At 48.5% G+C, this 136,582-nt stretch overlaps 11 protein-coding genes across 23 annotated transcripts; 2 read left to right on the forward strand and 9 right to left on the reverse strand.

Annotated features, from left to right (window-relative positions):
- Positions 1-17,216: 17,216 nt before the first annotated feature.
- RPP25L (ribonuclease P/MRP subunit p25 like) lies at positions 17,217-19,576 on the reverse strand. 2 transcript variants are annotated; one of them, XM_032860423.1, is made up of 2 exons: positions 19,465-19,576; positions 17,217-18,057 (listed from the first exon to the last, which is right to left on the reverse strand). In XM_032860423.1, exon 2 carries the CDS (start codon positions 18,021-18,023, stop codon positions 17,532-17,534), a length of 492 nt encoding a protein of 163 aa, XP_032716314.1. In that variant the 5' UTR covers positions 18,024-18,057; positions 19,465-19,576; the 3' UTR covers positions 17,217-17,531. The 2 variants fall into 2 exon arrangements, with proteins under 2 accessions (XP_032716314.1, XP_032716315.1); XM_032860424.1 differs by lacking the exon at positions 19,465-19,576 and adding an exon at positions 19,224-19,410.
- A 1,462-nt stretch (positions 19,577-21,038) lies between these two features.
- Positions 21,039-27,188, reverse strand: DCTN3 (dynactin subunit 3). 3 transcript variants are annotated; one of them, XM_032860425.1, is made up of 7 exons: positions 27,045-27,185; positions 25,674-25,758; positions 24,866-24,952; positions 23,208-23,291; positions 22,200-22,258; positions 21,547-21,606; positions 21,039-21,353 (listed from the first exon to the last, which is right to left on the reverse strand). In XM_032860425.1, the coding sequence occupies exons 1-7, from the start codon at positions 27,138-27,140 to the stop codon at positions 21,264-21,266; spliced, it is 561 nt and encodes a 186-aa protein (XP_032716316.1). In that variant the 5' UTR covers positions 27,141-27,185; the 3' UTR covers positions 21,039-21,263. The 3 variants fall into 3 exon arrangements, with proteins under 3 accessions (XP_032716316.1, XP_032716317.1, XP_032716318.1); XM_032860426.1 differs by lacking the exon at positions 24,866-24,952 and having other exon boundaries at positions 27,045-27,187; XM_032860427.1 differs by lacking the exon at positions 21,547-21,606 and having other exon boundaries at positions 21,329-21,412; positions 27,045-27,188.
- Positions 27,189-27,949: 761 nt separating this feature from the next.
- On the reverse strand, positions 27,950-35,138 carry ARID3C (AT-rich interaction domain 3C). Of its 2 annotated transcripts, XM_032860428.1 has the most exons (7): positions 34,303-35,138; positions 32,385-32,457; positions 30,414-30,597; positions 29,983-30,272; positions 29,219-29,401; positions 28,936-29,025; positions 27,950-28,475 (listed from the first exon to the last, which is right to left on the reverse strand). In XM_032860428.1, the coding sequence occupies exons 1-7, from the start codon at positions 34,615-34,617 to the stop codon at positions 28,375-28,377; spliced, it is 1,236 nt and encodes a 411-aa protein (XP_032716319.1). In that variant the 5' UTR covers positions 34,618-35,138; the 3' UTR covers positions 27,950-28,374. The 2 variants fall into 2 exon arrangements, with proteins under 2 accessions (XP_032716319.1, XP_032716320.1); XM_032860429.1 differs by lacking the exon at positions 28,936-29,025.
- An 8,631-nt stretch (positions 35,139-43,769) lies between these two features.
- On the reverse strand, positions 43,770-46,463 carry SIGMAR1 (sigma non-opioid intracellular receptor 1). Of its 2 annotated transcripts, XR_004383026.1 has the most exons (5): positions 46,206-46,463; positions 45,876-46,076; positions 45,650-45,742; positions 44,974-45,187; positions 44,732-44,846 (listed from the first exon to the last, which is right to left on the reverse strand). XR_004383026.1 is itself a non-coding variant. In XM_032860431.1 (4 exons), exons 1-4 carry the CDS (start codon positions 46,354-46,356, stop codon positions 44,620-44,622), a joined length of 672 nt encoding a protein of 223 aa, XP_032716322.1. In that variant the 5' UTR covers positions 46,357-46,458; the 3' UTR covers positions 43,770-44,619. The 2 variants fall into 2 exon arrangements, 1 of the variants encoding a protein (XP_032716322.1); XM_032860431.1 differs by lacking the exon at positions 44,974-45,187 and having other exon boundaries at positions 43,770-44,846; positions 46,206-46,458.
- Positions 46,464-53,260: 6,797 nt separating this feature from the next.
- GALT (galactose-1-phosphate uridylyltransferase) lies at positions 53,261-56,569 on the forward strand. 2 transcript variants are annotated; one of them, XM_032860432.1, is made up of 11 exons: positions 53,261-53,409; positions 53,697-53,866; positions 54,091-54,166; positions 54,267-54,315; positions 54,433-54,562; positions 54,715-54,771; positions 54,917-55,039; positions 55,331-55,463; positions 55,563-55,646; positions 55,956-56,110; positions 56,392-56,569. In XM_032860432.1, exons 1-11 carry the CDS (start codon positions 53,328-53,330, stop codon positions 56,470-56,472), a joined length of 1,140 nt encoding a protein of 379 aa, XP_032716323.1. In that variant the 5' UTR covers positions 53,261-53,327; the 3' UTR covers positions 56,473-56,569. The 2 variants fall into 2 exon arrangements, with proteins under 2 accessions (XP_032716323.1, XP_032716324.1); XM_032860433.1 differs by having other exon boundaries at positions 53,310-53,493.
- Positions 56,570-58,185: 1,616 nt separating this feature from the next.
- IL11RA (interleukin 11 receptor subunit alpha) lies at positions 58,186-74,578 on the forward strand. 4 transcript variants are annotated; one of them, XM_032860434.1, is made up of 14 exons: positions 58,186-58,282; positions 61,240-61,339; positions 61,619-61,679; positions 62,869-63,038; positions 63,174-63,288; positions 63,409-63,441; positions 63,527-63,693; positions 64,399-64,562; positions 65,350-65,491; positions 65,822-65,941; positions 66,050-66,146; positions 66,383-66,465; positions 68,351-68,441; positions 68,714-69,447. In XM_032860434.1, the coding sequence occupies exons 2-14, from the start codon at positions 61,240-61,242 to the stop codon at positions 68,811-68,813; spliced, it is 1,443 nt and encodes a 480-aa protein (XP_032716325.1). In that variant the 5' UTR covers positions 58,186-58,282; the 3' UTR covers positions 68,814-69,447. The 4 variants fall into 4 exon arrangements, with proteins under 4 accessions (XP_032716325.1, XP_032716327.1, XP_032716328.1 ...); XM_032860435.1 differs by lacking the exon at positions 58,186-58,282 and adding an exon at positions 59,951-60,040; XM_032860436.1 differs by lacking the exons at positions 68,351-68,441; positions 68,714-69,447 and adding an exon at positions 74,244-74,578.
- On the reverse strand, positions 67,464-68,351 carry CCL27 (C-C motif chemokine ligand 27). The gene is made up of 3 exons (XM_032860438.1): positions 68,117-68,351; positions 67,829-67,961; positions 67,464-67,640 (listed from the first exon to the last, which is right to left on the reverse strand). The coding sequence occupies exons 1-3, from the start codon at positions 68,187-68,189 to the stop codon at positions 67,481-67,483; spliced, it is 366 nt and encodes a 121-aa protein (XP_032716329.1). The 5' UTR covers positions 68,190-68,351; the 3' UTR covers positions 67,464-67,480.
- Positions 70,962-72,080, reverse strand: LOC116869347. 3 transcript variants are annotated; one of them, XM_032860440.1, is made up of 4 exons: positions 71,970-72,080; positions 71,533-71,600; positions 71,246-71,305; positions 70,962-71,124 (listed from the first exon to the last, which is right to left on the reverse strand). In XM_032860440.1, exons 2-4 carry the CDS (start codon positions 71,577-71,579, stop codon positions 70,968-70,970), a joined length of 264 nt encoding a protein of 87 aa, XP_032716331.1. In that variant the 5' UTR covers positions 71,580-71,600; positions 71,970-72,080; the 3' UTR covers positions 70,962-70,967. The 3 variants fall into 3 exon arrangements, with proteins under 3 accessions (XP_032716331.1, XP_032716330.1, XP_032716332.1); XM_032860439.1 differs by lacking the exon at positions 71,970-72,080 and adding an exon at positions 71,895-71,956; XM_032860441.1 differs by lacking the exon at positions 71,970-72,080 and adding an exon at positions 71,676-71,884.
- A 15,865-nt stretch (positions 74,579-90,443) lies between the features above and the next one.
- Positions 90,444-92,235, reverse strand: CCL19 (C-C motif chemokine ligand 19). 2 transcript variants are annotated; one of them, XM_032860444.1, is made up of 4 exons: positions 91,972-92,235; positions 91,115-91,241; positions 90,806-90,899; positions 90,444-90,712 (listed from the first exon to the last, which is right to left on the reverse strand). In XM_032860444.1, exons 1-4 carry the CDS (start codon positions 92,030-92,032, stop codon positions 90,695-90,697), a joined length of 300 nt encoding a protein of 99 aa, XP_032716335.1. In that variant the 5' UTR covers positions 92,033-92,235; the 3' UTR covers positions 90,444-90,694. The 2 variants fall into 2 exon arrangements, with proteins under 2 accessions (XP_032716335.1, XP_032716334.1); XM_032860443.1 differs by having other exon boundaries at positions 90,444-90,715; positions 91,972-92,234.
- A 10,871-nt stretch (positions 92,236-103,106) lies between these two features.
- Positions 103,107-104,293, reverse strand: CCL21 (C-C motif chemokine ligand 21). Its single transcript, XM_032860445.1, has 4 exons — positions 104,133-104,293; positions 103,918-104,038; positions 103,648-103,830; positions 103,107-103,551 (listed from the first exon to the last, which is right to left on the reverse strand). The coding sequence occupies exons 1-4, from the start codon at positions 104,197-104,199 to the stop codon at positions 103,509-103,511; spliced, it is 414 nt and encodes a 137-aa protein (XP_032716336.1). The 5' UTR covers positions 104,200-104,293; the 3' UTR covers positions 103,107-103,508.
- Positions 104,294-121,076: 16,783 nt separating this feature from the next.
- FAM205A (family with sequence similarity 205 member A) lies at positions 121,077-121,805 on the reverse strand (the record flags this gene model as incomplete). Its single annotated transcript, XM_032860890.1, has 1 exon — positions 121,077-121,805. A coding segment is annotated over exon 1 (729 nt), but the record flags the coding sequence as incomplete, so codon positions are not given.
- Between the last annotated feature and the right edge of the window lie 14,777 nt (positions 121,806-136,582).

Here is a 136,582-nt window from a genome sequence, read left to right on the forward strand (position 1 = left end):
GGGCAGCCGGAATCCGGGAGCCGGACATGTCGGTATGTCAGAGGATTAACGAGGACAAGAGGCGCACGTCGATCCGGATCCCGGCATCCGCTGATCCTCAGCAACTTCCAGGCGCTGCACCCATCGGCCGCTCTCGCTTCCTCGGTGCCGCAGCGACATCTGGCGGGAAGTTAGAGAGGCGCGTAACCCCTAAATCTGCAGATCTGTCTCAGAGGCAGCGCCCACCTACGGAACAACCTGTGGGTGCGGCCCCTTCCCTTCCGCCGCCCTCCGAACAGATTCTGCCACCACCCGGGCTGGGGCAACAGATTACTCGTGCGTTTCCGCTCCTGCCGCCTTCAATGCCCTATCTGCCCAGGAGCTTATGAGCTTCCTAAGCCTCTGTTGTTGAACCCTCCCATATTCCAGAGCCGTGGGGGCACAGGCAGGCTTCTTAGGTGGGGCTTAAAAACCCTTGCAGGATCTGGTCGAGTCTCCTCTCAAGCTTTTTAATATTTATTTATTTATTTATTTATTTTTAAGATTTGATTTTTTTAAAGTAATCTCTACACCCAAGGTGGGGTTGGAACTCACAACCCTGAGATCAAGAGTCACATGATCTAGGGACTGAGCCAGCCAGGTGCCCCTCCTCTCAAGCTTTATTAGGCACCCCTCTTCCCAGCCGCCCTAGCTCTGCACCAGCCCCCTTCTCCGTCATGGTGCACTTATCCTTAAACTAAACCCCACTTCACTGATACCCTCCCCCCAGCCCCATCCCATCTTCATCATTCTTCAACATCTGCCTCTCCCTTGAGGGGCGGCAGGAAATAACTCCCTTAGTTCAGAGCTCCCCTGCGAGCAAGTAGTGTAGTTTCCAGATTTGATAACCCTGGAAGGCCTTGGGAAATTGAGGGAAGTTCTCCCTGACCTTGAATTCTTGGAGTTTTACACCTGCCATGACAGGTGGCTCTATGGCAGGATTTTTGGCTCCACCTTACTCCACCATGGCACGTGACCTAATTTGGGACCACCTGTGCCCCTCGCTCCCAGGAATCAACTTGGCCATCCCAGGACTGGGTAGCAAGGACCCTTGCCCCCATTCCTACTGATGTGCCCTCAGGGAAGGAGAGCTTCCACCCCACCTCCTGTAGTCTCCATTTTCTAGTGCTCCTTTGGGAAATGATGCTCTTCTAACCAGCCATACCATCAGAAAGCTCCACTGTGGTCACATATCTGGCTACCCAAAGGTACAAATACAAAGAGGCTCTCTGTTTTGCCTTCAAATGCCAAATACACCATCATGTAAAGTCACATACTCAGTCTCAAAGAGTCAAATGTTTATATCCAACCTTACTATGGTCCACTGGGCATCAGGGTCCTCTGCTTGCAACTAGCAGCTAGAGGTCCTAGAAGGGCAGGACTCACCAAGTCACACACTTGTACACCATCCCCACACACAGATCTAGCCACACACACACAGCCATGCACTCACTCACACCACGTGTCACAGAGGCACACAGGCATAGACACACACGGTCAATCACACAAAGTCCCACACTGGGGTTTAGCAGTAGGGGCGGGCTCTGGGAGGCAGTTACGTAAAAGCCCTCATAGCTCCCCCCTCTCACTCCCCCTCACCGCGCCCCCCCCTCCCCTGCTTCCTCTCGCAGTGCCAGCGCCCGGGGCGGCTTGGCCGGGGACCGGGAACAGCTCGGCCTCGCGGAGGCTCCAGGCGCCGAGAAACCCGATCCTAACACAGCCCCAGGCCGAGCCAGGGAGGGGGGCCCCTTGAGCACCCCCCCACACACACACTCAGGGTCCAGCCCGGCTCCCCAGGGAGGACTCACCCCTATTCTGGGACAGCACCTTGGGCTCACTTACCACACTCCCATGCTGCAGAGCCCCTTCTGGAATTCTGTTATTTGGACCACTGCCTAAGTGTGCCCTGACCCTTCCAACCTTGGCACCAGAAAAGGGCAAAGATTCCCTAAAGGTAGAGACTAGGAGAGAGCTGCAACTCTGATGGGGAAACCTAAGCCCGACTTGCCCTCAGTTCTCCGGAGTTACCTACACTTCCCTCCTCACTGGGGCCCTCTAAACCACTCTGATAGAAACAGCGCTTTCAGTCCTGCTCCAGGCCCCCCTCAGATTTGCTGCCTACTGATCCCATCATATTCTACAAGAATTCTAAATTATTTGGATAGACCAAAGCCTCCCCTCCTTTTCTTTGATACCCTTCCTTCCTCCTTAGTTGGAAGTTCTAATGCCAGTCTAACCCCAGTTCCTCCTGTTTTGCTAAGAAGGAAGTTTGGAAGGCAACCTGAGACATTGAGAATGAAATCCCTGAAAGGAGGAAGGATTAAAGTTCAGGAAGCCCCTGAAAGTCAGAAGTCTAAGAGGAGGGAAGAAAATGTCTGTATCTCTCCTCCACCCCCCACCCCCCAAAATAACCTCCACCCTACTCTGCAGCCCAGACTCTATTTTTCAAAATAGCTTCTGAGTATTTGCCTGGGCTGCCCAGGCCCAGGCAGCAAGGGAATTTCCCCCTATGTTCTCTGCTAATGAACAAAACATTTCATGTTGAAATTCCTCCTCTGCCCCCAACCCAGTGTCTCTAGGGCCCCCCAGGCTGACCAAGCAGAGGGATCACTAGGAGTGGAGTAACAGTAGGAGGAAGCCTCCAGAGGAAACATAATTTACATGGGGGTGCATCTTTTTTCATAAATAATTAGAGAGGCTTTTTTTTTTTTTCCCTTTTTGGCTAAAATTACCCACTCCTGTGGCAGCTTCCCAGAAAGGGCGGCGGGAGGGCAGCCGGAGCTGTCCCAAGGCCCAGGACATGGCCCCCCTCCCCTGGGCGAGGAGCTTTCCCCAAGTTGTTTTCCTGGTCTCTTCCTCTTGGATGTTTTTTTGATTATTAATCACATTTTCCATCCACAGGCTCAGTCCAGACCCTCTCCCCCTTGGGTCAGGGCTCGACAGAGAGAGGAGGAACAAGCTCCAGAAGGATGAGTTGGGGACAAGATGGGCAGTTACCCCTGATTTGGGCTGACCTGAAAGAAGCTGTGAATGGTATGTCACAGATCACACTCTCGCCATCCTGGTACCCAGTAGCACCTTGATTGGTACAAGCAGAGTAAGTGAATGAACAGGTGTCTAGCTCTCACAGTGCCTAGCTGGCACTGGAAGGCAAAGCCCCTACAGTCAGTCCCCTTATGCTACAGATAGGGCAACGACTCAGAGAGGGGGATTCACCTGACCAGAGTCACACAGCAAGTTAGTGCCAGAGCCAGAACAGGATGCCAGGAATGCTGATGGCCTCCCCTTCATAAGGTAGCCAATAAGTATATATTGAGCATCTACTATATGCCAGGCATTGACAGAGCAGTGAGCCAAACAGACAAAAATCCCCCACCCTGGCAAGGATGTGGGGCAACTAGGAGGCCACACACTGCTGATATGTGTACAAGTTAGTACAACCATTTGGAAACATTGTTTGGCAGGATCTACTAAGCTGAACATAGACATACCCTACCACCTCACAAAGAATGTCCATAGTAGTTTTATTCATAATATTATCAAACTGGAAACAACCCAAACGGATGAAGAGATTATGATGTAGTTATGGCAATAAAAAAGACCAACAGGAGCTACACGTAACCAAAAATGGATAAAGCTGACAGATAAGATGTTGAGCAAAGAAATAAAAGTAACCAGACACAAATGGGTCCATAATGAATGATTTCATTTGTATAAAGCTCAAGAACAGGGCACCTGGGGGGGCTCAGTAAGTTGAGCATCTGCCTTCAGCTCAGGTCATGATCCCTGGGTCCTGGGATCGAGTCCCACATGGGGCTCCCTGCTCCACAGGGAGCCTGCTTCTCCCTCTGCCTCTGTCTCCCTCTCTCTGTCTTTCATGAATAAATAAATAAAATATTTCTTTAAAAAAAATAACGCTCTAAGAACAGGCAAACTCATTTATGGTGATAGAAGTTGGAATTGTACTTACTTTTATTGGGGTGGGGGGGAATGGTGGTTCCAAGAGTTTAGACCCATGCCTCAAAATTTAAGCTGTACCCTTAAGGTTTGTGTACTTTACTCTTTATTTTTTGTCAAAAAAAAAAAAAAAAAGTTTAAACATCCCCTGCCCTCATGGAACTCTCATTCTAGTCAAGGAAGATGGATACTAAACTAAGGCTAGAGCAGGGGCATAGACTTGCAAAACCACAGATGCAATTTTTCAAAATAGGTAAGGATACAATTTGTCCACATGAGAGGGCAATGTCTGACTCAGCCCCCTTGAGCAAGAGGTGACAGCCTAAATGTCACCTAAAAGCAGCGTAGATTAAGCCCCTTTGTCTTCTCCCTTAGTGCCATAGTCTTTTTCCTTATGGTAATTTGTGTGATGTTTAACTACCTAGTTACTTGTGAGCTCCATGAGGGCAGCCCTGTGGCAGCTAGAGCTGGGTCTGGCATAGAAAAGGTGCTCCTAACATTTGAATTAGATTTAAGGAACTATTAAATGAATGAATGAATGAACGAACGAACGAATGAACAAACAATATAAGCAAGCAGGACAACGTTGACCTGGAGGAATCAAGTCCCAGGGCACAGGAGAGGGAAACTACCTGAACGGGTTACAGCCTCAAGGGGTGGGAAAGGTTTGGTAGGCAGTAAGGGATTAAGCAGAGACCCAGAAGGCAGACTGAGTCAGCCTGAGTGGCTCAGAGACCTCATCCTGAAGTTCGTTTGGTGCTAAGGCCATGCAGGCCTGGAAAGGCAGGACGCAGGTGAGGAACATCACCAGATCTGTGTTTTAGTGTGATCCCTGAGGTTGCTGCTGTTTGGGGTGGTGGGCGAGATGGAGGATAAAGGTGGGACACCCAGGGAACAGGTGTTTGCTGTTACCCTAGGAGGGAGAGCTCCAGCAAAAGCTGGGGCAGGGCCATGGGGCTGAAGAGAGAACAGAGCTTTGAGGGGGGAAAGTGGGCACTCAGATTCATCTCCACCTGCTCCCATGATGGAGGAAACCCTGTGTTGCCCTGTACACAGAGAAGAGATCCCTGGACACTTAGCCCAGCATCTGCTCTTCTAAGGACCCTCCCCGCCATGATCCTGGAGTCTGGAATAAGTTTGGGAAAGGAGCAGATGGTCAGGGAGAGAAAAAAGGATCCAGAGAGGATGGGGAGGTAGGGTGGGGAGAGGGACAAGAGAGGACAGAGAAACTAGGAATTAGGACACTAAGTGTGTTTGAAGGCTAGAGCAGGGGCATAGACTTGCAAAACCACAGATGCAATTTTTCATTTTGTGTTGTAAAAATTTGCATGAAACAAATTCCAAACGAAGCACAAAGTCCCTCCTACCTTTCCTCCCCCTCCAGTGGTCCTTGATCCCTTTCTCCCACAATCCTTCATGGAGGAGGCTTATGTCTTCAAAGAACTGCCTCCTTCCAGTGACAGCCCAGAGTCCGACTTCAATCCCCACCGCTATAGGGCCGCCTCCCTGATAATGGCACTGGGATTTCCAAATAGGAACATGGCTCCAAGATTGGCTCCCTCTCTTCAGCTCCCACAGCTCCATTTCTAGGCAGCCTGCGATTCCCCGGGGCAAGGGCAGAGGGAAGAAAAGAGGCCCAACTTCTCCCTCAGAAACTCAATTGCAGTGATTCAGAAGACAGAGGAAAATTCGAGATTTGAAGACCGAATGCCAGAAACACCAAGTCCCAAAGAAACAGACAGAAGCAGATGTAAGTCCAAGAGAGAAAAATTGAAATAAGTTCAGTTCAACAGACATTTTATTAGCACCTACTGTGTGCCAGGGCCAGGGGGAACATTGTGTACAAAAGCATAGATGACTCCCAGCTTTTTGGCATAAATGACGGGGAGATGATGGTGCCATTCATTCAGCTGGAGAGAGCTGGGGCTTGACATGTCTGGTTGAAGGGTCTGTGGGATGATGGCCAGCAGGGACAAGGATGGGGAGGACAACACAGAAGGTGAGAGAGGGCTGCCTGGCTGGCAGTGTGACGTTCCCTGCTCAGTAGCTCCCAGTGCCCTCTGTAACTGGCTCTTGGGGGTTGTGTGGGTATTCGTCAAAGTCTCAGACTGATCCAGGCACTCTGAGTGAGGTAGGAGATAGAAACATCATGGAGCGGGGAGAGAAAACGAGAGGGAGGGGGAGGGGTGGAGAGCATGGAGGCGAAGCCCTAGGAACCATGACTGAAGAAGACCAGAGAGGCTGGGGCGCTTGGGTGGCTCAGTCAGTTGAGCCTCTGACTCTTGAATTCAGCGCCGGTCATGATGTCAGGTCTTGAGATTGAGCCCCACAGTCTCCCTCTGTCCCTCCCTTTGCCCTAGAGCTAGTATGGCATGTGTGCTCTCTCTCTGATAGATAAACAAATAAATAAATAAATCTTTAAAGAATAAAACAAACAAAAAACAGAGAGGGCAGAGAAAGTGTGGTTGCTCCAGAGACAGAAGAGCAGGAGTCAGGGATGTCACAAGACCAAAAAGCAGCCTGGTGAGGCCAAGAAAAGCTCTGGGCTTTAGCAGCCAGGACTGGGCTGAGGTCACTAGGACCACGCTGGTGTTAAGGAGCTGGCTGACGTAGCCCTTCCACAGAAGCCTGGGAGCAGAGGGTGGGCCCCTCCTTCCCCAGCCTCCCTGTTGTCCTCAAAGCCCTGCTTGGTCTGGGGGCCTCTCTCAGCCAGACATCGGGAAGAAAAGGTTGGAAAAGCCCCCTCGCCCCCAGCCTCCTATCCCTGAGTCTCTAGTCCCTGGCATTCCCAGGAGGGTCCTGAGCATTCCTCAAGCTTGGGAGCCCTTAACAGCCAGGGAACCCCGGGGACCCTGGGGGTAATTGAAACCAGGGTTAAGACATTAGAAACCATAACGCCAACTCCCCGACTCCCTCAGGATAGTTCCTGGTTTTCTTCTCAACCCTATCCTCCTTGCTGCTGACAGCTCAGCTCTCTGGGCCCCACCAGCTGGGCCATGACCTTCTTCCCCAAACCAACTACAAGGGGCCTCTAACCAGAAGGCACCCAAAGCCAGTACTTAGGGACCTCTTCTCTGTGCTTAGCTAGGCTAAGCCTCCATGTTGAAGTATCCCTAAATTCTAATCTTGATCCTTTATTGCAGAACTTATCTTCAGGGACTGACATTAGACAATAGGAAGGGTTTCTCAATAGGGAAAGAGAAAGAGGTAGGAGATGTGGGGCAGGGGTGCCTCTACTAGTAGATGCTCAGTAAATCTGTAGGGAAGAAAGAATGAATCTCAAAGTCTGGGTCCCACCAAGGCAAGGTGTTGGCTGGGCCAGATCTGAATCAGAAGCAGGACAGGCTGTACACCAGGAAGGAAGGAGGGTCTGACAAGGAATTCTGTGGCCTGGAGATCCCTTTCCATCTCTCTCCCTGCTCTGAGGTTTCTGTCTCTCTCTCCTTCTATGTCTCTCTCTGTCACAGTCCTTGTCTCTGATAGAAAGGATGGGAAGTTGCATGCTTGTTGACCTGTGGGAACGCCCTCCCCTGCCAGCTGCCTGATGACTCCAGGATTCCCAGATTTCCCATGAGCGCTGGTGGGATAATCTGTCCCCACCTCAGTCTCTATATCTGTCTCTTTTCTTGGCTCTTTGGTGAGACTGTAGGGTTCAAATACCTACTCCACCATTTACTGGCTTTGTGACCTCAGGGAAATGACTTCATATCTCTGTGCTTCAATTACCTCAGGAGTAAGATGGGATCATAATAGTGCCTATTTCCTAGGGCTGTTGTGAAGATTCAATTAAATGAGATAATCCAGTCAAGTGTTGAGCACTAGCCTGGTGGGCACCAGACCCCCCTTCATCTGCTGGCTTCAGCTTTCTCCCCATCAATGTCTTTATGTCTCCTCTGTCTTCCTCACCTCCCTCTATGTATCTCATCCTCTGTCTCTCCGTCTCTCTCACTCTCCATTTTTCCCCTGATCCCTTTTTCTCTCCCCATATGTGGTTTTGCCAGAAGCCCCCCAGACAGCCTGTTTGACCCTGCTCCAACCCCGTTGGCACAACTGGCCCAGGTGAGGTGGGGTGTCCAGGGAGGTTTTTAATTCAAACATGGAATTCCTGACAGCAGGATCACGCCTGGGCCTGAACATGGGTGAATCACAGTTGGTGGGAAGAGTGATTATGTCTGTGTCCTCTCTGGAGAGACAGGAGAGCTGGGGGCTCAACTTGGCACTCTCTTGGAGCAAGGGGGACTTGCCCTGACTTCTCTGACTGCCCCCACACCTGGGCCCAAGCCAGATCCCCCACGTCTAGTGCCTGCTTGGAGGTAAGGCAACCTGCCCAGAGCCCAGGACTGAAGGGGGAAGCCTTCTACCTCTATGTAGCGTGGCTTACCTGCCCTCAAAACATTCTGGACCACCCTCACCCTGAGTCCTGCCTCGTTTCCCACACCCCATCCCAAACCCTGTATGGAGACATATTGTTTCTCTATCTTTATCTCTGTGTCTCTGTTTCTCCTAACCTTGATCTATGACATTTGCAGCTGTGTATGCTTTACACCCCCTAATGAGCCCACCAGGGATAGGAAGCTGTGGGATTGAAGAGTCTGTGTTCTTCCACCTGGACCAAAGAGCACATTCTGGGGCAGGGGAGGCAGGGGGAGGATGCAAAAAGTCCAGATGTCATTTCTCTATCACTGTGGATCTGTGAAGACAGAGGCACAGTGTAGAACAGGTGCTCTATAAATAGAAACCCAATGACAGAGGGGCAAACAAAGGACCCTGAATAGGTAATTGGATGGTTAAGGCTGCAACAGACAGGAGCATGGATAGACTGTGGATACGTTGCTGCTTGATTTTGTGGCTGAACAAGGAGTCTTCTCTGGGGCCAGGATTGGTCTCAACTAGCCCTAGACACCCCCATACTTGGACCCCAGCCAGACCCCTCACGTCAGCCCTTAGGCAGAGGGCCAGATGGGTGAACCACTAAGACTTACCTCTCAATTGCCTGTTCTCTACACATCACTGCCTCAGGATGCCCACCAGATTCATGGAGTGAGAGATGAGATTACAGATCCAGAGAAAGAGAAACACTAGGTCGGGTCACACAGCAGGCAGAGGCTGGAACAGGAGCCCGCGTGTACCGGCAGCCAGTGTGGGCCTGTCACGGGGATTCTGGATTCTGTGCCAAGGCTGACAGGAGCCAGACCTGAAACTGGATTATATGTGGGCAGAGCACTCAGGAAACTTCGAACATGCAGGCAGTCGGGCCGTCAGGCAAGGACGGATATGCAGCTTTCTTTCCTTCCCATCAGACAGACAAGCATTGGAATAAGAAGTTCAGAGAGAGAGAATCAGAGTGAGAGAGAGGGGGGAGAACCTGGAAGAGAGACCAAGAAATAGACACAATTAGACAGAGTCAGACACAAAAATAGAGATGCAGAGAAAAAAAGATGTGAGTCAGAGATATGGAGAAAGGGAGATGCAGGAGGGAGAGCCATGCAATTTAAGACACAAAGATAAGGGAAGACATGAAGTCACAGAGAAATACTGTCTCAGAGTCATAGAGCAACAGTGACATGGAGTCAAATATATACAGACAGGGACAGACAGAACTCAGAGACTGAGAGACAGAAACGAAAAAACAGGAGGGAGAAATAGATAGAGATGGAGATAGAAAGATCAAGGGGGGCAGAGAGATGGAGAGAGAGCAAGGAGACAAAGACAGAGTGAGGCAAAGAAAAAGATCAAAACAGCAGGAAAGGGAAAAGCAGGCGACAGAGGAGAGCCTCTTGGTCTCCAGTCTCTCCAGCCTGGCCTCCCCAGGGTTTGGGCCCCCCTTTGCTATTCTTTGGTTTCCATAGCAATAGGGAGGGCAGCACTAAATTTGCATATACATTTACATCCTTTCAGTCTGCATAATTCAACAGGTTTCTGTGCATATTCATGAGACTGTGAATGAAGGTGACTCTCCCAATCCCTGCTCAAAACCTGGCTGTGGTGCCCCCTGCCGGCAGTACATGGTCATGGCTCCAGGCCCAACCTCAAGGGTTAGCCAGACCTTGTTAAAACATTCCCCCCTTTCCCCCCCACACTCCCTTGTACTTTCCTATCTCCAGACCTTTCTTCAGGTGATGCCCCTCTGCCTGCCAGAGATGTCCTTCTCTCAGCATCAGTCCTGCCAGAGGTACACATGTATACGTACAAACACATACACACACACATTGGTGGGGTGGGGGGCATGGCAGGGAGTGACAGCTGTGGAGGAGGAGGCCCCTCAGTCACACTTCTGTCTGTTGTTTCTGTCAAAGAAGGAGGTGGGTGAAAGGATCACGCTGAGGGAAGCTGGGATGTAGTGTGAACTGAAGGCTGACACATCTACCAAAAGAATGGGGATGTAGGAACTGTGGGCCTCACATGGAAACTGATAAGGGACCCTGGTTCCAACCAGAATAACCAGGAGCACTAAGACAGAGACAAAAGGGGCCTCTGAAACAGAAGGGCTGAGGTGGCTTAAATGGTGGTGAAGAGGGTGTCTAGGGCCAGGAACTCTTTCAAAGTGCCAGGCTTTAGAAGCTCTTGTGGACTGGGAGAGGCTTCTCTAAGCCTCCACCCATCATTTTGGCTTTACCATCTCTCCCTGGACCCCTACAGAAACCTCCTCACTGCCCTTTCTGACCTGTGCCCCCAAACTACTATCCACAGTGGAGCAGCCAGAGCTCTAAGACGTGAATCTGATATGCCACATTTCCTCCTTAAAGCCTTCAGTGACTCTCCATCACCCTCAAGAAAATATCCAGGCTCCTTGGCCCAGCACTCAGGCCCTTCCTCACATTCCCTGCCTTGAACTTCATGTTCCAGTGATGATCCCTGTGCTCTTCTCACCTCTATGCCTTAGTTCATGCCTGTCCTTAACAACAATTTTTTAAAATTTATTTATTTGAGAGAGAGAATGCGAGAGTGAGCATGAGAAGGGAGAGGTCAGAGGGAGAAGCAGACTCCCCGCTGATCAGCGAGCCCAATGTGGGACTTGATTCTGGGACTCCAGGATCATGACCTGAGCTGAAGGCAGTTGCTTAACCAACTGAGCCACCCAGGCGCCCCAGTTCATGCCTGTCTTTTACCTAGAATGTCCTTTTCACTTTCTACTTCTGGAGCTTTTTCAAGATTCTACACAGGCATCATCTCTTCTTTGAAGCTTTGTCCGTAAAGACTAGACGAGGGCCTCTGAACTCTTGAAGTCCAACAAAATTCTCTAATCCCTCTATGTATCATACCAATAATGAAACTATCTACGTATGTGGCTATTGGCCTCTTGGGGTGGGAAGTTCTGAAGCCAGTGGCTGCATTTGTCACATTAAGGGTAGCCATTGGCTGTTTGTTGAACAAACGAATAATCTTGGTAAACCTAGACTAACTATCCTGTCTTGAGGCTCCTGGGAACCTCTGCCCAAACCCTGCAACCGGATGGGGCATCCCTTTGTAAATGCTGCCACCTTGTGGTCATGTTCAGAAGTGCAGCCAAACATCACCTTCCCAGGGGGAGGGCTAAAGTGGGAGTTGGAGGTACCCATCAGAATCAGGCCAAATCCCAAATGGCGGAGGGAGGGGGCGGGGAGAGGAGTGGTGAGGAGGGAGGTTCTCAGGGCGGAGTGCCCAGAGCTTAGAGCTATTGTTCTTTGAACAGTTCTGATGAGTTCCAAGGAGACAGAATGGCTCAGAAGCAGAAAATATCATGGCATGTGGGAAAAGTAAGGCATTAGTGTAGCCAGAGCCCAGGTCCAAGAGCAGTGGGCCAAAGATGAGTGGAGCAATGGCAGTGGCTAAGCAAGGGGGTCCTTTAAGACTATCCAGTAAATGGGGGTGCCTGGGTGGCTCAGTGGGTTAAGCCTCTGCCTTCTGCTCAGGTCATGATCTCAGGGTCCTAGGACTGAGCCCCGCAATGGGCTCTCTGCTTGGTGGGGAGCCTGCCTCCCCCTCTCTCTGCCTGCCTCTCTGTCTACTTGTGATCTCTCTCTCCTTGTCAAATAAATAAATGAAATCTTAAAAAAAAAAAAAAAAACTATCCAGTGAATGAATTTGGATTTTGTCTTCTAATCTGGACATGGGGAGGTTGAGGGAGAATGACAGATCTGGGTATGGCCAAATGCTTGGAGGCTCAATATTTGTTCATTCTTACATTAAATATTTATCAAGCACCTACTATGTAACCAAGCAATGTTCAAGATTCTTAGGTTACATTAATCAACAAAACAAAGATTCCTGCCCTTTCCAAGCTTACATTCTCATCTAGAGGAGACAAGACAATAAATAAAAACACTATTGTAGAGAAGTAAATTAGAAGTGGGGGGGAAGGTAGGGTAAGGGAAATCAAGTGCTTGACACGTGGGTGGCTTGGTCAGTTAAGCAACTGACTCTTGGTTTCAGCTCAGGTCATGATCTCCTGGTCCTGGGAATGGGCCCTGTGTTGAGCTCCATACTCAGTGTGGAGTCTGCTTCAGATTCTCGTTCCCTCTGCCTGCTTACTCTCGCTCACACGCGCTCTCTCTCTTATTTCTTTTCAAACAAATTAAACCCTTAAAAAAAAAAAAGTACAGAAGTGCTTGACTGCAATCTTAAATGGATTGGTCAGAAAAGGCCTTGCTGAGGTGACATTTGAGCAAAGGCTTAAAGGAGGAAGGGAGACAGCCAGGCAGGAATCTGGCAGAAGAGCATTCTGAACAAAGGGAACTTGGTTTGAAGGAGAGCTCAGAAGGGTGTAAAGCAAGGAGACCAGTAAGGAGAATGTTCTAAGATAATGAGGGGCACAAAACAAGAGGCCGTGGGAATGGAAAGACAACTAGGAAGCAAAATTGGCAGGACGTGGTGCCTGCTTGTACGGGGAAGGTATATAATACCTCCAGTCATATTGTGTTTCTTTCTTTCTTTTTTTTTTTTAAGATTTTATTTATTTATCTGACAGACAGAGGTCCCAAGTAGGCAGAGAGGCAGGCAGAGAGAGAGAGGAGGAAGCAGGCTCCCTGCGGAGCAGAGAACCTGATGCAGGACTCGATCCCAGGACCCTGGGATCATGACCTGAGCCGAAGGCAGAGGCTTAACCCACTGAGCCACCCAGGCGCCCTCATATTGTGTTTCTAAGTCCCCATCCCAAGACTAACAAAATCACCCGACATGCCATCTCCAAACCAGGCAAAAAGAATGCTCAGCACATTCCATCCTGGATGACTCCATTGCCCATCCTGATGCGCAACTACTGCCCCCAACACACTGCCACCCTCCCCACCCTCTTAATTCTTCAACCTCATCTTCAGTGACTTTCCCTCCAGGCCACCCAGCTATCCACTCTCATGGCCACAACGAAGTCCAGTCAGCAACTAAAACTCTCAAAACCACCTTCTTCCATCTCATCCTTTAGTTAATGTTAAATTATGTCCCTCTATAAAGGATATGTTTAAGTCCTAACCCCAGTACTAGAAAAGGTGACTTTATTTGTAAATAAGATCTTTACAGAGGGAATCAAGTTAAAATGATGCTATTTGGGTGGGCCCTAATCCAATATGATCAGTTTCCTTATAAAAAGGAGAAAACTGAACATAGAAACAGACACAAGGGAAGAAAGTGTGAAGATGAAAGACTGGAGTCATTTTAGAATGACATCTAAAAGCTAGGAAGGCCAAAGACTGATGACAAATCTGAAATTAGGATGAGTCTGGGGCGCCTGAGTGCTTCAGTTGGTTAAGCGTCTGCCTTGGGCTCAGATCATGATCCCAGGGTCTGAGGATGGAGTCCCAGGGCCCGAGGATGGAGCCCTGCATCTTTGGGCTCCTTGCTCAGCGGGGAGCCTGCTTTTCCCCTTGCCTGCCACTCCCCCAGCTTGTGGTCTCTGTTAAATAAAATCTTTTAAAACAAACAAACAAAAAAACAAACAAATTAGGACAACTGAAAGAAGGATTCTCCCATAGGTTCCAGAGGGAAAATGGCTCTGCTGACGCCAACTTGAGACTTCTAGTCTCCCAACATTGTCAGGCAATACATTTCTGTTGTTCTAGGCCACTCTGTGGTACTTTGGTATGACTGCCCTAGAACTAGGGCAGTGCCCTGTCCTAGTTCTCTCAACTACTCCATTTCATTCCACCCCACCCCAGACATCTTCATGTGGATCTCCAGGACAGTGACTTCTACCCCTTTCTATCTTCACTTGTCTCCTGGCCCACTTTGGATTCCTTGACTCTTCACTACATCTTGCTATTCTCCTCACTATTCTTTCATCATTTCTGCCAGTCTCCACCACAGTCTGGAAGAATGCAACAGTGATTTCTCTGAGTCTTCACCTATCCTATGGATACTACTGAAGCTCACACACTCGGATAACACTACAAGTTCATGGTCACCAGCCTCACCTGGGCTTTTAGCCCTGCCTGGTCATCCTCCTGTACCTCTCTGGTTCTCTCTCCTGCAACAACTATCTCATACTACTTTTACTTTCCCACCAGCCTCCTCATTCCACTCTCAGCAGCAGAGCTGGATTCCTGCTTCAAGAAGAGATAGAAACCTTCTGAACTCCCTCATATCCCACCTTCACCTCCACACCCTTCCTCATGCACACGCATCTTCAACTCCTTCCCTGGGAACTTACAGGGAGTCCTCTCTCCTGTCCCCTTTGGGAGGCCCATACCTCCATGGTTCTGGCTCCCATTCCCTTTTACCTCTTACAGAGTCTCATTCTGAGTTAACTACAGTCTCTTGCATCTTTCTCTTTCTCTACTAGCTTCTTCCACCAACCTACAAGGAGGCTCAAATTTCTAAGTCATTAAAATAAAAAACTCTCTGTATCCCACATTCCTCTACATTTACCACCTCTCCTCCCATTCACAATCCCACTTCTTGAAAGAGCTATCTGCACTTCCTTACCTTTCATACCAAAGCATAACCTTTCCTAAGAAATTATGGAGGCAGAAGCCACACTGGAGTGGATTAAGAATGTGGGAAGAGGGGCACCTGGGTGGCTCAGTGGGTTAAAGCCTCTGCCTTCAGCTCAGGTCATGATCCCAGCGTCCTGGGATCGAGCCCCCGCATCGGCTTCTCTGCTCAGCAGGGAGCCTGCTTCCTCCTCTCTCTCTGCCTGCTTCTGTGTGATCTCTGCCTGTCAAATAAATGAATAAAATCTTAAAAAAAAAAAAAAAGAATGTGGGAAGAAACTGAATCAGCAGTTACATACAACTCTTATGTCCCTCCAAAGTTGGGTAAAGCTTTCTGGCTCTAAAGGCCTGTCTTCTCTCTGGCTCCCTCCAGATAATTCCTCCTCTAGGTCCAATAGGGCCCCACAGAAACCCAGGAGGAAAAATACCCCAGAATCACTAATCATCCCTCGCTAAGCTTCTGGCCTATTTCCTGATTCTTGGAACTGCAGATCCTGTTCCTCCCAATTTTGACCCCAGCTATTTCCCTCACACATACCCCTGCCATCATCCTGGAATTGCCAGGTGGTGCCTCAGTGAGCTGCCCAAATGGGAGCCCCTCCTAGGACTCCCAGGGCTTGTGATACCACCTTACTGAAGCATTCATTCAGTACCGGTCACCATGTTTATTCCACTTGACCATTACACCATGGCTAGAGCAGACTGGATCAGGATAGGATGTTGAGGTACGTAACAACAGTCTTTAAGAGGCTGGCCCCGAAGTTCTGGGGACTAGTGACACTCGGAAAGCTGTTCATGGTAGAAAACACCAAGTGATGCTTAGAGAAAAGGCAATATGCAGAAGTTGGGAAGGAGGAAAAACCCGAGTTAGCCACAAAGAGAATAGGGAGAAGTCAGGCAGTTGCTGCTAGCAAGACACCAGAATGCCTGCCAGAGCTTCTAGGGGTGTGTTAGATGCTCCTTGACCTTCTGTGTTTGAGAGGCCTGGCTGGGGAGCTGCTCAGAGGATTTCACGTCTCTAATATCCCCTGAATCTGCATCACTTGCCTCTCCCTCAGAGTCTTCTCTATTACTCTGGGCAACCTCCCTTGGAAAGCACAGAATGCAGCATTCAAAGCTTGACCACAGCCTTCTGGCCTTATGGTCGGTCCCCTAATCCCTGCCCTAAAGCCCTTATTGAGGCCTCTGTCCTCCATTTCTCCCAACCTCCTAACCCCTCCCACCTAGACTCAGCCAAATATCATTTCACCACTCAAATTGCTGGGCCCTCCATGCCACAATGTGAACCCAGAAGAGCCCCAAGTTTGTGCTTTCCTGGTGAATGGACACTCAATCTACTGAATACATTGGAGAAGACCTCAAAATCCAGTGGGAGACTCACCTGACTTAACTCTTCACTGAATCTACACTGCCCACAATCCTGCTCTGTTCCTGCAGACTCCTGGCTACCACTGCAATCTTCACCTCTCTCCTCATGCCCCTGCCTTACCATGTTGAATGTAAGAGTCTATGGCCAAGTTGAGACAGAAAAGGAGCAGCAAGGGGTAAAAAGGAAGGATGAAACCTGGAGAGGAGATATGAAATTAAGCTATAGGTTTTTGGTTTTTTTTTAAGATTTTATTTATTTATTTGACAGAGAGGACAAGTAGGCAGAGAGGCAGGCAGAGAGAGTGGGAAGTAGGCTCTCTGCTGAACAGAGCCTGATGTGGGGCTCAATCCCAGGACCTGAGATCATGACCTGAGCTGAAGGCAGAGGCTTAACCTACTGAGCCACCCAGGCGCCCCAAGCTATAGGTTTTTTGTTTTTTTAAAGTCGATTTATTTAAGTAATCTCTATACCTAACATGGGGCTTGAACTCATGACCCTGAGATCAAGAGCCACATGATATTCCAACTGAGCCAGCCAGGTGTCCCATGAGTTGTTTTTAAGATAGGAAAAAATGTGTTTGTAAGTGGAGTTATTAATAATGATAGCATTTAACATTTATGTAACACTATACGCCCAGGTGGTATTTAAGAGTTGTATGTGTGTATTTCTACATTTAATCCTCATAACAACCCTATGAGGTAAAAACCACATATATCCTGTGTTATGGATGGGATCACTAAGGCTCAGAGTACTACTTGCCCAAGTTCACAAAGCAAATGGCAGAACTAGGATTCAAATCCAGGTAGTCAGTACTTGAGACCATGACCTTAATCACTACATTGTAAATCACTACCATGTAAAAAATGCTGCAAAAGAAAAATGTCCCTAAATTAGGGGTGGGATGGAAGGGTACAGGGACTCCCCCTTCTTTATTCCCACCTCCACATAGCAGGTCAAGCAGAGGCTCATCAAACAAATGGGCAGAACGTTTATTTCCTAACCCACTCCCTGGATCTCTGTCAGAAGAAAGGACAGAGGCACAGTAGGTAGAATGCCAAGTAAACCCTTCTTAAGCAATCCAGACCCCAGCTGAGACTGCACACCTGTAACTCTTCGTAGCAGTCCCTTTTCACACTCCAGAAAGAAGGGGAAGCAGGACAGGGAGGCCCATTTCTGTGGATTCAAGTCTTGTTGGGGATGTTGAACAGTTACAAGAGGCTTTCCTGAGGAGGCAAAGCCATCCTAGACATTTGTGCGTGGAAAACAGCTTGCTTGGCACATCTTCAGGACCAGGTGTCGCGAACTCTTCTTCGGGGTCGTGGACCACAGCTGGAGCTTGATGTGGGGCCCAGGCCAGGGGGTGCTCCTGGAGGCTGGTAGCCACACTCATCGGGGTCCAGGGGGTCCCGGCTGAGCAGTACCCACACTGCAGGTACATGGCGGCGCACCGTGAGGGGATCCAGGCCTGTGTCAGGTGAGACCGGAACCCAGCTGTCCTCGGTCTGCAGGAAGCGCAGCTTAGTAAGCTGGTGCAGGCCCGGTACACGCCGCTTGACAATCTCAGCACAGCTGACTGCCTTCCCTGCAGCCCGACCAGAACCTGAGAACACCACATGCCGTGCACCACCACCCTCCAATCGACCCAGTGCCAGCCCCAGTATGTTGCGGATTTTGCTGCCATCTCGGACCCGCATCTCCAGGGTATCAGGAGGTAGCTGTGGCATCGGAGAAGGTGCTGGGAGTTCCACAGAGCCAGCTTTCCGGTAGTGCTCCATTCCACTTGCTGTTGTGTCTGAATTTCACGGTCCACTGCAGGGAAGTGTCAGATGAATGCTGGGCAATACGCCCCAAGCCATTCTCTAACCCCAGCTCTCCAGGAAATGGTCCCGCTCCTCATCCCAGACTTCCCAGGAACAGGACTGTATCCCCTTCACCCCTGGCTTCTCAGCACAGGTGCCATGCCTACTTTATCCTGGGAAAGGGCAGTATCCCAAATGCCCCATTCTTCTGGACATAGCCATAAGCCTCCCTCCACCATGCAGTCCCTGACACAGGGCCAAATTCATCAAACACTGGGCTCTTTAGGATAGGCCAAGCCCCCTCATCCTAAGCTCCCTAGGACTGGGCCTGAGCCTCCTTCACCTTGAGCTCCTTGGGACAGAGCTGTGCCCTTGAACATGGACTTCAACTACCTCCATTTCTACCTCAACCTGTACCTTCTAATGGAGTTCTTTCCAGTTTATCTTTCTTCCAGCCTTTTTTTTTTTTTTTAAACTCTACACCCAACGTGGGGCTCCAACTCACAACCCCCAAGATCAAGAGTTGCATGCTCTACTGAGCCAGCAAGGCACCCCTTTAGCTATCTTCTAACTCAGGCAAAAGACCCTGCAAGCAAAGCATCCCCTGATGGGAACCAAAACTACCCCTGAAGCAGTAAGGACTGTGTTAAGGCCAGCAAGATCCTCTTTGGCCCCAAGACAATGAGGACCTGCCTTTTACTGCCCATTGCACCTACAGACTGACCGTTGCCCCACGTTTTCCTTGTATAAACATAGAAGCACTGTCAGCACTTTGAAGAATTTTTGAATTTTTGAGACAGCACTGAGTCCGCTGTCTTCTCAGTGTTGGATCCACTGAAATAAAGTCCTTTCTTGTTTTATCGACACTCACCTCTCTGCCTTTGGATTTTGTCAGCCGGGAGTGGCAGAATCTGTTCTGTTCGGGACCCCCAAAGCCAGTTGCTTTTGCGTCCCTGTGCCCCGGTTACAACCTTGCCGCAGACTTTTGAAAACAAGACTAAGCGCCCCTCACCCACAGCTCTCTAAGACAGGGACAAGGACCCCTCACTCCGCTCGCAGAGGTTCCTACACTCCAAGCTGCCTGGCAAGAGCAAACCCTCCTCCACATGCTCCTCAAACAGAACTGAACCCCTCCCCCATTCCGGGATCCTAAGAATAGGGCCGAGCACCTCTCACCCTGAGATTCCCAGTTTTGATGCTCCCAACCCAGGTCACTCAGAAACTCAAACAGAGGCTTGACGCGGAGCGCTGCGTGGGCTACTCCTAGAGCGGGGTCCACAGCACCGCCCCCTCCACCGCCACGGGCGGTCCAAAGCCCAGCATGCCTCAGACACCAAGGAGCCAGCCTCCGCTCTCCACCCTGTACATCCAGACACCCATATCACCGACCCCAAACCCGCCGCGCTCCAGCTCTCACCGCCACGGCTGCGCACACCTCCGGTTCAATATGGAGCCAACATGGCGCGCACGCCGGGAGCGCGCCGAAGCCGCGGGGCCGCGCACGCCGGGTAGAGGCGGGACCTGCAGGGTTGTGGCCTACCCGGCCGTAGCCCGCAGTGCCACAGCGGCAAAACTGAGGATGGGCTGGACGTCTAGGAGTGAGCTGAGCCAGGGCAGCCTGAGATCATGAACATACAGGCAGTCTCCGCTGTTACGCCCTGGGGAAGGGGTACCCCTACCGGGGCGCAGAAGAGCCCCGCGGAGAGGAGCCACCATCAGAGACTCGCGTCCCAAAAATGGGGAGAAGATGGCCGGGGGACGTCACCAGTAGAGCGCATGCAATAGCAAAGGCGAAGCAGTGGGTTTCACTTGACGGGGCAAGAGGTTCCGTTTGAAGTGGCTGCAGCTGCGCGGGGGTAAGCGTTGGTCACCGAGTTCTGAGCTTCGACCTCATCCTGTGGGCATGGCGAGCCACGGTGGCTTTTCATCAGGGGCCAGTCAAACCAGTTTGTGTGCACAGCTCACTCTGGCTGCCGCCAAAGCGGGTGGGAGCGGGGAAACTGGTCTGCAACCGCGGGTGAACAGTCGGCGGGGTGCCGGGGGCGTGCCCACGGAGACTCGTATGGTGCCTAGCGCATAGTAGAAGCTCAAATATTTGTTAAATGATTTAAGAGAATGAGACAGAAATAGCAGTTGGAATAGAGAAAAGTAGATTAAGTTGGGAGATAATAGGAGGTAGGTTTGGTGAGTTGGTGACTGTACTGAGAAGAAGGGAAAAATCTAGGATGACTGCCAAGTTTCCATCTTAGGACATGCTGAATTTGAGATGCTAGCGAAACGGTGCAGGTGGGGTGGCGGGCGGGCAGGCAGCTCTAAAGGGGTTTGGGGCCACAGCGCTCCTTGAGACCACAAGGGGGCAGCAAACACTTGGTGGAGTGAGGCACCAATCTCCATCTCCGCTCCATCAAGCTCCCTCCGTCTCTATCCCAGCCACCCCCACCACTCCAAAAACAGCCCATGCCCACCAAAGAGCCCAAAGCTCTGCAACCAAACCTATTCTGGGCTCCTCTTCCCGCTTAACAGCACCAAGTAAGCTCTTAAGAGAGAAACCTCAAGGATCCTGCCTTTGCACATGCTGCTCCCCTGGCTCCAGAATACCCTGCATATCACCTGCCAGGGCTGCCTCCCCCACCCCCTTCTCTTTGGTGCTCCAAAGGACCCAGTGCCCAACTGGTGGGATGAGTCTTTTCCTTGATCATCTCTGCAGCTAGTTTGTGCAGGGCAGGGATCACATCCTCCCCACCTAGCATGGTATCTGACATTTGGAGGATACTTGATAAATGTGAGATAAATGAATGCACAAACAAATCTTCCACTCATATTAATCAAATGAGAGTATCTGTGCTGAGAGCTCTACATCCCCCAGAAAGCCAGACCAGGATGAGTATAGCTCCTGGTCCAACCACTAGCAAGGCTGACAATTCTGCCCTCTACCACCCTCATCTTCACTATCATTCCCATCAAAGACCAGGAAGTTGGCACACACCTCCAGTGATTTCTATAGTTTATTGTCACTGGAATAGGACACTGATGTGGGGAAAGGGTGCAAATAGCAAACGTCAAGTAGCTAGAGCTCTGACCTCAGAGCCCCACCTGAATGCAGGTAGGCTGAGAATCCAGTAAATACAGAGCTGCCTCTGCCCTGTTACAAAGGCAGGTTAGCACATGGCCCTGGAGCCTGGCTGTCCTGGCCCACCCAGGAATGGGAAGCAGCCATCATTCCTCTGCTGGCTTCACTTGCTTGGCGGCCTCTAGCTGGCAAAGTAGCTCATCCCACTGCACAAACTGCTTGGAGAGAAGCATCGTCTGGTGGCAGGTCAAGGTGAGAACAAGAGCTTGAATGAGGGAGTGGAGAGATCTTCCACCTGCTAAAGGGTTGGGGAGGAGAGGAATAGACAGGGTCATTGGGATGGGGTAAAACAGCCAGAGCTGGAGATGGAACAAAAGGACAGGGCTTTGGGCAGCATTCCTTAGGGGCCTGGCTGAGCAGAAAGGATACAGTCTTGTTGTATTCCTCCAGGAGAGCCTTGGACTCCTTGGTGATCTCCACACACTGGTCCTATGGGGCCAACATATGACAGAGAAAGGAGCTGGATAAAGTCCCCACTTCCCACTCACTTTCCTGCCTTATAAGGGGCCCTCACTCCCCATAAAGCCTAGAAAAGGTAGTGTTTAACCCCAGAGCCAAAAGGAGCAAATTTCTAGCAAGGCACAATCAGGCTCCAAGATGGGTATCTTAACAGCAGTCCTAAGGGGCAGTGGACTACTCATTTAAGGAAATCTTCCTACTAGTTTATAGACATATATATACCTCCTTTCCTGTCCCCTACGTTTGAATCCTCTCTGAACTTTAATCTAAGGCCTGGGAATGGTAAAACAAAACAAAACAGAAAACAGCTCCTCCACTCATAGTCAAGGACACACTATCCCCAGAAATTCTTGGGCACCTCCCATTATCAACCTTCTGGTGTCTCAGAACAGTCCTACTCAGAGGCAAGAGACCTAAGGCAGATGGAAGATAAAGGATAAATCTTCAAGTTTCCCCTGGAGCTGACATGAGGGTAGCCTGAAGCTGCTTCCCCAGGTAGCACGGGTGGGGACTAGGAGCCTCACCACCTCTACTTTCCCTTCCAGTCCTCTCCCCTCCCATACCTGCTGCTGGATGTGGATCTGGGCCAAGCGCTGCAGGCGAGCAGCATGCTCAGGAACAGCTGTAAAACACAACACACACTGCCTGATGATGCTTGTGCCTTCCCCTGGGACTGCTCAATAGTCTATTAGGTCTTCAGCAGGATTAGAGTATTGAGTGGAGAAGCTAAGCAAACGCCAGCCTTCATCGACCACTGCAGCTAAAGGTGGCGGGGCTCCATGCCCACCCGTCTTACTCTAGGACCCAGAGGAGGTGAAGATACAGGCTCCTAGGAGAAAACAAGGAGGGGGTCCCCAGAGTTGCCCCATGCCCCCACCCCAGTGCTGTAAGCAGGATGAAGTAAAGAAAGCTTTGCCTATCATAGGATTTCTCCCTTTGCTCTCAGCCCAGTGGGACCAGGTCTGCCTGGAGTAGGGAGCCTGCAGGTGGGTTGAAGATGAATGCCAGGTTCCTATGCTGGACACCTGGAATCCAACACCCAGAGCCTTGGCCACCATGCTGGGTCCTCAGCTTAAGGCCGTCAGACCCTCAGCAGATAGCTGATCAGGGGTGGGGATAGGGAACTGGGAAAAAATACCTCCAGAGACAGACAAGATGGATATCTGGATTCAATTAAAGTCACTGTGTGCCTGTAAAAACAGGCCCAGGGACTGCTCTGGGAAGTGCGGTGGGAAGAATTTACACACATTCACAAGCCTGGCAGGAACTCGGGCTTCACAGCACCATGCAGAACAGATGCTGAGAGGGTGAGGAAGAAGGTAGAAGGAATACCCAGAGTTGGGGGCTGCTGGACTTAAACTAGTGTCCTTAGGTCCAAACTGCCTGAGGTTCTGAAACTGACTCTGCTCTGGCCATTTTAATCCCAATGCAGGTAGCAAGTACCCCGAGGATGAGGGTAAAGATAAGGAACAGACTTAGCTTGAACCCAGGGCACCTGAGGCACAGGGAAGTCCTGGCCATCCACCCACCTCCCCAAGCAGAATAGTAGAGCTGCAGCCCCAAAGAGGTACCTTTGATGTGAGCGCTGTCCAGCATGGGCACCAAAGCCTCCACCTGCTCCAGGAGTGCAATCTGGGATAAGATAAACTGCTCCTCTGAGGCAAAAACAGACAAGGCAGTGAGGTAAGCCTGGGCACTGCTACTCCTATGTGAGGGGCTGAGAACATGGCAGGGGAGATGGCTGAGTCCTGGAGCATGGGGCAGCTACTCTGCCCACTGCCCCTTCTCTAAGTGCGTATTCCCCCATTCTGCCCCCACCTCTCCTAGATGCCTCCGGTATGAGCCATCTTGAGCCCAAAGAGCCTCTACATTTCTCCAAATCCCACCTGTCTTAAAGTTTTAACTCTAGGGCCTCTTTCTCTAGCCTCCTATTAACAAACTCAGTAAGTCTCTCTGACACCACAGGAGACAAAGTACTTCAGACTTGGGTCTCCATGCCCAAGGACTCCTGGGATGGTATGAAAGAGGAGATATGCGCCAGACTATCCGGCAGGTTCTGCTCAGTGGCCCTGAGAGGCAGGGACAATTACAAGCTTCTGGAGAGCTGGGGCAGTAACAACAGAGCCCAGTGAGAAGAGCAGGATCTGGACTGGACCTGGCACAGGTGATTTCAATGGCTGCAGTGAGTAGGAAGCACATTCAAGAAGAGATGACTATTATGTCAAATGTTGGGAGGCAAGGATGCTTATCAAGTAATAGAGGAAAAAGAAGTCAATTGGCTGAACTGGTGCAAAGAAAGCACAGGAAACAGCTGCATGGGAAGGTAGATCCACAGACTATAGAAGGCTCTGACTGGCAGGCTAAGGAATTAGGATTTTATTCTAGCAAGGAGAGAGATGGAGATGCTGAGGTTCCAAAGTAGACAAAGTAGCATATTGATGTGTTTGGGGAAGAGGATACTGGATCACATGCATGGAGAGAAAGACTAGGTTCAGGAAGAGGACTCAACTGTAAGTATTCATGTATGAGGGGACAGACACTGAGGCAGTGGACAGGGAGGGATGGAGAGGCTGGACTCCATAGTCGGTGTAGGAGAAGATCTCCTGAACTTGGTACCTCAGCCATGGCAATGGTTTAAGGATGTCCTGGTTCACCACCATATACCTCACACCAAGGATGGTCCGGATCACAGCAGATGATCAGTCATTAAACATCTTTTGAATGAATGAACAAACAAAGGTACTTGGCAAGCCCTACTTCATGGAGTGGCTGACTAAACTGGGTAGCAGACATTGCCAGGTCTAGAACTATGAAATCCCAGTGCTTTCTCACATGAAAGAAAAATGTTGAAACTCATACCAATATTCTCGCCTCTCCCAAATGCAATGTTCTGCTCCCACCCTTTCCTAGAAGCTCTCCTGTCTAGTGAATGGAAGTGAGGAAGGTTCTGAAGGAAAATCCTAGAGAATAGATCACTGATAGAACACTGAAGTAGTTCCCCCTGTTCTGGCACTATGGCCTGCAGCTGGCTCAGAATGATACCACACCCAAAGCCTAGTAGAGGACTACAGGATGACCTCAGGCCTCAGCCCAGAGCTAGGCCAGAATTCCAGACAGCAGATTCCAGAGCTGTATCCATGAGAGGACTGGCAGGGTGGCCATCTCTGTGCCCAGATTCCCCCACAAACCATAATCCCCAGATGCATGTGCACACATTGTCCAGCGCTACCTGCTAATATGAACTGCAGCTTAGAGGCATCAGGTATGGCAATGCGGTCAATGTATTCAGGATCCAGATATTTGATCAGGTCTTCAACTAGAAAAGAAGCAAGATGGAAAATGGGATGGGGCTGGGGACTGGAGAATCTGTCTTATGAAGGATATTAGGGGATATTAGAAGGATATCAGTGGTCAACCTTGGGGAGAGCCTTGAGTGGGAAGATGACATCCACAGTGCCCATCAGCAGACCTCCATCAGGCCCCATCTCCCTTTCTCTCCCCTCTGACCACGTCCTGGTTAACCTCAGCCTTTACAGCTGGGAACACAATTGCCTCCACTATTCTGGGGCCCTTACCTTTCCCACTGACCTATCTTCAACAAAGGTGGAAGGTCCCTTGCCCCTTAGTGCCACCAAGACAAGTCAGAGGTTTTTCTAATTTTTAGGTTGCTTGCTTTGACATACCAAAAAGGTATGGCTAAAAAAAATAAGGTATGGAAAAAAAAAAATTAGACCCTGGGGCTCTCAGGGTCTAATTTCTTTCCTGCCTTTGAACCTTGCCTATGGAAATCCCATATCTCTCCTCCTTACTCTACCAAGAGGATCTTTGAGGCAGAGGTCTTATCCCATAACTTAGGACACTATCATGGGCTTGGAGTTTAAGCACAACACCCCACTTTACCATTTCAGCAGGAAAACATCTTCACATTCTATCCCTATAGGGCAATTCCAGTGACCTACTGGGCTGGAGGGCAAGGACCACATCCCACGAAGCACAGGCATAGGAAGGTCAGGCAGGCAACCAATGGAATCACTTACTCTTTTTGTACAGAATCTTCACTCTCTCCCTCTTGCTGGCAATGTTCCCCAAAGCCACCTGTACCTTGACTAGACCATCAGCCACCTGTAAGGGGATTGAAAGTTAATTCCAAGATTCACCTCTTGACTCAAGGCTTGAAAGAGGTAAAAAACACTCATTCCCTCAGACTCCCAAATCTCCTTGTCCCAGCAAAGTAGCCTGGCCCCTTCTTTTGCCTTAAAGGAGATGCAACCCCACCTTCCGGGAATCCTCAGTGTGAAGGGGAAGATAATCATGTAGTCCTTGGGAAGCTTCAAGTCTGATTAGGGAGATAATTAACTATAATTGCGTTCATAGGGCATTAGCATATCCTATATATTATATTCCCTGGTTCCTACCTCTCTAACTGAACCTACCTAGACTTTAGGGGTAGAGGGTGTGGAGTCCTGATATTAGAGTGTTAAACAAAGGGAGAGGCTATAGGAGTGAATGATCTCACCCAGGTTTCTAAAACCTGTATTTTAGAATACAGGATAAGGAATGCCAATATGCAAGGGTCAAATATATGGGGAGGCAAATAGGACTAAGCAGCAACAGCTATAGAGGAAGGAGGAAAATTAGGACTTAGTGTCATAGATGTCAACTGAAGCAAATGTTTTGAGAAATCAGTTCTCAAATGGGGCATAATCTGTTACTGACAACTAATTCCAGAAGAAATGTACAAAAGACATCATTACCTCTGATGCACTTAACGCCAGGGAATGCCTGACACTCCGCCTTCAGTAAAAGATCTTCTCATAGTAAAAAGGGGATGAGGGGGTGGGGGTTGAGAGAACTAAGCTTCACGGTTGTCAAAATCCAGTCACTGGTGTGAAGGAGTCCGGTCCATATCTCAACATCGGGTACCCAATCTCTTCCCCTCCTAGTCCTGGCTCTTTCAGACCTCGCCTCCCATCCCGAGGGCCTTCCTTATCCACCTTTGCTCTGCCTCCTCTGGCGTCCCATGGCTTTCCTTCTGTACAGTATTTAGCAATTAATGACGCAGCGCTCTGTGACGGCCCTTCCACTGCGGACTCCAGCTCTTCATGATACTCTCTCTAGTCAGTTTCTCGAGTGTGTTAGGTCTCCCCAAGCTAGTCCGCGAGGACAGAGGAGGAGTCTTAGAGTTCACACCGAGCCCATTGCAATTGGTGCTAATAACCCGCAGTGCACGCCATATGAAAATGGACCCCGAGGGTCCGATAAGCTCTGGAAGGTTTCGAACCTTTATTATGTCAAAAGCCAGGCTGCGGGAGATGAAACTGGAGTGGTAGCATCCATCCCAAGGACCAGGCCAGTAGACCGCTCTTGCTCTGCCCCAAAAAGAGAGCACTGGAAACCAGATCGCTCACCTTCCGCGAGCCGCGCGGCCCGCCCGACCCGTACACCCAGCGCTCCAGTTCCTCCACACGGGCCTGTAGCCGCTGCACATCGGTCACAGCCGCCATAGCCACTGCCACCCCGCCTCAGCCGGGATCAGCCAGAAGGCGGGACATCCGGCCAAATAGAGAAGGTTGGCTAATCCGAGTGCGTGGGTGAACCACGATACGGGAAGTGGCGTCACGATTCAGCCCTCCGATGCCGGAAGTGACCGACAGGGCCCGTGAAAGATGTCAAAAGCTGTCTGGTTACCTAGGCAACGGTTACCCTAGCCAAGTTGTCAAGCACTACCTTAGCTTCCAGCTTCTGCTTGTCAAGACAAGGTTTTGCCTTTCTTCTAATTCCAGGGTACCGGAAAGGTTTCCCACCCTATGCCCCTAGATTGCCCATATAAATACACCTATTTTTAAAGGATTGATCCTTTTCCATAGATCAGTAGGAGACTCCCTGGGATACCACAATCAAGAGTCTTAGAGGTTCAAGCGATTAAATGTCTTGCCCAAGGCCACCCCACACTCTAGTAGTAGAATCAGGATTTGAACTCAGGCAGTCCGAGTCATGAAATACAGCCCCTCTATTTTCCTTCCTTCCTTTTTTAAAAAAGATTTTATTTATTTATTTGACAAATCACAAGTAGGCAGAGAGGCAGGCAGAGAGAGGGGGCTCTCCTGAGCAGAGAGCCCGATGAGGGGGCTCGATCCAGGGACCCTGAGACCACGACCTGAGCCAAAGGCAGAGGCTTAACTTACTGAGCCATCCAGGCACCCCCGCCCCCAGCCCCTCTACTTTCATGGACCTTGGCTGTTCTCTCGTCCCCTCTGAGAACCTCTGGCCTCAACCCCCAGACCCAAAGAAAAAGGAGAGGAGGCACTGGAGAGGGAGGGACTGCAGCTTTATTGTTCAGATGTGACCTGAGGGACGACTCCTTCACAACACCCCAACCTAACCCTTCACATGGCTTCTGAAGAGAAGCAGGTATGATTTGAAGAGGTGGGGTCCTAGAGATGACATCAACACAGGGAGGCACATGAGGAGATGACTGAGGTTACTGGGGGCAGAACTCTTTGGTAGATGCTGATGCTGTTGGGGTCAGGCAGGGAGGAGATGCTCTCCCTTTACAATGAGGTAGATGTAACATTGAAAGAAAACTCTGGCTTCAATCCCACATGGCATCTTGGGGGGGGGGTCATGTCCCAGGGCTGGGTCCTAGAATGGGCACCCTGAAAGAATCAAGGTGTGGGGGATGTCTCCTCCCCTCCCCTCAGCCTTGGAGCTGGGACTCTTAATTCCAAGTGGGAGTTCTCATGGTGAGGTGCTGGAAGGGGGTCCTGTAGGGAGAAGAGGTGCAGGGTTGGTTGGACCCTGGGAAGCTGGCACAGGCTGGCGACGGGCAAAGAGGACACCTGACAAAGGGGTGAGGAGATGGTAGAGGGAAAACACAGGCAGGAAGGGGTGGGCACAGAAACAGAAGAGGAAAACAAAAGTCAGTGTCCTGATTGTTAGAACACCACACACATATCCCTGCCACAAACCAATGAGGACAAACCCCTTAGGTCAGTGGAGACTCCTATGCCAATATAGATACCCTCAAACAGGTAAACAAGAAATATTTACACTGATACATAGGCCCATGACAAGGCAGACATCCCATGGTACCCATGCCAGAGAGGTCATGCCTTAGACCCCATGCCATTGTAGACACCACTTTAACCCATGCCATTGTAGCAATCCCCTGACCACCACATTACCCATGCAAGTATGGATATCCCTGAACCTCATGCTAGCTGAGAAATTCTAAAATCCCCATGCCAGAGCAAATACCCCTGACCTCATGCCAGTATAGACAGCCTGCAGTACCCATACCAGTGTAGACCACCCCGTTGATCTCTAGTGCCATGTTGATACTGCTGATACCACTGCCTGCCAGATTGAGAGGCCCATCCAGCCGCTCTTCTGTCCAGGAGGGGCAGGGAGTCACATTTTGGAGAATCAGGCTTCAGACTTATAAGCTCCCCCCTCCATCCTTATAGACAACCCCCATTCCACTTCTGCCCAACACCTATAATCACACAGTTGTCTACTGAGGGATCTTTCTGCCCCACCTCCAACATCTATGTTCTCCTTTAGTGCACAGACCCCTCCTCACCCCTCAGGGGAACCTTGCCACGGGGCAGGAAACTGGGGGGAACTCCAGGTCGAGGTGGGTCCATGTGCCCCATCAGCACAGCCCTCTTCTCTGGCGGCTCCTCTGGTGCCAACTTCTCCCTTGCAGCTCCCAAAGCCAGGCCCACAGGCAGTGCCAGTCGAGGGGCTGGAATTCCGCTTTCCTCTGGAAGAACAGGTCATTCAACTCACTGGACCAACCAACTCTGCCTCTGCATTTGGTTCACCTCCCAGGCCTGGGACCAATGGAGGTTACCCAAGCTGAAGCACCAAGTGTGATCCGCCCCGCCCCCGCCCCGCCCCATCCAGAGTCTCAGCCTCGAGGCTCTGAAGCTGGCGAGCCCAAAGGGCCAATATATGCCTAGGTTGGTCCAAGAGAATGTGGGGGCTTTCCTTGTTCTTAGTTATTAAATAATACAGGTCACAGGAGGCAAAAACTACATGCAAATAGGAACCCAAGTTGGACAGGTGTGGAATGGACCTCCTCTAGATAAATGGCCTTTATCTGAGCTTCAGGCCCACATCGCAGTAACCTGTACCCCAGACCTCCCACGGCTTCATTGACCCCAAACCTCGGTACATCTGAACCTTAGCGATCGGCAAACCCCAGCGCCCTGTCAGTCCTTACTGCCCTCATACCTCAATGCCTCCCAGACTTCAGAGTCGCCACATTTTAATGTTCTCTATATTTCAGCACACCCCCTAGGTCTCAGAGACGCCCAAACCTCAGCCCCTCTCCCCTCACACCTTTCTTAATGGGGCTCGGGCTCAGCTGCGCGCAGGCGTGGGCCGGCAGGCCTGAGGCGGAGCCCTGGGCAGGACGGGGGCTGGGCGTAGGCGTCAGCTGGGCGGCGCCCGGAACCGAGAGGTGGCCCGGGGTTCCCCGAGGGGTAGGCCCAGCTAAGCCGTAGAGCGGGGCGGCAGTATAAGCCTGACGACGGCCCTCGCGTCGGTTGCTGTCGATGGCTGCCTGGAGCTCCCCCGGGGAGCTGAGCGCCTGCGTCTCGCACTCGTAGGGGTACAGGTACTTCATGTACCTAGGGACCGACGAACAAGGCAGGGTGGGTGGGAGGCTGGACCCAACTGATCAAGCCCACCACGAAAGTACCCCTGGGCCCTCCACGCCCTGTGGTCCCCTTCCCGCGCCTTCCCCAATACGCTCGCGCGCCTGGCCTCACTGGGTGCGTAGTGTGAAGGCTGCCGACGTGATGGTGGTGGGCAGGCTGAGGCCGCGCGTGACCTCCCGCCACACCTTGCGGTTGATGACTTCCACCAGGCCACCTTTGGCTGTCACCAGACGGAAGAGCGCGTACAGGTCCAGCACCTGTTTTGCCATGATGGGCACACGGTTCACTGGCGTCCCTGGTGGGAGGTGAACACAGAGAGTCAGGACATTAAGACTGAGATCCTGTCTGCGACATCCTCAAGGACTGAAGGAGTCAGTTACCTGGGCGAGGCCAGGGTACAGCGCAAGACCTCTGAGAAAAGGGAATAGGGAGGGATGGGGAGGGGGGATTCCAGGCAGAGTCCACAGAGCCCCCAAGTCCTGCATTGTAGCAGGAAGGACAGGAAGCTAGATCAGGGGTTGGCAAACTTCAGTAAAGGTCCAGACGGTAAATATTACAGGCTTTGAGGGTCAAACCTCCTCTGTCCGAACTACTCCACTCTGCCATAGATTAAAAGCAGGTATAGAGTATATTTAGAGGAATGGGCCCAGCTGTGTTGCAATAAAAACTTTATTTACAGACCCTGAAATTCGAATTTCACATGTCCTGAAATGTCATTCGTCTTTTAATTTTTTTCCCACTATTTAAAAATGTAAAAACCATTCTTATCCCTCTGGCGGCTAGATTTGGCCAGCAGGCTTAAGTTTGCCGACCCCTGGGGTAGACTCCTGGGGTAGACCGTAGTAAGGACTTCCTGATAGTGCTGAAGAGCTGGACTCCCCTAAGGAGGCGCCCCAGGATGGCTGCCCGAGACCGGGGGATAGGTGATAGGAGAAGCAGCAGCCCCCAGCTCGGCTCACCAACTCCGCAGCCACGCCGCCCCCGCTGGCCAGTCCTGACAAAGGGGCCTGTCTGCGCTGAGCGATGGGCCCCAGTTAATTCCTTACCGATCCCGTCCCCTTCCGCCGCCGCCTTTGGACCCGAACAATTAGCTGCGGCCTGATTAATGGGGGGAAATTATCGGTCCCCCGGGACATCCTCCCGCAGCAGAGGGAGCGGAGGGAGGCAGGGACCGGAGGGAGGCAGAGCTCCCGGCCTGAGGGTGATGGGAGGGAATGCTGGGACCTGCTCAGACCACCCTACCCCACTTCCCCAGCAGAGGCAGACCTCGAAAATGACTGGGTCTCCCTGGGAAGCAAAAAAGACCTGGGGTCCCACTGATGCTCCCTGGCTAGAAAGGATCCCAAAAGGGGATGCTGGGCCTGCAGTGGGAGCCTGGGGGACTTTGACCAGCAGCTGCACTAAGGGAGGGGGGGGTGCAGTGCAGCTAGTTAATTAGTGGCTTATCAGGCCAAGCTCCGAGTGAGTTAATTAGCTTTGTAGAGAGAGATAATGAGTCAGTCTTCCGACCCATGAATCTGGGGAGAAGCCTAAGTGATGGACTGCCGCCCACCCTGATCTCCTGGACCCTTGCATTTTCTTCTAGCTCTGAGATTCCTGGAAAGGAATTCCTCCTCCTCCACAACCCCAAATCACATGATCCTCAGCCTACCCCTTGGGAAGTCCTTCCTTCAGTCTAATCCCAGTCCTTCCTGCTGTGGAGCGCATTGGGTGTCCCCTGCCTAAAGCAAGGGGAAGCTGAGGAGAGACGAGGCTGGACAAAGGGCCACTGAAAGAGGAACAAGGCATTCCCAGTCCCCCAATCCTGGGAACCCCCCCCAAGCCAACCCCCTACCAGTTCCCCCTCCCACCCTCCCAATTGATCCCACACTCATTAACCTGCCAGTGGGCTGGCCACTAATTAATCCCTGGGTGGAGGAGGGGGGCAAGGTCAGAGGTTAAAGACGCTATTGAGGGCCCAAAGGATAGGTGTTGCCAAGCTCAGGCCTCTGCAGAGAGGACCCAACCTAGGGACTAAACCCTGGGGTCTCCCTTCCTCAAAACTGGTAAGTAGGGGTCCTTCCCTTACATCACCCCACTCACCCCTCTTCTGCATGAAGCTAAACAGGTCATCCAGAAATTCCTTCCTCTTGGGGTCTGCATCAAGCTCGTACAGCTGGGGAAGGACTGAGGTCATTTTTTCAGCTCTACTGACCTCCCCCCACCCCCTGGAACCCCAACTCAGGTTATACCCTGAATAAGGGTTCTTAGTGAAAGGGTGAGTAGGGTCTGAAATGTGGACTCCCTGGCATTAGACTCTCTCCCCGTGAGGGTAGGTAGGGGCACTTTTTTCTAATATACGCAGAGACCCTCCACTGGCCAGGCAGGCCCTGGGAAACTCAAACGATTCCTCTGGGGAATAGGGGACTGAGAGGAAGCTTAGGAGGCCCAGCCTGCCCTCCAGGGCATGCACAGAGCCCTAGGGAGGAAGTCAGGCTAGGAGAGTGCATCCCATTGAAGAAACTGACAGATGTCTCTGAGGCACTCATTTACTCTTGCTCATTCCTGCAAAGGCTTCTTGCTTTTCACATCTCCATGTATCAAGGCTGGGGACGAAGGGCAGAGATACCTCTAAACCATTCCTCAGGCAGAGTGGATGCTCAGAAGCTCCTGGATTGAAACTTGGAGCCCCTCAGCCCACCTTCTGGTCTCTTTCCAGGGACAGTGACCTCTCCACTATAGAGGCTGCCACAGAGGTAATGGCCCTGCACCCCAGGACCTGTGGGGTCAGAACTTGGAAGGCCCAGAGGTCATTCCACACATTTCCAGTCACCTGGAGCCTCATCTCCAGTTTCACCTCCCAAATACCACCCAGGAGAAACGATCCCAAGAGTAAGAGTCATTTACCCAGAATAACAGTCCCTGAGTAACACCAATAGGTAACATTCCATTCCCCAAGAAGAACTCTCAGAATAAAAAAAAAAAAAAACACACCCATAAGTAACAAACCCTAGAGTTCCACGTTAGACCTACACTCCCACCAGAACTGAGCCTGAAGTATTAGATGGATACAAACAAATAACACACATGATCTCCAAGTAATAATTCCCAGAATTACAGCCAGAAGAAACAGTCGCTAGAACCACAGGGCTCTGAATAACTCTTCCAGTTTGACACTAATGTCACAGAGTACTAGGCACAGATGAATACTTCTGGAAAATACCCAAGACCAACATCCTACAAGTAACATTACCAGGACAACACACCTAGAGTCAGAGTCCCTCATAATACATACCCTCATAGTGACAACCTGAAGCAGTGCCTTAGAATAACAACCAGATGCATTCCACAGAGAGGAAGAACCTCAAATTAAGGCACTATGAGTAAGATCTTGTCATTCCCAGCTGTGCAGGAGTCCTTTAGTCACACTACGGCTGTAGTGGCCATCACAGACTAGGAACTGTCACCCACAGACTTCAGGCCAGGGAGAGCTTTGGATGAGGGCAGTGCACCAGGGAAGAGATGAGGGGGCTATAAGCTTGCCAGAGGACTAGCAACCTCCAGCCTGCTTCGAAAGACAGAAATAGGCAGCCCAGGAAACCCAAACTGGTTGCTGGACTATGACCTTGTGACTTGATGTGGGAGAAGGTAGGGTAAGATGGTTCTGGCACTGGAATCCTCATTCCTCAGATCCCACTCCCTCAAAAGAATTCTCGAAGCTCCTCACCCCTCCCACTTTTCCTTCCAGCCTCACCAAAAGCCTCTAGTCTGTCATGCCTCCATGTTTCTGGGCGTCTCCTGCACCTTTCAGTGTGTGCCTATGCACTTCTTTCCATGTCTCTGGATGTCTGTTTCTCCCTTCCTGTCATTTTCTATTTTTCAGTCTTCCCCCTCTCTCCAAGTCTCTGTGTCTCTGTCTTTCCATCCTGCAGAGGGCAGTGGGGGTGGGTGGGCTAAGAATCCCCTGGTTTTGCCTTTGCCCAGAGAAAGGGGAGAGGGCCTGACATCGAGGGGGTCCTACCTGCTTGAACTGTTCCTCGTAGGTCCATTCATGGGGATGAGGTCCAGGGGGTTGGCTGGAAGGTGAGCTGGGGCCCCGTGTCCCTGGACGGCTCTCCTCGGCTGCCTCCTCCTCTGCCCCGGCTTCCTCCCCTTCCTCATCCTCTTCAGCATCCTCCTCTTCTTCAGTCCCAACCTCCCCCAAGGCCCCCTCAGGGGCCTGCAGGGTCCGGGGGCCAGGCAAAGGAGGTAGTGGTGGTGGCAGTGAGCGTGGGGGGGCCAATGGCCCCACCCCTTGGGCCAGGCGGGCTGCCTGCTGCCTCTGCAGGGCCTCCATTACAGCTTCCAGGCGCAGTCCCCCCGCTGGTGAGGGGGCTGGCACCAGGCGGGGCCCAGAGGAAAGGGCCGCCTGTGGGGGTGGGAATTATGAGTGTTGGGCCCTGCTGCCCCCACAACCCCCAGCACAAGAGGAGCTGGTCACTGTTTCAGGGAAGTGTAAGGGGGCCACAAGAAAAAAAGCAGAAAGATAGCTTTCCCAGAGATCTACAGACAGAGGTAGAAAGAGCAGGAGAGACAAGAAACGAGACCCAAAGAGATGGAAAGGGACATTGACAGAGGACAGGTAGAGACAGCAGATCAGAGAGGGTGACAAGGACCAAGAAACAGAGAGAAGGAGAGGGGAGTGGGGAGAGAAGGCGAGAGCAAAAGAGAGATCCAAGGGAGAGACAATGACAGGAGAGGTACAGAAATAGAAATAGAGATGAGACTGAGAGACAATGAGAGACAGAGGTGGGAAGAGACAGAGATATCCAGCAGACACAAGAGCGGAGAGACAGAAGTGGGGAGAGATGAGATTGATAGAGATGGTGGGTAAAGAGGTAAAAAGGGTAGAGAAGCAAGAGATAAATAACAAGACCTGAGTGGACAGGCAGTCCAGAGAGGGACAGGGACAGAGACAGAGCTGGAGAGACAGACAAATAGTGAGACAGTGGTTGAGAGGGACCCGGAAATAGCGACGCAGCACGAAGGAGACAGAGACTGAAGAGAGACAAGAGATTAGAAGGAAACAGGGCGAGACAGTAAATAGGGGGGAACAGAGACAGAGGCAAGGAAACAGACGGAGAGACGGGGCAGAGACGCAGAGGACCAGCACTGAGGAGGCGCGGGAACAGAGGGCGGCGGGGACAGAGCCTGGGACCGGGCAGGCTAGGGACCACGACCGCGGGGTCTCGACGCCCGCTCTCTGGCTCCCCACCGCCCGCGGCGCACTCACCAGCCTGGCGCGGCCCGGTGCCCCTGGCGTCTCCACGGCGCTCCTTCTGCTCCGCCCGCCTCTAGGGCAGCCACTTGCTCGGCTCGCTTCCCTGCGCGGGGTCCCCCGCGGTGCGCTCCTGCCGCCGTGCGCTCTTCTGGCAGCCGTGCGCTCACGAGCGGCTCTGCCGGCGCGGCCGCGGGGGCGGGACCCGACAGGGGCAGGGCGGGCGGGGGCGCTGGGGGAGAGGCCCCGGGGTCCTCTGCCGATCCCAGCCCCCCCAACAGGTGTTTCCCCCTTCGTACTATCAGAAGGGGGGGAGGGGGCGCTGGAGAGCTGCCGGGGATCGTTCAAAGGAGAGTGAGGAGTCTAACACCTTTGGACTCTGGACCAGGGCCCCGTCACACCAAGTCGTGCCCCCCAAATCCACACTCAGTGCCTGGCATTCACACACAGATAACCGTGTTCACACCCTGTCACAAGTTCAGGCACATAGCCGCCCTGTCTCACATATCTGGTTACACGGACATTACAGCACCAGTGGCCTGGGCAGGTTGTGATCATGAGGGGACTCACTCCGCAAGATGCTAGGTGAATGTGGACGGCCTGCATAGAGCAAAAGCTTCCCCCTGCCCTGCCCAAGCGCTGTCCCCAACCGCATGCAGGCTGCAGCTTGCGCAGTCCGTGCCCACGGTGGTGAAGGCACACATCTGCACTGACACGCAGAGGTCCCTGAACTGCTTCAGCACTCACATCAGCAGGCTACACACGCCACATGCAGATACATTCACTTTGTTGTTGTTTTAAAGCTTTTGTAATCTTCTGTTATGGACATTTTCACACATATACCCAAGGAGAGTGAATAGTATTATGAACCTCTGGTATCCATCCCACATTTCAACTGTCATTCTTATCATTTTGCCAATCTTCACATGCTTCCTCAACCATTTTGTGTGTGACTCCACAGTTTCTATTTCCAGACCCCTTCAGCCAACTGTTCCAGGCCCACTCTACCCCCAGTGATCTCCCAGAGGCTGAGATTCTTTATCTTATTTGGGGGCGCTGAGTGGCAGGCCACGATTTGATTTTTCCTCTGAGAAGCTTGGATACCCCCTCCCTTTCCTAGGCACCCTCATAACTTCTCGTTTCTTCCTGTGCCCAATGGGATGGACCTACCAAAAGCATGACAGCCATCCAGAAATGATTCCAAGTGTGTGAGTGAACAACCTGTATCTGTTGGTTTGACACCTGGTTTGAGTATGAAACTCAGCTATGTCAGAGCCAGCACCAGGGACCATCCTCTGACCTCACACCCAGTGAGGCACACTGTTCCCAGGGCCAAGATTCCTCAAGGAGGCAGAAATCCAGGTGTGACTTTGCCTCCCCTCCCATCCCCTCCTCTCAGACCCAGCTTGTCCTGGCCTGGATCACTAGCTCTTCTCACTTCTCTTCTTGTTAACACCTTGCAGGGCTGCTTCTTCTTCTTCTTCTTCTTCTTCTTCTTCTTCTTTTTTTTTGAAAGATTTTATTTATTTATTTGACACACAGAGAGACATCACAAGTAGGCAGAGAGGCAGGCAGAGAGAGGGGGAAGCAGGCTCCCTGCTGAGCAGAGAGCCCCATGTGGGGCTCAATCCCAGCACCCTGAGATCATGACCTGAGCTGAAGGCAGAGGCTTAACCCAGTGAGCCACCCAGGTGTCCCACCTTGCCACTCTTCTTGTCCTCTAACCTCCACCCTTGTCCCTTGCCCAGATTCCACTGTAGCACTAAGTCCTTGTTCTCTTTGATCCATCCCTGGTCATACTGAAACTCAGTACTGCTCACACCTTTGGCTCACTCCAGTGTCCTCCTGCTTACATTTCAGACCTGACAGCCAGACAACCCTAACCTCCCAAGAAGCAGCCTTGGTGATCCAACTGCCTTCAGTACTGATGCCTGCTCCCCTATAGCTTTGTGTGGTGTGAGTTCTGAAGAGTCCTGCTCCCTCTTCCGGACCCAGAGGGGAGAATCTGAAGGTGCAGAAGCTGGCAGACATGTCCTAGGGGCTCCTGGGGAATGAAGACAGAGGGTAGAGCTCTGAAGAACTCCTGTGCCCACCCTGCTCCCCTTAAACCCTACCCCATACCCAAACCCCTGCTCTGAGAAGAGGGGGTACCTGCAGAGAGAGATGGTTAAGATTTTCTTGGGAAGATAGAAACTGGCTTAGGGAAATTCCAGTTTTGAGAGTTTGGAGACTGCTTTGCAGAGGGCGGAGGAGGACAGGGGCAAGGGATTGGGCAACTACTCCCAAAAGGAAGGAAATCAATCTTCAATCAGGCATAGTAAACCTGTCCTTGGGGTCTGGGCCAGGAGGGCTACAACTGAGAAGGGCTGAGAGGAAGCAATAAGCATTATCTCTCTCTTCATCTGTAAAGAGGAGAGGGTGTCTCTTACACCCTCACTGAACTCCCATCTGAGCCTAAACCACCTCACAGAGACAAAGACAGACAGATAGACATAGACTTCCATTCATCCAACACATATTTACTGAGCACCTTTATGCTAGATGCTGTTGGACATGGGAATAAATAAAACATATTATAATGGTATAATTCCATTGGGGGAAATACACAGTATATCAGATGGCAATAATTAAAATGGGGAAAAATAAATTTGGGTTGAGGGGAATAGAAAGGGAAGGATACATGCTACCCATTACATTGTAACAAACTACACTTAAACTTGGCAAGCTTAAAACAACATTTTCACAATTCAGTGGATCAGGAATTTGAGAGTGGTGTAGCTGGGTGGTTCTGGCTCACTTCTCATGAGGTTGTAGTGCAAATGCTGGCTGTAGCTACAGCTCCATGAAGGCTAGACTGGAATTGGAGGATCCACCTCCAGGATGGCTCATTCACATGGCTGTTGGTGGGAAGCTGTTCTCCCTGATGGACCTCTCCAGAGGACAGGGCCTTGTCCCTCAGTGTCTTCCTAACATGGAGTTGGTTCCCCCAGATTAACCCAAGAGAGACTAAAGAGGCAGCAATGCTTTTTTATGGGCTAATCCTGGAAATCACAGTCACTTCTGACATGTATTTGTTAAAATTACATAACTAAATCCAGGTCATGTTCAGGGGGAAGGGAATTAGTCTTCACCTCTTAAAGGGAGGAGTATTAAAAATTTTATGGAGGCATTTTAAAACCACCATAGAAGGGTGCCTGGGTGGCTCAAATGGTTCAGCATCTGCCCTGCATTGGGCTTGCAGCTCAGTGGGGAGTCTGCTTCTCCCTCTGCCCCTGCTTGTGCTCTCTCTCAAATGAATAAATAAAAAATCTTAAAAGAACAAAACAAAACAAAACTGGGGCACCTGGGTGGCTTAGTCGTTAACCATCTGCCTTCAGCTCATGTCAAGATCCCAGAGATCGAGTCCTGCTTTGGGATCCCTGCTCAGTGAGTCCACTTCTCCCTCTCCCTCTCTCTGCTGCTCCCCTGCTGTGCTCTATCAAACAAATAAATAAAACCTTTAAAACATAAAGAAAGAAATAAAAATAAAACCACCACAGAACAGGGAGAGGGACAGTGCCTGGCTGGCTCAGTTGACAGAGCATGTGACTCTTTTTTTTTTTTTTTAAAGATTTATTTTATTTATTCTATAGAGAGAAGGAGTGCGTAGTGGGAGGGACAGAGGGAGTGGGAGAGAGAATCTCAAGCAGACTCCCCACTAAGCATGGAGCCTAATACAGGGCTCAATCTCACGACCATGAGACCATGGCCTGAGCCCAAATAAAGAGTTGGATGCTTAACCAACTGAGCCACCTAGGCACCCCAGAGCATGCAACTCATGATATCAGGATTGTGAGTTCGATCCCCATGTTGAGTGTGGGGTCTACTTAAACAAATAATAAATTAAAACAAACAAACACCCTTTTGTGTTTACAGAAATGTTAAGGGAAGAACCAAGTATTGAAGGAGTGGAAGAAAAGAGCCACAGGCATAGGGAAGAGCAGAGCAGCCAGAACAGCAGGTGCAAATATCCTGTGGTGGAAGTTTGCCTGGTGTATTGGAGGAAAGCAAGGAAGACACTGTGCTAAAATAAGGTAGCCAGGGTAAATGATCAGACGTTTGGTCACCGCTAACATGGGCCTTACAGTAGGTACCTGGAGGCAGTGAAAGGACTAAATGAGATGGAAGCCATTAGAAATGTCTGAGCATAAGGAAAGACAAAGAAATGTCTGAGCAGAGAGAAGATAGAAGTCTGACTCAGGCTACTGTGTGGAGAATCATCCACACAGGAAACAAACATGAGGATTAAGAAGCTGTTGCAGTAACCCAGGTCCAAGATGCCCTGGACCAAATGGTAACAATGAAAGTGGCAAGACATGGGTAGATTCTGATACGTTTTATCTTTAAAACAGGATCTGGGGGTGCCTGGGTGGTTCAGTGGGTTGGGCCTCTGCCTCCAGCTCAGGTCATGATCTCAGGGTCCTGGGATCAATACCCACATCGGGCTCTCTGCTCGGTGGGGAGCCTACTTCCCCCTCTCTCTCTGCCTGCCTCTCTGCCTACTTGTGATCCCTGTCAAATAAATAAATAAAGTCTTTAAAACAAACAAACAAACAAACAAACAACAGGATCTGTACAGGGCACCTGAGTGGCTCAGATGGTTAAGCGTCTGCCTTCGGCCCAGTTTGTGATCTGGGGGTCCTGGTATCGAGCCCCGCATCAGGTTCCCTGCTCAGCAGGGAGCCTGCTTCCCCATCTCTCTGCCTGCCTCTGCCTACTTGTGATCTCTGTCAAATAAATAAATAAAATCTTAAAACAAAAACAAAAACAGGATCTGTTGATGGCATGGATATCAGATGTGAGAATGAAAGGTATTCAAGATGGGACACCTGGCTGGCTCAGTTAGTACAGTATGTGACTCCTGATCTTGGGGTTGTGAGTTCAAGCCCCATGTTGGGTATAGAGATTACTTAAAATTAAAATCTTTTAAAAAAAATTTTATTCACTTATTCACTTGACAGAGAGAGAGAGAAAGAGAGAGCAAATGGGGGGAGGAGCAGAGGGAGAGGGACAAACAGACTCCGCACTGGGCAGAGCCTGATCCAATGACCCTGAGATCACAACCTAAGCCAAAATCAAGAGCTTCAACCACTGAGCCATCCAGGTGCCCCTAAAAAGAAAATCTTAAAAAAATAAATACATTTTAAAAAATAATAATAAAATCTTTTTCCTTTAGATTTTGTTTGTTGGAAAGAGCGGGCGCACAAGCACAGGGGGAGAGGCAGGTGGAGGGAGAAACAGGCTCCTTGCCAAGCAAGAAGACTGATGTAGGAAATGATCCCAGGACTCTGGGATCATGACCTGAGCTGAAGGCAGATGCTTAACTGACTGAGCCACCCAGGCACCCAAAAATAAAATCTCAAGGAAAAAAAAAAAAAAAAGGTATCCAAGATGACTCCAAGTTTCTTGGCAGCTGAGTAAATGTAGGTACCCTGAACTTAGACAGTAAAGACTGTAAGACGTGCTGGGCTGGGAGCGAAATCAGTTTGTGCTGCCATTTTATTTTATTTTTTTTTAAGTTTTATTTGTTTGGGAGAGAGAGCACAAACAGGTAGAGTGGCAGGCACAGGGAGTGGGAGAGGCAGATGCTTAGCCAACTGAACCACCCGGGAGCCCCTCGCTGCCATTTTAAGTTTGTGATGCCAATGAGACAGTCAAGTGGAGAAGATAGTCCGGTATCTGAACCTGGAGCTTAGAGGTCTAGGTTAAGACAAAATAAAACCATACACACACACACACACACACACAAAACAGGAGTTAAGACATATAGATGGTCCCCAAGACCCATTCATGCTGTTATAAATGGCAGGTTTTCCTTTTTTAATGGCTGAATAATATTCCGTGGTATGTACATAAGGACCTTCATACATATATACATTTTCTTTATACATTCATCTTTGCAGGCATTATGCTAAGTGAAGTTAAGTCAGATGAAGACAAATACTCTATGTTCTCACTTATATGTGAACTCTACAAAAATCCAAACTCACAGAAACGGAGAACAGACTGATAGTTGCCAGCGGCGGGGGTAGGTGGGCATGAGGGCAGGGTTGGGGGGTAGTGGAGGAGTGAGGGAAGGTAGTTAAGAGGTACAAACTTCCAGTTATAAAATAAATAAGTCCTGTGGATGTAATGTGAAGGTTAGTGCTCTAATACTATATTATTTAAGAGAGTATGAAACACCATATAGAGAGGGACACCTGGGTGGCTCATTTGGTTAAGCCTCTGCCTTCAGCTCAGGTCATGATCCAGGGTCCTGGGATCCAGCCCTCCATTGGCTTCCCTGCTCCTCCTCTTCCTGCCACTCCCACTGCTTATATTCTGACAAAGAAAGATAGAAAATCTTGAAAAAAGAGGCACCTGGGTGTCTCAGTGGTTAAAGCCTCTGCCTTCGGCTCAGGTCATGATCTCAGGGTCCTGGGATCGAGTCCCACATCGGGCTCTCTGCTCAGCACAGAGCCTGCCTCCTCCTCCTCTCTCTCTGCCTACTTGTGATCTGTCTGTCAAATAAATTAAAAAAAAAAAATCTTGAAAAAAAAAAAAGGAAAAAAAATCTTGAAAAAAAAAATACTACATATAGAATTGGAAAGTTGCTGGGAGTAGATATTGGAAGTTCTCACCTCAAGAAAAAAAAACTATGTGAGACGATGGATGTTAACTTACTGTGGTAATCATTCCACCATACATGTATCAAATCATTATACTGAACACCTTAAATGAACAGAATGTTTTATGTCAATTATATTTCGATGAAACTGTTAAAAAAAAAAAAAAAAAGACAAAGATGGTTGAAAATACCTGGGGAGGGGTATAGAGAGGTTTGAGGATTAACTCTTGGGAAGTCAAAGGAGCCAATCTAGGATTTATGGAGGTAAGAACAAGGTAAGGAGCCAATTTAGGGAGAGTGGAGTCCAGGAAACTTGAGTGTTTTATGAGGAATTAACTGCATCAAATGAAAGTTAAGAAATACCCATTGGACCTCGCAACTCAGATATGGAGGAGTCTCGGAGCCTAGCCCCATGTGGAAAAGAGGAAAGAGGACAAGCGGAGCTAGGGCATTCCTGATAGACGTGGTCTCTGAGCTGAGTTACAGGATGGAGAAATCCTTAGAGGAATGGCTTTGCAACCCAGTGGAGAAGCCCCAGCCAAGACCTGTCACAGCCAACATGGTTGTGGTAGTGAGAATGGTCATCTTGCCTGGGCCTCACATTTACTGAGGTACAAACCGAAACTTTTGATAGTTTCCAAGTGGTTTTACATGTAGTCTTTTGTGTTGTTTATTAGAATGTTGTTTGGGGATGCCTGAGTGGGTCAGTTGGGTGTCTATCTTCAGCTCATAATTCCAGAGTCTTGGATCTAGTCCAGCACTGGGCTCCTTGCTCAGTGGGGACTCTACTTCACCCTTTGCTTGCTGCTCTCTCAATAAATTGTATATAATGTTAAGTTTGTATATAAAAATGGAGTATTTTGGGGGCACCTGGGTGGCTCAGTTGGTTAAATGTCTTTCTTGGGCTCAGGTCATATCTCAGGGTCCTGGGATCAAGCCTCATTTCAGGCTGTGTTCAGTGGGGAGTCTGCTTTTCCCTCTCCCTGACCCTCCCCACCACTAGTGCTCGCTCTCCATCTCAAATAAAATATTTTTAAAAATTGTGTATTTTTATAACCAGTTTCCTTCTGTTCTTAATATAGCAGGAGGCGTAAGAAGTGACAGTAGCCTGGCTCTTACTCAACCTCAGAACAAGGCCAGGAGGAAGGTGTGGCCAGCCAGATGCCAGGGTGCAAAATTTAAGAGGTCAAAGGTGGTGGTGTACCTGGGAGCGACAGCACCTTAGGCACCTCTTTTGCCCCACCCTAGCACCAGGACACCTCGGAAACCACCAGGCAGTATTCTTGCTCTCCACTCCTGGGGGATTCTACAAAGTCAGGTGTCCTAGAAAAGAAAGACTGGAGAGGAAGAACTCCTACTCTGGGTGGGCATTATTGTCCTTGAAAACAGAAAAATGATTTTGCCTCCTTCAGCTCAAAAGTGGGTATACACTGCCACCCAGTGGCCATCCAGGGTTGAAGTCCCAGGACTATTTCCAGAATGGCACAGGCAGAGGTTAAGGCAAGAATAAGACACACACTATCTCACCCAGCCCTTAATTTCTTCACATTATCAGGTTTTCCTGCTGCTGAGACACACGAAGAAGTGAAACTGTTCAACAGGTCTTTATTAACAGAGACAGATGGACAGACAGTGCACCAAAGGCAGTGTCTGAAAGCTGTGATGGGGGGCATATGTATGCAGGCCTTCTCTAGGCAAGGGATGGCTCCCTGGACCTAGGCTAACCTCTCTAGGTCCCCTGCCCAGCAGTGGGTCCTGAGCTGAGGCCAGCCTCCCCATAATACTCCTGAGGGATGAATGGGGTTGGGGGCAGGGTCTTTAAGGATAAGAGGACCCTGACCTCAGCATTCTCCATTCTTACGGTTCCCCAGTTGGCTTGGTTGCTGGGAGAGTGGGGGACAGGCCACAAGAGCACTTGCATAGCAGGGGAAGAGAATGGGGGTAAGGCATATGGTGAGGACAGGGAGATGATGGGGGCCACCACAGGCAACCCTTCATCTTCCTCCCCCCTCAACTGCTGCTGGATTGAGGGGTCAGGCCCAGACAAGAGTGTAATACCCACACCCATCCCTAATTCCAGAGCCCTGACTGCTGGCAGGGAAACTCTGAAAGGCCTGAATTATTGAAGTCAAGCCTATAGTATGTGTGTCTGAATATGACTGGCCCCCTGGGTATATGTGGGGCTCCCTTTCTGGGCAGGTGTGAATGCATGATGCTGCTGTACACATGGGACTGTATCTGCATGTATGACCCATATGTTCCCATGAGTCTATGTTTGTTTGTATAAGCATGTATGTCCCTGCTCGTACACCAGGAACTGGAATAGTTGCATGTTGTGAATATGTCCCTGTCTTTTCACGTGAGCTCCAGAAAGAGGATGTATGCGGGCCTGCCCGCTCCTTTCTATCCACAGGTCCTCCTTCAGGCCTGGCTGGTCAGGGGTCCTGGCCGAAGAGGTAGGTGGTAAACTCAAGCCGGAGGCCCCGGGCATAGGCGCGAAGAGTATAGAAGAGTGTGAGGAAGTCCTGGGTGCTGAAGATCGTGTCAGCCAGCGCGAAGGCCAGGGTGGATGGGATGACACCCCGACCATACTCCACCATCCATGTGTTTGGCCCCCATTCCACAGCCGTTGCCTCACCAGGCCCATGCACCACGGTCTCTCCTGGGGAACAGGGAGCATGCACATAAACAGCCTAGCCCTGTCCTTCCATTGCTGCCACCTCCGTAGCCCACGGGCTATCTAGGGGCAGGGAACAGAGCAGGAGCTTCAGGGAAGGAAAAGGCCTTACCTCACTGGCCTTGTCGCCCATCTGGAAGAGTTAGAAGCCAAGATAGCCACTCCTAAGTTTTCCTCTGTGCCATCACCTGGCTCACGTCCTCTTTGGGGGGAAGCCAGGGAGGGCCACCTCACCAGGCCATGGGCCACTGTATGGGAGTCCTGGAAGTCTGCATTCCCAAACCTCACTCATGTCAGGCAGAAATTTAGCTAAACTTGGGCTGGGCCTGTTAGATAGGGAGGGAGTGATAATAAGACTCGTGTGGCTTTCTGAGAAATGCCGCTGTCATGTGTCATACCTGTTAACACTCAACCTCAAACTTATATAGAACTCCAAAGCTCTACTTTTTATGTAAAATGTTTTAACCACAGAAACAAAGAGAAGATAATCTGTCTTGTCTTTGGAGGTATGAGAACATATCTGATTACCCAACTGTCTCCCCAACAACTGCTGGAATGTTGGATGAACAGAACAGTGTCTTAACAGGAAGCTGTTATGTTCTGTTTCCTTTTGACAGTGGGAAGCAACAGGGGCACTTGGACCTGCTTCAATCGAGGACCTGTGGCATACCGGCGGGCGGTAAGGGAACCAGAGAAGAGCCCCCAACCCACCCCCCTTCCATGATATGGCTCTCCTCCAACTATGGGCACCCCAGAACGAACGAACCCACATGACAGAGCCCCCCTACCTGGGTAGAAGACCTCACTTTTGGTAGTGCCCTCTCTCCACTGGTGGAAGGTGCCAGAGATGATGGTGTCCGAGATCTCAGCCCAATAGCGTCCTGAGGGACAATCAGATGGACACCGAAGATCAGGGTATCAGCGCCAATACATGGCTTGGCCAAACATCAGAAAGGAAGGCATGAGCCCCTGCACAGCCCCAGCCTCCCAGTTCGGCCCGCCGCCAGCACTGACCCGAGTGGCCGCGAGAGCCTAGGGCGGTGCCGAAGAGCAGCACGTACTCGGACAGTGAGGCGTGCAAAAGGCACATGGCGCCCATCCAGCCGCCCGCGTTTACGAACACCCACTGCAGCTCCTCGTCGGGCAACACGTGGCCTGGGTGCAGCCGCCGTAGTTCCACGATCAGCCGAGAGAAGGCCAGCTCGTGGTCCAGCCCTGGCGGGGTCAGAGGAACAACAGAGTCACTCCGAACTGGAAAGGCGCTTCTGAAACTCTCAGCTCAGTTCGGGCCTCCCCGGCCCCTGCCCTCCACCCGCTCACTCGCCCGGTCACCCGTCGGCTCACCCGCGTACTGCCTGGCCAGCTGCGCGATCTCTTCGTGCTGGAAGACGAAGCTTTGCGTGCCCAGCCAGAGCCGGACCACCTGGGCCAGCACAGCCACGGCAGCCAGGAGCAGCGCGGCCCACACCCACCGCCGGCCCAGTGCCCACTGCATCCCGGCGGGCGGCCTGGCACAGAGAAGCGAAGGACCAAATTGAGGCCTGGAGCTGTGACTCTCACTTCCTCCAAACCTGCGGAGCGCAGTCCACTACCGTTCCCCCGCCACCGCCGTGGTACGGCTTGCCTTGGCCAATCAGAACAGTCCGGGCACCCGGGTTCCGCCCCTCGGGTTGAACCATTTCTTTTCGGAAAGCGGGGAGCGCGAAGGGGTGGGGCGGAGCCTCGTGCGTGATGCGAAGGGGCGGGGCTAAGCAGTTCCAGCGGCCGCGTTTAGGGTCTACAGGCGGGGTCGCTTCGAGTGCCAAACCAGGTGTGGGTGGGGCTAGGTGGCCGTAACACTCGGAATGGACTGGCCTGTTTGGGCTCCCAGGTGAATAAGGCGAGCCCGGAAGTAGAGCCTCCTGGGACTTGTGATTGTCACCTTTGCACAGAAAGTAGGAGAAGGCGCTTTTGCCTGGGAATGTTACGGAAGGCTTTCCGGAGGCGGTGACGCCTGAGCTATGTATTTAAGGGAAATGGGGAAGGCATTCTACGAATGAGGCCTATTCCAAGAACAAACACGCCGTGAAGAGACAGCATGGGGTTTTTTTGGAGCCTACGATTCATTCTTTGTTTTGAAGCACAGAATGTGAGAGGAGGACATTGTAAATCAACAGGGTTACAGGGAGGGAAATGATAAAGGAAGAGGAGCAAAGGAGAAAAAAGGCAGCAAAGTGCAGTGATTAAGAAAGAAACTCCGGAGGGGCGCCTGGATGGCTCGGTGTGTTAAGCCTCTGCCTTTGGCTCAGGTCATGATCTCAGGGTCCTGGGATCCATCGCTGCCTCCGGCTCCCTGCTTGGCAGGAAGCCTGCTTCCCCCACTCTCTGCCTGTCTCTCTGCCTACTTGTGATCTCTGTCTGTCAAATACATAAATCTTAAAAAAAAAAAAAGAAAGAAAGAAAGAAAGAAAAGAGACTGGACTGGAGCTGGACTGGGTTAATAAGCCTGGCTCTGGCCACCTACTAGTTGTGTGATCTTGGGTAAGTTATTTAAACCCTGTGACTCAGTTTTCTCATCTGTGAAATGGGATGAATAAAAGTACCTACCTCATAGTACATACCTTCATTGTGATGAAGTTTAAATGACTTAATATTTATAAAGCAATTAGTGCCTGGCAAGTGGTGACATACGTGTTTGTTTTATAAATAAAACACAAAGGTGAAGAGAACTGGAAGAGCATAGCATCATACATGATTGTGATGGAATGAAGGGTCAACACAAATGTAGTTTAGAGTTCCAATAAAATGATGGGAAATGGTCAGTGGGTTTCTTAGTAGGGACATGTAGCACAGATGATGATAAACATTCACAAATCTATTTCCTTTTGCTCTTGGGCAGTCAGATTACATTCCACAGTACACTCTGTAGTTGATGAGGCCATATGATTGTGTTCTGGCCAATGAAGGATAGCCAGAAACCATGTATGCCACTTTCAGATCTGGCTCCTAAAACCTGTGAAATTCTTTACATTTTCATTCTTTTCTCATTTATTATCTTAATTACAGAGAATTAAGTAGTGGCGAATTCTGAATGCTGCTTTCCCTATCCCCCCACAATGGACTGTGTTGCTCAGCCACTGAGTTTGGGGGGTGGGGTGTCATTTGCTACAGCAGCTAAGATTACTTAATCTAATACAGACCACTAGACATGTTACAGTGTATTGTACAGGTAAGAGTAAAGGCTGGGAAGATGGACTATTTTTTGAGAAACTTGGCCAAGAAGGTTAAGGTAAAGAAGGGATTATCTAGAGGAGTCAGCATGATGGTGGAAACGTTTTTTTTTAAAGATTTTTTAAAAAGATTATTTCTTTATTTGACAGATAGAGATCACGTAGGCAGAGAGGCAGGCAGAGAGAGAGAGAGAGGAGGAAGCAGGCTCCCGCTGAGCAGAGAGCTGTAAGGGCCTATTTAGCCAGAGCGATGCCACCCGGTTAAACAGTGATTTTGTTGTTTATGCAGTAAATCTTAAACTGTCCCTGCCCCCTCTCTCCCCAGGGGACCTACTTAAAAACAAGTCCCGGAAACCAGTCCCAGGTAACAAAGCCCAAATACAAGGGTGGGTCAGGCCAGGTGGAGGTATTCAATCAGTGGGGGCGCATACTGTCTCCCTAGCTACCAAGGAGTATGGGCCCCACCTTTTTGGGTGCCTTTTGGGTGCCAATTCTGACCAAGGTGATAGGCTAGTTCAAATAGCTACTATAGGGTAAATTGTAATTCATTTGGTCACTTATGTGTGACCTAGCAAGACTGTGCAGCTTTCTCTGTGTTACAATCTCATTGGCCACCTGTGCATGGCCAGGCGCAACCACATGGCCTTTGCCCTTAAAAGCTAGTCTGTAAGACAGAGAGAGGTCGCCTCTTTGCAAGAGACTGCCCTGGCTGGTCAGTTTGATTCTCGATGCCTGGCGCGAAATAAAGCTTTGCTTGACCTTTACTTTGTATCAGTCTCGCTCCTTTGACCATGGACTCAACAGAACCCGATGTGGGGCTTGATCCCAGGACCCCAGGATCATGACCCGAGACGAAGGCAGAGGCTTTAACCCACTGAGCTACCCAGGCACCACTATGGTGGAAACGTTTTTTGTATTGGCTCTGGCTTCTGTGACACTCCTGAGCTGACCATTCTCTTAAGAACCCTGAGGACCAGGGGCTAACCCCAAAATCTGGCCCCTGCACCCCTGTTTAGGCAGAACTCTCTGGGACTGTTTAGGTCTGCAGTTTCCCTGGTCTTTCAGAAGGCTTCTCTAGCACAAACTGTTTTATAAAAAAATTAGTCACAGCCATATTTAGATATTACAAAATGAAATTCAACCAAGTAAATCTGAAGACCTAATTGGCTTTCTTAAACAATTCATGAATCAGGCGGTACCCCATCTAGCAAGTAGAAGGGAGCTCCGAAGAGGAGGTATATAAAATGGATGGTTTTATTTTTATTTCTTAAAGATTTATTTATTTTGAGGAGTGCTTGGATAGCTCAGTTGTTGAGCAACTGCCTTCAGCTCAGGTCATGATCCCAGGGTCCTGGGATCAAGCCCTGCATCGGGCTCCCTGCCCGCCAGGAAGCCTGCTTCTCCCTCTCCCACTCCCCCTGCTTGTGTTCTCTCTCTTGCTGTCTCTGCCAAATAAATAAATAAATATATTTTTTTAAAGTTTAAAAATATTTATTTTGAGAGAGAGGGAGAGCATGCCCCTGTGCACGGAATGGGGAGTGGCAGAGGAAGAGGGAGAGAATTTCCAGCAGACTCCCGGCTGAGTGGGGTGCTGACTCAGGGCTCTATCTCAAGAGAGACCTTGTGACCTGACCCAGAATCAAGAGTCAGACAGTTAAGGTACCCCGGAAGTGGAAGTTTTTTTTGGTTTTGTTTTGTTTTTTTTAAGGAAGAAGTCTGGGACAAGAAGATTAGAAAGAGAAAAGGATTGGTCCAGGCCTGTTCCTTTTGCCTTAAGGGGAAAAGCAGGGACTCTTATTATGCAGATTACCTTGTCTTCCTTTGAGGGAGAGGGCCCAGGTAGGGAATCATTGGTGCTAATCAGAAAATTCTGATTGACCAGGGAATACTACATTTCTGGGGAAGTTGAAACCACAGTTGGATGAGGCATTAAGCCCCTGTTTGAAAACTTGTCATATGTGACGCCAGTTTGGGCCTATAATTTTTTTTTTTTTAAGATTTTATTTGTTTACTTGACACAGAGAGAGATCACAAGCAGGCAGAGAGGCAGACAGAGAGAGAGGGGGGAAGCAGGCTCCCTGCTGAGCAGAGAGTCTGATGGGGGACTCGATCCTAGGACCCTGGGATCATGACCTGAGCCAAAGGCAGAGGCTTAACCCACTGAGCCACCCAGGTGCCCCTATAGTGTTCTTTTTAATAACATTGTAGAAGAGATCTTGGAGGAGAAGGGCTCTGTAGGCCCCATATCAACCACTGTACTCTTCCCCCAAAAAGTGATCTTGGGGAGACAGAAGAGAAGTTTGGAAATGTTCCTGAAGAGATGTTTCTGAAGGGGGTGAGGAGTTAGCTGGCACTGATGAGGGAGCAGAAGGCAAGCAAGGACAAAGCACAGGCTGACACCACAAGCAAGCCCCTTCCCCCCACACAGGGGGCAATGTGACACAGGTGGGACAAGTGTGACATTCCTCAGGCCCTGCTGGCTGCCGGAAAGCTAAGGAAAGGAAAAACAAATGCTTAACTTACAGAGATCACAGTCCAACTAGACAGCAGCCTCCCTCAATTTACAAATGTTTTAGTGATATTTGCAAGAAAAAAACATTCTTATCAATAACCCAGCTTCCAGAACGAAGCTCCCAACTGTCTTCAGGTTAATGCTTTACTAGAGGACAGGGCCTCCAATCTCTAGAAGGTCCTCTTTACCATATGAAAGTTTCTTAAAAACCTCTCTTTTCCCTGCACCTGGGTGGCTCAGTCATTAAGCGTCTGCCTTTGGCTCAGTTCATAATCCCAGGGTTCTGGGGTTGAGCCCCACATTGGACTCCCTGCTCTGCAGGAGCCCTGCTTCTCCCTCTGCCACTCGCCCTGCTTGTGTTCCGTCTCTCACTGTGTCTCTCTCTGTCAAATGAATAAATAAATAAAATCTTTGAGAAAACAAAAACAAAAAAACTTTTTCCTTACCCCAACTCCCAAGTATATAATCAACCACTCCTCACAACTCTGGTGCAGCCCCTCTTTCTGTCCAGGGTCCTGTCCCTTTGCTTTAATAAAATCAACTTTTTGCACCAAAGACATCTTAAAAATTCCTTCTTGGCCATGGGCTCTGGACCTCACCTACATTCAAAACTACATCATCACAATCCAAGAAGTGGCACCAAAGCACTGGTGTTCTTGGCAAAATGGGGCTGCCTCCAAAATCTAGTCACTCCCAACAACAAAGATGGCTGAGAGAGGAGGAAAACAAATCTTCTATCTCAGCTCCCCTCACCCCCACTCCAAAGAATGAAAAGCCAGTGGTATATATGTAAAAGCCTCATTTCTCAGTTCCCTGCCCCCTACCTAGTAGCCTCTTTAGATTCCAGTCTGAGGACCTAGGGCAGAGATTAGGTCAATGACCAAAGACCGAGTATTTGCATCTGAGCTGCAAAACACCGGGTTGGCCTGGCCTGGGTTGGGGGAAGAGGCCTTCTTGCTACTGTGGGGTTCCTAGCTCACTAGGTTTCTGTCTTGAGTCTCACTGAAATCTCAGAGGAATTTTAGAGCAATGAGAAGAGCCTGGAAACCTGGGTTCAAATCTTAGGCCACTAATCCTCTGGCTGACCTTAGGCTTCTGTTCTTCACTGTGGAATATGGAGGAGGTTGAAACAATATTTAGATGTCTTTTTAAAAGTGTCAGGGGAGGAATTAATTTGGATTTTAACCTAGTGTAAAGGAAACACCCCTGATCCCACCTAGGTGGTGGCTGGAGCTACTGACCATGGGGTCTTCTTCACACTTTCATGATTTTTCTTTTCTTCTTCTTCTTTTTTTAAAATTTATTTTATATTTTTAAAGATTTTATTTATTTATTTATTTGTGAGAGAGAGAGAGCGCGCGCGAGCGCACGCACAAGCTGGCAGAGTGCCAGGCAGAGGCAGAGAAAGAAGCAGGTTCCCTGCTGAGCAAGGAGCCTGATGTGGGACTCCATCCCAGGACCCTGGGATCATGACCGGAGCCAAAGGCAGTAGCTTAACCAACTGAGCCACTGAGGCGTCCCTCTTTTGGTTTTTTTAAAATAAGAAGGTGTGCTTTCTTTTCTTTCTCTCTTTAAAAAAAGATTTTATTTACTATTTGACAGAGAGCACAAGCAAGGGGATCGAGAGGGAGCAGGAGAAGCAGACTCTCGCTGAGCAGGAAGCCCAATGCAGGGCTTGATCCCAAGACCCTGGGATCAGGACCTGAGCCAAAGGCAGAGCCTAGTGGACTAAGCCACTCTGGTGCCTCATTTACTTCCAGATTGATTGATTGATTTCTTTCTTTCTTTCTTTCTTTCTCTCTTTCTCTCTTTCTCTCAGATTTTTTTTTTTTAATTTATTTCACAGACAGAGATCACAAGTAGGCAGAGAGGCAGGCAGAAGGAGAGGGGGAAGCAGTCTCCCCGCTGAGCAGAGAGCCCAAAATCAGGGCTAGATCTCAGAACCCCAGGACCATGACCCGTTCGAAGGCAGAGGCTTTAAACCACTGGGCCACCCAGGCGCCCCACTTCCAGATTTCTTATAGCCCTTACACTGCTTACTTCTTGTGCTTTCGGCATGAGCTTATGAGAGAGAGTATGGTTACTTAGCCTTTTTCCCCAAACCTGTTTCTCCTGCCTGGAGGGGCTGGGGTGTGATTTTGGAGAGCTATCCATTCCTCCAGGTACTAACTGGAGGCCAGGGTTCAGCTAAAGCAGATCATTCCCACCCTCAACCCCCTACCATTTTGCTTCTCCTCCACCAAAGATATGAGCAAGTAAGTGAGGTAGTTATGGATCCAGGGTTATACCCCTACTTGGCCCTAGACTGTAAGCTGCGGGAGAGCCGAGACCATACCTGACTGGTGCAGGGTCATCCCTTTGCCCCACATGGAGCCTAGGCTAGGGGCCTGGCACACAAATATTCAGTAAATATTTGCTAAATGAATGACCGAATGGACCACTGCATGCAGCAAAGAAATCTCGTAAATGTCATGGAGCTGAGGGATCTGCAATACGTGGCTTTTACAGAGAGTATTCTAAAGTAGTGACTTGGCCCAGGAGTGTACTGGGATGACCAAAACCGCCCCTCCAAAGTGCTAGGCTTTCCTGAGTCCCGCTCGCGATTGGGCGGGCGCGTGGGCGGGCCCTTTGGCAGTCACGTGCTGGCTACTGGCCAGTCATCGGGGCGGGGCGGGGCAGACCCGGAGGTGGGTGAGAGTCGGCTCTGTACAATTCCAGACGATCCCCACCCACAGAAGTGGTCTAATGTCGCGCAGCGGATCAATTCCTGAGCAGCGCCAGCAGGCGTCAGAAGCAGACGCCACCGCCACCACCTTCCGGGCTAGCGGTAACTGCAGGGCGTCTGGGACTCGCTGGAACGCGGAGCCGAGCCCTCCCTTTGCTTAGAAAGTTATCGTCCCTTCCCCCCCAGGTTGGCGCGCCCACCCGCCAAGCTGGCGCGACTGAGTTGTGGTCCTAGGCTAATGGAAGCTGGGAAGGCTCAAGCGCGGGCCGTTGGCTCCTGAGCCGGACAGGGCTGAGAGCGTGCTTCTGAGGTTGGGCCTGCTGGTGGGTGAGACCCAGGGCAGAGAGGGTCAGAGAGTTTGCGGACTGATCTTGTCTCTCTGTCCCCAGAACATCAGCATATCCGCTATAACCCGCTTCAAGATGAGTGGGTGCTGGTGTCAGCGCACCGCATGAAGCGGCCCTGGCAGGGGCAAGTAGAGCCCCCTCTCCTGACGACAGTTCCCCGCCATGACCCCCACAACCCTCTGTGTCCCGGGGCCACACGGGCCAATGGAGAGGTAAGCCTTTAGAACCTCCTACTGCAACCGGACCAGGAGTAGTAGCTCCCTCTTAGAGCTGCCCCTCACTCACAAGGGAGTAGACCTCCTCCTGTGTTAGGTCCCACCAAGTCTTTGACCCCACAGCCCATCTTCCACACCCCCTTGTAGCCTGTCCAGCCCCAAAGCCCACGTGACTTGTGGGTAGGGAGCCCCAAATGCTTCTACCAAAACCTTGTCAGTAGGTGAATCCCTACTATGATGGCACCTTTGTGTTTGACAACGACTTCCCAGCATTGCAGCCTGATGCCCCCAATCCAGGTAACCTGGCTATAGCTGCTGTTGGGCGGGGGGAGGGTGGGGAAGAGAGGCTGGACCTCTTGGGGGACTTCTGTTGCAGACCGACACCCTTTTACCTCAGGACCCAGTGATCATCCCCTTTTCCAAGCAGAGGCTGCTCGAGGAGTTTGGTAACTATGGATTTCCTCTCTTCAACCCAGGGCTTCGACTGAGCGCTAGGGTTGGGCTCTGCTCTTAGAAACAGCTAAGCCCTATATCTCTCTCATTTCTTCTCCCACGCTACCTAGTAAGGTCATGTGCTTCCACCCCTGGTCGGATGTAACACTACCACTCATGTCGGTGCCTGAGATCCGCACTGTCATTGATGCATGGGCCTCAGTGACAGAGGAGCTGGGAGCCCGGTATCCTTGGGTGCAGGTCTGTGAGGTTGCCCCCTCCCTTGGATGGTCAGGGAGGGGGTGACACAGCTTTGGTGCTGGGAAGCGGTATTCCTGTTCTCAAAGGGTGTGGTCGGGAGAGCTGATTTGTTGTCTCTCTGGCTTCTAAAGCTCCCTACCTCTATCTGATAGATCTTTGAAAACAAAGGAGCTATGATGGGTTGTTCCAACCCCCATCCCCACTGCCAGGTAAGTGTGTCAGAGGCTCCAGTGGATTTCTGGGCTGAGTCCAAGGCAGTATTGTGGGGAAGGGAACTGGAGGGACAGACTAAGTAATGTGGAGGCTTGGGGGTGAAGGATCTGCCAGCTCTTCTCTCCTCCTGCCCCTTGACAGGTGTGGGCCAGTAGTTTTCTGCCGGATATTGCCCAGCGTGAGGATCGAACTCAGCGGGCCTATCAGAGTCAACATGGAGAGCCCCTGCTAATGGAATATGGCCACCAGGAGCTGCTCAGAAAGGTGGGAAAAACCCAGACCCTGTTTTCCCAAGGAACCCCTAATCTCACTCCAGAAGAGAAAGGTCTGTGAAGGAGAAGGGCAGAAGGGAAATAGCAGGAGACTTGATGGGAAGCCATAGCAGTAATCTAAAGGAAAGAGGATGGTGGCTTAAATTGGGTGGTGGTGGTGGTGGAGGTGGCGAGAAACCATCAGATTCTGAGTACGTTTTTTCTTCTCCTGTTTGCTGACAACCCCTCCCCCGTCTCACCTCTCCCCCACTTTGATGACTTCATCTCCACTTGGTCTGCCCAGGAACGTTTGGTCTTAACCAGTGAGCACTGGTTGGTACTGGTCCCCTTTTGGGCAGTGTGGCCCTACCAGACACTGCTGCTGCCCCGTAGGCATGTGCGGCGCCTGCCTGAGCTGACCCCTGCTGAGCGTGATGGTGAGTCTCCCAACTGACCCAGGGGCCATGTTCAGGATGGGGATGGCTCTGGTAGGGCCAACATCTTGGCCCTAGCTGAGAGTCAGGCTCTGATTCCAGATCTAGCCTCTATCATGAAGAAGCTCTTGACCAAGTATGACAACCTTTTTGAGACGTCCTTTCCCTACTCCATGGGCTGGCATGGTAAGACTTTGAGCATCCATACCTAGCCCCAATGTCATTTCTGAGGTCCTGAGGCCGAGATTAGTGGACTGTAGCTCCCAGCAGGCTTTGAAATACTTTTGGGGGGAAGTGTCCTGATCAGGGATGCTGGGACTGAAAGTGGAACGACAGACTTGGTGAAACTGTTTCTCAGTGTTTTCCAATGCCTGGTCTACTTACTGGCAAGGAATGCTGGGAGATGTAGTTTTCAGGTACCCAACCTGGTTTGGGGGTAGGGGCTAGGCGGAAGAATTAAAAATGGGCTCTTTAGTTTTCTCTTCTTCCTGTTAGGAGCTCCCACGGGATCAGAGGCTGGAGCCAACTGGGATCACTGGCAGCTGCATGCTCATTACTACCCTCCACTCCTGCGCTCTGCCACCATCCGGAAATTCATGGTTGGCTATGAAATGCTTGCCCAGGCCCAGAGGGACCTCACTCCCGAGCAGGTCAGATTTCAGAGCACCCTGGGTTCTTTTCTCTTCCATTTCTCCAGGGGAGCCTAACAATCATGACCCTAAAAACCTCATAACCTAGGCATTCCTAAGGACTCAAGCTGCTCAGCTCTACTTCTGGTTATTCTGGCAGTCCTTATCACCAGCCTCCTGGTCCTACAAGCTTTGCCCCCAGTGTCTCCTAGGCAGTCGTTACTACTGTTCCGCTCATAAGACTCCATACCACCATTCTGGGCAGCCCTTATCCTCCCTGATTGTCCCCTGTTCCCTTCCAGGCTGCGGAGAGACTAAGGACACTTCCCGAGGTTCATTACCGCCTGGGGCAGAAGGATAGGGAGACAGCAACCATCGCCTAACCACGCTGACCACAGGGCCTTCTGCTTGAGGGAACCAGGGACTGGGGTTGGGGAGATGTGGAATCAATAAAACTAAACTGTGTTTCTCAAACTTTAATCACATATTCTAATGACAGAGGAGTATGAACTATAATCCTCAGGGATCTGGGTTAAAGGCCGATGGCGCAGCACCAGCCACAACTTTTCTTTTGCCTGCTGATACTCAAAAACAAATGACCCAAATCTCAACCCAAATGAAGACTCAGTGCTATATCTGCCCTATAGATTCTCGTATTTCTGGAGTAACAAAGGCATCATAGTTTCAAGAAATGTTTAAAATCCCGAGTTCTTGTCTGTGGCTAAGGCTTTGGGAAGCCCAGAGCCCCCTTCACCACCACCCCTAGGATGATACATCAGCTCATTAGGCCTAGGCCTGAGGCTTTGGTGGGGAGCTGGTGAACAGGATCCTGGTCCCAGTGGTCAGTGGCCAGACACTGGGCTGCTGGCCAGAACCCTGGCTTTGTGAGTGGCTGCAGCTTGGCCCTGCTCCAGCCCACAGGGGCTGAAGGGGTGGGTAGGGAACGTGCACATGGCTTTGTGTCCTTGACTTGTCTAGACTTTCACGTGCAGCGTATATGGGCAAGATCTGCCCACTTGTATTGCCCATGGGACCCCATGATTGCAGGGGAAGGAAAGCAAGAAAACAGCTTTGGCAGGAAAGGGCCTGTCAGAGTTAGGAGCCCCAGCCTGGGAAGAAGGGACCCTTGAGTCTGCTCCCTCCCCTCTGCACCTGTTCCCTTGGTAAGATTATATGAGTGTGTGGCAATAATAGGGCATGTGACCCAGGAGACCTGATGCCACCTAGTGCCCTCCAAACTTTTAGGTGAGGATAGGGCTTGTGAGCAATACAAGGATGGCCTGAGACTTTTCATCTTAGTTCTTCTCTCAAGATAACTGAGTTCGGGAGGGGCTGTCATGCCAAGGCTAGGCAGTGATGACTTGGCCCAGGAGTACCTTGACTGCCTGCCTTCTAGTCCGGGTTTTGTTTTTGTTTTTGTTTTTTTTTTTTCTCTTGAGACCCTGGAGGGGTAGGGCCTGGGACTTGGAGCGTCTGGAGGGAGCTCAGACAGACATGGTACACATCTCCCTTGAGACCCCAGTGACTGGGGAGTAGATGTGAACCCTGAATGGGGGTGGCTGTTTTCTTAAGGCATACACCTACAAACACCTGATCCTACACCCTTGATTTGGCTGCATTTTGGAATCATTTGGGAGTTTTCAACACCGATGCCAAGGCCAGTTTCCAGAGATTCGGATTTAATTGGTTTGGAGTGTGGCTTGCCAGTTTTAAAACCATAAGGTCCAGCAAAGTTTGAGAACCATTGCCCCACAGAAGTCCTCCTTATCTCAAGTCCTTATCTGGAGTCTGGGGCACCTTCAGCTTCTCCAGTCACCTGCCCAATGGCTCCCGAGCCACTGAACTTGTGGCTTTGTTTTTAGACTGCTGGAAGGAGGAGGGGCCTGAAAACTTCCAGTCCTGCTGTCCCAGCAGGGCAGTGCTGTAGGCGAGGACCCAGGAATCCAGCTCCACACTCTGTCCCCCGGCAGTCTCCTCAGTCCCGGACGGGACAGGAAGTGTCCGGCAGAGGTGGGGTGGAGGTGATTGGCAGTTGGAGGCTCCAATGGGCCCAGACCCCCTCCCTTTTTACCCCGGTCCTTCCATTGGTGCCTGGGCGGAGCCGCCCCCTCTGCTGGGGCCCCAGGGCGGGAGGGAGCAGAGGCCGGGGCAGAGGGCGAGGGCGGAGGGCGCAGGCGGCGGAGGCCGCAGAAGGTGAGGCCTTGGAGGGCGGGGTGGGGGAGTGGTGGCGGCGGCGGGAGTCCCCTGGGAAGGCCTGCCAGGAGAGGGCGGGGCAGGGTAGTGAACGATCTGAAGGGCCTGGACCAGCTGACGGACTGTCAGTGTGTGCGTGTGACTCTTAGGCTGTGTGTGACGATGTCAGCGTGTGGACCTGTAACTGAGTACCGCTTGGTGCAGCTGTCAGTTACATGACTGCGTGTGTCAGTGCGCGTGTGGTCGAGTGTGCATGCGGCTGTGAGAGTGTGGGATTATGTGTTCTGTCCATGTGCAGTTTTTGGTGAGAGACTGGGTTGTGTGTTGGTGTGTGAGAGGGCCTGTCACCGCATGGGGAATGGGTTTGGGGAAGGTCTCTGTGGGGTTTAAGACTATGTGAGAGTGGGTGGCTGGGTTTATGTGTGCATTGTGTGATTGAGCAGTAGCAGAGCGAGAGGGAGACTTGTAGTATGTGTGTGTCCTGTGTGCTGCGAGAGAGTGGAGCTGTGTTGTATCGTGGGGACCAACTTCATCAGTCATCTGCTTAACGCCCAGCAAAGACAGACCCACGCCAGCACACTTATCTTCCCTTCCTTTCTGTGCCCTGGAATCCCTCTCATTGGTCTACTGCTTATTTTCTGTTTCCCTGTCTCAGTTTCCTTTTATTTCTTTTTCTCTCCTTACTATTGTCTTTCTAGAGCTGTCAGTCATCTGTGTCTCCTCCTCACAGTTTTGTCTGCCCAGGTATCTCTTGTGTATCTGCCTCTCACGTCCTCTGCATCTCTGTCTCTCTCTCTCTCTCTGTACCCCTGTGCCTCGCTCCCCTGCTCACCTTTGTCTCTTTGGGTACATGGAGGCCTGAACGGTGATGAGATGTGGGATCTGCCATGTTAAGAGCTCCCTGAAAGAGGGGCTGAAACCATCATGAGGATTTGCTTTTAGGGAGTGCTGCGTCCCCATCCTGGGGCAGAGTGCTAAGTGTCTGTGTGTCTGTGTGTGAGGGTATGGGTATGAGTCTGAGTGAGGGTGTCTGAGTGTGTCCATGTGACTGTGAGTGGCTATATCTGAGAGTGTGTGTCTGAGGGTAAGTGTGGGTCTTGTGTATCTGGCACCAAGGGACCAAAGGCATTTCCTGGTGCTGGGGCCCAAAGAGTGGAGGGGGAGGTGAGAAATGGCTGGAACGTCCAGGGGCAGAGGGACTGGACTCTGGGTTTTCTTTATACCTCCCAACCTGGGGCCTCCCTTTCCCTCAAAAAACAGCTAGCTATGCCCCAAGGAAATATTTGCTGGGGAGTGAAAAGAGTGGGGGCAGGAGTCTGTGTCTGATTTTTCATTTGGTTATGCCCCTGTGTGTTCAAGGGAGTGTCTTTTTGTTGATTGCGCCTAGTTGAGTCCACGCATGAATGTGGCTGGGTGAAAACATAAGGAATCTCTCCCTGACAGGGACATAAGCAGCCCTCCTTTCTCTCTTGCTGGCCCTGACTGTGCCTGTGGCTTCCTTTCTAGACTGGGGGGAGGCCTCTTCCCTTCCCAGGGCCTCGGGTGGGAGGGGGGCAAAAGGGGAGGAGGGAGGAGGAATGAGGGAGGTGGGGGCCTCGCTCGGGGCGGCTGAGCTCTAGGGCCCAGAGGGGCGGAGGAGGGAAGGGGAAGGAGGGGATGATTTTGGGGTCCCAGAACTGAGTGGAGCTGAGACGGGTGCTGTAGCTGGTGGGAGGAAGTCCTGGAGGCCATGGACAGTCAGCTACTGGGATCACCGAGGTAGGGCGGGGCTGAGCCGGGTGAATGTGGCTGGGGTGGGGGGGGATTGTGAGCCACTAGACACATTCAGACCGATACACAGACATGTGGAGGCCCTTGTTCTGCTCTGCTTGAGAGGGCTCAGTGCTCTTCCTCTTTTGGAGCCCTTGCTTGCCTGGGCCCTCTCCCTCTGTGCTCCTCCTGTGCCCATGGCCACTTCCCCACTGCCTTTCTCATCCTGCTCTTCTCCCATCCAGAATCCCTCTCTCCCAGCACTCCCACGGGCAGTGGTTATCATACACCTCCCTTGCTTTTCTAGTTCCCTCTGCCCTAGCCCAGCCCTTGCGTCCCTGAACCCCACCACCTCCTGGTTTTGATGTCGGAGCATCTTTTGGTCCTGTAGCCTCCACCCCAGGCCCCTTCCTTGCAGGCTTCTCACTCCTCAGCCTTCTCTCCCCTCCCCGACACCCTGTCTCCATCTCCTGGCTCCTTGCCCACCTCCAGCCTCTGGCAGCAGCCAAGGCATCTGGATCTGCTTAACTCTGCAGCCTCAGCCTGCACCCCAGCCCCATCCAGCCTCACAGGCTCAGGACCAACAAGATTCCAGAGTCAGGCCCAGATGAGTGGCCTAAGGAGAGAAGAGGGGGCTCAGGAGAGAAGAGGCCTGGCAGCCAGAGTAGGGCTAGGCCTCCTGGTAGGAAGACAGCGTGGGCTCAGACCCACCACGACAGCACCCCCACCCAAGTTTGATGAAGGCTTTCTCAGGTTAACCAGAGGCAGTGAGTTGCCCTGGGCCAGGTGGGGGTAGACACTGGAATTCCCAACAGCTGGGTTGGAGGAGTTAATGGGAGTGACTGAGCTGGTGCCAGCACTTGGTGCCAGGGGTGGGCGCCAAGGGTGGTGTATGTGTGGGGGGGTACTTCTGGCACAGTCTGTCGCCTCCGGCTTTTGTTCTGGGCCTTAGGCCCAGGACTGAGATGGAGGGTGTGTGTGTGTGTGTGTGTGTGTGTGTGTGTGTGTGTGTGTTGTGTGTTTGCATGTATGTGTATGGGTGTATGGTGGAAAGGGGGACCTTAGATCAGATCCCTTGCTGTTTTCTGATATCCTCATCCCATTTGGGACCAGTTTTCTTCCTAGAAGTTCCCAGTTTAGAAGAGGAGGCAGGCTTTAGCCTCGCATCTGGGCATGGGGGATTGCTGACCCTGCCTCTCTCTCCACAGATGAGCAGCAGCTGCTCAGGGTTGAGCAGGGTCCTGCTTGCCTTGGCTGTAGCCCTAGTGTCTGCCGCCTCCCCCTGTCCCGAGGCCTGGGGCCCCCCAGGTAAGAAGAATCCTGCTGTATGTCTCCAACTCTGACTTATGACTTGCCACCCTCCCTGTGAACCCTTTCCTTGTCTAGTCTGTGACCCCCAACCCTTGACATCCAGCCAGGCAATATTCCTTCTCTGCCCTGTCTTCTGACCTCTGTCTCTAGATTATGACATGATGCTTTGAGCCAGTGACCCCACCCAGGCTTAAAAGTCTGCTGTTTACCCCGTCGTGGGGGCTGGGATGGGAGAGAGGGATGGGAAGAGCCTTTCCTCAGAGATGCCCTCCACAGGGGTCCAGTATGGGCAGGCTGGCAGGCCCATGACACTGTGTTGCCCTGGAGTGACTGCTGGGTAAGTCCCCCACCCCTGCCCACCGGGCTGACAGTCATGACCCTTTCTTGACTCTGTCCAGTCCTCGTGCCCCTCCCATCCTTGCCCCGTGTCTTTAATCCTCATCTCTTTAGCTATCCTAACCCTCAGACCATCCTTATTCATGGAAAATTTGAACCAACATGTATTGAGGACCTGCTCAGTCCCTGGTCTGTTCTAGGCTCTGGGCTCTAGCAGCTCACATGCCTGGCAAGATGCCTGCCTGTGTAGAGGTTAGATTCTAGTAGGCCAGACAGATAATAAGCAAATATAAATCTTTTTTTTTTTTTAAAGATTTTATTTATTTATTTGACAGAGAGAGAACACAAGTAGGCAGAGAGGCAGGCAGAGAAAGAGGAGGAAGCAAGCTCCCTGCTGAGCAGAGAGCCCAATGCGGGGCTCGATCCCAGGACCCCGGGATCATGACCTGAGCCGAAGGCAGAGGCTTTAACCCACTGAGCCACCCAGGCGCCCCAGCAAATATAAATCTTGCTAGGGAGTGGTACCTGCAGGGCAGAAAATCAGAAAAAAGTGATGTGGAAGAAGATAACTGATTGGTTACTTCTTCTTCTTCTTTTTTTTTTTTTTTTAAAGATTTTATTATTTATTTGACAGAGAGAGAGATCACAAGTAGGCAGAGAGGCAGGCAGAGAGAGGGGAGGAAGTAGACTCCCTGCCGAGCAGAGAGCCCGATGTGGGGCTCGATCCCAGGACCCCAAGATCATGACCTGAGCAGAAGGCAGAGGCTTAACCCACTGAGCCACCCAGGCGCCTCTGATTGGTTACTTTTTATTGGTAATAAGGGAAGGCTTCTCTGAGGAGGTGACACTGAAGCTAATTTCTGAAGGTCAAAAAAGAGGCAGCCATGCACATGTTAGGCATTCCTGACTGAGGGAATAGCTAGTGCAAATGCCCTGAGGTGTGAATGAGTTCAATACTCTTGAACAGAAAGAAGACCAATGTGTCTGGAGTGTAGTGGGTGAGGGGGCGAGAGGGAGGAGCTGAAGAAGGAAAGGAAGGCAAGGGCTAGATCACCAGGGGCTTTGTAAGCCCCTGGATTTAAAGGACCTAAAAGAGTTTTATTGTAAGCTCAGTGAGAAGCCAATGGAGAGCTGTGGCTTAGGTTAACATTTTAAATCTTCCCTCTATCATCACCTCGTCTCACCCCCAGGGCCCCGGTGTCCTGGTTTCGGGACGGGGAGACGAGACTGCTCCAGGGACCTGACTCTGGGCTAGGGCATGAACTGGTCTTGGCCCGGGCAGACAGCACCGACGAAGGCACCTACATCTGCCGGACCCTGGATGGTGCACTTGGGGGAATTGTGACCCTACAGCTGGGCTGTGAGTTGGGGAGGGAATATTGGGTGGCTGCGATGAGGCAGGGGGCTGTTGAGGGCATCCAGGCCCTGAGTAGGCCCTCTAGGATGGGAAGGACCTGGGGACTTCTCAGACTTCAGTTGCACCTTCTGCCTCTAGACCCCCCAGCCCGCCCTGTTGTCTCCTGCCAAGCAGCTGACTATGAGAACTTCTCTTGCACTTGGAGTCCCAGTCAGGTCAGCGGTTTACCCACCCGCTACCTCACCTCCTACAGGTGTGTGCATGATTGGGTGTGTAAGCCTATACATTTGGGTGTGCATGGGAGGCAGAAGGCCTTAGAGGGAGGGAGGATCCTCTTTTCCTTCCTGACCTCAGATGGTCCCCTTCCTGCCAGGAAGAAGACCGTACCAGGAGCTGATGGCGTGAGGTAGGACATAAAGGAGAGGCTGGGGACTCCAGCTGGATCCCCTAATGAGCATTTCCAAAGCCCACAACCACATCGTCCCTCCTAGGATGAATCCATCCACAGGGCCCTGGCCGTGCCCACAGGATCCTCCAGGGGCTGCCCGCTGTGTAGTCCATGGGGCAGAGTTCTGGAGCCAGTACCGAATAAATGTGACTGAGGTGAACCCGCTGGGGGCCAGCACACGCCTGCTGGATGTGAGCTTGCAGAGCATCTGTGAGTACCCATTCCTGCTGCGCCTCAGAGACCCCAGATGGACTTCAGGGCACAGAAACCCCAACACCGAACCTCCATCTGCCAGAGCTCCCAAACAGTTCCCTCCTGATGGAGACCCCATTTTAGCACACAGGTAGCTACTGTGGAGACTAAGAAGCCGAAATGATCAGCCCAGGAGGCAGGGTTACCTCAGCCTCTAGAGGTTGCTACCCCTAGCCCCTCCTGGCTTCTAGTGCACAAGTTCTTCCTGGGTGCCTAGCCCCAGACTGCCTCTGGTTCCAGGCCCTGTGCTAAAGGCAGCCATGCCTCGTGTCCTCCCTGCCCAGTGTAAGCCCTTGCTGGCCCCTCTTTCCTTTTGATCCGTATGTGGGAGGGGGAACTAAAGCTCTAGCTAAGAGCTAGAGAGAGACAACAGACCCCATGCTGAGCATGGAGCCTGACGTGGGCCCAATCCCATAACCCTGAGATCCTGACTGGAGCTGAAACTAAGAGTAGGACGCCCAACTGGCTGAGCCACCCAGGCGCCCCAGCTCATTTTATAACAAGGATAACAGACAGGTCCTGAGCCCAGAGGATGATCAAGCTTAAGATTTCCCCAAACCCCTTGGAAATGCCTCCTTCAGGTACCTTTAGGCATATACCCACCTTCCCTTGGTGGGTATATGCCTTTGTCCTGTCCTGACTTTGTGTCTCCACTACCCTCAGTGCGCCCTGACCCACCCCAGGGGCTTCGGGTAGAGTCAGTTCCTGGCTACCCCCGCCGCCTGCATGCCAGCTGGACATACCCTGCCTCTTGGCCCCGCCAGCCCCACTTTCTGCTCAAGTTCCGACTGCAGTACCGTCCAGCACAGCATCCGGCCTGGTCCACGGTGAGGCCTGGAATGTGTCCCAGTCTGGGGCTATGGCTTCTGCCTCTGGTTTCATGTCCCTGGCTATTCTACATGGTGTACTGGCAGGTCACCAGAGCCCTGTCACCTCTCCCAATAGAGTACTGTCCCTGGGTGATCCTTTGTGCTGGGTGCTGGGGTTGCCGCTGGGTGCGAAAGGCCCAGTCTCTGCCCTGTGGGGGCTGTAACTCTGATGCCAGCCCATCTGTGGGAGGACAGGAGTGGCTTTTTGCAAATGACGTTTCTAGAAAAAGGAGTGCCTTTCACCCAGAGGCACATTCTCATACAAACATTCATATATTCAGATGAGGACAGTAGTGAATTTCCACCTCTGAAGATATTAAAGATTGGCTGGAAGCAAGTCTGGGGAGCAGCGGCTTCAGATAATGCCCAGTATTTACTGGTCGCTGCCTGCCCGCCAGGCACCATACTACACATTTAGTATGCATTATCTTACTCGGGTATATTCTCCGCTATTTTACAAATGAAGAAACTAAGGCACAGAGTGGCCCAAGGTCACTCAGTAAGTGCTACAGCAAGGATTTGAACCCAGGCAGGCTGCCTGTGTAACCACTATGCACTTTCATCTTCCACATACTTGGTGTACACCTGACGCCACCAGCCACCCCACGTGAGGCCCAGACAACTCCCCAGTCTGACAGGGATGGAACTGGGAGGAAGGGGTGCTCTTCGCTAACTAAGGCTGGGGGGAGATAGGCTTGGCATTAACAACCTAGATAACTGGCCGAGGAGCCATCTTCATTCCCAGGTGGAGCCAGCTGGATTGGAGGAGGTGATCACGGACGCCGTGGCTGGGCTGCCCCACGCTGTACGAGTCAGTGCCCGGGACTTTCTGGACGCTGGCACATGGAGTGCTTGGAGTCCTGAGGCTTGGGGAACTCCGAGCACCGGTGAGAGACTGAGCCCAGGGCATGGGCACCAAGCCTGTCCTGCAGCATCTGTCAGCTGGATTGGTGTGCAAGTGGGCTACACGCACATGCCCTGCCAGTGGCAATTGAGGTCCCAGTCTTCAGCCTTGGCTCTCCTCAGCCCTGCCCCAGTTTAAGCCCTGCCCCTCAGCCTCCACCTCCGTTAGGTCCTCAGAAGCTGGCTCTACCCTTTTGGCTTCCACCTCCTGGACTCCCCCCGTGTCCAAGCCAGGCCCTGGCCTCCCCTCGCAGAACCTGTCTTCCACCGCCACCCCGTGTGGAGAGTTCTCTTCAGGTCTCGCCTCCCTTCAGGGCCTTTGCTGAAGGAGATGCCAGCTGAGGGACAGCTACAGAAGCCCCTGGAGAAAGAGCCTCAGGCAGACAGCCCCGCTCCCCCCAGGCCCTCCCTCCTGCCAGACCCACGGCCACTTGGTAAGCTTGGGCAGGTGAACAAAGGTTGTATAGGATGGGAAAGCCCTGGAGAGAAAGGGTTTGGTTAGGCAGCCTCGCTGACTGTGGCCTGTGACCCTCCCCCCTCAGACCACAGAGACCCCCTGGAGCAGGTAGCAGTGTTGGCATCTTTGGGAATCTTCTCTTTCCTGGGACTGGCAGCTGGGGCCCTGGCACTGGGGCTCTGGTAAGTAACTGCCTGTGGTCCCTCAAATTTGGATCCCACACAGATGTTCTGATACCCACAGACCACACACGTTCCCACCCTTCATGATTTCCTAGGGAAACTCTCTGATTCTGGAACAACTCCCCGCTTCTTCCTCCAACCCCCACTTCATTATTTGCACTGATTTCTCTCCTGACCTTGTATTTATACACTGTTTTGGAGGAGACAAAGATGCCCACTACCTTTTTGTGCTCCAGGCTGAGACTGAGACCAGATGGGAAGGATGGACCCCAAAAGCCTGGGTTCTTGGCTCCAGTGATTCCAGTAGACAAGATTCCAGGTGAGTAGGTCATCTAGGAGGTTTGGACTCAGAGGTGTGTACCCTCATTTTGAGTGTCTGGATTAATAGCCAGATGCTCTTGTCACTTTAAGGGTGTTGGCAATCAGAGTTGGGTCACCTCATTCATACAAAGTCTGAGCTCAGGGATGGACCTTTCATTCTTGAGTCCTTGGGCTCAGAGTTGGGTCTCTTCCTTCCCTCACATGGTATTTGGGTTCTTTGATTGGGCCCCCCCTCATTTTCAGGGTGTTAAGCTAAGAGCTGGATATCTATCTTTTATTCTGGGGTGTCTTAGATCAGAGCTGGGTCCCCTCCCTTATTCTCAATGTATCTGGGTCCAGAACTAGGAACACTTCATCTTCAGGGTGTTGGGGTTCAGAGCTGGGTTCCCCTACTCATTCTTGGTGTTGGGCTCAGACCTTCATCCCCTCCCTCATTTTCAGGGTGTCTGGGCCAAAATCTAGTCCTTTTATCTTCCTTGATTTGCCTCCTGCTTCTTCTAGGAGCCCCAAACCTGTAGATGACCCAGGAGGGCTTCAGCTGATTCCACCTATAACTCTGTCTTGCTGGTGTGGATGGACAGATAGAACCCAGGCAGGATAGTAGATCCCCACGGAGGCAGGAGGGCGGGGAGTGGTCTCAGCTGGAGGTTCTGTTTGGAACCCAGTTCTGTCAGACTTTGTTCCAGACTTGCCAACTGAAAGGTTCCTGGACCTCTCATTTCATCTCAGAGCTGGAGGTCCACCTGAGGAATGTGTGTTCGTGTCCATGTGTGCCCATGTGTATGTGAGGTAGGGAACATGTTTTCTCTCAATGTATGCATGTAGGTGCCTGGGGAGTATCTGTGGCTCCTTGGCACTTGGCCTTGCCCCTGGAGGGGTTTGTGACGATGTGAATAAAGAGAACGAGGAGGTTCTTCTGTTTATTAACACGTCTCCCAGCTTCAGATTCAGGGCCCACAGGAGAATGCACAGAATTTGGAAACCACAGTCAGAGACTGTTGTCCAGTGCTGCTTTATTGTTCCAGCTCCTGGGGGCCCTGGCCCATTTTCCCTATCAGCCCCAAATTCAGGTTAGGCAGAGTCCCCTGGAGCCTCCTCCCTTGGCGCTCGAACCACCGAGCCAGGCTGCGGTTCTGAGGGTGGATGCAGACACTGCGTCGAGACAGGTAAAGCCTGGGAAAGGAAAGGTGCAAAGCCATAGTCATAGCTTGGCAATGAGGTTAGAGTCCAGGGGTTAGGGCAAAGGCTAGATGAAAACCCGAGTCAGCATCAGAATTAGCAGTTGGGGTTGGGGTTGGGATCAGCATCAGGGGATGGGACTGAGGTCAGGGGTTTGTATAAGGGAGAGGGTCAGAGCTCACACGAAGGCCTGGAGGTGACAGTCCCCATCAGCTTCCTGTACTTCCACCCGGATGACCCTCCTCAGTAGCTTGTTCGAGAGTGGCTGGCGATAGAGCTGAGTACAGCAGGTAATGCTGGTTGGCAGTGGCAGTGCTAGGGGACAATGGGGCCATGTGTTCAGAGGGCTCCTGACCCAAAACCCTTCCCTCAGACCCCTGGAGGATGGACTTCCTCGGTCCCTTTCCCTCCATCCCATTCACCCAGAGGCATTCTGAGGAAATGCCCTTCTAGACCCCCCAAGCGCTCACCTGTTCCAGGGTCTGGGCTCAGCAGCAACAGCAGTAGCAGCAGGAGGCTGCTTGTGGATGAGGGCCCCTTCATGCTGCTCAGCCTGGGTACTTCTCTCTCCTCCTCCTTCTCCCCTACCTTTTATCTGGTGCCTTTTACCTGGGGCACCAGGTGAGTCAGAGGCAGATGAAGATGTATTGCTCATCCTGTGACATTCCTGGGCCCTAATTGCCGCAGACCCCTTCCTCTTCCAGGGCTGCCATTTGGCTTGGCTTCTAAGCCCTGGACAGAGAAGCTGGAGAGAGGGGTAGTGCCTGATATGAAGACTGATGGTACAGTGACTGAGTAAGGGCACCTAAGTATCCACATGTCCAGGGATGGACATTCACACTCACAAACCCACAGTCACAGTCACACCTCAATCACTCAGTCAACCTTATGTCCAGAGACAGAATCACATAGCCCCAGTTCTACTTGAAGTCCCACTCCCACATAGTTGTGTCTTTATAACCATTCAATCACACACAAATTCTCATAGGGATTGTGGGTGGGGTGGGAGCAGAGGGCAGGCCAGCACCAACTTGCCTTCATCTTCCCCTCTCTCCTTCCTGCCCTAGCTTGCCTGTCTTATCAGGAAAAATTGATGGGTATGGATCCTTAAAGCAAGCTCTGCTGGCTGAGGATGAGTCTTGGTTAGGACAGTCACATCCACAGTGAGGAGCTGGGTGCTACTGGGGTACCTTTGGGATGCTGAGGTGAGGGCTGCTTTACCCAGGGAGATGAGACAGGGCGGAAGGATGGGGTGGATAAGGCAAAAAGATAAGAGAAGATAAAGTTCTTTGGTGCCAGGTTGCTGCTGTCAAACAAGAAAAAGACCCAAGAAATCTTACCTTCCTATTTTTGCCTGGTCCTGTCCCAGAAATAGCAGCCTCTTGCCAGCAGGGGCCTGGGGGTTCCAGACTCAGTCCTGGCTTATTGAGACATCAGACTCAAGAGCTCAATTACTTCTCTTTTGTTCTATTCAAATTCCAGCCTCTCCCTGCTGCCCACCCAGATCCAGTAATACACATCCCCCCCAACCCTTATACATTTTGCATCCCATCATCTTGCTAAAACCCTCCCTAACTTCTCCTCTCCTTCCTGTCTCTTGTCTCCTAATTGCATTTCCAGCCCCCACTCCCTTCTTCCCCTTACCCCCTAAAGCAAAAAAGTCTTCCTCCTCCTCTTGTCCTTTCCAGAAAGCCAGGGATTGCCTGTGGTGGGGACAAGCTGCTAAGTTTAGTGCCTCTGGCACCTTGAATTTCCCACTCCTGGTCTGGGGATTTCAATCCTCAACTCCTGCTTTCTTTTTGAAACATAAACTGAGTCATAACCTCGTAATCCAGACTTTATCTGGTTGTTGTAAGGGTGCCTTCTGCAGCCTTCTGCTCTGTGGCCAGCTCTCTAAGGGACAGGCCTTCTCCGGGGATAGGGACGCAAACCTATCCTGGGCATCTTGCTGCTGCAGGGCTGCTGAAACAAGTGGGAGGGACCATCCGTTCCAAGAGTAAGAACTAGTTCCCGTCCCATGCTAACTCGAGCTTCTCCTCCTTCCTGTCCAGCGTGAGGCCTGAAGGCCCTTTCCTGGAGTTTGTCTTGTGGATACTCAGGAATTCTGACAGTGTCCTGGTGAGGTGTCGGCCCAGGGCTGGACAGGGCACTCCACTTTTGACAGGGTTCTTGATGTAGACATTCTGAAGAAATGGCTCAGGAACCTGAGTCCGTTCTTGAAGGTGGCCACAACCCAGAGGTCACTCATCTTGAACTGCTAGTACCAGAGGCCTTGGAGTCTCTCTCCCACCCTCCAGTCTGGACTTGTGCCTCAGAGCTTGGGTGCAGCTCTTGGGATACCATTTACTTATCCCAGATCTCCATCAGCTGGTTGTCTGCCACATACTTTGTGGCCTTTCCTGGACCAATCAGTCCAGATACCTGGGAAGACAAGAAATGAATTCTTCCAGGTATGCACCCATCTCTCCCCTTTGGCTCTTCCAAAGATAGGGCCAAGTCTTCTCCCCAGCCACAGTCTGCTGTGGTGGGGGGAGCCCCAGGCTGAAAGTTAGCTTTGCCCCATAAATTGGGCTGTCTCTTTTAACTTAATCTTCCCTGTACCTTTTCTGGTGCTGGGTCTCCTCCCTAACTGAAAGCAGGCCCACTAGGAGTCCCTCACCCTCAGCACTTCAGGAGCTAGAGAGTCTCAGGTCAACTAGGTGACAAGACAGGGGTGGCAGGGAGCTGTGGCCTTTGGGTTCTCCTAGGGATAGAGCAAGAATTGCTAGGTAAGCTGATGCCAAGTATCTTTAACCTAGGAAACACTGGGGGAGCCAGAAGTTGTGGTATTAATTGTAGGAAAGATCTCCAACCATCCAAAGTCACTCCCCTGTGGCAGGCTGAGGGAGTCAGCGTCTAGGAATCCTCTCCTCCTCACAGCCTACCTCCTACAACTCTGGGCTTACAGTAGTTTAGATTCACTCTCAGAAGAAGATTCTCCAAGACACCTGGCCAAACCCTGTCTAGAAGGAAGGTGGAACACATCAATGTGGGGATAGGCTGGGAGGAAGATGGGGACAGGGCTACTTAGTTCCCAGCATATAGGCTATTTACAGTGAAGTGTGTGGGGGGGAGGGGGGGTTAGGTGGCGCAGGGCAGTCAGTGACAGTAATGGGAGGCCTGACACTGAGAAGGGATCCTTAGTAATAACCGGGGCCAGGATATGGAAGGGCACCCTATCAGGGAGGGAAGCCCTGTCAGTAAAGAAAAGCAGGCGTGTAGAGGGGCTCCCGAATGGCGGCAGCGGCGGCAGAGTCAGGAGGGCAGCACGGTGGCTTCGGTTTAAATCTTTAATGCACCGGCTGGCTGGGCAGTGGCGGTGGGGGTGCGGCGGGGGAGGCCGCGACCCGAGCGCTGGGGGGCAGGGCCCAGGCCGCTTGACAGACAGCTCATCAGGCCTCGTAGAGGCTCCAGCTTCTGCTCCCGGGGATGCGCCGAGCTGTGGGGCAACCCGACAGTGGCATGAGGCAGGGAGGGGACTCCCGGATTCCCCCCATCCGTCCTCCTGAGGCTGAGCCTCGTACGCCCCGGGCGGGTCCTTGGTGTCGCAGCCCCCTCACCTCCTGTCCCTCCGCCACATGCGCAGCCAGGGGAAAAAGTAGAAGCAACCCCAGTAGATCCTGCAGAAAAAAGGCCGGGCCGGGCGGGGCGGGGCTGACCCCACGGACTCCGCCGTTCAGACGCCTCACCCCTCCCCTGGACGGCTCCGCCCCGCCCTTTGGAGGCGGTTCCCTCCGCAGCCCACGCCCCCTGAGGGGCCCCACGCCTCCCGCCCGCGGAGAACTCGCGCCCTCCCCCAACCCCGGAGCGGCTAGGTTCCTCCTCCGCAGAACCCGCCTCCACTCACTCCTCCTCCGCCTCCAGCGCCACCTCGTATCTCCTCAATCCCGACATGTCCTGGGCTCCGAACGTCTCCTGGGGAGCGGCATGATTGGATCAAGGATACTCCAACCCCAGGTCCCCTTCTGTCATTCTCGGGACCAGTCTGACCTGTTCTCAGATAATCTGAGGCAGGTGCCCCCGGGAAGCCTCAATTGCCACATTGGGACAGGGTGGGACTGAAGAATTGGGAGGCATCAGACGTTAAGGAATTAGGAGGTCGGTCACCGCGGGGGCCTGGGGCATCCAGGGGGTCAGGACGAAAGATTTTTCGGTCATGGACCTGGGATATTTGGGGCCCTAGGTGAGGATTTCGGGGGCTAGCATCACCTGAAGGGGGGCTGAGGGGTCGGCGCAGCCTAAACTCCCGCCCTCCCTGGCTCCACCCCGGAAACAGACCGTTACCGTTACGTCATAGGGACTCCGTCGCGCTCCAGAGGTGGGGTTTGCCTATTACCCGGAAGGGGCGAAGTCTGAGCGTTTCTTCAGAGGAGGAGGAGTTAAAGTGTCACGCTGGAGGTGGAGCCAGGGTCCTTCTATCCCTAAAGGGGCGGAGTCGGGCCCTATTACCTAGGTTGCGGACGGATTGTGGGCCTGTCTTTTGTCAGGGATAGTGTCAGATTGTGGAACTCTCTCCCTGGAGACCTCAGCCCCAGGCAGCAAGATGAGAGCTTTGGGAAGCTGTCCAGTACTGTTTTCCCAGTCTTCTCTCGTCTTGCTCTGCCCTCTACCCTGCCACTTGTTTGGCTGTGGTCTGAGAAGGAATAGGTCTCCAGAGAGGTCTCAGCTTAGATGAAGCAGACTACAGAAGTACTTGATGTGTGAGTGGCTTTGTCCAAGTCACTTAATGGCCAGGGGGTCACAGCCCTTCCTTTCTGAGCTGAAATTTATCTTCCTCTGATTTTTTGTTCCTACAGTCAGTCATTCGGTCAGCGGATATATCACGCTAGGAATGGGTATATAGCAGTAGAGCAGCCAGATTATTACAGGAAACATAGCACAGTGGTTGGAGGCAATAGAGCGTGTTGCAGTAGAACCTAGAGAGCGCAATTAACCAAGCGTGGGAGGTTGGGAATAGCTGTCTCTTTGAATTTCCCATGTAATAGGAATGTCTTTGTTATTTATGAGCCCCTTGGATAGTCACACCTGAGTTTATGCTAAGAGATGGGATGACTTAGGATCATCTGGGGAGGGAGGAAGAGACCCTTCTGGTTAGACTGTAGGGGAGTGACCAGAGTGATTCAGGCTGAAGTGTGGCAAATGGGTACACTACTCTTTTCCCCCATCCCACCTTTTTTCTCCCTCTCATACCTCTCTTCCCCTGCCTGGGCCACAAACAAGATTGCAGACAGGTCCGTGGGTACCGGTTGGGTTTTACTGGAACCATTGCTGTCTGAGTGTGGAGGAGAAGCTGCGCTCCTGCCACACTCACCCCTGCTCACACACACACTCCCATTGACACTCCAGACCCTGTCTCTGCTGGGTCAGGTCTGGTGCAGAGCTGCTGGAGGTCTCGTCCTCCCTTCTGATCCTTGGTTCCCCAGTACTGCAGTGAGTCACATCCCTTCACTCGGACACAGGGCTCCCTCTGGGGCTGCCATGGGTTAACTAGGTGCTCCTAGGCAGGAAGGAGAGGGCAGGAAGGAGAGGCAGGATCATGGGTTGGGGTCTTGAGCAGGGGCTGTGAGGGAAGAGGCAGGGGCTGGGTAGGGTTGGGGTTGCCTTTGCAGAGTTCTTCTGCAGTCTCTGGATGATGCGGTCCACCCAGGACTGGTCTGGAGGGGCATAAAGGTGGTGATTTCTCAGTGCAGTGAACCTGGAATAAGAAGGAATGGAAGAGTCCTGGAACCCAGCTTCCTGGCAGACCCTGGTGTGAGGGGCAGAAACTGAGGACCGCATCTGGGAACCTGTTTCAGGGGCTTCCTTGTGATGAGGAGCTTGGCAAGGAGAAGGGAAGTAAAATGATGAGTGGAGGCCCAGGTGACAGAGGATGTGATTGGAAGAGGAAGAGACCGGTTCATTTTCACCGCCTCCCCCACAAAGACAGCAGTACCCTACAGCCATCATTGAGAAGGAGCTAGGAACAAAAAGGCACCAGAAATGTTCCTGGAAACCAGGTATTGGTTCACCAAGAGACAGCGTCCTCGGAGTTGTTGGCATCACTCAGAGCTGGGGTGTGGGTGTAAGAGTTAGGGTTTGAGGGACTTTTACATGGGAAGACCACTGACTAGAATTCAGGATGCCTATCTGCTGCACGATAGCTTTAGTGTTCCTTTCTTTTCTGTCCACGTGCACTAGCCTCCTCTTCCTCTGGAAGCCCAGGCTAAAGGAGATAGACCCTCTACAGAGAAGGGCAGCCAGAGGCCCCAGGACCCATCCAGCTGTTGACACATTAAGGAATAGCAGGGGCACAGGCACATCTGTATCACACAGGTGCACACCTGGGTCATGGGCACACCCACACCACACAAGTCTGTGTATACATGGCACATGAATGTGCACAGTGCATGGGTACACCCGACAGTACACAAGAATGCAATCACAAGGGCACACCCATTTGGCATGTGTACACTCTCAGGTTCAGAGACTCACTCGGACCTGAACTCACAGTGTCCTCCACAGACTCCCTGTTCCCTCCTCTGCCCCTCATCTTACCATATTACCCCTTCCCCTTCCCAGGGGAGACCAAGAAAGCAGTATGCTGAGAAGAGGAGTGGTACTGTGCAGGAGGCCACGAAAGATGGAGAGAGAGATGGACAGATGGATAGACTCTTTGCAAGCAGCAAGTGTGTGGATTGCAGGAGTCCTGCTTGTGTGCAGTCTCTGTGAGACCGTGAGGCTGGATGGCAGAGATTGAGTGGAAGAGTGACGGTAAGGGGGAGGGATCCATGATGGTTCTGTGATGTGTATGTGAGGCTCTTGCTGTCTTGTTTATGGCCTCCTGAAGCCTTCATTTTTTTTTTTATATCCAAAAATTTCTTCCTTTCTGTTGTATAATAAAGAATTTGACTGGTCTTTGTCTCTGATTTCTGAAAGGGAGATTTTAAATCTTTGAATTTCCCATGTAATAGGAATATCTTTGTTATTTATGAGCCCCTTGGATAGTCACACCTGAGTTTATGCTAAGAGATGGGATGACTTAGGACCATCTGGGGGATGGTCACAAGAAAAACCAACCATGTCACTGAAGAGTCGGGGCTTTGAGGGGCACTGGAGATTGAGTTCAGCCAATTCAGTCATGCCTACATAATGAAATTTCAATAAAAATCCTGGACACCAGAACTTGTAGAACTTTCTGGTTGGCGGACACATTGATGTGCCAAGAGGATGATGTGCCCATGAGGTTTAGAGCATGAAGCTCTGTATTTGAGACCTTCCCAGGCTTTGCCCTGTGTGTAACTTCATTTGGCTCTTCCTGGTTTACATTCTTTACAAAAAACTGTAAATATAGCCCTCCCGACTCTCACGAGTCATTCTAGTGAAATATTGAAGCTGAGGGATCATGGGATCTCCCTGGGCTTATAGCCAGTTGGTCAGAAATGCACGTCACCTGGGAACCCCACAAGTAGGAGCAGACGTGTTGGGGACCGTGCCCTTAAGCTTGTGGAGTACGATGCAGAGTGGTTAGTGTGTGAACTGAGTTGGAGTACGTGAGTTGGTAGAATACCTTTCCACTGAATATATTTTTTTAAGATTTTATTTATTTGACAGAGATAGAGCCAGAGAGCACATGATGGTTGTGGGGTGGGGGGGAATGGGAGAGGGAGAAGCAGACTCCCCGCTGAGCAGGGAGCCTGATGCAGGACTCGATCCCAAGACGCTGGAATCGTGACCTGAGCCAAAGGCTGTTGCCCAGCCGACTGAGCCACCCAGGGTCCACTGAATATTTTACCCACTGTATATCTAGAAGAACCTTCTATTCCTTTCATGACTCCTCAGTAGCCTCCCCACACCCATTTCCCGTTCTTTATCTTTTACCTCTGAGAATCTTAGTAAATCAGCAGTTTGTACAAGGCAAGGTATGTGTGGGGGGGCTATTGGCACTGTCACCCTTAGGGGAATCTTTACAGTGTCCTCTCCTGGAGGAATTTGAACAATCAGTCTCAAGGCTCCAGATTAGAGGTCGGAGTAAGGAGTATCTCCCTTTCCCAGGCTTCTCAACTTACCTCTTCTTTGTGGTTCTAAGACACTTGGGAATGGGGGGCACTTAGGTGGCTCAGTCAGTTAAGCATCTGCTTTGGCTCAGGTCACAGTCCCAGAGTCCTGGGATCAAGTCCTGAGTCAGGCTTCCTACTCAGGCTGGGAGACTGCTTCTCCCTCTGCCTGTTGCTCCCCCTGCTTGTGCTTGCACTCTCTCTCTGTGTGTTTCAAATAAATAAATAAAATCTAAAAAAAGAAAAAAGAAAAAAAAAAGATACTGGGGGATGGGAGGAGTGGGGAAATTGGGAGCCAGCTGGTTCCCCAGATTTCCTAGAACAATGACAAAGTAGCAAGATGAAACTAGAGAAGGTGAGGCACCTGGGTGGTTCAGTTAAGTGTGTGCCTTCAGCTCAGGTCATGATCCTGGGATCGTGGAATGGAGCTCTGGATGGGTGGGGCTCCCTGCTCAGTGGGTGGTCTGCCTCTGCCTCTGCTGCTATGCCAACCCCTACCCCCCTGCCCATGTGCACGTGCATGCTCTCTCTCACTCAAATAATATAAAATCTTTAAAAAGCAAAAAAAAAAACATGGAGAAGTTCCCTTCTCAGGTTCACAAGTCTCCCTAGGCCCATCACAGTGTCTATGCATCTGTCATTTGAGACCTGGTCTTCCCTCAGACAAGTTTTGCTAAAGGGAAAGTTTTCTGGAAGCAGATCCAATTCCTGTACCTCACATCTGAGGACTCTAGGGCTTCACCCTCCTGACCCAGCCAGCACTGACCCTTTGCCCTGTTGACCCATTTTCCTATGCCCCGAGCTGAGTCAGAGGAATAGCTTGAGGGGAATCTGGCCTAGAATGCCCCTTCTACTGTGCTTTCCCTATCGTGGGAATGAAGAGAGAATTTCTGAGAGAGGCTGGTCAGCTTACAGAGACAAGGAAACTAGGTAGGAGGAAGAGGAGCAAGTGCTTTCCTTACCTGATAAGAGGATCAAGAGACAGACCAGAGGAGGAGACCTCCCCTAATAGACGAATTGTGGAGCGCTCCTCTGTTTCCTTTTCCAGCCCTAGAGCATGATGTGACAAACTTAACTGCAGACCCAAATTTTTCTACCTTCTCTATCACCCATCCACGGGTCCATGTCCACCCTTCTTTGTCTGTCTATTCTTCCTTCTTCCATCTTTCATATATCTTTTCATATCTTCATTTCCATTTGTACATGCATATGTTCAACCATTTTAATCCAGTCATCATCTATTAATGTATTTGTTTATCCACCTATTAGTTACGTTAATAATTCATATTTGTTGGTACTTGAGTGCCAGGCACCATGCTAAATTCTTTAAATTCATTGTCTCATGGCAAATCTATGAAGTAGAGTGCTGTGGGCTATGCTTTTGTTCATGCAGAAACTTATTTTTTAAGATTTTATTTATGTATTTGAGAGAGGGAGAGAATGAAAGAGCATGAGAGGGGAGAAGGTCAGAGGGAGAAGCAGACTCTCCACTGAGCAGGGAGCCCAATGCAGGACTCCATCCTGGGACTCTGGGATCATGACCTGAGCCAAAGGCAGATGATTAACCGACTGAGACACCTAAGTGCCCCTATTTTTTAAATATTTTATTCTTAAGTAATCTCTACACCCAACATGGGGCTTAAACTCACAACTCTGAGATCAAAAGTCATATGCTGTACCCACTGTACTAGCCAGGTACCCCAGACAACCTCTGTTTTAGATGGCTCACTGTAAAATGTAGACTTGAGGGGATGCCTGGGTGGCTCAGTAGGTTAAGCGGCTTCCTTCGGCTCAGGTCATGATCTCAGGGTCCTGGGATCGAGTCCCAAATCGGGCTCCTTTCTCCGCAGGGAGCCTGATTCTCCCTCTGCCTCTACCTGCCACTCTGCCTGCTTGTACTCTCTCTATCTCTCTGACAAATAAATAAAATCTTTAAAATGTAGACTTGAGGCTTGTAGGGTCCATGTTTCTTGCTGTTAGAACAGTACCTATCTACAAGAGGAATGAACCCTCCTAAAAAGAATTAGAAGTTAAGAGGAGTTAAAATCATTTGGACCCCTAGGGCAGAAGTAGACTAAAATGTATTTTAAAAAAGGGTTTTTTTGAGAGAGAGAGAGAGCGCACGCACGCGAGTGAGCATGAGTTGGGGGAATGGGCAGAGGGAGCAGGAAAGAGAGAATCCTAAGCAGGCTCCATACCCAGCTGTAGAGTCCAATGTGGGGCTCAATCTCACGACCCTGATATCCTGAGCTGAACCAAAATCAATAGGCAGATGCTTACCTGACTGAGCCACACAGGTGCCCCCCAAATCTATTTTTAATGCTCCTAGTTCTGTGATAAAACAATTTTAACTTTTTGTTTAAGCACTTTAAGTTGGATTTTTGTCATTTGCCATGGGAGGAGCTCTGAATAATGATTACTATTATTCCCATTTTACAGATGAGGAACCTAAGACACAGAAAATTTTCCAAGGTTTTCCAGCATATAAATGGCAGAACATTGGTATTTAGAATGCAAACTCTGGTATATTACCTATAGTATCCATCCACCTGTGCAATCATCCGTGCTCTATCCCTTTCATTTATTTACTTGACTAACCCTTCAGGGCTAAGACTCTGAAGACAATAAGCTTGTCTCACTTGCTGACTCCAGTTCTGAGGTGGAGTTTGGATCAGGGGCTGGCAAACTTTCTGTAAAGGGCCAGACAGTATATATTTAAGATTTTGCTGGTTAAACTGTCTCTGTAGTGACTCCTCAGCTTTGCTGTTATAGCCCCAAAGCAACCACAGACAATATATAAATGAACAGGTATGGCAGCATTTCCATAAAGCTTTGTTTACAAAACAGGTGGCAGGCTGGATCTCTCCCACGGGCCATAGTTTGCCAATCCTTAGTCTGGATCAATATTTTTGGGAACATGATTTGGAAGTGGGAGCATGTATGCCTTGCATTTGTCATTACCAATGAAGGAAAACAACAGGATTTTAATATTGAAACTCGTGTTTGAATCTGGCTTTATGACCTTGGACAAATGAGGGGAGAGATGACCATTTTCTTACCTGTAAAACAGAACTAATGTATATTCTATGAGGTAGTTCATGTGCCTGACTCACGGTGGGAAATCAGTGAAGGTCAGGTCCATCGCTGTTCTCATCTATCACCTACCACGTATCGCCAGTATCAAGAGACTTCTCCATATGGTACCTGGATACAGTGAGGACAGCTCAACCCCGCCGGCTGAGTTCAGGAGTACAGCTTCTAAGAACGAGATTTTGTACAAGTTATATAGATTAAGCTCTTGCAAACCCCAAATTTCTTTTTTTTTCCAAATTTCTTTTTAATAGCTCTACCCCATCTCTTATCTGTGCTGTTCCAAACGGAAAACCCCTCTAGTACCCAGCAAAACAGAAAACTGGCTCTCTAGTCAATAAGCCCTATTAGACCTAGAAGAGGTTCAGCCTCCTTTTACATCACTCAGAATATTACCCTGTTCCCCTGGTGGCTTTTCAACCCATTTCTTCCAAACAAATACTCCTCTTTAGGAGAAAAGAGTACATCCATGTGTGTTTGTGTGTCTGTGTGTCTATGACACGTGCATGAATCATGTGTGTCTGATATGCCCTTGTGTCCGTCCATATTGTGATTTTAAGATTAAATGTCTACGGTGTGTCCTTTGATGTATATGAGTGATGGACTGTGTATGCGTACGTGGGTAGGACATATGTGAGTGGGTAAGGGTGTCGGCACTTGTTTGTGTGTGTGTGTGTGTGTGTGTGTGTGTGTGTGTGTATTCTGGTTGCTGTTCAGTCCATCCCTTTGTGATTCCCAACCTCACAGCGCCTGCAGGCAGCTCCTATTGCATACAGAAAGGGGATAGGAGGCTTCCGGCTTGGGCTCTCAATCTCACGGGGCCTGTAGAGGGCGTCCAGGGTATGCAGAAAATGAGAATGTGTGGCTCCTAGTTTGCGGAGTGGGGGCTTTGGCCTGAGGAGGCTGGGCTGTCTTGTTCCAGAAAGGAGCTGGAAATGAACAAGAAACCAAATGACTCAGCCCCCGAAAGTCCCTGATCGTGGGAAGGGGTCTGCTTCACATCCCATCCTTTTCTAAACCTTCTTCCATATTCAGAGGCTCCTGGCCCAGCCAGAGGGGCAGAGCTTGGCCCTTTGGTCTCAGGGTGTGGGTAGAACATTGCACAGGACTTCCAGAGATGACAGGACATCAGGATGGGGAGAAGTCTTGAGCAATAGTACGCCCCCCTTTCCTGCTTTCTGCCCCCTGGAGCTTGAAATAACATCAGTGCCAGGATTTTCTAACATCCCCTCTCCTTCATTTCCTGCAATTCGGGCTACTCCAGGCCCCAAGGTTCCTTGCTGGGAGAAGTGCAGGAAACAAGGGTCCTTGAACCCAAAATAGAAAGTGATATACGTAGCTGGAGATGAAGAATCTGTAAGGGCCTATTTAGCCAGAGCGATGCCATCCGGTTAAACAGTGATTTTGTTGTTTATGCAGTAAAACTTAATCTGACCCTGCCCCCAATCAGGAACTTACTTAAAAGCAAGTCCCGGAATCCAGTCCCAGGTAACAAAGCCCAAATACAAGGGTTGGTCAGGCCAGGTGGAGGTATTCAATCAGTGGGGGCGCATACTGTCTCCCTAGCTACCAAGGAGTATGGGCCCCGCCTTTTTGGGCACCTTTTGGGTGCCAATTCTGACCAAGGTGATAGGCTAGTTCAAATATCTACTATAGGGTAAATTGTAATTCAATTGGTCACTTGTGTGTGACCTGGCATGACTGTGCAGCTTTCCCTGTGTTACAATCTCATTGGCCACCTGTGCATGGCCAGGCGCAACCACATGGCCTTTGCCCTTAAAAACTAGTCTGTAAGTCAGGGAGAGGGTGCCTCTTTGTAAGAGATGGCCCTGGCTGGTCAGTTTGATTCTCGATGCTTGGCGCTAAATAAAGCTTTGCTTGACCTTCACTTTGTATCAGTCTCGCTCCTTTAATCACGGACCCATTATTGGGGGACCTTTCAAGCCCTTGAAGGTCAGAGAGGAGGCTACATGAGGAAGGACCTCTGCAGAGCCTCGAGGATGGGTGAGGCAGGAGGGAGGCCATTCCAAGTAGAATGAACAGTAAGCACAGAGGCTCAGAGGAGGGAGAGGGGTTTGGGATTAATCCCAGTGTGGGCAAGGAAGGGGAAGGACAAGTGGTGAGAGTCTCTATGTGTGTGGGTAATACCTGGGGTACTTGGGGCACTTCCTCTTGGTGATGCCATGCCTAGTGGTCAAAGTTAATGGATGACCCTTGTGACCTTAATCAGGCAGGACCACTAGGGTCTAGTATCCCTTGGGTGTGAAGGTTTGAGTCTCTTTGCAGTCACAGAATGTCAGCTGGCTGAAGTGCCAGTTGGAGGTAGAGGGAATGAGTCACAAGGGAAGTGTGGTGAACATAATTCTAAAATTCCTGCCCTCTGGTGTGTATGCCTATATCTTCTTGATCTGCGATCACCTTGACCTCTTGACCTGTAAATATGAAGGAATATCCTTCATGGGATTAGGTTATGATAAATGACAAAATGGAGGGATTTTGCAGATGTGATTAAAGTCTTTGATCAGTTGACTTTGAGTTAATCAAAAGAGAGGTTACCTTGGATGGGCCTGACCTAATCAGGTGGGTCCTTTAAAAAAGTGTCTAGAGATTAGAAATAAGCAGTAGCCTTAAATTTTTTTTTAAGATTTTATTTATTTATTTGACAGACAGAAATCACAAGCAGGCAGAGAGGCAGACAGAGGAGGTGGGGGAAGAAGGCTCCCTGCTGAGCAGAGAGCCCCATGTGGGGCTCGATCCCACGACCCTGAGATCATGACCTGAGCTGAAGGCAGAGGCTTAACCCACTTAGCCACCCAGGCGCCCCTAAAAATTTTTTTTAAAGGGGGTGCCTTGGGGCACCTGAGTGGCTAGTTGGTTAAGCACCTGACTCTTGATTTTGGCTCAGGTCATGATTTCAGTGTTGTGAGATTGAGCCCTGCAGCCAGACTCCATGCTGGGTGTGAAGCCTTCTTAGGATTCTCCCTCTGCACACACACCCCTGCCCCCCGCTTCCCGACTCATGTGTTCAATCTCTCTCTGTCTCTCTCTTAAAAAAGGGGAACGTGTCTGGCTGACTTATTTGGTAGAGCATGTGACCCTTGATCTTGGGGTCACGAGTTCAAGCCCCATGTGTGGCATAGGGTTTACTTAGAAAAAAGAAAGAAAGGAAGAAAAAAAGAGAAATAAGCAGCAGCAGATGCTGTCATGTTGGTTGTGAAGAAGCAAACTGCCATGTTGTAGAGGGGCCATGTGGCGGGCAGCTACAGGAACTCAGGACCTCAGTCCTACAAGCACAGCTGCCAATACCCCATGAGTTTGAAAGACGAATCTGAATCTGAAATGCAATTGCAGCCGGGACTGAGTCTAAGTTCAGTATGGTGAGACCCCGAGCAGAGAGGACCCAGTCAGCATGTCCCTGGACTCTTGACCCATAGAAACTGTGAAATAGTAAATCTGGATTTTTGAAGCTGCTAAGTTTGTGGTGATTTGTTACATAGCAATAGAAAATGAGTATGAGAAGGAAGAAGACAATAAATGTTAGTTAAGCCCCAGGGGTAGTTTCATAACAACAGACTATAGCTTTTTTTTTTTTCTTTTCTTTTTTAAAAGATTATTTATTTATTTATTTGACAGCGATCACAAGTAGGCAGAGAGGCAAGCAGAGAGAGAGGAGGAAGCAGGCTTCCTGATGCGCAGCGGGCCCGATGCCGGGCTCGATTCCAGGACCCTGGGATCGTGACCTGAGCCAAAGGCAGAGGCTCTAACCCACTGAGACACCCAAGTGCCCCCAGACTATAGCTTTTAACCATATTTTCCTCCTGGCTTTGAAATGCCCTTCTTTCTTTAACTGACTCCCCTTTTCTTTCATCCTCCTTTATTCCATTCTTTTTTTTTTAAGATTTTATTTATTTATTTGAAAAAAAAAAAGAGAGCATGATGGTGAGACCAGAGGGAGAGGGAGAAACAGACTCCCTGCCAAGCAGGAGTTGAGGAGAGGGCTGGCGCTTGGTCCCAGCACCCCGGGATCATGACCTGAGCCAGAAGCAGATGCTTAACCAGCTGAATCACCCAGGTGCCCCTATTCCATTCTTGAAGATAGATTTTTGTGGGGATATTATTACTACTCACCAAGACATTGATTTACTTCTCCTCCCGGCTGTTGTTTCCTTCAAGTAAAGTATGACTGGAGGCACCTGGGTGGCTTAGTCAGTTAAGCGTCTGCCTTCAGTTCAGGTCATGATCCCAGGGTCCTGGGATCCAGCCCTACATCAGGCTCCCTGCTCAGTGGGGAGTCTGCTTGTCCCTCTCTGCCTGCCCCGCCCCCTGCTCATGCTCTCTCACTCATGATCTCTCTCTCTCTCTCTCAAATAAATAAATAAAATATTTTTTAAAAAAGTTAAGTGTGGTTGGCACACTTTGGCCAATGAAATGTGTATAGAAATGGCATGCGTCATTTGGGGATAGAAGTGTTTAAACAAGAGATGCCCATCTTTCCTGGCTTCAGTGATGTTGGAAATAAGTGTCGAGATGAAGGAGCATGCCAGAAGATCAAGGCAGCCTAGAATGTTGAGCCACCACATGGAAAACAGCTGTACTAAAGACCCGCCTAGACCCAAAGCAGGCTTGGAAGGCATGGGGATAGAGTTTTGTTGTGTTAAGGCACTCAGTTTTGGTGTCATCTGTTATTGCAACATAACCTAGCCTATCCTGACCAATCAAGTGTGTCGTTGGTGGTTACCAGGCATTGTACAACAGATATGGGATTATAACAAACTACAATAAAAACGGATGTCACCCTGAGATCTTGGATTTAGAATTGGATTTTGCTATGGGCCGAATTGTTTCTGTGTGACCTTATCTGGAGATAAGATCTTTAGGAAGTAATTTAAAGTAAATGAGGTCATAAAGGTAGGGCCCTAAGCTGCTAGGACTGTGGCCTTATAAGAAAAGAAAGAGAGGTGTGCCTGGGTGGTTCAGTGGGTTAAGGTCTCTGCTTTCGGCTCAGGTCAGGATCCTGGGGTCCTGGGATCAAGCCCCACATCAAGCCCCACATCGGGCTCTCTGCTCGGCAGGGAGCCTGCTTCCTCCTCTCTGTCTGCCTGCCTCTCTGCCTACTTGTGATCTCTCTGTTAAATAAATAAATAAAATGTTTAAAAAAAAAAAAAGAAAAGAGAGAGATCTTTTTCTCTCTGTTGTGGGACAGAGTAAGAAGGCGGCCATCTGCAAGACAGGTAGGGAGCTCTCACCAGAAACTGACCATGCTGGCACCTTGATCTTGAACTTGTAATCTGCAGAACTGTGAGAAAATAAATGTCTGTTGTTTAAGCCACCCAGACTATGGTATTTCATTTTGGCAGCCCAAGCTGACTAAGACAGATGTGGTAATTGCTAAAACTCTGAAGTCTCTCTTTGAGGAGTGAAGTTTTTTGGTTGTATAAGCAAAAGTGATTACTATATTAGGTGGTACCCTTAAATTTTTAAGAGGCTTAGGGTTTGAGACAAAGCCTGTATTTTGATGTTGGCTAACCAGAGGGTAAGTTATAGAGGTATTTATTATTGTTTTCACTGCCCACATCCTTAACCCCTTTCGATATTTGAGGAATTTCCTATTATATTAGTCTTAGTTCCCAATAGTTATCTTCCATCATAAAATACCCCAAGGTCACATACTAATTCCTGCCCCCCTTTGCTGTTTGACCTTGGACGTATGACTTGGACTTAGCCTGTCAGAAGCACCTTCCAAGGATTGTGAGTAGGAAGTTAGCAGTGATGCAAAGTAGCAGGATTAGTAGAGAGTCTATTTTGATGGTGACAGCAGTGGTGGCAGAAGTGATGTGTGTTTTCCAGGAGCACGGGAGCTGTGATCCCAGAGGTAGAATCTGGTGAGCTGATCACCTGACATTTTCAGGGTTTGGAGCAACGGTACAAACGAAGGGCAGCATACGATGGATCTAAATATTTAAAAGTTACGGGGTGCCTGGGTGGCTCAGCCAGTTAGATGGTTAAATATCTGCCTTTGGCTCAGCTCATGATCTTGGGGTTTCGGGATCGAGCCTGGGGTTGGGCTCCCTCCTTGGCAGGGATTCACTTCTCCCTCTGTCTGTAACCCTTCCCCCGACTTGTGCTCTCTGTCTCTCTCTCAAATAAATAAATAAAATCTTACAGACTGAGCCACCCAGAAGTCCCAGTAAATAAAATCTTAAAAAAAATTATTTAGAAGCTATAAATTGAGCTAACATGTTGTCAGATAAAAATGTCTCTCTCTTACTGCCTTGAAAAATATGCCTTTAGAGCAATTCAAAAGCGAGGTTCAAATTTAGAATTCTTGGACTCCTCAGAGTTCTATGATGGAATGAGGTGGTAAGAGGAGAGCCAAGCTCTCACGCTCTACTTGTCCCCTTCTCTTTCACCAGCTCCTCTTCTAGCCTCCTCGGTTTCGTCATGAACCATGAAAGGCCTCATGTGCCTGGTGTAGACACTCTTGCCCCATATATACATTTCCCTGGAAATATCTACCTCTTGGCAACCCTCTGGATGCTGGGAGTGGCACAGTCCATTCTAGGAAGGATGACTCTCAGGAAGAGGCCTGCATGGACTCTGAAAGCTGTTTGGGGCCACTTAGGCAGGGAGTTCTCTAGTGCTCAGTTCCTGAAATGTGCTCTAGAAGGAGAAGACAAGCTCCAGGTGGATATGTCCCCTTAGCCCTGTGTACTCTTTGCTCTGTGCCCAGACATATGACTGGCAAAGAGCCGGAGCAGAGCCCTCTGAAACGGGGGATACAAGGAAGGGGCTCCAGCTGTCTGGACATGAGGGTGGTGTTGGCATTTGGCATCCCTTCTAGGGATGCTGTCTGAAGGGCTGTCTGGCTTGGCCTGGCTCTACTACAAGATTCGCAAGCTGTTCCAGCTGCTCAGGTTCTCTTGCTCTTCCATTCTCTCCAATTTCTCAGGGTCTTTTCAACAAATTACTTTTCTGCTTAAATCAGTTAACAAGGGGCGCTTGGGTGGCTCAGTCAGTTAAGAGTCTGCCTTTGGCTCAGGTTATGATCCCAGGGTTGTGGGATCGAGTCCCACATTGGGCTCCCTGCCCCGTGGGGAGCCTGCTTCTCCCTCTTCCTCTGCCTACTGCTCTGCCTGCTTGTATTCTCTCTGTCAAATAAATAAATAAAATAGTAAAACAAATAAAAAAAATTAGCTAATGAGGTTTAGTAGCTTGCAACTAAGAATCCTTGTTAATACATTTGTCTATTCACTTTTTTGTGTGTGGGGGCAGGTAGTATAACCTTCATTAGAGGCTTTCATTCAGCTTCATGAAGCCCGAGACCATATCTGTCTTGTTCATGATGGTATCACGAGCTCTGAGAACAGTGCCTGGTGGGAATAAATGTTCTGGGTTCCAGTGAGGTGGCATCCCTTTGGACACAAGGATTTGCCAGGGTTAGGACCCTAGATCATGGCAGCCCTGAGACTACTGGGGGCCCTACACTAACAGATACTCTGACACCTAGGGCTGCCGTGCCGAGGTGCCGAGGGGCGCCATTTACATGGACTACAGGGAACATGGTGTCCTCGGAGTTATACAATGTTGATGTCTTGCCCGGAAGGCATGGTGTTCCTGATGGTCTTTCCATGTGGCCCACTCTCAGGGGTCACTGAGGAAGTCCTCTGACCAGAGAAGTGCCGGCTTGTTCTTACAGAGGGGTTCTTGAGGAAATTCCCCACTTGGGAGTCCTGCTCCTTTGTGAGACTGTTATTTCCAAGATTTTTCTGGCTGTTTCTGAGTTTCCCGGAGGCCAGAAAAGGGGAGCCTGGGGGTGGGGGCTTACCGAGAAATCGAACATGAGATGATGAAAACATGATCAAAACCGTATGGGGCTGGCTCTTACCAAACAGTTACCCATGCAACAGAGACAGCCCCAGCTCTTAAGAACTGGATGTGCTCCAGGTAGGAGTTGGGCGGGGCATCGTGGGAAAGGGCCATTTTCAGTTACATTTTTTGTTAATTAAATGAGTTCTGGGGCTTGTTCTGGGTCAGCCCCTGAACAGAGCAATGTTGGCAATGGAGACGAATAGGTCCAATCCCGTTCTCTGGGAAGCCTATCCACAGACAGGGCAAGGAGCTTTTTGTCTACCATGTAGATGGGAGCTGGGAGTTCTCTGAGAAGGAATGTCAGGTCCCTTTAGGGAGCTGTTGGCTGCTGGGGTCTTGGGCTTTCAGGGTAGGGAGTTTTCCCTCTGCTGTTGGCCTTAAACTGGTAGTAGGAGCCATGAGCCCTAGACAGGAAGGTGTCTACTCAGAGGCAGGCAGCAAGGCCCCTATATTCTGGTGGGGGAGCTAGTCCATACTGTCCCTCGGAGACACAGACCTCAGCTTTGTCAGGCGGGCAGGAGGTTTCTGGCCTGCCAGAACTCAGGATAGCGACGTAACACTTATCATTAAATCATAGTAAAACAGGGAGCAGGTGTGCTTAGATGAATTCACAGTGCTGAGAATGTTTGGGTGGTCGAGACAAGTCACAGGTGGCTGGGCTAATCCCTCATGTATCTGGCAGGGAGATAAGAGGCTAGGACTCAGTGCCCAGGAGAGGTTGGTGGCTGGGGATGGGGAAGCATGGGCTGGGGAAGAGTTAGGGAGGGCTGCATGCCCGCTCTCTTTGGTACTCTGGTGTCTACGCCCTTAGACTCTCTTGAAATTCTTTATTCCTCAGGCCTCCAGGGTCTGGCCAGAGACTGTTCAATTCAAGCCCCTTCACTAGCTCCTGAATTCTTTTCTCTCTTGCTGAGTCTCAGCTCTTTCTTTGTTCCCAGAGGGTGGCCTCTGGGGCCCCGAGAAGTAGGGACATTTCTGAATGTGCATGACTTTGAGGGAGCCTGTGTGAATGCTGGGGGTTTAGCCTGAGACCCAAAGATTCATGAGTCAAATCTTTGGAGAAATTAAGCACCTCTCCCCATACACCTGACTGATGGGGAACTGAGGTTTTAGAGATGGGAGGTAAGGAAGAGACTTGACTGGAGTGGCACAAGGAAGCACTGAAGCAGGACTGTAGGCTGGGCACTGAGCTCAGGACTTGTTCGTGTCCCTCCCCTCAGTGGTAGTGGGAGGGAGGGAGTGTCCAGGACCTCCGTCATAGCAGCATCTTCCTCAGGTCTCCTGCCCCCACTTCCTCTACTCTATCTGGGATTTTCCCCCAAGAGTCCAAAGGGGAGGCTTTATGTCTTCCTCTGTGGCAGGCTGACTTCCGCTTTTCTTTCCTGGGAACTGAGAAGGATTTGAAGCAATGTGCTCCCCTCACACCTGTGTTTGTCCTTTGCTTGCTGGAGTACAGGGCACGGGGTCCAGAAGGTGTCTGTATGTAGCTGGGACCCCTGGAGCTCCATGGTTGACTGCCCTCAGGGATGGATCAATGCATGAATGAGTACATGGGTAGAGGAGGGGATGGATGGACGGCAGCCTAATGGGTACAGAGATGGTTCAATGGATGGACTCATGGGGGCATGAGTTGGACAGCTAATTTCCTCCCGGCAGCAAAACCACACTTCCCAGCTACAGCAGTTGTTCTTGCAAACTATCCCCATCCCACCTGTAAGGGCCTATTTGGCCAGAGGGATTCCATCTTGGGTTAAACAGTGATTTTGTTGTTTATGCAGTAAAACTTAAACTGATCCTGCCCCCCCCACCCCCAGGGACTTACTTAAAAGCAAGCCCAGGAAACCAGTCCCAGATAACAAAGCCCAAATACAAGGGTGGGTCAGGCCAGGTGGAGGTATCCAGTCAGTGTGGGCGCATACTGTCTCCCTAGCTACCAAGGAGTGTGGGTCCCGCCTTTTGGGTGCCAATTCTGACCAAGGTGATAGGCTAGTTCAAATATCTACTATAGGGTAAATTGTAATTCAATTGGCCACCTGTGTGTGACCTAGGATGACTATGCAGCTTTCTCTGTGTGTTACAATCTCATTGGCCACCTATGCGTGGCCAGGCCCAACCACATGGCCTTTGCCCTTAAAACCTAGTCTGTAAAGCAGAGAAGGGTCAACCTCTCTGTAAGAGGCACAGCCCCGGCCGGTCGGTTCGATTCTTGATGCTTGGCGCAGAATAAAGCTTTGCTTGACCTTCGCTTTATATCAGTCTCGATCCTTTAATCACGGACCCATTAATGGGGGACCTTTCGCCACCCACTCCTGTGACTCTAAGAGATGGGATATCTGAGGTCTTGAATACCTTCCTTTTGGGAGTAGAGGGGGGGAAAGAGGCCACTGTGTACTCAGCTCAGTGAGGAGGGGCTGGCACACCCCCCTCACCACTGCTCCCCTTCCTAGGCTGCCCAGGTCTGGTTTTGTTACCAGATGAGGTATGTCTACTTTAAGGATGACCCCCTTCCCAGGAAACAATGCCCAGTCTGCTGTCATAGCTGTCATCCAACCCCAGTGCCACAGCCTGACTGCCCTCAGTGGGACAGGCCCTTAGAGGCCCAAGTTGGAGAGCAGCAGCTTCCCCAGGGACTTCCTGGGCATGAGGAGGTCACTCCTTCCAGAGCAGCCCTGCAGTATGCTCCAAGAATCACAGTGCTTTCATGTCCCCAAGAGGAGACTCCTTCTCTGTAACTCCCTGGTCTTAGTGTTGCCTCCGTCTTGGAGGTTGCGGGGTGGTGGGGAAGTTCCTCCTTGCTCAATCTCCCTGGCTTCCTGGCTGCTCCTTCTTCCACCCTCTAAGCCCTCTTCCACTCTGACTTCTGGCTCCCAGGTTTCTCTGTCAGTATCCCTCAGAAATGTGACCCCAGGATTGCTCAGACGGGGCTAGACCTGGCCCAGCCTGAGGAGAGAGGAAGGCTATCCTGAAGGTCAGATTCTGTGTGGACAGATGGGCCCACAAGGCTGGCTGTTGAGCTTTTCCTCACATATGTATTCATTTTCTAGATAATATTTATTGAGTGACTACCTTTTGCCAGGCAGTGACACCACCACCAGGGAGACAGTGGAAACCAAAAGAGACATGAGATTTCTTGAGGAAGGCTGACAAACTATCAGTTAGAAAGAACTCAATGTGATGGTGCTGCAAGGGGAGGGGGCAAGGGCCCTAGGAGCTTGGGAGGAAGGGGGGCTACTTAATCTAGCCTGGAGTCAGGGGAAGCTTCCTGGATTAAGAGTCATTAAGCGCTAGAAGGGAAGGCAGGTGAGCTGCTGAGAAAGAAGAGTGTTCCAGACAGAGGGAAAGGCGGGGGTGTGGGGGGATATGGATTGGGACTCTCCCCTCCACCCCACACCCCCAAGCATAGCTGGGCCTCTTCTTGCCCTTGGCCAGGAAAGCTGGTTCTTGACATTTCCCCTCCCCCTGGTGACACCTGATCCCTGAGACACCTGGATACTTTGTTTTGGAGAAGACTGGGAGGCATAAAAGAGTTGGCTCAATCAGAGAAAAGACACAGGTTTGGTGCTGCTGAACTGTGGAGAGTAAGAGGACCGTGAGGAGACCAGGTGGGGCTCTGATCGTGGGAACTCATCCCCAGAATGCTGGGTGTGAAGTAGGGGTCCATGAGGAGGTTGCTCAGGTTGCAGAGGGAAAGTGAGATCCTGCCATTGCATCTCCCCCTTTCCCATTCTGGTCCTCTCAGACAGACAACAAACAGCAGACAGACAGGTCCATGGGTACCAGCTGGGCTTTATTGGAAGCATTGTGGTCTGGGTGTGGAGGAGAAGCTGCGCTCCTGCCGCACTCACCCTTGCTCACACTCACACTCCCATTGACACTCCAGGTCCTGAACCTGCTGGGTCAGGTCTGGTGCAGAGCTGCTGGAAGCCTGGTCCTCCCTTCTGATCCTTGGTTCCTCAGGACTGCAGTGAATCACATTCCTTCACTCAGACACAAGGCTCTCTCTGGGGCTGTCAGGGGCTAACTGCTGTGGCGCTTGTTCTAGGGAAGGAAGGAAAGGCAGAGTCATGAGCTGGGGTTTTGGGCAGGGGCTCTGAGGAAAGAGTCAGGGCTGGGGAGGGCTGGGCTTGCCTTTGCAGAGTTCTTCTGCAGTCTCCGGATGATGCGGTCCACCCAGGGCTGGTCTGGGGGTGCACAGAGCTGGTGACCCCTCAGTGTGGTGAACCTGGAGTCATAGGTCAGAGGTCAGAGAGGCTGGAGCCCAGGAACACATCTTCCTGGCAGGCCCTGGCAGAGGCTGGGGACCACATATGGGAACCTGTTTCAGGGGCTTCCTTGAAGAGGTTGGGCTTGGCAAGGAGAAGACAGATAATAAGGTGGGGGCATCACCAGTGGCTGATGGGGGGGATGAGGCTAGATGAGCTCCTCCCTACAACTCACACAACAGCAGGCACTCTGCAGCCATCCTTGATGAGGAGGTAGCGAAAGGCTCTGATGATATTCCCTGGGATGGGGCGCTGAGTTACAGACAGGCAGCAATCTTCCGCATCGTTGGCACCACCCAGAGCTGGGGTGAGAAGAGGGGAGTGTCAGGATACAGGGACCCTGAGGAGGGGAGGCCAGGGCCCTACAGGGATTAAGGACACACACGTGCATGTGCGTGCGCATGCGTGTGTGTGTGTGTGGGGGGGGTGTGTCGTGGAGGGGGGCAGTTAAATCTGTTATTTAGCTGGTATATACCCATATGGCCCAAATTGTTTCTAAAAATACTGGAGTACTTCTGAGCTATTTGGTAAACCACCACTGCCCTGAGCCCCACAAATGCCTTCCCGCTGCCCTGATCATTCCAAGCTCTCTCCCAGGGTCTCTCAACTGCCACATAAATGCAGAGTTGATGCTGCTCACAGCATGGGGCTGGGGGGTGAGGGGCAGGGGTAGTAGGAGACTGAGATTAGAGGACTTATGAATTGTAAAATATTTGGACTATTAGCCCTGTCTCAGCATCTCCCATCCTCCCCAAATGCGTACTGTTCTCTCCTGTCTGGGAAACGGAGGCAGCAGGAAACAGGCTGCAGAGGGAGGGGTAGCCACAGACCCCCGGGATTCAGACACCAAGAGACAGACATTGGCATTCAGGGTCTCAGGTATACCCACACTCACAGGTACACACACAGGGCTCAGGGCACCCCCAGGTTGACCCAAACGTGCAGACCTAACTCAGTGTCCCTCATGGCCAGCACCCTGAGATTTAGACGCCCCCTCCCCTATGCCCACCACAAGCCTTCCCTCAGCCTTACCAGGGGAGGTGCAGAGAGCCAGCAGGCTGAGGGTCAGTAGTGTTCCTGCTCGGAATGCCATGGAGGGCGGACAGAGGCAGAGCGACAGTGAGCTGAGCGTGAGCGTGGGTGAATCCCTGGGGGTGTGCTGGAGTCTTGCGAGGCTGACACTTGGCTGCAGTGGGAAGGAGCTGTGGGAAGCGCCCAGGCGTCCTTGTGGGGTGTGAGGGGCTCTGGGAATGTGTGTGAACGCCTGTGTGAGGCTGCAACTGCCTCTTATTTATGGCTCAGAGCTTTCACTTTCCCCGCTCAGAAATTCCCCTCCACATCCATTCCATGGATTCCCCTCCCCCCATTTTCTGAAGGAAACTGCCCCTACCCCCCTCCTTCCTGCCTCAATAGTTTACTGCTTTTCTGCTTTTTTTGGCTTCATCTCTGAGAATCTAAGCAGTTGGCAATCTAGCCAAGAGAAGGGACCTTGTCCCCTCAGCCAGAGATAGGGTGTCTGCACTATCACCTTCTAGGTGGTATTTGCGTCATTAACCATAGAGCTGTCTTTCAGGGGTGATGTTCAGGACTGGGGGGTCAGAGTGAGGAGTTGCATCTGCTTTCCTAAGTTTATGCCTCATTCTCGGTCTTGTCTCTGTGGTTCTTCTCTTCTCTGTGGTGTGGGTGGTGGTGAGGACAGGTCTCTGGTCCTCTCAGAACAATCGTGAAGCCTGAGGTAGCCTCTCAGTGCTGCCCATCTGTTATCTGGGAACCAGTCCCTTACTTGGGACAAGCAGAGTTGAAAGGGAATGTCCCTTGGGAAGAGGCCCGGCACCCATCCCACATCTCAGGCCTCTGGGATTCAGTCTCTTGGCTCAGCCAGCACTGCCCTGTTCTCTATTTGCCATGTTCATATGTCTAACACCTGGGTCAGCAGAACAGCTGGAGGGAGGCTGGCCTAGAATAGCTCCCTTCATCTTTCCCCTGCTCTCAATCCTGGGAACCAAGAGGGGATTTTTAAGGAGAGGGGCTGGTCAGCTTATAATCAGACAATCCCCAAATTTCAAGGAATCGACAGATGGAGGAGGGGACAACTGATTTCCCATCCTTATGAGAAAGACCAGGACTCAAAAGGGAAATTAACATGTGGAACACCCGTTCAACAAACCCGCCCAAGCTCTGGATCTTCTTTTGGATGGAGTGGTGTTTCTCTCATCTTTTATCTTTCTTTATCTTTATCTATCTCATCTCTTATCTTTCTTCCATCCATTAATTATAATAATAATAGTAACATTATTATTATTTCTTATTGTTTACTCTATACTAGGCTCTGTATCAAGAATGCCACTTTACTAACTTTCCCAACTAAACTATGAAGTAATTTATTTTTATTTATTTATTTGTGAGAAAGAGAGAGTGCTCAAGTGCGCGCTTGCGCAAGAGTGGGGGAGGGGCACAGGGGAAAGCAGACTCCCTGCTGAGGAGGGAGCCCAATGTGAGACTCAATCCCAGGACCCTGGGACCTGACCTGAGCCGAAGGCAGACTCTTTTTTTTTTTTTTTTTTTTTTAATTTATTTACTTGACAGAGATCACAAGTAGGCAGAGAGGCAGGCAGAGAGAGAGGAGGAAGCAGGCTCCCTGCTGAGCAGAGAGCCCGATGTGCGATGTGCTGTGCGGCTCGATCCCAGGACCCTGAAATCATGACCTGAGCCGAAGGCAGAGGCTTTAACCCACTGAGCCACCCAGGTGCCCCCGAAGGCAGACTCTTAACTGATTGACCCACCCAGGCGCCTGTAATTTTTATCATTAACATATTATTGTTTCTATTTTATGCATAAAGAGCACGAGGTTCAGAGCGCAAGACCATACTGTGAGTAAGCGTCTTATACCTAGGTGTCTTTCACTCTAAGGTTTGCACTCTTTGCCGCTATCCCATGCTGCCTGTCTGCCAACTGTCCGTTGATCACAGAACAGTACCGATGAGTGAAACTCTACAGATAGAATGCCTTGCTTAGGATTCCAATTCCACCACTTGTTTACTGTGTCACTCTGTGCAAGTTATCCAGTTCCTGTGTCTTACTGCCTTATCTATAAAGTAGGAATGGTACAAGAACTACTTCTTAGGATTAAGTGAGGTAATCTGAGTAAAGCCCTTAGTTCAGAGGTTGGCATGTAATAAACACCCATCAAATATTGACTAGTGTTATTGTTCTATCCTTTCATTCAGGTATATGTCAGTTCATCTATCTATCCATTTTTCATTGACCTATGCATCCTCCTGCCTCTGGTGGTTCTGATTATTCCCCGTTGTCCCACCCTCATTCACCCTCCCACTCTTCTCTCCCCTGCTCTGTTCTCTGGAAGGCTGACCTCTATAGACTGAATTACTCAGGATCCCTTGCCCTCCAGTTTCTATTTGAGTTTGGTCCACCAGAGCAGCAGCAGGAGATGAGTGGGTAATAGGAGAGAGATGTTAATTCCCCAGATCCTTCATCTTGCTGTAGTCCTGGCAATGAATAATTTTCTGTCTGGTAGTTGTTCTCAGAGTGGTCTTCAGATAGCAGAAGCAGCATCACCTGGGAGCTGTTAAGTTTATTGATATTGGTGGAACTGTATTAGCTCAGCACTTGGGAGTGATGTTAATAGTCTGTTGGGCTGGTCACTGGAAGTGTAGACTCAACAGTGACCTTTGATCAATGAGGTTGAGATGTTAGAATCTCACTGTACATATTGTACAACAGTGCTTCTTAAACTTTGATGCACATGTGATTCACATGGGAGTCTTGTTAAACTCTAGATTCTGATTCACTAGGTCTGAGATGAAACCCAAAATGTTGCATTTCTAACGAACTTCTAAGTGATGCTGGTGCTGCTGGTCCTCAGACTATATACTTTAAGGAGCAAAGTAGAGGAAGGAGTGCAAAGTTTAGAGAGATGGGAATGTTAGACTGTACCTATGGTGTGCAACCACTAACTGTACACCTCTGAAGGCCCCAAAAGATACTTCCTTTTCCAAGGCAACAAGAAATGCATTAATGAGGGGAACAGTAGCTTCTTGGAAAAGCACTGTCGTGGCTTCTTTAGTAGGCAAGAGAGAGGGTTAGGGGATGCCTTTTTGGGACTGGGCAATCTTATTTCAAGGGGAATAATGGAATCCATAAATGGAAGAGGTCAGATATCGGCACATGACCATGAGCAATAAGGTAAATGAGATTACTATATAAACTGCAGGGACAAGTGGTAATTTATGTGCTTCGCCCAGAGGGATCTGTGGTGCTAGTGAATTGATCATAGTGTTCCTAGTAATGAAATTGATGGACAGCTTACTGATGTATTACTTGACCTGTGTAAGTGGAAACAGCTAGACCTGGTGGGAAGAAATTTGATCCAAATTGTATTGGGGATTTACAGTCTTTTACCCAATTCCTCTACTTAAGTCATTTTGCCAGACTCAAAGCCCTTTAATCAGATGGGAGGTGGGAGGTGGGACGGATTGAGTCTCTTTCATAGGTGGATTCTATAAATCTTTCTCCCAGTTAGCAGTTCTCCTAGTGCATCTCCAACAGCATCTGCATCACCTAAGAACTTGCCAGAAATGTAAATTATTGGGCTCTGACCTAACTTCACTGGATCAGAAACTCTGCAACTGGTCCAGCAATCTGTACTTGAACAAGCCTTTCTTGTGATTCTGATGCATGCTAAAATTTGAGAATAACTACTCCAAGGCTTCTCTTCAGAGAGATCTATAGCCATTTGCTAGGGTGAGTCTGAATATGGAACAGGACATACTCAGAACTTTGGGACATTATTAGATACTGTCTTATGTTAATACTAATCTTGGGGACCCAAAATCCCACTGGGGTCCACCAGTCGGAGTGAGGCTTTATAGAGGTCAAGTAACAGATTTGCCACTGGGCCCTGGTCTAAAGTTCAGGCTCTAATTCCCCCAGTGACAATGTGGTCTAAGAGTGTTACCTATAGCAGATCATATAGTTGGAGGTGCAGAACAGCATTCCATTGTTAAATGGTCATTGAACATACGAGATCAGGCCTTAGAAGTTTCAGAAGGTGCGAGTAAAAGCATGGGCAGGTGGCTCGGATGCCTATCTGTATAGTGTCTTCCTCTGATCACGCTCACGCCTTCATGGAGAAGTTTTCTACAGTCAACAGAGAGAGAAAATGCATGGTCTTGATTTTTAGATGGGTTTTTTTTTTTAAGATTTTATTTATTTATTTGACAGACAGAGATCACAAGTAAGCAGAGAGGCAGGCAGAGAGAGAGGAGGAAGCAGACTCCCTGCTGAGCAGAGAGCCCAATGCGGGGCTCGATCCCAGGACCCTGGAATCATGACCTGAGCTGAAGGCAGAGGCTTTAACCCACTGAGCCACCCAGGTGCCCCAGATGGGTCTTTAAGGCAGGCTGGCCCTAGAAGACGGTGGTGAAGGGAAGTCCTTTCAGTGGGCAGAATTTCAGGCAGTACACTGAATGTGAACATTGTCTGGAAGGAGAGATGGCCTGAGGTTTGGAGGTGCCACCAGCAATGGCTGCCTACAACAACCCTGCCCCCACTTTTGTAAAAGTTTCCCTCACATTTTTCCCCATTAAACCTTTTTGGACATTCAATTTATTTCCCACCGAGATCCTGAATGATATAAGAGTATAGTGCTGAAGCTGACATAGAAGTTTCGTTTAAATTTTAATGCTGTATACCTGGAATGCCTGTTGGGAAAGATCCCAAGAATCAGCAGGAAAGAGTGAAATAATGAAATAATAATAAACAAGGGATTTGTAACACATTCATTCAATAAATATTTACTGAAAGCCCCCTATGTTCCAGACACTGTTCTTGGCACCGGGATATAGCAGTAAACAAAACAGACATTTCTGCTCTTGTGGAGTTCTTAATCTAATGAAGGAGACAGGCAATAAGCAAACAAGCAAAATATATAGTATTTCAGATGACAGTAAGTGCTATGAAGAAAAATAAAGAAGGCAAGAGGGATAGGTAGCACTGGGGAGGATGGTCAGGGAAAACTTAACTGACAACATTTGAGAAGAAAGCTTGTGTGAAGAAGGTGAGGGAGAGAGCCTTGCAGAGATCTGGGGAAGAAGTTCCAGGTAAAGAAAATAGCAAGTGAGGGGCGCCTGGGTGGCTCAGTGGGGTTAAAGACTCTGCCTTCAGCTCAGGTCATGATCCTAGGGTCCTGGGATTGAGCCCCGCATCGAGCCTGCTTCCCCCTCTCTCTCTGCCTGCCTCTCTGCCTACTTGTGATCTCTATCTGTCAAATATATAAATAAAATCTTTTTTAAAAAAGAAAGAAAATAGCAAGTGAGATGATTTTGAGATGAGAGTGTGTTTGAGGAATAGAAAGGAGCCCCATGTTTGGAAGTGAAGTGAGCAAAGAATAGAGTGGTAGGAGATATAGTTAGATAATAACAGGGGCCAAATGGTGTAAGGGTTTGGAGGCCATCATAGGGTTTATGTTTTACTGTAAGTGAGATTGGAAATCATTGGAGAGTTGACAGAGGTGTGACATGATCTGACTTGTTTTAAAGGCTCCTCTGGCTGTCCGATGGAGAACAGACCAAAGTAATGCAAGAAGGGGAGCACAGAGACCAGGTAGAGGCTCCTGCAATAACGGAAAGGGGACATGATGTTACTGGGAGTTGGTGAGAAGTGGTTAGATTCTGGAATATTTTGAAGGTAAAGTCACGGGCTTTGCTAAGGGGTTCAGCATAAGATGAGAGAGAAAGAAGAGGCAAGAATACTGCAATATTTTTGGCTTGAGCTGTGTGATGGCCAGAGTTGTATTTATCAAAATGTGGATGAGTATGGAGGAGTGGGTTTGTGGGAAGATCAGGGGTCTCTTCGGACTTGTTAAGATGAAGCTACATTTTGAACATATAAGTGGAGATGTTAAGTAGGCAGCTGGTAATACGAGTCTGAAGATCAGGGGAGAGATTTTAGCTGAAGATACAAAGTTGAGAGCATATGAATGGTATATAAGGCCGTAAGACTTTGAAATCTCCAAGGGAGTGAGGATAGATAGAAGAGGTTCCTGTTCTAAGTCCCGAAGCTCCCAAGATTGACAGATCAGGGATATGAAGAGGAATCAGGGAAGGAGGGGAGCTGTCAGTGTGATGATGGTACCCATTATCATGGAAAAAAGTGAAAGGATACAGGGCCCATGGAAGGTTTAAAGCACCCACTTCCTAGCCTTTGGTTTAGATGATCTAATGGGGGTGGGAGTGGGAGATTGGATGTCAAGGAGGTGGGTTTGAAACAGTTTCTGACCACACACACAGAACCCTAAGTAGGCTGCATGCTTCACCTAGTTCACTCTTCCCAGCCAAGTCGTCTTTGTGGGATTCTTGGTTCATTGCGAGCCCTGAAGCAGTCACCTTACAGCTCAGGGCAGCCCATTCCAGCCTAGACCCACACTCCTCCAAGGATCCCACACAGTCTTCATGCTTCCTGGTCCTACCAGAATCCCTGCTCCAGGAGCAGAGATCTTGGATGGTGGGCATCTTAGCTATTGGGGCAGGGGAGGTAGCATCTGGGCCTGGGAAGTCAACCAAGTCCTTGGTAGGGGTGAGAGTACAGGGGAGTGAATGAGTGTAGGAGAGGACCTCTATTAGGTGCTTAGTGTTTTTTGAGTGGATGAATGTTTCCTGGAGGGGTGTGTGTGTGTGTGTGGGTGTGTGTCGCTGTGTGTGTGGCTGTGTGTCACCCCTCCCAGACCTGCAGAGGGCGCCCCAGCCCCGGAAGGGGGCTCTGGAGTAGGGTAGGGCTCTGGTGGAGTGGTGAAGGGAAGCTGTGGCTGGCTGCGGGTGCTCTAGCAGGAACGCGTGGAGGCCTTGACTCGGAGGGCCCCTCAGAGGCTGAGGAGGGCGTTGGGCCCAAAGTCCCTGGGCCCGGAACCGCCTCTGGTGCCCTCCCCGCTCCAGGCACCCGCGGGCCCCAAGGCCGAGCATCCTAGCCCAACCCCGGGGTCCGGAGAGCGGGCCGGAGGCACCGCGGGGAGACTCGGACTGTAGGTGGGATCCCACCCCCGAGGATGCGGGGGAACTCGGACTGGGGGGAGTCCCACCCCCGAGGACGTGGGGCCAGCGTGGGTCTCGGATGTTCCCGGGAGGCCGTTACCCCAGGCTTAGGACAACAGCACTCCCCCACATCCCCGCCACTCAGGTCCTGAACCCGTCAGGTACCCGGCGGGCTGGCGGAGACGCGTGGGCGGGCGAAGTCCCGTATTTGGCTACGAATATTTCTCTGTCCCACCCCCACTGCAACCTACCCTGAGTCCAAGGCACCCAACTTAGAAGACTTGACATAATGTTTGCCTTAAACGCTAAAGGAAGTTCGCACCCCCCTCCGGCACTTCCTTCACAGAATAACCTGCACCCGATCTTCTCCTTACGCCGCATAATTACGGTGCCTACTCTAAGAAAAGGTTTCTTTAGTCAGCGGGGGTTTATTGAAAGCCTAACTGTACCGGGCGCGAGGCTTGGCGCCAGAAGATGAAGGGCTTTAACACGGACACGAGCAGAAAAGCAGTTTGTCCTACTTGTCAGGGGACACGGGAAAACTCCAGGCCTCTGGCCTATCATGAGACTCACTTGAGGATAACTAACAAAAATAATTTAAAAAACTGATCCCAGAAACACACACACACACACACACACACACACACACACACACACACACCCCAAACAACTGATCCCAGAAAGATGAAGGAAATGAGAATAGAAAATTAAACCCACAAGCCTGCTGTTTGCCTTTAGCAGACCAAGGATCGCGGCGACGATGCTGCCTCCTGGTGGCGGAACGGGGCGATGAAGCTACACAGCCAAGTGGAGTTTCGCGCGGTTGTGGTGATGGTGGTGACGGGGATTCTGAACCAAAATAGGCTCTGGCTGTCCAGGTGACCAAAAGCGGAGTTTGGTTATTTTAATAGTAGATTGACATTTATTATTACCACACTCCATAGCTCTAAAGCAAAGTGTTCAAGAACACGGCATCAGAGTTTGCCTGGGATGTTTTGGTTTGCCACCAACTGAGAAAGGGATGTCTTGAAGAAAACAGTCTTCAGCTTCTTGGCATAGCTAACACATTCTCTGTAGGGGAGCTGTAGACACCAATAGAAGAAATACAAATATAGGTGTTAGGAAACAAGACTTGGCAACTTCAGCATTGATAATCATTGGTCAAGACTGATGCCAAAGGACAGAAGCATTAATGATTTTATTAAAACAGTGTAGCATCATTTTGTCCCAAATATAAGGAAAAATAACACCCGGATGTGGGAAAGAAAAACAACTTCACAAGAGAAGCCAGTGAAGCTGAAGACATTTTCACAGGTAAGTGACTAAAGCTAGGAAACAAATTCATTTTGAGCTTTATAAATAGCAGGTATAGACCTAGTCCCTCTGACCTTCCTGTAACATAATGCAAGGTAGAAGATGCCAAGTGTGTCAGTGGTGCTGTGTTGTTAGCCCCATATTGTTCCGTTTTTAATTTTAAAATTTTTAAGGTTTTTTAAAAATTTATTTGACATAGTATTAGAGAGTACAAGTAGGTAGAGCAGCAGGCAGAGGGAAAGGAAGAACCAGGCTCTCCAATGAGCAGGGAGCCCGATGCGGGGCTCGATCCCAGGACCCTGGAACCATGCCCCAAGCTGAAGGCAGCAGCTTAACAGACTGAGCCACACAAGCGCCTCTAATTAAAAAAAATTTTTTTTAAAGATCTTGTTTATTTATTTGACAGACAGAGATCACAAGTAGGCAGAGAGGCAGGCAAGGCAGAGAGGCAGGCAGAGAGAGAGGAGGGGAAGCGGGCTCCCTGCTGAGCAGAGAGCCCAATGTAGGGCTCTATCCCAGGACTCTGGGATCATGACCTGAGCCGAAGGCAGAGGCTTTAACTCACTGAGCCACCCAGGTGCCCCTAATTTTAGTTTTTTTTTAAGTTTTTTTTTTTTTAAGATTTTATTTATTTGACAGACGGAGTAGGCACAGAGGCAGAGAGAGGCAGAGAGAGGCAGGCAGAGAGAGAGAGGGAGAAGCAGGCTCTTGGGGCTCGATCCCAGGACCCTGAGATCATGACCTGAGCCAAAGGCAGATGCTTAACTGGCTGAGCTGCTCAGGTGCCCCGAATCTCCACTTTTTATAATAGGAAGTCAGTTGGCCATATTTAAAATAGATAAACCGGGGCGCCTGGGTGGCTCAGTGAGTTAAGCCTCTTACAGGAAAAAGGAAGAACAGGGTAACATTGTCAGAGATGAAGGCAGACAAGGAAAGCGGTCACTCATTTTCTGACAGAATAGAGAATATATTGCTCATCTGCTCAGGGCAGGGTTTGAGACACATATGCGTCATGCAACGTGGCAGGATAATTTAGCAAAGTAGGAAGTTTTGTTTTTTCTGCCTATGTGTTTCCTTTCTCTCTGGAGCAAGCAAGAGTTTTGGCAGGGCTGAGAACAGAGGCAGCCTGATGTCAAAGGACCTTCTGCCTTTGTAAAAGTCCAAAGTAAACCTGGGGAAAGGTTATGTCCTGGAGGGCCTGGGAAGAGGATTTTGAAGAGAGGCTTTTATGACTGGGAGGGGATTGGTGTGTAGGTTCAGCAGTGGGTTGTGTTGAAGCAAGTGGCAGCACATGAGTACATGGCTCTGGGGGTGTCTGGGGAAGCCAGGTACAAGCCCAGAGGCTCTCATAGCTGAGTTTCCATATCTCAAATATGGCACAGAGCTAAGAGTTTAAGAGTCCAGCACCTGAAAAGCCATACCATTATAGGAACCTTAGCAATCACTGGTAAGACTGATGTCCAGTGATGGGATGGTGTGTGGGGGGGCGGGTAGGAAGCCTCCTCTGTGCCTTGGTGTTTCTCTGACACCAGCTCTTGGTAGGTGGGAGCTCAGGACTGCCAGATGCTGAATTCCTCACTAGCACCCCAGTGCAGGGACTTGGGAGGAGGATTGAGGTCATTGGAAGAACTTTTTAAAATGCAGTAATTCTAGCACACCTGAGTTTGCAGACTAAGGCCACATCTGCTGCACAAGGAGAGCTAGGCAGAGTCCCTGTTTTCACTGGTTACAGGAGGAGCAAACAGCAAGTATTTAATGACTTCACGATAAGTAGTAAATGAGATGGTGTGCTCAGGCTCCCACCGAAGGAAAAGCTGGTGGGGCAGTTGCCTCTAGCTTCTTGCTCCTCCAGGATCTATTTCCTTCTTTCTCACATGGCCTGGCCCACCTGATGGTCGTCCCTCTCCCTATATAAGAGTGAAGGAGGGAATAAGAGGATCTCTGCTCTAGGGAGAAAGAGATAGAGAAGACCCAGGCAAGAGTCTTTCTTGCTCAGGACACTGATTTACATCTGAATTCTGGGGTTCTAAATCACTGCCAGAGGTTAAAGGGGCTTGGTGTCCAGAGGTTAAAGGGGCTTGGTGTCCAGAAGTTATAGGGGCTTGGTGTCCAGAGGTTAGAGGGGCTAAAGGACCCTAGGGGAGAAAAGAAAGGAAGGGGAGGAAGTTTTCCCAACTGGAAGGGAGCTGAGGGAGTCAAGAAGCCCAGATAGGGATAGAGAAGCACACAGCCCTATTAAACAAAGAGGGACCCAACTTCACTGATTAGGGCAGAAGGGAATCCTCTTGGATGTTTGAGAAGAGATGGGGCTCTGAAGGGGTCCCAGGGCTGGAACTGTGCAATAGGGTAGGGTTTAGTAGGGTTTAGTAGAACTTGAGTTTGCCCGTGTTACAGGTCTCTCTCCCGGGGACCCTTCCAAAGAAGGACTTGGGAGTTCACATTCAGAAGGTCCCAGGGAAAGTGGAGTCAGTCTCAGGTAGAGCTAGGAAAAGATCTGGAGGTCACTCCTAGAGTGAGAGAATGCTGGATAGAATCAGGAAAGGGCTCTCTTCAAGGTCTCAGAGGCCTGCAGAGCCTTTAGGGATATGTGCTATGGGTCCAACGTCTCTTATCAGTAGAGATTTCTCAGAGACCAGGGACAGCCCAGGTCCCTTCTACTGCCAGGGTACCTGGGGGGCAAAGAACTCTTGGACTAAGTGAGAAAATAGGATTTTCCAGGTTTAGCTCTTGGCTGGGACCCCAGAGTGTGTGACCCCACCCTGTAGCGACACTGGCTTCCCCAAGGACACAAACACACAGGAACAGATATTTGGGTGGGAGGCTGGAACGGTTTTTTATTGTTAGGTAGAAATCATGTTTACAAGGAAGCAGTAGCGTGCAGCGGGAGCAGGGTCAGGTCCAGAGGGTCCTGGGTGACCTTTCCTCAGAGGGGACAGTCCTGCTGTCTCCTCTCACGCTTTCTGGGAGATTCGCCCTCCTCTATGTTTCTGGGCCTGGCCTGGTGTGGGCAACTCAGCCATGCAGGGTAGGGCTGGGACTATAGAAGGGATGGTTGAAGCAGGAGAAGGGGTGAGGCAAGGCCAGCATGAGGTGGTTGCTCTGGGGCCCCTGAGCAAGAGGACCCCATCCTTTCTCCTAGCCCACTTCTTGCTCCTTGATCGGGGCTCCAAGCCCTGGTGAGGTTTGGGGGCCTCCTGGGCTCTAGGCTGGTCACTGGGCTGTGGACCTTTTTGGGGTCCGTGGCGGCTCAGTCCTGGGAGGGCAGAAGAGGGGAGGGGTTTGAGGGGCTCCCCCAGCGAGGATCCCCTTCACCTCCCCCTCCCCACCCCCGTCCATTTAGCTTCCTCACCTCTTACAGCCTTTGGAGCCCTTTCCCTTCTTGCCAGACTTAGGAGTCCCTTTGTCCTTCTTACAGCCCTGGACTTGTTTCTGTGGGGCTGGCGGCTGGTCCAGACGCTGCATCAGCTGCTGCACCCAAGGCTCTTTAGGGTCTGCACACAGCTCTGGTTGAGAGCGCTTCCGAGGTGAGAACCTGGGGGTTGGGCATTAGCAAGCCTGTCCTAGTCTTGCCCACCATGCCCTCCCACTCAGTGGCACCCACCTTCTTGCATTCACTCACAGGATAGCTGGGATGGGGCAGCCCAAACTTGGCTCCTGCTTCCGGTAGCTGCGGACAACCCGGGCAGGAATCTTCCTTAGGCTGTACTTGAGGCAACAGTCCTGGGCCCCTCCATCACTGCCTGCAGGGTGGGGTTTACAGGCAGCCAGGGCTTCTTGTAGGCTCCCACCCAGGCCTACCCTTGTCCCCATCCTTGGCAACTCCCTCTTTGGTACCTTGGGTCCAGGGGATGCAGAAAGCCAGGACTAGGACAAGAAGGCTCAGAGTCAGTGACTGAGCCATGGCTGTGGTGGAGGGTGAGGGCGAGGCCAGAGCAGTGCGCGAGGTGGACAGCTGCAAGTTGGGGGTCTGTGTGTCGGCTCACACTGGTCTGTTGCCTATTTATGCAGGCACGCACTTTCACTTCCTCCATCCCCAGTCACTCTGTCCAGGCAAGAATAGGGATCTCCCTCCTTTTCCTTCCTGAAAGGCAGATCCTGTCCTGGCACCCAGCCTCACTAGTATGCAGAAACAAAAACTGCACACGGCTCATCAGGGTCCTAAGGCGCCCGAGTCTTTCCCCTCAATATCAGGTAAATCTGTCAGGCCCTCGTTCTACCTTTGACCACTGTCTTGGTGCAGGCCTCACCACCTCTCCCCTGGAATGTTCCCCAGGAAGACTGCCTCTTCACTGCATTCCAGGTTCCATACTCTCCCCATCCTTCCAGCAGGCTGAGGACTGTTCCTAAAATGCACATCTGATTACTGGATTGTAAGAGTTCTTTCTATGTTCTGGATAATAGACCTTTATCAGATATATGATTTGTATATATTTCCTCCCATTCTGTGGGTTTTCACTCTCTTGATAGTGTCCTTTAATATGAAGAATTTTAAAATTTTGATGAAGTCCAACTTACCTATTTATTTTTCTGTTGCCTGTGCTATTGGTGTCATATTTTTTTAAAAGATTTTATTTATTTACTTGACACAGAGAGAGATCGCAAGTAGGCAGAGAGGCAGGCAGAGGAAGGGAGAAGCAGACTCCCTGCCAAGCAGAAAGCCCGATGCAGGCCTTGATCCCAGGACTCCAAGATCATGACCTAAGCTGAAGGCAGAGGCTTAACCCACTGAGCTACCCAGGTGCCCTGGTGTCATATTTTAAGAAACCATTGCCAATCTAAGGCCATGAAGATTTCCACTTGTTTTTCCCCCAGCTTTATTGAGGTATAACTGAAAAGTACAAATTTGTGTTTATTTTAAGCATTATAATGTGATGATTTCGTATAGGTATACATTATAAAATAATTACCACAATCAAGTTAATGAACAACTCCATTACTTCATATAGTGACTTTTTTCTTTTTTTGTGGTGAGAATGTTTAAGATATACTTTCTTAGAAAACTTCAAGTGTATAATATAATATTATTAACTAAAGTGACCATGTTATACATTCATCCCTTAGAACTTACTCATCTTCTAACAAAGTTTGTACCCTTTGACCAACATTTTCCCATTCTCTCTCTGCCCCGAGCCCCTGGCAACCACCACTCTGTTTCTGTGTGTTTGAATTTTTTTAATTGCATATATAAGTGATACTGTGTAGTATTTCTGTTTATCTGTCTGGCTTATTTCTCTTACTAAAAGGATATCTAGGTTCATCCATGTTGTCTCAAAGTGCAATTCCTTTCTTTTTTTAATGGCTGAATAATATTCCATTGTATGTATATACCACATCTTCTTTATCCATTCATCCATCAATAGACACTTAAGTTGTTTCCATGTCTTGGCTATTGTGGATAATGATACAATGAACAAGGGAGGACAAATATCCTTTGGATATATACCCAAAAGAGGGATTGCTGGATCATACAATAGTTCTATTTTTAATTATTTGGGGAATATCTATACTGTTTTTCATAATGGATGTACCAATTTACATTTTCATCAATAAGGTACAGGGTTCCCTTTTCTCCACATCATCTCGAACATTTGATATCTCTTGTCTTTCTTTATAATTTATTTATTTGAGAGAGAGAAAGAGAGTGCAAGAGCACAAGTATGAGCATGAGCGGGGTGAGGTGGTTGGGGGTGAGAAGGGGAGGACCAGAGTGAGAGGGGTGAGGGGCAGAGGGAGAGAGAGAGGTAGAAGCAGACTCCCCTTGATGCAGGGCTAGATCCCAGAACCCTGAGATCAGGAACTGAGCAGAAGACCCATGTTTAACCAACTGAGCCACCTAGGCACCCCACTCTTGTCTTTTTGATACTAGGCATTCTAAAAGGAATGAGGTGATACGTCATTGTGGTTTTTGTTTGCATTTCTCTGATGACTCTCCATACCTCCTTGCCCAGTGTGGAGCCTGATGCTGAAATCAAGAGTTGGATCCTTAACTGACTGAGCTGCTCAGGTGCCTGGATTAGTATAGCATTTTACTATAGTTTGAAATCAGGAAGTATGATGCTTCCAGCTTAGTTTTTCTTTTTCAAGATTCTGGCTATTTAGGGTCTTTTGTGGTTCAATATGAATTTTACATTTTCTTTTCTATATTTCTGTGAAAGAATGCTATTGGGATTTTGATAAGATTGCTTTGAATCTGTAGCTCACTTTAAGTAGGATGGACCTTTTAACACTATTAATATTCCAATCAAAGAACACAGGATATCTTTCCGTTTATTTGTGTCTCCTCTTCAGTTTCTTTCATCAGTGTCTTATATTTTTCAGTTTATAAGTCTTTACCTCCTTGGTTAAATTTATTCCTAAATATTTTATTATTTTTTATGATATTGTAAGTAGGATTATTTCTTAATTTCTCTTCTAGTTTGTTATTAGTATATAGAAATGCAACTGATTTTTGTATGTTGATTTTGTATCCTGCAACTTTACTGAATTTGTTTATTAGTTCTAACAGTTTTTTTGGTGAAGTCCTTGGGATTTTCTATATATAAGATCATGACATCTACAAGCAGAGACAGTTTTACTTCTTCCTTTCTGATCTGCATGCTTTTTATTTCTTTTTTTCTTTTTCTTTCTTTCTTTCTCTCTCTCCCTTTCTTTCTTTCTTTCTTTCTTTCTTTCTTTCTTTCTTTCTTTCTTTCTTTCTTTCTTTCTTTCTTTTTTGCCTAATTGCTCTGGCCAGGACTTCTAGTACTAAGTTGAATAGAAGTGATGATAGTAAGTACCCTCATGTTTTTCCTAATCTTCCCCAATATGAGGCTCCAACTCACAACCTTGAGATCAAGAGTCACATGTTTTACCAACTGAGCTGGCCAGGTGCCCCAAATATTTTTTTTTTAAGATTTTATTTATTTATTTGACAGACAGAGATCACAAGTAGGCAGAGAAGCAGGCAGACGGAGAGGAGGAAGCAGGCTCCCCGCTGAGCAGAGAGCCCGATGCGGGGCTTGATCCCAGGACCCTGGGATCATCCAAATATTTTTTTTAAGTAAACTCTATGCCCAATGTGGGGCTTGAACTCAGACCCCTAGATCAAGAGTCTCAAGCTCTACTGACTGAGACAGCCAGGTGACCCAGTTTTGTTCTTAATCTTACAGGAAAAGCTTTCAACCTTTCACTCTTGAGGATGATGTTAGCTGAAAGCTTGTCATCTATGACCTTATTTATATTGAGATATGTTTCTTGTATACCTAATTTATTGAGAGTTTTTTTTTATCATGACATGATTGTTGAATTTTGTCAGGATTTTTGCATGTATGTTAATCAAGGATATTGGCCTGTAATTTTATTATCTTGCAGTGTTCTTGTCTGGCTTTGGTATCAGAGTAAGTCTGGCCTCATAAAATGAGTTTGGAAGTGTTCCTTCATCTTCAGTTTTGAGGAAGAGTTTCAGAAGGATTGGTATTAATTCTTCTTTAAATGTTTGGTAGAATTCACCAGTGAAGGATTCACCTGGTAGAATTTACCAGGACCATCTATCTGGTCATGGGATTTTCTTTGTTGAGAAGTTTTTTTATTACAGATTTAATGTCCTAATTAGTTATAGGTCTATTTAAATTTTCTATTTCTTCGTGATTCAGTCTTGGTAGGTTGCATGTTCTTAGGAATTTATCCCTATCTTCTAGATTATCCAATTTGTTGGTGTATAATTGTTCATTGTAGTCTCTTATGATCCTTTGTATTTGTATGGTATCTGTTAGAATGTCTTCTTTTTCAATTATGATTTTATTTTCCAATAGAAACCTCCAGCTGTTTCCATTGCTGCATGAATTTACATTCCCACCAACGTGTATTGTGGTTTCATTTTCTCCACCAATACTTGTTATTCTTTGTCTTTTTAGTAATAGCCAATCTGACAGGTGTGAGGTGATATCTTATTGTTTTGATTTGCATTTCCCTGATCATTAGTGATGTTGAGCATCTTTTCATGTGCCTCTTGGCCATCTATATGTCTTCTTTAGAAAAATATCTATTCAAATCCTCTACTTATTTTTAAATTGGGGTTTTAAAATATTAAGTTATTAATATTAATAAATGTAATATTAGATTTAAATATGAGTTCTTTATATATTTTGGATGTTAGCCTGTTCTTGGATGTATGATTTGCAAATATCTCCTCTGATTCAACAGGTTGCCCTTCATTTTGTTGATGGTTTCCTTTACTGTGCAAAAGCCTTCTAGTCTGATGTAATCCCATTTGTTTATTTTAGCTTTTATTGTCCTTACCTAAGGAGATTGGCCCCTCCAAAAAATATATTACTAAGACTGATGTCAAAGAGTTTACTGTCTAGGTTTTCTTCTAAGAGTTTTATGGTTTCAGATTTTATAATCAAGTCAGACTCAATAATTTTGATTGCCTTATCTTCAAGTATTTGATCCTTCCTTCTACCTTCTCAAGTTTTGTTGAATTCTGCCAGCAAATTTTTTCACTTAAGTTATTGTATTTTTGGCTTGGGGCACCTGGATGGCTTGGTTGTTTAAGCATCTGACTCTGGGTTTTGGCTCAGATCATAATCTTAGGGTCCTGAGATCAAGCCTTACATTGGACTCTGTGCTCACTCATCCTCTTCCTCTGCCCCACCTCTCCCTCTCTCTCAAATACATAAAGTCTTTAAAAATTAAGTTATTGCTTTTTTGGCTCTAGAATTTTTGTTTGGTTCATTTTTTAAAGGATTATTTATTTATTTGACAGACAGAGATCACAAGTAGGCAGAGAGGCAGTCAGAGAGAGAGAGGAGGAAGCAGGCTCCCCGAAGAGCAGAGAGCCCAATGTGGGGCTCGATCCCAGGACCCTGGGATCATGACCTGAGCCGAAGGCAGAGGCTTTAACCCACTGAGCCACCCAGGTGCCCCTGTTTGGTTCATTTTTAATAATTTGTACCTCTTTATTGATAATCTCTTCTTGTTCATACATCATTTTTGAGATTTCCCTTACTTCTTTGAATAGAAAGAATAGTCTCCTTCAGATCTTTGAACATATTTAAGACAGTTAATTTAAAGTCTTCATCTAGTATGTCCAATGTGTGGGCTTCCCTATGGATGGTTTCTGTCAAATACTTTCTTCCTGTGAATGGGCTGTATTTTCCTGGTTTTTTTTTTTTTTTTGTATGTCTTATAACTTTTTTTTTTTTTTTGAGAACTTGACATTCTGAATATTATAATGTGGTATCTGTGGAAATCTGATTCTTTCATTCCTTAGAAGTTGCAGATATTTTGTTTGTTAAGGACTGCAGCCATGTGTTTTGACTTTTCCAAGCAATTTTTGCCAGGTATGTATTCTTTGTTGTGTGTGGTCCTTGAGATTTCTGTTCCTGTTATCTCTGTAGTTAACTAGTGGCCTGACAAAGTTTCTCTATCCATCTCCCACTAAAATGGTTCTGCCCCTTTAATTAATTAATTTATTTTAAGATTTTACTTATTTATTTGACAGAGATCACACATAGGCAGAGAGGCAGGTGGGGAGGGTGGAAGCGGGCTCCTGCTGAGCAGAGAGCCTGATACAGGGCTTGATCCCAGGACCCTGGGATCATGACCTGAACCGAAGGAAGAAGCTTAATCCATTGAGCCACCCAGATGCCGTTGTTTCTGTCCCTTTTAATATTGTGATTTATGCCACTGTGGAAGCTTCTGTAGCCCAAGAGGTCTGCGACCAAGGCAAGCATCTGCACCTGTCCTTCAGGGAACTGCCAGACCAACCAAAATGCATAATCCCCAACTCTTGGAGGACAAGATTCTCTGCTACCAGCCAGACACTCCAGGAATGTGGGCCACTTTCCCTATAGCATTAGCTATAGCTAGTTGATGCGTGATGTTCTTTTATGAAAGATCAAGCATCCTCTCCCTTCATCAAGCATACCCCTGATTGTTATAAGTGTCTAATCAAGTTACAGAGTTCTGAAATAGGTGCTTCCAATTGCTCTTTCCAGTTCAATGGTTGCTTCATTGGAGGGACCAATTCCTAGAGCTTCCTGCTCTGCCATTTTGCATGCTGTCATTCCTGTAGTTTAGTTTTTAACGTTTTAAGACTTTAATCCATTTGAAATTTATGTTGGTATATGGTGTATTATTGGGTTATGTCTTAGAATCTATAGTTTTTTTTATTATGTTATATTAGTCACCATATGGTACATCGTTAGCTTTTGATGTAGTGTTCCATGATTCATTGTGTATAACACCCATGTTGGAGAAATTGTGGAGAAAATACGATGGAGATAAAAGGGGACTCCTCTTACACTGTTGGTAGACAGTGTTTAACCAGCTTGGGACCTCAGAGTTGTGTTTATCAAGTTAGGACTGGAAAATCCATCTAGTTCCCAGAGTGCTAAACTCAGCATCATGCCCTCTTTTCCCTAGGCTTATCCCAGATTTCTGAAAGACAGGTTGTATTGGGATAGGGAGACCATAGAGAAATGTGGAGAGGATAAGAACTGGGAGGAATAAAATCAGGACAGGGTGGTTCAAGTACAAGATAGTGACAGAAAGATTGTGCCCTTGATTGGGGTGTTTTTGTGGGATTCAGCAGGGATGGGGATTGGAGATGGGGATATTGTTGGTTGGGGATGAGGATGTGGTGTTTTATCCCATCCACTGAGTGGAGAGACTGGAATCTGAATGAATTAAAGGAGAGATAATTGAGCTCTAGAACTTGAGGTGTTGTTGTTGTTGTTGTTGTTGTTTGAGCTTGAGGTTTTACAACAGGCTGAGACCTTAAGCAGAGCAGGGACTCAGCTGGCAAGAGGTTGGCATTCTTGGGACAGGACTGGGCAAAAACAAGGAGATAAGATTTCTTGGGTCATTTACCTGGTCTGACGGTAAATCCTGGCATGAGAAAGCTTTTAATTCCCATATCTTCAATCTCTCCTTCCCCACCTACCCCCACCCTCTGTGGAAGTGACTAAGTAAGGGGTGAGCAGCTTGTTTCTGAAGAGTTCCCAGAGAGGTAAGATAGCTTGGGTCTGGGGTGGTGGTGGGGGCATGTAGATGATTCCAGAGGTATATCATGTTAAATTGTTTCTACTTTTTCCAAATTTGGCTGTACTTCAGAATCACATGAGGAGCTCATTGGAAATACAGAATTAGAGACACCACTCTAGACCAACTTTTTTTTTTTTAACATTTTATTTGTTTATTTATTTGAGAGAGAGATCAAGCAAGCAATCAGGGGGAGGAGCAGAGAGAGGACAAGCAGACTCTGCTCTGAATGTGGAACCTGACCTGGGGCTCGGTTCTATGACCCCAGATCATGACCCAAGCCAAAAATCAAGAGTCTGATGCCCAACCAACTGAGTCATCTGGGTGCCTCCCTGCCTCCCCCACCCCCACAAGACCATCTTAAATAGAATCTTAGAATAGAGTCAAAGGATTTGTGTTTTTTTAAAGTCTTCCATGCACTTTCAAACATTTGGTGGAGTGGGGCTGGGAGATCCACCTGGTCTGTTTTGCACCCCATCCCAAACTCCAGATGGGCACAGAACCTATAGTAGGTAACAAAGATGATCTGGGAGAAGAGGAAGCTAGAGTGATACACCCCCAACCTTCCTGAGGGAAAGGACTTTCTGGCCTGGCACAATGTAGAGAAAAAGGGAGAGATGGTTGGGAAGAGTTGGGGACAGTCTATTTCCTCTCCTCAAATCCCGGCTTCCCTCTGTCTCCCAAGACATCTTGTCCTTCCCCTTGTTTATACCATCATGGAGGGAGGCTCTTTTCTGTCAAATGGTCCAAAGCCCCCTTAGGTTCCATCCTTGACTGCATTTCCTCTACTCAGGAGGCTTTTTCTAGGGTCTACTATAAGTCCCTCCCGCTGAACTTGAGCTTGTAGTGGTAGATCAGCTATTGAGAGATGTTTCATCTTGGAGGTGGATGTTTCATCCATGCTTATTCCTAGGACTTAGAACCTAAGTTAGGGGCCCTGGGAAAAGCAAGGGAAAGAGTAAAGACTTTGCTGGAGGTAGATACTTGGCTGGACAAAAAGCTAGAACTGGAAAGAGCTGCTTTCAGAGCAGGAAGGTGACAGCAAGTCTCTGCCACACACTGGGCTGCAGGTGACTGAGCCTATGAGGTAGAGGTGGGGGACATGGCAGGGAGGCAGTGAGAGAGTCTGGAAGATAGTGGAGACCTGGTATAGATAGAGTCCACAGGACAGGGGTCGAGACAATAGAAGGAGTTGTTATCCTTCTCTGGGAACACAAGTCGGCCACACAGCCATTCCTGGGCACTCAGCTGCTAGCCTTGGCTCATTCCACTCATAGTTTCACTTGCCCTAAGCTTGGTGCGGCAGTCTGGAACTTGCAGCCCTGAACCAAGCCCCTCATTTGATCCTCAGGATAGGCTGGAATGTAGGCACTGGGGAACGGAACACAGAGACTTGGATGAATTTCTGTTTAACAAGGATCAAATGGCCTGGGTACCTTGGTGCTCCTAGGTTCCCAGCTGAGCACTGAGCCCTCCAGGGACATCCTGCTCTGATGACTATGCAGGTGTTAATGAAGGGGCTACTGATCTCCTGGAGTGCAGACGACCCATACTGTCATAAGTGTGTGATATTTGTGGGCCTGGTGGAGGCACAGACATTTCTCAGTGTGTAGCCATCTAGGGTTAGGTAACTGCTTGGAATAGCATTGATGTACAGATTCGACGTAGACAGTGGTAAGTTACAGATTTGGTTACAGATTACAGATTCCACGTAGACGGTGGTAAGCATAAGGCAAGGTAAAGATTTTGGGAGGCAATACCCACCAGCATTATCTTGAAAGGTCTGGTTTATTCTTCCCTTAGGTCTGTGTCTGCTGAGAGGCTGGGGGTCAGAACCCTGAAGTAAACTGGGGACACTCCTGGGGATGGGTATGGTTGTATAGGTGAGGGATGAGGCTGCTGAAGAGGGCAGTGGACTCACTTGCTGACCTTGCAATTTCTTTGAAAACCCACGGCCATGTTGTTGAGACCAGGGTATGCATGTGAATCCAAGACTGTCCTTATTAAAGGAGAAGCAATGAGACAGAAATCAGAAAGCAGAGTTTAGAGGAGGGAAAGACAGACCTGCTTTAAGGTGACCTAGGAGCTTTATGGAGGAGAACAACGTTGAGGGATGAATTTGGACTGCATTTGTGTTTGTAGGTCTGCAAGATGGTCTGCATCTGTTTGCAGATACAATGGGGAGACTGTCTTTGTGCCTGCATGGTGCTTGTGCCAGCATCTGCTCCTGCATGTCTGACTCAGGGTGTTCTTGAGTCTAGGTAGGTGTGTTTCCCGGACATGTCTCTGGGTTCTCTGAATTAGTTTTGCAGTGGCAACATTGAATTTGTGTCTTTGTGTTTATGCATCTGTGTGGCTGGATGTCTGTGTCCATGTGTCTTTGACCATGTGTGGGATTCTGCTCTGGCCTCTCACTTTACCCTGCCCCTCTTCCCTGACACTCCCCAGCTGCCAGCATCATTTACCGCAAGGAATGGTTTCCTTTCCCTTCCCGCTGTCTGGATTCCCACGAGACCAGCTGTCTGCCCAGGGTCCTGCCCCTGTGGCCTCTGTAGCAGGCTCGACCTTGAGAGCGATATACTCTGGAAAGCCCCCAACATGCTCCTTGCATGGCCATGGACCCAGAGAAGTTACAGTGGAAAAAAGGGGGAAGGCAGAAAAGGGGGGGCAGTTGGCAGAGCCCACCCCTCCTTCTGGAAACAGAGATCTCCCTCTGGCCCCTTCCCAGGCCCCCTTTCCCTCCCTATGCTCTCATCCAGACCAAGTATTCAGGGTCCTGGCCTCCCTATCTCTGGGGATAGGAATGAACATTCCTCTGCAGGCCCTGCCAGAGCCACAGGGATCTGGTCTTCTGTGTCCCCCAGTACCTTCCATGCCTGCATTGTGTTCGTTCCTCATCTCTGCACCTGAAGCCCAGGCTGTCTTCTCTTCTTTCCTCTTCCTATGTTGGATGCAGTAACCACTCTTGTTCCTTGTTCTGTGACAGACCTGACCTCTGCCATGGGCCCCTGACCCAGGTGGAACATTAGGCTTTGGATGGCTGGGAAGGAGCAGAAGCCCAGGCCCCTCTCACATGGTGCAGAAAGTAGCATCTGTGGGGTTTACTCCTGTTCTCATTCTGTGTTCACTGTTCTCCCTGGATGGGCTGTGGTAAGCGGGTACAAAAATGAAGCAGTCATGGTCTCTATCCTCTAGGACTCAATGTTTGACAGGAGAAGTGATTTTGTGGAGAAGCCACTTTCCTCCATCGCAGGTAGTCAGTTGCCTGAAATTCTCTCCATAGAATTCTTAGGTGTCCTCCGCAGAAGTCGGGAAGGGCTCCAGAAGGTCTGAACCTTTCACCATGGCACGTTACTTGCGAGGGCCACAGGTGTACTCCAGAGTTGCCAAGCAAGCACTGATATATTCCTAGCCCCTGCCACCACCTCTGGAGGTGTAAATGCTTGAGTTTCTATCCTCCATGAGGCCTTTTATTCTGATTTTACCTCTGTTGAGACAGAGGGAAAGCTGGAGGGTGGGGGATGTGCTAGGGTAATGGGATGGGATGAACAAGGCTTCATCTCTCAACAACATCCTGTGTGAATCATAGGCTCTGACCCTATCTTCTTTCAGCTCTTGGCTTTGCTGAAAACTGAGAATCCTGAAGGTGTTTGTTCCAGCTCATCTTTATGCCTTTCGACCCTTTGTTGTAGGACTTTGGTCAGCACTATGAACTCACACTGTTCTGGGACAGGTAGAAGCCTGAGGGGACCATGGGAAGGACCCATTCCACCTAAGTCAGGATGTGTGCACATTAACCTTGGCTTCTCACATGATGCTGCTGTGACCTTTCTGGGTCATTCCCTTCATGCTGTCCCCTCTTCCCCCCGCCCCACATTCTATCTCTGTGGCTCTCTGCCTAATTGCCACCTGACAGGGAGGATGTGTCTGTCACAAGACCTCCTGTGATCTCTGGGGATGCTTTAGGAAAACACCTGGAGGGTGTTGGCTCATCAGGCTTGAGCCTTGTGCCTCCTCATCCTGAGGGTCACACAGGGGCTGGGCTCCCATCCCTTAGGCAGAGTCATCATTCAGAGGAGGGACACATTCATGTTTCTTTCCATCCTGGCTTTTCTGCATCCTGCTAGGAGTGGACACATTGGATCCTATCAGAGGAAGAAAGTCCTGCCACCACCTCTTGGTTTAATGGGATATTGAGTCATCCTGGATTTCCTTAGGAATTTGTAAGGCAGGAGCATCTAATAGTCCCCCATACCACATTATAGGGAAACTATAACACTTCCTCCACTTCCTTGAGCTGTTGGCTCCTGAGACGTAGGCCAGAAGGTGGGAATGCAGAGATGCCACCTTTTGAGAGATACACAGTGTCCAAAACAGATTCTTTCCATCCACTTAGGGGAGCCCTCAGAGGCTCTTTGTCTTTTTGCCTTCCATTTCTCTCCTCCCCGCTCCAAACTACCCTAGTCCCTGGGAGGACACCAGGACACCACAGCTGCCCTATTTCTCTGTCTCAAGTCCTTTCCTCTTCCTTATGTTCCATGCATTTAGAGCTTTCTCTGCCATCTCTTCTACTGTGTTCCAAGAGCAACTGTTTCACACAGATGATCACTAACTTCAACCAGTTTTTCTGACCACCTGGGCTCACATGCTACTACCGACTTCTTAGGCCTTAAATATAACTCACCATGGTAATTTTTAGAATTCTCCTCCACCTATGACTTTGGCTTTCCATTTTGTCCTTTCCCCCATTTGCTATGATCCTTTCCCAGCTTCCCTTTCTCCCTTCTAGATCTTTGTCCCCACTCTCTTAATTGTGGGGGAACCTTTTTTCTCTTGATATACAAAGTCCTCCCTCATTAATGTCACCTGCTCTTTACTTATCACCAGTGCATCGTCTATGCTTAGTCAAGGCCAACCCCTTTTTGGGGGGACTCACTCCTATTTTGTTACTTTGTTCTCTTGCATTGTCAACTTACTCCTCTCCATTGGGTCTTTTCCATCAACATTCAACATACTATGTCTCCCACCTTTAAAAACCCTGCTCTATGTCCTCATTTTTCTGCATGTCTGTGGGACAGAATTCCTTGGAACAGTTGCTTATACTTGCTATGACCACTTGCTCTTCCATTCTCTCTCGAATCCACTCCAATCACACCTTCATTTCCACTACTCACTTCATTTCCACTACTTACTTGGCTGATTGGCAACTTTTCATGCAGTTTCTCACTATCTTCTTGCAATACTCTTTTCCTTGGCTTCTGGTATATTATACTCTACTTCTTTTCTTCCTACCTCACTGGCTACTACTTTGCAGTCTTTACTTATTGATTCCCGCATTCCCCTCTGCCCCTAATTTGTTAATGTTAGAGTGTCTCTGAGCCCAGTCCTACAACTCTCCTTCATTTATACTCATTTCTTTGGTGATCCTATCCAATCTCATGGTTTTATACTTACCTACCTATCATCTATTATCTCTTTCTCTCTCTCTCCCTCTATCTATCTAATCATCCACAGCCTGCCAGGACACTCCTTGAGGACTATCAAGCTTCTGTGTTGATAACAGAATGTTGAGATACGGTCTCAGAAAGAAGCTGGGAAATTGGTGCACCTGGGTGGCTCAGTGGGTTAGGCCTCTGCCTTCGGTTCAGGTCTTGATCTCAGGGTCCTGGGATCGAGCCCCACATCGGGCTCACTGCTCGGCTGGGAGCCTGCTTTCCCCTCTCTCTGCCTGTCCCTCTGCCTACTTGTGATCTCTCTCTCTGTCAAATAAATAATAAATAAAATCTTTAAAAAAAAGAAGCTGGGAAATTAGTTATGTGGCTACTGCAGAGACAGAACGAGAAGTGGTCATGTTCTCAATTCATTTTGTAGGTGGAGACAGGATTTACTGATGGATTGGATATGGACTATGGGAAAAAAGGTCAAAGATGACACCAATATTTTTGTCCTGAGAAAATGATAAGATGGAGTTGCCATTAAGTGATATGGTAAATACTGTCCAGGAAGTGTGTTGTTTTTTTTTTTTTTAAAGATTTTATTTATTTGTCAGAGAGAGAGAGTACACACAAGCAGGCAGAGAGGCAGGCAGAGAGAGAGGAGGAAGCAGGTTCCCTGCCGAGCAAGGAGCCTGATGCGGGACTCGATCCCAGGACCCCAGGATCATGACCTGAGCCGAAGGCAGCGGCTTAACCAACTGAGCCACCCAGGCGTCCCAGGAATTGTGTTTTGTATGTGTGATTGAGTAATGGTGATGGGTGAGGAATCAGTTGTTTACTTTTCTGTAGTTTGAGATGAATATTGGACATCCAAACATACATTTTGATTAGACAATATTGGCATGTGAGACTCTATCCCATGAGATCATGAGCTCCATTGTGTAAGTCCTCTGTTTTCTTCATTGTTGTGTTTGCTATAGTACCTTGGATATAGTAAGTGCTGAAATATTTTTATTGTTGAATGTAAGACACTTCTCAAAGTCATTTTTACTGTGATCCTTCTGGGGTCCTCTTCACTGAGTTCTTCCTCCTGTGACAGGATCCCCCATTCCATAGACCTCATCATACTAATGTAGTGATTTGTCTGTTTCCCAGCTCAGAATTTTATTTTAAGTAGTATTAAGGTATTACTGTGGATCAGCCACTATTCTAAGCCCTGGGGATATGAGCCATTATTTAAACTATTCTGTCAAGAATGGATGGAAACAGAATACAAATAGGCAGTAATAGTAGAGGAAAGGAGCAAACTTGACAGATACCAAGCTTAGAACTCAGTGACTAACTTCATATTTGGGCTAAGCAAACAATGTGCTTCTAGTTACACCATTACAAGACATTGGGTCCCAGTTTGGTAGGGTACAGGGAGAGTGTTCTGATTTTGAATTTATTTGTATTACCTTTGGATAACAAGGCTCAGTCGTTGCTCTTTATTATACCATGGGCAAGCAGATTGAAGCTCAGATTTACTCACTCACTTCCCCCAAAGAGCATTTGAACCTTGGGTTGGCTTCCTGGCTCCAGGCTCTTTTGAGTGCAAAGTAAATTGGCTTTGCTTCCTTATCATACCCTGGCCAGAATAGTCAGCCTCTGTCCCAGGTACTCTGATCTCCCATCCACATGCTCCCCCTCCCTGATTCTCTCCCTGCTTGCCCTTGGGAGTGGGGGACAAGTCCCTTTTCATGACCTACTCTGATCTTCATTCCAAGAGTCCATGCAGCTGGCAGGCAGTGGGCAGGATATAGGCAAGAGAGTTACAGCAGCTTCCCAGATGAGCTATCCAGAAAGATCTTGCCAATAACCAACAGGGAGCAGAGGAGGGGGAGATTCTATCATTTGCTTTTGACATCCTGTCATGTTAGCTACATGTTTTTGATAAACACAATATACCTCCTCAAGGTTGGAGCACTATTGCACTCCTCTAAAAACCTCCCCCTCAGACTGTGGGCCTCTATGGAAGCCATGATTGATTCTACCTGTGGGATTCCTGGCCAGTCCTCCTCATCACTACTATCCTCATGTCCACATTGCTCCTCTGGGCCTAAAGACACCAATGGGAAGCCATGATAGAATTCAAGCCTGACCTTTATTTACCTTACCTTCCTTCTTTGCTCAAGCCCCTTTATCCACAGTCCAGGGTGGGCCGGGAGGAGTTGTGTGGAAAGCTGACCCAGCTTAAGAGTGGATTAAAGTTCCTTCTCTAGATGGGAAGGACACTTCAGCCTCCCCTAATGCCTTCCCTTAACACACCACAGTGGAGAGAAGGAGGAGACAGACAGTGCTTTGCTTAGAGACATAGAGTGTATTTTGGGTGGCACTCTGTCCCACCTGCACCATAAGTGAAAATGACAGTAGCAATCCTCTTCAAGGGACACAGATGAGAGCCTACAATGACTTTTGATTGTGTTGGATCTTCTTGAGCAGACCAGCATTTCCCTCTGAGGTGGGAGGTGAGATCTAGGGTACATTCCCTGGTTGGGTGGCACAAGCCACTCGAGGACAGTGCCGAGGGCAGTGGCGGGCGTGGCCCAGGACTGAGGCAGAATGGAGTTGGTGAGAGCGGGAGCGGTGCCGGAGCTTACTGTCAGGGGAATGGGGACCATCCAAGAAGGCCAGGCCCTCCTGCTTCTCAGTGGGGGAAGATTGGGCCTTGGAGTCCCCTCTTGTCCTCTCTGTCTTGGTTCGCCCCATGGAACTTTTGGCTGGAGCCAGGCCCTTTTCTGCATTTTCTTTTCTGGTGTTGGCCACTTTCCCAGCTGTGGAGAACATGGGTTCTTCATGCACTTTGCCTTTTGCCTTGGAGTTAAAACAGTGCAGAAAGGATTTCATCTTACTTCTCAAGCCTGATTCTGGAAGGCTGGGCCTCTTGTGAGTGTGGACTGGCATCACCTGTCCCTGCAATACCTGACCTTTCAAAGTTTGGCCCTGCAAAGGCTTACCCTGAATGAGTTGGCCCAGGAAAAGCTGGCCCTGTGATGCGTGGGGCACCACAGGCTGGGCATTCTTAGGAATCCTTGCTGGTTTGAGGAATACATTAAGCTTGGTTTGACGGCTGTGCAGGTCATTCTTCTCAGATACCTTCACCCCAGGGATTCCTGGAGGTGGCTCTGGAAGCTTAATCTGAGGGTGATGTCGGGTACTGTGTTCACAGGGAGCATCAAGATGAAAGCTACGGCTCTGTCGCCAGGGGCTGTGAGAAGTCCTGTTCAGAAGCATCCCTTCTGGCCTCTGGGCTTCATCAGGGTGGCTTATGTCTCTTGTGGAGGCGTGTGCAAACCCTGCATCTCCTTCTCCATGGTCCCCTGCCAATTTGGGTTTCCCTAGGTCCTCTTTTCTGCCAGCATGGGGACTTGGGCTGAGTCCTTGCTGTGACCAGGGCTTTGGGACTCAGGACTCCAGGGCTCCTCCAGGCTGGGGCTGTTCACATTGGTCTCCAACTGAACACAAAGCACCTGGGCCTCTGTCATGTCCCCACTGGGTTGTGATATCTTAGAGGCCCAGTGGGCAGAACCACGAGATACTGCTCTTGAACTAGGTTTCTTCTGGTTCTGCTGCACCGCCTTTAACTCAAGGGCCAGCTGTTCTTTAAGGTGGAGCCATTCTGGATCTGGGACACGAGGAGTGTCTGGTGGGATGGGGAGATCCTGGAGCAATGTTTTCCCTAGGTTCTCTAGACTAATCCTGTGTGGATGTGTTGTCTGAGTTTGCTACTGTTTGTTCTCTGGATAGGCTTGCCTTTATGGGAATTCCCAGTTGTATCTCTAAGATCTTCTTTCTTAGATGAAAATTTAGTTTGGCTAAGATGGGTTTCTTGAGTGTGTAGGGCCCAGAGGTCTCTGCCTGGTTTTCTTTTTAAAAAAAATTATTTATCTCTTTTTAATAAAATTTTTTATAAACATACAATGTATTATTAGCCCCAGGGGTACAGATCTGTGAATCACCAGGTTTACACACTTCACAGCACTCACCATAGCACATACCTTCCCCAATGTCTATAACCCCACCACCCTCTCCCAACCCCCCTCCCCCCCCTGCAACCCTCAGTTTGTTTTGTGAGATTAAGAGTCCCTTATGGTTTGTCTCCCTCCCGATCCCATCTTGTTTCATTTATTCTTTTCCTACCCCCCCAAATCCCCCACGTTGCATCTCCACTTTCTCATATCAGGGAGATCATATGATAGCTATCTTTCTCCGATTGACTTATTTCTCTAAGCATAATACCCTCTAGTTCCATCCACGTTGTCGCAAATGGCAAGATTTCATTTCTTTTGATGTCTGCCTGGCTTTCTAGAGGCACCATCTTGATCATTTCTTCCACCTGCTCTTCAACCTGGAGCTCATCTTCAATGTTTGCACAAGTCTCATTGGCATCTTGAAAGCTTGGCCCAGGACTCAGAGACTGCTCTTCAGATGAGATCATCTGAGTCAGAGGTTCAGTTGGGAATTCACCAGGTCCAGGCACCATTCCTGTGATTACAGCTTGGGTAGAGATTGCCGGTGCCATGGCCCTAGAGAGAGCCACATAATAAAGAGCTGGCAGCCCTGACAAGAAGGCCAGGTACTTGTGCCGCAATGTTGTCTCTAGTTTCTCAATGGCTCCCTCGGACAGGGCTTGGGGCAGCTTAGGGTGTTCAGTGACAGCATCTGGTGAGGCTTGTTGCTGTTGGTCAAGGGCCATTGGTATCCAGGGCATAGCTTTCTGCTGTAGGGCAGGGTCAGTTGCTGCCTGTAACTCCAAGGGCTTGTTTTCTGGGATGCAAGTGAAGGGAGCCACTTGCAGGCCCCCAGGAATTATGCACTGCCAAGAGCTATATACACGAGCAGGGACCTTGCCCTGCTGAATCTGCCCACATTTGGAGTTGATGTGGCCCTGCAATATTGCCTTGGCCTGGTCAAACGAGTATGGCATGGGGATTGACACTGGATCTGTGATGGGTGAGAATGGGTCACTGGCTCCAGTGGCTTTCAGGGCTGTAGGTTGGGAATCATGCATTGTGGCTAGGGCTGTGCTGCTCTAGGACAGAGTTGACTGATCAGTGGGGGACAGAAGTAACTGGATGGACTCCTGGATCTCTTGGGGCAGGCCGTTGTGATGATGAATCACCTGTCACTGGAGGTGGATTTTCTAGACTACTTTGTATTTAAAGATGGACATATGGACCAATTCTGCCTAATACGATATATGATGAAATTTACTGGGGACTTCTGGGGAAGAATTTGCATTGGGATTAAAGAGACAAGATATGAGAACTTGCTTCTATTTCTCCAGCCCATGACCCGTTGCTTCCTGTCTTGAATAAGAAGTGCAGGTGTAATGTTTACATCTATTTTTTTTAATGTAAAGATTTTTACTTTTTTATTTGAGAGAGAGGGAGAGCAAGAGAGCGTGCACACACATGAGCGGGGGAGGGGTGTTGGGGAGGGGCAGAGGGAGAGGGAGAATCTGACTTCCCACTGAGCAGGGAGTCCAGTGTGGGACTCAATCCCAGGACCTGCATATCATGACCCAAGCTGAAGGCAGATGCTTAACCAGTTGAGCTACGCAAGCACTCCTGTAATATTTACATCTAGAGCTGCCATCTTATGATCCTGAGTTGATATCTCTAGGTTAAAATATCATTATCTGAGGATGATGGAGATGAATGGATAGTGATTGGATGTTTGATGGCATCAACAAATTGAAAAGAAATTGGAACCTCTTGGGTTTGACTATATTTTTTGAGCCACAGCACTGATATTTCTTTGAACTACCTTTCATTTTCATGTACCATAGTTCTGGGTTATAGCTAGCTATTTCCTAGTTTCACCTAAGGTGCAGTTTTCAATTGTGTCTTCTTTGTTTTGAGGTGATTTTCTAGAAGAAAATCTTTCTCAGATTGAAAAAAAAGTTTGATTATAAAATCAATTAGGAAATATGTGGGAAAAATGCTTTATTACATACTTCTGGTTGGAACATAAAAAGGAACAAGCTTTTGGGGTGCAATTAAGGATAGTAAATGTAAAATGCACATAGCCCTTGACCTAGCATTTCCTCTTCTATGAATTTATCTAATAGATAAACTCACAGAGACTTATGTGTAAAGATGTTTACTGCATCATTCTTTGTAACAGTGAAAGAGTGGAAACAACTTAACATGAGGCTGGTTAATTAAATTATGATTGAGCCACACAATGAAATACTATGCAACCATTAAAAAGGATGAGATCAGTATATATGCTCTTGCATGTAAGTGAAACAAGTATATCTAGTACCCTTTCATTTTTGTAAAAAAAACCCATGGGAACATACAAATAATATTTATATTTTTTATATTTTATATATAATTATATATGATATATCTATAATATTTATAATATATAATATATAATATGATTATATATGTTTATATTATATATTATGTTTATATTATGCATAATATAAGCATATATTTATAAATATTATATTTATATAAATATAAATATATATATATAAAAAATGAGATTGTTAAGGACCATCTTGGAGGCTGGGTACTAGACAGGCAGATGAAATCTCTGTTCTCTAATAGATTGTTACAAAAGTACACTGTTTCTGTATTCCCTGTTCAGAGATGTCCTGCATGGCTAAGTGACAGTTGGGCTGCCTCTGTAATTACTTTCCATCTTTTCCTACCTCACTTCCCTTTTCCTTCATCCTCTCTATAAATAATTGGTACTTAAGCTTTTCCTGGGCTCTGTTTTCTTGGGAACTGGGGCTAATACCAAGAATATAACTTAAATAGTCCATGATAAATATTTTAAATGGAAGGAAAAAGGGAAAAAGAAAGTACTCTTAAGATATGCAGGGCTAGGTGACTGGGTGGCTCAGCTGGTTGAGCGACTGCCTTCAGCTCAGGTCATGATCCTGGAGTCCTGGAATCAAGTCCTGCATTGGGCTCCCTGCTCAGCAAGGGGTGTTGTTTCTCTCTCTGACCTTCCCTCTGTCATGCTCATTCTCTCTCTCTCTCTCAAATAAATAAATAAAATCTTTAAAAAAAAGATATGCAAGGCTTACTCTGTTGCAACCATGTATTCTCGTCTTGAGAAAATTCTTGAAAGTACAGAGCAAAGAGAAGTCATGGTATAAAAGAACTGCCAATGAACACTGAACTCATTTAACTAGATTTCTTTTTCCATTTAATTATTTTCTCTTCAAAATCACTATTGAATTGTCCAAGAAATTTAGTAAATAGGAAAAAAATCCAATTCTGTACTGGAAGGGCATTTATATTTTGTGAAGTTTCATCAAGGTATAGTGCAAATGTACCTGGACTGAGGACACATTAACCAACTTTCGATTTCATGAATATAGAAGATATCACCTGGACAATAAGTAGATGAAAGTCCCCCCAAAACACCACCTCACAAATCCACGATCAGAACAACAGACTTATGAGTGAGAGTGGGCTGTAGGGGGAGGGAACCAAATGACTTTGAACACTGCCCCATGGCCTAGTCCTGGAGCACCTCTCTCCTTACTCTCAGCATTTCCACATAGTAGACACCTCTGTGCAAATCGGGAACATTGCTGCAGGTTCTCCAACAAAGAGTTGTGTTTCAGGTGACTTCTGGTTGTCACAACCAACACAGAGAAAAAGTGACCACTAACTACATCAGTGAATATGGTAGATCTACTCTTTTTTTTTTTTTGCATAGGGTGAAAAATTACGTGCCTTATATATACGAATTTGCATTGAACACTTGCATTTTAAAAAGTCACACCTTTTAAAAGATTATTTATTTATTTATTTGACAGAGAGAGAAAGAGCACAAGTAGGCAGAGAGGCAGGCAGAGGGAGAGGGAGAAGCAGGTTCCCCATTGAGCAGGGAGCCCGACACGGGACCTGATCCCAGGATCCTGGGATCATGACCTGAGCCAAAGGCAGTCGCTTAACTGAATGAGCCACCCAGGTGCCCAAAAAGTCACATTTTAACGTAACTATTACCTATAGTAAAGGTTGCTTCATGAAAATGTAGTACAATTCAGATATCAAGTTACCTATTTTTGTAAATAAAGTTTTATTGGAATACGGTCATGTCCATTTGTTGATGTATTGTCTGTGGTTGGTTTTTCAGTACAATGGGTGAGTTGGGTAGTTGCAACAGAGACCTGCTACTCTAAAATATTTACTATCTAAAAATGTGTCTTCCAACAGCACTAGTTAAATGATACCAGTAGTTAAATGAGAAACAGTTTCAGTAACAATATATTCTCTCATTTGTACCACACATTTTCCCCAAGCCCTTGTGCAAGTATATATACCTTACCCTCAAAGACTTTATATCTCTCTCTATATTTTATTTTATGTTATATTTTCCCCAAGCCCTTGGGCAAGTATATATACCTTACCCCCAAAGACTTTATTTCTCTAGGTACAAATGCTATATAAAAATTTTTCCTTTGGGCGCCTGGGTGGCTCAGTGGTTAAAGCCTCTGCCTTCGGCTCAGGTCATGATCTCAGGGTCCTGGGATCGAGTCCCGCATCGGGCTCTCTGCTCAGCAGGGAGCCTGCCTCCTCCTCCTGTCTCTCTCTGCCTGACTCCTCCTCCTGTCTCTCTCTGCTTGCCTCTCTGCCTACTTATGATCTGTCAAATAAAAAAAAAATTTTTTTTCCTTTATCAAAAATTATAAATCTTTTATAAATATTTTAATCCTATATGACATATGGCATTGCATTACTACAAAGTAGTAAACTCTGTAAAGCACCTTTAGGTTAGCACCAGTTTTTATACTGAAAAAGGGACACATTTTAATATAGAATGGAAAAAATTGAATTTTGAACACAAAAGGGGTAAAATCCCTCTAGAGTGTCCATTTGGGAGGATTATTTACAACCATACTAAACCCTAAAGTTGATATTGGTTTCTTGCTCTTAATTCTCCAGGTAACTGCAGAAAGATTTTTAGGTTGTTTAGCCATTTCTATTCACCTGCATCTATCCCTTGAAAATATGAGGGCCACAAATTGATTTAACTACCGGGATTTGGGAAGGACCCATGACATTAGCCAGCATTCTTATGTCAGGGAATATCCCTCAAGTATCGTAGGGGTGTCTTTTTTTATATTTACAGCTCTTCTTAAGTTTGGGCAAAGAATTTTGTATGGGTCCAGTAGAGGTGCCTAAAAAACATTGCCTCTTTTCCTTCAGAAGATGGCTGGTCCTCTCCTTACTCTTTCCCTATTTCTCCCAAACAACCTTAATTCTAAGCTGGCAAAAGTACCCACGATTAGGGGCTAGAGACAAGAATGGCTGCCAGTGGGGAGCCAAAGTATAGTCAGATACCCGATTCTCGGTATTATATCAGTGACTTCATTGGAGAATAAATAGGTTTGGGATTTTGAATAACCAATAAACTACCTGTTTATTAGAGTAAGAAAGGTATAATGCTTAATCATGGACCTGTAAGTTTGTGTTCAGCCTAAAAGTTATAACAAAAGTAGCTTTTTTATGACCAACCACATATTGGGTCGCAACACAGATCTGTGCTGTGTATCAAAAGGTTCTCAGTAATTATTTTCCAATGAGAAGAATAACTACTTTCCTCCAAAGCAGTGTTTTTCAATCTTGATGATTTTTCACCAAATAATATCATGCAAAATCTGTGGAATGTTTTATCCAATGAAAAATAAACATGATTTAAGTTTATCTCTCTAATACGCTGCTTTTTCTTACCTCCCTTCAGATGTTCTTGGCTGTGTGGGAGACAAAGGGGTGAAGTTACAACATGTATGCTAGAAATCGTGCCCAGGAGTATACTGAGCATTTGAATATTATTTGTCAAATGTATTGGAGCAGAAAAAAAGTGTGAGAGCCACTTCTCTAAACAACATGTCCTGCCAAAATCAGATAATCTTTGGCACAGGAATATTCCTAGTAGGTAGAAGAGGGAGTATCAAATGTTAAAGTGGTTTTCTTTCTTTCTTTTTACACATATATCCAGGACCATAACATACTAATTAATTGCCTGCTCCACCAGCCAGACAGGTGTTGGAAGAAGAAGACATGGCTTAGGTACAACTCAATAGGAACACTTTAGCACAATGCAAAGGAGACAAGGCCATCTCCTTAGTAGCAGGCTTAGGCAGAAGCTAGTACTATTGGTGGGTTGGATGCTGAAGGAGTAGTGTGGGTATTCTGAGCACACTGAAGTAAAGGAGAGATTAGACCAAAGAGTGGACAACTGACAGACTAATTTCCAGGACTCTAGCAGAGGAGGGGGCAGGAGGAAGCTGAAATAGGCTGAACATCAGGTTTCCATAGCTAAGGTATTACTAATTCTGATCAACTTCCTATTCTTCCTCCCCAGTACCTGGCTTCTTGGCTCAACAGCTACACTGGCCAAACTTGGTGAGCCATGACCAAGAGGATGAACAGAGTGGGCTACTGTATTTTCCATCCACCATTAGTTTCTTTTGCATAGACTAGCTGGTTCACTGGGGTGTAAGAAAGAGCTATAGGTATTCTCTTGAGAGAATGAAAAAAATGGTGTTTAATTAATCTTTTGGGAAAATGATATTTACAATGAGAAGTAGGTAGGTAGAACACTGATGTGATAAGGTTAGGTGAAGAAGCAAGCATGTGTAATTATTTGAGCATCACAAGTATAATTGTGTAAAAATGTACCCATAAGAAAAAAGACCAGAAAGAAATAGCCCAGACTGTTGGCAGTAATTGTTAGGGAGGTAAAATTGTTAAATATATATTTTTTCATTTTCTGAATATGTCACTTTACTTCTACAGTTTTAAAAATCATGTCAAAGTAAATAATTAGAGGGCTGCCAATCTAATGATAGATTGTTTATTCAGACCATCCCTCCTGCTAAGAACAACCAGAAAAGACTGACAAATTTTTTAAAATGTTGTTTGAGGCATGATCCTTGAAGACATAGACTGGGAGAAAATATTTGCAAAAGACACATCTGATAAAGGGGTGTTTTCCAATATATGCAAAAACAAACAAACAAAAAAACACAAGCAACCCCATTAAAAAATGGGCCAAAGACCTTAACAGATGCCTTACCAAAGAAGATATAAGGATGACAAATAAGCACATAAAAAGATGCTCCACATCATATGTTATCAGGGAAATGCAAATTAAAACTGTGAGATACCACTACACATCTGTTAAAATGGCCAAAATCCAGAACACTGACAATAACAAATGTTGATGAGGATGTGTAGCAACAGGAACTTTCAGACACTGTTGATGGGAATGCAAAATGGTGCAGCCACTCTGGAATACAGTTTGGTGGTTTCTTATAAAGCAAAACATACTCTTATTATACAATCCAGCAATCATCCTCCTTGATATTTATGCAAAGATGTTGAAAACTCATGCCCACACAAAAACCAGCACACAAATGTGTATAGCAGTTTTATTCATAATGCCAAAATTTGGAGGTAACCCAGATATCCTTCAATAGGTGAATGGAAAATAAACTGGTACATTCAGACAATGGAATATTATTATTCAGCACTAAGAAGAAATGAGCTATCAAGCCACAAATAGCCATGAAGGAAATGTAAATACTTATTACTAAGTGAAAGAAGTCATACTGAAAAGGCTATATACCATATGATTCCATATATATGACATTCTGGAAAAGGCAAAACTGTGGAGACAGTTAAAAGGTCAGTAGTTGCCAGAGATTAGGGAGGAGGGAAGGATGAGTAAGTGGAGCACAGAGGATTTTTAGGGTAATGAAACTATTCTTGTGTGATGCACAGTGATGGATACATGTCATTATACATGTGTTCAAACCCATAGAATGTACATCAACAAGGGTGAACCTTAAGGTCAGCTATAGCCTCTAGGTTATAATGATGTGTCCATGTAGATTAATCTATTGTTACAAATATACCACTTATGGTGGAGGATGTTGATAGTGGGGAAGGCTGTGCATATGTTGGGAGAGGGGTATATGGAAAATCTGTGCCTCTTTCTCTAAATTTTGATATGAATCTCAAACTGCTCTAAAAAATAAAGTTTATTTAAAAATTTGATTTGATGATTAGTGCTGTGAAGTGTGTAAACCTGGCGATTCATAGACCTGTGCCCCTGGGGCTAATAATACATTATATGTCAATAAAAAATAAAAAAAAATTTTAAAAATCTGATTTGGATGAAGAAATGCTCAACATAATTAATCAACAGGGAAATAAAAACTAAAACTATAATGAGATATTACCTCACACCTGTCAGAATGGCTAAAATCAACAACACAAGAAACAACAGGTGTTGGCTGAGGATGTGGAGAAAGGGAACACTCTTGCACTGTTGGCAGGAATACAAACTGGAGCAGGCACTCTGGAGAACAATATAGAGGTTCCTCAAAAAGTTACAAATAGAATTACTCTATGATCCAGCAATTGTACTACTAAGTATTTACCCAAAGAATAAAAAAAAATACTAATTCAAAGGGATACATGCACCCAATGTTTATAGCAGCATTGTCTACAATAGCCAAATTATAGAAACAACCCGTGTCCATCAACTGATGAATGGATAAAGAAGATGTGAGATATATATATGTATCTGCATACATATATATGTATATATTTAATATGTGATATTCATATTACTCAGCCATAAAAAATAACAAAATCTTTGCCATTTTCAGTGACATGGATAGAGTTTAGAGAGTGTTATGCTAAGTGAAATAAGTCAGAGAAAGACAAATACCATATGGTTTTATTCATGTGTGGAAGTTAAGAAACAAAACAAACAAGCATAGGGGAAAAAAAGAGAGAGGCAAGCCAAGAGATAGACTCTTAACTATAGAGAACAAACTGATGGTTACCAGAGGGGAGGTGGGTGGGAGGATGGGTTAGATAGGAGATGGAGATTAAGGAGTGCATGTTGTGACAAGCACTAGGTGTTGTATGGAAGTACTGAATCACTTTACTGTACACCTGAAACTAATATAACACTGTATGTTAGCTAACTAGAATTTAAATAAAAACTTGTAAAAAATCTGTTTGAAGGCAATACCAAAACAGTGAGGATTTATGGGTCCAAGACTGAGGCAAGAAGGAAAGATTTCAGAGATTAGTGTGACGTTTAGTGCTGTCCTTTCCCTTAAGGCTATCGCCAATGACAATGACCAAGAGGCTTAAATGAGCAGAAAATTTCACAAATTCACAGGATAGAGGTAACAAGAATTGGAGTCAGGGCCTGATAAGGAGGCGAGGCTCTGGTAAACACCAAAGACTCTTGACTGAGACCTGGGAGGGCCCATATCAGTAAGTATGAATTGTAGAGACTAAAACCCCCATAGGGATGGAATCCATGTTGAATCCTCTCAGTCTCTGATTTAACTAGATGATCTGGGATCACCAGTGCCTCTAGCTTACCTTCCAGCCATAAAATACCAAAACCTGATAAAGACAGAATGAGAAAAGAAAATTACAAGCTAATCTAATTTATGAGCAGAGGTCTTATGAGCCTAAACAAAATATTACCCAACTAAATAAAAAATATATAAAAACAAGAACCCACTATGACTGAAATGGATTTAGGGAGTACAAGGCAAATTTATGACTGAAAATGCAATCACTGCAATTCATATTAAAAGAATTAGGAAGAAAAATTAAGTCACCATATTGATGGATGTAGAAAAAGAAGTTTATATAAAATTAAACATTTGGGGGAAATTGGAAGGGGAGGTGAACAATGAGAGACTATGAACTCTGAAAAACAATCTGAAGGGTTTGAAGAGGTGGGGGGTGGGAGGTTGGGGGAACCAGGTGGTGGGTATTAGAGAGGGCACGGACTGCATGGAGCACTGGGTGTGGTACAAAAACAATGAATACTGTTATGCTGAAAATAAATTAAAAAAAAGATTAAAAAAATTAAACATCCATTCATAACAACATTTTCTCAAATGAGGAATAGAAGAAATCTGATAAAGAATTTCTATTAAGCAAATATTATATTTAAAAAGGAAATGTTGAAGGTTTTTCCCCTGAGATAAGGAATGAGAGATGTATGCTTACTATTATTCTTTATAATTAATCATATACCAGAGGTTCTAGCTAATGTACTAATACATGAAAAGAAGGAAGGGGTAATACAGATTGGAAAGAAGGAAATAAAACAGCCATACTTCACAGATTACTTGATTTATATGCTGAAAATCTGAGAGAATCTTCAGATAAAAACTGTTAGAATAAATAAGAGAATTTAACAAGATAGAAGATCAATAAATAGAAGATAGAAGATCAATATATAAAAATCAATAGATCTGAGACTACTTCAAAAAATAGAAATGGAAGGACACTTCCAAACTCATCCTATGAGGCCAGCACTACCTTGATCCCAAAACCAGATAAAGACCCCACCAAAAAGGAGAATTACAGACCAATACCCCTGATGAACATGGATGCAAAAATTCTCACCATGATACTAGATAATAGGATCCAACAGTACACTAAAAGGATTATTCAATACAAACAAGTGAGATTTATTCCTGGGCTGCAAAGGTGGTTCAACATCTGCAAATCAACCAATGTGATATCACATTAATAAATGAAAGGACAAGAACCATATGTCCTCTCTATAGATGCAGAAAAGCATTTGACAAAATACAGGATCCCTTCTTGATAAAAACTAGAAGGAACATACCTCAATTATCATAAAAGTAATACACAAAAAACCCACGGTGAATATCATCCTCAACAGAGAAAAACTGAGAGCTTTCCCTCTAAGGTCAGGAACACGACAGGATGTCCACTCTTACCACTGCTGCCAACATAGTACTGGAAGTGCTAGCCTCAGCAATCAGACAACAAAAATAAATAAAAAGCATCCAAGTTGGCAAAGAAGAATTTAAACTCTCACGCCTCACATATGACAACTATAGCCACTTTGGAAAACAGTTTAGCAGTTCCTCAAGGTCAAATGTAGAGTTACCATATGACCTATATTCCACTCTAAGCATGTACCCAAAGAGAAATGAAAATACATCCACACAAAAATCTGTACAAGAATGTTCATAACAGCATTACTGATAACAGCCAAAAGGCATAAACAATCCAAATGTCTATCAACTAACTGATGAATGGATTAACAAATGTGGTATATCCAAGATCTATAAAAAAATCCTTAAACTCAACATTCAAAAAACATAATCATGTAAAAAAATGGGCAGAAGACATGAACAGATACTTCTCCAAAGAAGACATACAAATGGCTAACAGAATGATAATATTCATCATCATTAGCCATCAGGGAGATTCAAATCAAAACCACACTGAGGGGCACTTGGGTAGCTCAGTGGGTTAAGCCTCTGCCTTCGGCTCAGGTCATGATCTCAGGGTCCTGGGATCGAGTCCCGCATTGGGCTCTCTGTTCAGCAGGGAGCCTGCTTCCCCCTCTCTTTCTGCCTGCCTCTTGCCTACTTGTGATCTCTCTCTCTTTGTCAAATAAATAAATAAAATCTTTAAAGAAAAAAGATAATCAAAACCACATTGGGATACCACCTTACACCAGTTAGAATGGCCAAAATTAACAAGACAGTAAACAACAAGTACGGAGAGGATGTGGAGAAAGGGGAACCCTCTTACACTGTTGGTAGGAATGCAAGTTGGTGTAGCCACTTTGGAAAATAGTGTGGAGATTCCTTAAGAAATTAAAAATAGAGCTACCCTATGACCTGCAATTGCACTACTGGGTATTTATCCCAAAGACATAGATGTAGTGAAAAGAAGGGCCATCTGTACCCCAATGTTCATAGCAGCAATGGCCACAGTTGCCAAACTGTGGAAAGAACCAGGATGCCCTTCAACAGACGAATGGATAAAGAAGATATGGTCCCTATATACAATGGAGTATTATGCCTCCATCAGAAAGGATGAATACCCAGCTTTTGTGTCAACATGGACAGGACTGGAGGAGATTATGCTGAGTGAAATAAGGCAAGCAGAGAGAGTCAATTATCATATGGTTTCACTTACTTGTGGAGCATAAGGAATAATATGGAGGACATTAGGAGACAGAAAGGAGATATGAATTGGGGGAAACTGGAGGGGGAGGTGAACCATGAGAGACTGTGGACTCTGAGAAACAAACAGGGTTTTAGAAGAGAGGGGGGTGGTGGGATGGATGAGTCTGGTGGTGGGTATTAAAGAGGGCACGTATTGCATGGAACACTGGGTGTGGTGCATAAACAATGAACCTTGGAACACTGAAAAAATTAAATTAAATTAAATTTTAAAAACCCAAATGTGTTATATCCATATAATTGAATATTTTTCAGCCATAAAAATAAATGAAATATTGATATATGATACAACATAGATAAACCTTTAAAACATTCTTCTTAGTGGAAAGAAGCCACTATCAAAAGACCAATGTTGTATGATTCTATTTACATGAAATGTCCAGAGTAGGCAAATCTATAGGGACAAAAAGTAAATTAGTGAATTCCTAGGGTTGGGATATGGGAAGATTGAGAGGCAATGGTTAAAGGATATGGGTTTTCTTCTGAGGTGACGAAAATATTCTTTTTTAAAAAAATAACCTAAATGTATTATTTGTTTCAGGGGTACAGGCCTGTGATTCATCAGTCTTACACAATTCATAGCACTCAGCATAGCACATAACCTCCCCAATGTCCATCACCCAGCCACCCCATCTTTCCCACTCCCCTCCACTCCAGCAACCCTCAGTTTGTTTCCTAAGATTAAGAGTCTCCTATGGTTTGTCTCCCTCTCTGGTTTCATCTTGTTTCATTTTTTCCTCTCTTCCCCCATGATCCTCTGCCTTCTTTCTCATATTCCACATATCAATGAGATCCTAAGATAATTGTCTTTCTCTGATTGACTTATTTCACTTAGCATAATACCCTCTAATTCCATCCGTGCCATTGCAAATGGCAAGAGTTCATTTTTTGGTGGCTGCATAATATTCCATATATATATATACCACATCTTCTTTATCCATTCATCTGTCGACGGACATCTAGGCTCTTTCCATAGTTTGGCTATTGTGGACATTGCTGCTATAGATATTGGGGTACACATGCCCCTTTGGATCACTACATTTGTATCTTTGGAGTAAATACCCAGTAGTGCAATTGCTGGGCCATAGGGTAGCTCTATTTTCAACTTTTTGAGGAACCTCCACACTGTTTTCCAGCGTGGCTGCACCAGTTTGCATTCCCACCAACAGTGTAGGAGGTTCCCCTTTCTCTGCATCCTCACCAACACCTGTCCTTTCCTGACTTGTTAACTTTAGCCATTCTGATTGGTGTGAGGTGGTATCTTACTGTGGTTTTGGTTTGTGTTTTCCTGATGCGGAGTGATGTTGAGCAGATGTCTTTGACGAAGTGTCTGTTCATGTCTTCCGCCCATTTCTTGATTGGATTATTTGTTCTTTGGGTGTTGAGTTTGATAAGTTCTTTATAGATTTTGGATTACTAGCCCTTTATCTGATATGTCATTTGCAAATATCTTTTCCCATTTGTCAGTTGTCTTTTGGTTTTGTTGACTCTTTCCTTTGCTGTGCAAAAGCTTTTTATCTTGATAAAGTCCCAATAGTCCATTTTTGCCCTTGTTTTCCTTGCCTTTACCTATGTGTCTAGGAAGAGGCTGCTGTGGCTGAAGTCAAAGAGTTTGCTGCTTGTGTTCCCCTCAAGGATTTTGATAGATTCCTGACTCACATTTAGGTCTTTCAAGTGATGAAAATATTCTTTTTTATTTTTTAAAAAAAGATTTTTATTTATTTGACAGAGTGAGAAAGAGCTCAAGCAGGGGGAGCAGCAGGCAGAGGGAGAGGGAGAATAAGGCTCCCCACTGAACAGGGAGCCCGATGCGGGGTTGATGTGTGGCTTGGTCCCGGGACTCTGGGATCATGACCTGAGCCGAAGGCAGACGCTTAACTGACTGAGTCACCCAGGTGCCCCTGATGAAAATATTCTTAAATTGAGAGTAGTGATGGTTGCCTAACTCTGTAAATATATATAAAAAAGCACTGAATTGTACACTTTAAGTTGTCTAATTGTATGGTATGTGAATTATATCTCTATAAGGCTGTAATAAAAAACCCATTCGTATGCAGGTTTACCTCCCCCAGGTAAGAATATTTGGGAAATTATTTTTAAGATAAAGAAACAAATTACTGTATGTTATTTTTTAGAGACCTTATTATATCTTCAAACCAAAATAGATCCTTACATTTAAGATAGTTTAGGAGTATTCCTACCTAAACATGGGATGAATTTGAGATCTTTCAGTAACTTTTTTGGACTTAAAAATTCCAGAATACAAGAACAAGAAGACTCTTTCTAACAAAGATCAATGAATGATTGTTTAATGCAAATAAAATACGGTGAATATACAAATAAAAAGAAGCTTGTGTCAGGAAACCTACAAAGTAGCTTAATCTTTTATTATTGTCCTATATTTATTATGAGGCCTAAAATTTAATGTGCTGTCCTGACATCTTTGAGCCTTATGAGGTCCCAAAGGTCTAACTATGAGTTCAACTCTTCTCAGATACACCCCTCACCCAGCAGGAAAACCCCCTACTTTGCTAGTTTCCCTATCAGCTGGACCAGTTGCACCTAACTCTTCCTCAACCTAATGGGCTTACCCTGCAGCCTGTGGAATTATTTGCCAATCACATCCTCCCATGGAAAACCCATCTTCTTGTTACTACAAAGCCTGCCTCCCAAACTCCCCATTTGTTCACTCTACTCCTGAAAGCAGCCCAGTGTGATGTTTCATGGTGTTTGGTGTCCTTCCCTGGGCTGTGAATATATGTGATTAATAAACTGATGTCAATCTCACAGGTCCAGTGTCCAGTGCTGAGTTCAGCCACGTCCAGAACCCTTGGACACTCCCTCTCTCACCAATGGGATGAAGAAAAGGTGAACAGAATTTTGTATTTCCTACCCAACCAGCCCTGCTTCCTGCAGCTCCTGCTGCCTTTTCACTGCTGAAACAGTTCTCAGTCTCCTCCTAACCCCCTGCCCATGACAAAACCACCAGATTGTGCAAACCTTGCACCTGCTCCAACCAGTGCACTATTTACCTTACAGATAGCCCACTACTAAGCCATTAAAACCATCTGCTGCAAACCCCTCTGCAGCAACTCACTCACCCTTGTTCCTATCTCCAAACTCAGGAGGTAGAGCCAAAGACAATCTTACGTGTTTTTTGCGGAGTAGGCCTTTAGTACAGGTTTGTTTATTGATCTGGTTCTCATAGATGAAGGGTGCTTGAGTAGTTAGGATGGTGGGATCAGAGTCTTCCCAAACAAAGGCACATTCATGTGATGAACACATCAAGGATGTGGGCATGGATCTTCATATTTGCCCTTCCTGCTTCACAGCTTATCATGAAGAGCAAACAAGGGAGATGAAGTACCTGAAAAGCCTCTATGGACTCTGGAGGGCTACACAACCATAAATTCACATTCATTTGTTTCCAGAAAACTTGCCAAAGCTAGAATCTGCTTCCATGGTTGTGCCACAGTGCCACAATTACTGCAATAGTAGAATTTCTTCAGGAAACTGCTCAGAGTTTTTGACTCATATGTACCATGGGTCATATCAGAGCCCCGTAGAGAAAAATCCTGAAAGACATGCCACTGATGTGAGTTTGTCTCTCCAGACAAACCTTATGAAGAGCTGCTGTGCTGCTGTGTTTTATTCTCAGAAAATATTACTGAATACCTAAGATTTGCCCAGCATTATATTAGGCACTGGAGACAGAAAAACATAGTTGCTGCTATTTAACAGCAACATTAAAA

This window comes from Lontra canadensis, unplaced genomic scaffold (genome assembly GCF_010015895.1).
Source record: "Lontra canadensis isolate GAN:19392208 unplaced genomic scaffold, GSC_riverotter_1.0 scaffold19, whole genome shotgun sequence".
Classification (NCBI taxonomy): Eukaryota; Metazoa; Chordata; class Mammalia; order Carnivora; family Mustelidae; genus Lontra; species Lontra canadensis.

What these genes read in the sequence shown, in the direction of transcription:
- RPP25L (XM_032860423.1), bottom strand. Translation starts at nt 18,023, where the DNA reads ATGGAGCACTACCGGAAAGCTGGCTCTGTGGAACTCCCAGCACCTTCT.
- DCTN3 (XM_032860425.1), bottom strand. Translation starts at nt 27,140, where the DNA reads ATGGCGGCTGTGACCGATGTGCAGCGGCTACAGGCCCGTGTGGAGGAA. An exon ending in GGACAGCGCTCACATCAAAG is followed by an intron (nt 22,259 to 23,207) that starts GTACCTCTTTGG and finishes TGTGTTTTACAG; the next exon opens with CTGTTCCTGAGCATGCTGCT. An exon ending in TGGAGGAATACAACAAGACT is followed by an intron (nt 21,354 to 21,546) that starts GTATCCTTTCTG and finishes ACCTGCCACCAG; the next exon opens with ACGATGCTTCTCTCCAAGCA.
- ARID3C (XM_032860428.1), bottom strand. Translation starts at nt 34,617, where the DNA reads ATGGAGGCCCTGCAGAGGCAGCAGGCAGCCCGCCTGGCCCAAGGGGTG. An exon ending in ACGAGGAACAGTTCAAGCAG is followed by an intron (nt 32,458 to 34,302) that starts GTAGGACCCCCT and finishes GTCCTTCCCCAG; the next exon opens with CTGTACGAGCTTGATGCAGA. An exon ending in TAGCTTCATGCAGAAGAGGG is followed by an intron (nt 30,598 to 32,384) that starts GTGAGTGGGGTG and finishes ACCTCCCACCAG; the next exon opens with GGACGCCAGTGAACCGTGTG.
- SIGMAR1 (XM_032860431.1), bottom strand. Translation starts at nt 46,356, where the DNA reads ATGCAGTGGGCACTGGGCCGGCGGTGGGTGTGGGCCGCGCTGCTCCTG. An exon ending in GCTGGCCAGGCAGTACGCGG is followed by an intron (nt 46,077 to 46,205) that starts GTGAGCCGACGG and finishes TGACCCCGCCAG; the next exon opens with GGCTGGACCACGAGCTGGCC. An exon ending in AAGTGAGGTCTTCTACCCAG is followed by an intron (nt 44,847 to 45,649) that starts GTAGGGGGGCTC and finishes CCTGTTCCCCAG; the next exon opens with GAGAGACCGTGGTGCATGGG.
- GALT (XM_032860432.1), top strand. Translation starts at nt 53,328, where the DNA reads ATGTCGCGCAGCGGATCAATTCCTGAGCAGCGCCAGCAGGCGTCAGAA. An exon ending in GAGGCTGCTCGAGGAGTTTG is followed by an intron (nt 54,316 to 54,432) that starts GTAACTATGGAT and finishes CACGCTACCTAG; the next exon opens with TAAGGTCATGTGCTTCCACC. An exon ending in ACCCCCATCCCCACTGCCAG is followed by an intron (nt 54,772 to 54,916) that starts GTAAGTGTGTCA and finishes GCCCCTTGACAG; the next exon opens with GTGTGGGCCAGTAGTTTTCT.
- IL11RA (XM_032860434.1), top strand. Translation starts at nt 61,240, where the DNA reads ATGAGCAGCAGCTGCTCAGGGTTGAGCAGGGTCCTGCTTGCCTTGGCT. An exon ending in AGCATCCGGCCTGGTCCACG is followed by an intron (nt 64,563 to 65,349) that starts GTGAGGCCTGGA and finishes CTTCATTCCCAG; the next exon opens with GTGGAGCCAGCTGGATTGGA. An exon ending in GCCAGACCCACGGCCACTTG is followed by an intron (nt 65,942 to 66,049) that starts GTAAGCTTGGGC and finishes CTCCCCCCTCAG; the next exon opens with ACCACAGAGACCCCCTGGAG.
- CCL27 (XM_032860438.1), bottom strand. Translation starts at nt 68,189, where the DNA reads ATGAAGGGGCCCTCATCCACAAGCAGCCTCCTGCTGCTACTGCTGTTG. An exon ending in GAGCCCAGACCCTGGAACAG is followed by an intron (nt 67,962 to 68,116) that starts GTGAGCGCTTGG and finishes ATTGTCCCCTAG; the next exon opens with CACTGCCACTGCCAACCAGC. An exon ending in TGTCACCTCCAGGCCTTCGT is followed by an intron (nt 67,641 to 67,828) that starts GTGAGCTCTGAC and finishes TTCCTTTCCCAG; the next exon opens with GCTTTACCTGTCTCGACGCA.
- LOC116869347 (XM_032860440.1), bottom strand. Translation starts at nt 71,579, where the DNA reads ATGTCGGGATTGAGGAGATACGAGGTGGCGCTGGAGGCGGAGGAGGA. An exon ending in GCGCTGGAGGCGGAGGAGGA is followed by an intron (nt 71,306 to 71,532) that starts GTGAGTGGAGGC and finishes TTTTTTCTGCAG; the next exon opens with GATCTACTGGGGTTGCTTCT. An exon ending in ATGTGGCGGAGGGACAGGAG is followed by an intron (nt 71,125 to 71,245) that starts GTGAGGGGGCTG and finishes GTTGCCCCACAG; the next exon opens with CTCGGCGCATCCCCGGGAGC.
- CCL19 (XM_032860443.1), bottom strand. Translation starts at nt 92,032, where the DNA reads ATGGCATTCCGAGCAGGAACACTACTGACCCTCAGCCTGCTGGCTCTC. An exon ending in GGCTCTCTGCACCTCCCCTG is followed by an intron (nt 91,242 to 91,971) that starts GTAAGGCTGAGG and finishes TTCTCACCCCAG; the next exon opens with CTCTGGGTGGTGCCAACGAT. An exon ending in TGCAGAGTGCCTGCTGTTGT is followed by an intron (nt 90,900 to 91,114) that starts GTGAGTTGTAGG and finishes CTATGACTCCAG; the next exon opens with GTTCACCACACTGAGGGGTC.
- CCL21 (XM_032860445.1), bottom strand. Translation starts at nt 104,199, where the DNA reads ATGGCTCAGTCACTGACTCTGAGCCTTCTTGTCCTAGTCCTGGCTTTC. An exon ending in TGCCCCATCCCAGCTATCCT is followed by an intron (nt 103,831 to 103,917) that starts GTGAGTGAATGC and finishes CCCAACCCCCAG; the next exon opens with GTTCTCACCTCGGAAGCGCT. An exon ending in GGCTCCAAAGGCTGTAAGAG is followed by an intron (nt 103,552 to 103,647) that starts GTGAGGAAGCTA and finishes CTGCCCTCCCAG; the next exon opens with GACTGAGCCGCCACGGACCC.